The 144,179-nt window shown below is 37.4% G+C and overlaps 7 protein-coding genes across 8 annotated transcripts in view; 3 read left to right on the top strand and 4 right to left on the bottom strand.

The window, feature by feature from the left end:
- Nucleotides 1-1,185, top strand: part of LOC132632844 (cytochrome P450 78A5-like) — a 2,422-nt gene extending 1,237 nt beyond the window's left edge. Inside the window, exon 2 of the mRNA XM_060348946.1 lies at nucleotides 291-1,185. Within this exon, the coding sequence (XP_060204929.1) occupies nucleotides 291-893 (603 nt within the window). The 3' untranslated portion in view covers nucleotides 894-1,185. The remainder of the gene's footprint in view (nucleotides 1-290) is intronic.
- A 27,659-nt stretch (nucleotides 1,186-28,844) lies between these two features.
- On the bottom strand, nucleotides 28,845-41,126 carry LOC132632843 (psbP-like protein 1, chloroplastic). Of its 2 annotated transcripts, none has more exons than XM_060348944.1 (9): nucleotides 40,988-41,126; nucleotides 40,674-40,758; nucleotides 40,474-40,588; nucleotides 33,863-33,946; nucleotides 33,582-33,664; nucleotides 33,136-33,258; nucleotides 32,877-32,948; nucleotides 30,096-30,192; nucleotides 28,845-29,116 (listed from the first exon to the last, which is right to left on the bottom strand). In XM_060348944.1, exons 2-9 carry the CDS (start codon nucleotides 40,734-40,736, stop codon nucleotides 29,013-29,015), a joined length of 741 nt encoding a protein of 246 aa, XP_060204927.1. In that variant the 5' UTR covers nucleotides 40,737-40,758; nucleotides 40,988-41,126; the 3' UTR covers nucleotides 28,845-29,012. The 2 variants fall into 2 exon arrangements, with proteins under 2 accessions (XP_060204927.1, XP_060204928.1); XM_060348945.1 differs by lacking the exon at nucleotides 40,988-41,126 and adding an exon at nucleotides 40,831-40,967.
- A 14,788-nt stretch (nucleotides 41,127-55,914) lies between these two features.
- On the top strand, nucleotides 55,915-57,801 carry LOC132632842 (small ribosomal subunit protein mL104 (rPPR9)). Its single transcript, XM_060348943.1, has one exon. The coding sequence runs from the start codon at nucleotides 56,017-56,019 to the stop codon at nucleotides 57,565-57,567; it is 1,551 nt and encodes a 516-aa protein (XP_060204926.1). The 5' UTR covers nucleotides 55,915-56,016; the 3' UTR covers nucleotides 57,568-57,801.
- Nucleotides 57,802-63,882: 6,081 nt separating this feature from the next.
- Nucleotides 63,883-68,294, top strand: LOC132632840 (COBRA-like protein 1). The gene is made up of 6 exons (XM_060348940.1): nucleotides 63,883-64,134; nucleotides 65,692-65,771; nucleotides 66,428-66,884; nucleotides 67,085-67,244; nucleotides 67,343-67,620; nucleotides 67,715-68,294. Exons 1-6 carry the CDS (start codon nucleotides 64,026-64,028, stop codon nucleotides 68,008-68,010), a joined length of 1,380 nt encoding a protein of 459 aa, XP_060204923.1. The 5' UTR covers nucleotides 63,883-64,025; the 3' UTR covers nucleotides 68,011-68,294.
- A 50-nt stretch (nucleotides 68,295-68,344) lies between these two features.
- On the bottom strand, nucleotides 68,345-70,493 carry LOC132632841 (COBRA-like protein 4). Its single transcript, XM_060348941.1, has 6 exons — nucleotides 70,273-70,493; nucleotides 70,084-70,163; nucleotides 69,554-70,010; nucleotides 69,303-69,450; nucleotides 68,950-69,227; nucleotides 68,345-68,852 (listed from the first exon to the last, which is right to left on the bottom strand). The coding sequence occupies exons 1-6, from the start codon at nucleotides 70,391-70,393 to the stop codon at nucleotides 68,569-68,571; spliced, it is 1,368 nt and encodes a 455-aa protein (XP_060204924.1). The 5' UTR covers nucleotides 70,394-70,493; the 3' UTR covers nucleotides 68,345-68,568.
- Nucleotides 70,494-73,537: 3,044 nt separating this feature from the next.
- LOC132632839 (COBRA-like protein 4) lies at nucleotides 73,538-75,713 on the bottom strand. Its single transcript, XM_060348939.1, has 6 exons — nucleotides 75,466-75,713; nucleotides 75,304-75,383; nucleotides 74,755-75,211; nucleotides 74,508-74,670; nucleotides 74,136-74,386; nucleotides 73,538-74,045 (listed from the first exon to the last, which is right to left on the bottom strand). Exons 1-6 carry the CDS (start codon nucleotides 75,533-75,535, stop codon nucleotides 73,813-73,815), a joined length of 1,254 nt encoding a protein of 417 aa, XP_060204922.1. The 5' UTR covers nucleotides 75,536-75,713; the 3' UTR covers nucleotides 73,538-73,812.
- A 63,746-nt stretch (nucleotides 75,714-139,459) lies between these two features.
- LOC132631446 (uncharacterized) lies at nucleotides 139,460-140,446 on the bottom strand. Its single transcript, XM_060347023.1, has one exon. The coding sequence runs from the start codon at nucleotides 140,444-140,446 to the stop codon at nucleotides 139,460-139,462; it is 987 nt and encodes a 328-aa protein (XP_060203006.1).
- Nucleotides 140,447-144,179: the final 3,733 nt, after the last annotated feature.

Here is a 144,179-nt window from a genome sequence, read left to right as displayed (position 1 = left end):
ATGTTCGGTTTTCATTTGCTTCACTCTTTAGATGTTTTATGCGTGTGTGGTTTTTTCCGTAGTTTAATACTACCCTATTATTCTGCATAGATGCTTAAATACATCTGTTAAAATGTCTTTCTGGTATACTGGTGATGAAGAATCTGAATAATTTTAGCTTTTACTTTACATGATTGGGTGAGTGCTGATATTCCCCTTCAAGTCTATTTCTATCTGTTTCTTTAAGCATCATATCCTTGTTTATTTGATTTGGGTGCAACTTAGATTATTAATACATTTATTTTTTTCAGGAAATGATATTCAGGGGGACTGATACTGTGACCATCTTACTAGAATGGATTCTTGCCAGGATGGTTCTGCATCCAGATATTCAAGCCAAAGTTCAATGTGAAATAGACACTGTGGTTGGAACTGATAGAGCTGTATGTGATTCAGACTTGCCTAATCTGCCATATCTTCATGCCATAGTGAAAGAGACTCTCAGAATGCACCCACCTGGTCCCTTACTTTCATGGGCTAGGCTTGCAATTCATGATACTAACGTTGGTCAGCACTTAGTCCCAGCTGGAACAACGGCTATGGTGAACATGTGGGCTATTACTCATGATGAAAAAATTTGGTCTCAACCCGAAGAGTTTATGCCCGAAAGGTTCTTGGAACAAGATGTATCGATCATGGGTTCTGATCTTAGGCTCGCTCCGTTTGGTTCGGGTAGGAGGGTGTGCCCTGGCAAGGCAATGGGACTTGCTACTGTTCAGCTTTGGTTAGCTCAGTTGCTTCAACGATTCAAATGGTGTCCTTCTGATAATGGTGTGGACTTGTCAGAGTGCCTGAAATTGTCGATGGAAATGACACAACCTTTGGTTTGCAAGGCTGTTTCTAGGGTTGGTTGAAAGGTTTTTGTTTGGTTGGTTTTTGATGATTTGGGTCTTGCTTGATCTTATTAGCCTTAAATTTTTGGACCTTTTAAACGGAGAGATCAGACTTGTTTATAAGTTATGCTAATAGCAGTAGTACTATTAAGTTGTCTTAGCTAGGGAAGATAGGCTAACCAATGGTACCGTTCACTTGGTCCTTTATGCTAGGGATTTGTTTGTTGGCTTTGGTGTTTTTCAACATGCACTGTACACAGCTTCATTTCTACATAGCCAAAGCAATATAATTTCTATGTTTCTCTAAATTAAACGAGTCAATTTCCACTTTTTTCCCATAATTTCATGGTGCAACTTGTTCTAATGTCACATGGAACACAATTGGTTCTTAACGTCTTTGTGTGAACTTTGCTCAATTTGTGTAAACAGTAGCATGCAAGTGCAAATGGTCTTTTCCTAGTATGAGTTGTCTCCCTTGTTGGGCTGTTTTGCCCCTTTATTTGTCCCATTAACGCTTGTGCGACTGGGGATTGTCTTCCGGTCCATGCATTGTCTTGCTCTTCAGTTACAGACTAATTCATGGCGTGTCATCTTGTGACTCTTAATTAGTATTTAGTCCGTTTCAGGTAACTGAATAATAGTTCATAATTACCACGAATAATAAGGTGGTACTAGTCATCCTTTTTCCTTATAAGAAAACGTTTCAATTTCTCATTAGTCCCGTACTAGACGTAACTGTTATACGGTACATGTAATGCTGTTGTAGAAAAAGAAGATCGGAGAATCCAAGACATAAACCACATGACTAATCTAGATGAGTGAATGATAACATGAATTTTACTTTAATGTGATTAACTATATATATAAATCAATTTGCTCACGGAATAATAATACAGTAGATTGTTTTCCCTCTAATTAGTTTGCATGTAAGAATATATATAATACCAGAACAAGGGATATCTAGAACTGCAACAACTATAAATATAGAGGTATCAGAACAAGGGATATCTAGAACTGCAACAACTATAAATATAGAGGTATCAAGCTGTTGAGTTACACAATGGAAGTTTGGGAGAGTGGTGGAAGCGAGGATGAAGAAGATAGTGTCTATTTCGAAAAATCAGTTCGGATTTATGCATGGAGCAGTATAGGGATAACAAGAATGACTTGCACATGGTGTTTGTTGACCTAGAGAAGGCTTATGACAGAGTTCGAAAATGCTGTGGAGATGTCTGGAAGATAGAGGTGTTCCAGTAGCTTACATTAGAACAATTAAGGACATGTATAATGGAGCCAGGACCCGGGTGTGGACGGTTGGAGGTGACTCAAAACATTTTTCAATCACGATGGGCCTGTATCAGGGGTCCACTCTTAGCCTGTTTTTGTTTGCTTTGGCAATGGATGCATTGACAAGCAACATCCAAGGAGAGGTGACATGGTGCATGTTGTTTGCAGATGACATTGTGCTTATTGACGAGTCGTGGAGCGGTGTTAACGCGAGACTGGAGGTTTGGAGACAGACCTTGAAGTCGAAAGGTTTCAAGTTGAGCAGGACTAAGACAAAGTACTTAGAGTGCAAGTTCAGTGATGTGATTCTGGCAGAGGACGAGAACGTGCAGCTAGATACTCGGGTCGTCCCAAAGAAATAAAGATTTTGAAGTACCTGGGTCGATCATCCAAGGGAATGGCGAGATTGATGACGATGTCACACGTCGTATTGGAGCGGATTGGATGAAATGGAAGCTCACATCGAGGGTATCGTGCGATAAAAAAGTGCTGCCTATATTAAAGGGAATGTTCTATAAAGTGGTGATTAGACCGACTCTGTTGTATGAGATGGAATACTGGCCAGTTAAGAAAGCCTATGTCTAGAATGAAGGTAGCAGAGATGCGGATGCTGAGATGGATGTATGGGCATATCAGGAGAGACAGGATTCGGAATGAAGTGATTCGGGAAATGTGAGTGTGGCCCCATTGGTGGATAAGATGCGGGGAAGGGAGGTTGAGATGGTTTGGTCATGTGCAAAGGAGATGCGTGGATGTGCAAGTGAGGAGGTGTGAGAGACTGGCAGTGGTGGGCCTGAAGAGAGGGAGGGGTAGGCCAAAGAAGGCCTGGGGAGAGGTGATTCGGTAGGATATGACGCTACTTCATCTTACTGAGGACATGACCGGTGATAGGAGGGGGTGGAGGTCGAGTATCAGGGTAGAGGGCTAGTAGGGGGCCCCGAGGATCTCTTTTCAGTATTAGGAGTATTATTATCTTTGTTTACTCGCTTATTTTTTTTTAGATCTCTCAAATAGCTTGTTTGCTTCTTTCTTTAACGTGATTTATACTATTATATGCTGCTATTACTGCCTATTATTATTGTTGTCTTAGCACCTTATCTTGAGCTGAGAGTCTATCAGAAACAGCTTTCCTATCCTCCCCAGACCCTACCTTATGAGAATATACTGGGTATGTTGTTGTTATTAATTTTATTAATAGCAGATTTTTATTTCAGTAAAACATGACCCTTTACTACTTTAAGGTTAATTGTCATTTAAAATATTTTTATTAAAGTTTAATAATACATGTATTTCTATTTTATTTCACATTCTATTCACTATAAAATAATTTATAGTTTTATGTGTAAGTTGATGCATTTTTCTTTATGTGGGGGACGAAATGGTATTTAGGTGATTTAGTGTTTTATGCGAATAATCGACCCTTGTATATATTAGTATTTCAGACTTTTGTCCCAAGATATATTTTTCTTATGTTAGAAACTTAAATGACTCGTGAAGGTTTGTGCTTTATATCAGTGTACTGAACTCTGCAACTACTATACTATATGTAAATTTTCAATACAAAGTAATTAGAGGGATAAAAGTAGTGTCAAAATAAATTTATTTATTTAACATCGAGTGTATTATACCTTAATTGATGTTGATGAAACAAGATCCTCATAAAATCTTGCTTAAATAATAAACAAAAGCCTTATACTGTCCTAATTGATCATAAACTTACACATTGTGCTAAGTTATGTTGTCCCTTTTATCAGCTTTATTCTTGCTAGCTTTATTTTGTGCTCTATTAATTCTTAGCTAGAAAGCATAGCCTTTTGAATGGAGAAAAAAGTAGTAGTATGGCTGATGTTAAAATAAAGCAAACTACTAAGATTCTCTTGCTCTATTGCTAAGGGGAATTTTGGTTTATGATGAAGATGATAACAAAACAACAATGTGGTAGTCCGTAGAACCAAACAAATAATGATTGAAGAATACGAACCCCAAGCACAAAAAATGATATGGTTCACTTCTTTTGCTGGTATCTAAATCTTAACTAGCTAGCTTTAAATATACTAGTAGAATAATTTCCTTTACTTATAATTGTACCCATAATAAAGCTTTTCTCCTTTTTCCCACCCGCATAAAAAAGAAAGATGCATTCGGGATTTGAATATCCAATATTCACAGTTTTTCCATCAATATCAAACGCAACTTGCCTTAGCCACTTCTCTTTTGCTGATTCTCAGCCAAGCCATTAATTCTCATCTTTTATATATTCTTTTACTCCTCTCCTTCCTTGAACTAATAATGTACTCATTTGGTTCAAACGGGTTGGCACATGACTCGTTTGTTGACTTGAAGTGATTCATCAAACATTTGGTTAAAACAGATCAAAATACAAGCCAAATTAATCCACATAGGCCGGATTTAGAATTTGATCGTTTTTTATTTGAGCTTGGAATTCTACCACGATCCATTTGATTTATTGCGTTCAAAATTTACTAGTTATAGTTATTCGGTGAATAATTTTTTAGCACATGGGGTTCGATCTAAGCTAGTGGTTTCAAATGAATTCATGAGTTACCTTCTATGTCTACCCCTGCAAATCCAAACTTACAAAACTGAAATTGGGGTTGCAAATTATGTAAATTTTGGAGAACTTTAGATAATATTTTAGAAGAAATTACATCAGCTTTCATATTTCTTTTTCAAAAAGAAAAAGTAAAAAAGGATAGGAGATTGAGAGCCCGTTTGGATTGGCTTATAGCTTAAAGCTGTTTGCAGCTTATAAGCTGAAAAAAATAAGTTGGGGTAATCTAACTTATTTTTTTTGGCTTATAAGCTGTTTTCAGCTTATAAGCTGCTTTAGATAAACTAAGTTAAATGGGTCCAATTATTTTTTTGAGCTTATTTTAAGCATAAAATGACTTTAAGCTGACCAGCCAAACACTCAAAAAAACTGAAAACAGCTTATAAGCCAACTTATAAGCCAATCCAAACGGGCTCTGAGTCATGCTAGGTTAAGATCCATTAGTTATTTAACTCAATTCCCATTTAATTGAAGTAAACTTTGGCAAATTGGAACATGAACCATTTATTAATTTGATTAAATTTTACCGCTCTTAATCCCCAATTCGACAACCTGTTTACGTTCTTCTATTTCTAATTAGTACCAAGTACGACTGCTTATTCGTCTTTTGTTTCTCATGAGCACATGACAAAAGCAAACCGCATAGAGTCCGGAGCCAAAATGACTTATTTTTACAGCTATTAGACAAAAATAATATGCCCTTTTTTTAGACCAAAATGGGTATTTCGTTGCATAACCAACGAAATACCCACACAAGTACTGTTCCGGTGCCGATGAATTTCTTGCATTTCGCTACATGTGTAGCGAAATGCAAGATTTTTATTTTTTTTATTTTCCTTTGCATTTCGTGAATCAATTCACGAAATAGGCATTTTTAATTTTTTTGTCTAATAGCTGTAAAAATAAGCCATTTTGGCTCCGGACTCAAACCGCATATCCGTACAGAACTTTATCCAAGGCGTGTATGGTCGGGATGATATGCGCAAAAGCTTGAGAAAGAACCTAAGGGTTGTTCGGTTCATGTGAGATATTTCAGGATTAAATTTGAGGATATATTTATACTTTGTTCGGTTGAAGGTATAACTTGAGATGAATTCATACTTTCAACCAAACAAAGCATAAATTTAGTCCGAAACTTAATCCTGGATATCCCACTTATTTTGTTATTTTATCTCACCTCCCAGAAGCATAAATTAGCTCAAGAATTATAATCTCAAGATAACTTAGTTTGCAAAGAGTATTGTAAGGAAATAGGGCATCTCCTATTATTCTTTGAGTTGTGTCTGATATTTATTTTGAGACCCGATTAATTCAGGTTTACTTCTGTCGCTTATTATTCCATATTTTTTATATGATGATGTAGGAATTGCAAAGCGAAGGGAATATATCATAAGTGGACAGGGAAGATTAATTATTCCTTTGACCACCAATGATTTTTTTTTCTTCATAATTTTTTGCCTCTCTCCAACTTCTCCTCCAAGTTTTGCTCTTTAAATTTCGAATATTAGCTACTCATATGCATCCGCTTCCGATGGATTCTCTCTTGGGATTGTGCTGATTAATTATTTACTTTATTAGATTTGTTAAGGTTCCCTTTGCATTTCATATTATAAAGTTACAACATGACTAAAACTAGTTCCAATTAACTAATATTTCTTTAATGTCCAGTTTAGATAAGTCTTGCTGATATGCATCGAGTTGTAACAACTAACATGTACTATATATATAGAGTCTATTTTCTTAACTGTTTAGAGTACAAATGTTCTTAATCGAAAACTACATCAAAAAATTAATCAAGATCTTAAGAGTGGTTTGGTTAAAGCTATACGTGGAGGAATAGCTACCGTCAATAGTGGTGAATCCACATACTGCCATAGTACCATATGAGCGGCAACAATAAACATAAGTTTGATGCAAAAAAGGAAATGCCCAAAGGCGAACAAGAATTCCTTGCTTTTCCTACGATGCCTTCTCTGGATTTTGACAGCCAGAAATGCACACAACAAAATTTTAAAAGAAATTACTAAATAATCATACTTGAAATTTGAATCTCACTACTAAAAAATTAGTACTATTTTCTCTCTGGAAAATGTTCAGTGGTTGTTCCCACTGAATATCAGAAAGAAAAACTTAAATAATAGTGTTTTCACACGGAAAAATTAAGAAGTTGTCACGCCCCGAACCATGACCTGGACGAAACACGGCACTCGGTGCCTTACTGCATGTGACCGAGCGAACCACATGACTTGCTGAATCATCATGAGGCATAACATGAGTGGAATATAATATGAATGCATGATGAACCTTTACAAAATGCAATAAGTCATAATACTTAATCAAAATACTTGATTAAACATGAGTGCGGAAATAATATGAATGAGCCAAAATGGCTATACGACTCCGAATGTCTGACATAACATAATTGACTTGTCCAGTCTATGAAACCTCTATCATGAGTCTGACTCGAAAACATACTTACTGGGACAAGGCTCCCAGCATACCTTAGATGCATAACTAATCATAAAACAAAAGTTGACTAAACCTCGAATGAGATGGGGCTCACCAATAAGCTGATACGAATGTTGTCCTACTGAGCAGATGTGTCGTCCTGTATATCAGTACCTGCATTGTGAAATGCAGGCTGCCCGGGCAATAGAAAGGGGACGTCAGCACTTTGAATGTACTTGTATGTAAAGCAACTGAACGAAATAACATGGGACATGAAATAATAATGATAGGAACTGAAACCTGGTCATGAACATGAATACATATATATAACATGGTAAAAATATCATAAGTAGGGAGAGCAATAACTTATAACCGATCCATGGTCTGGTGCTTGCGTCCCGCCAGCAGAACACTCAGTCCTTGCCAAGGAACATGAGATTTAATAAAATATGAAAGGATCCAGTCATTATGAGAGATCGTCCGGGACATGGGTGGAGCGATCCTCATCCTACGGTGGCTACGTAGCTTCAGGCTATCTGAAGCCCTCCTCGGTAATTAAAGCAACTCCCAAAAACATGGACATGTAAAATAAGTGGCACTTGCTGCCCATGGTTTTCATGAATATAACTTGTAAAACATGTATAGTATTTTCTTGAAAATAGCATAATATATCATAAACTAGCATGCATCAACCCATGGAATGGGATATATGGGTTTTTCATAGATTACAGACAGATTCTTAATAATCATAAAGAAATATTAAGAACTCAATGATGGAATTATAACAATTCATACATAATATAATCATGGACATGGACCTAGGGTTATCATGAGTATGGTATAGAAACCCTAGTTTTCGTAAAGAATAATAATTTATGGATTATGAGGCGTGGGGAAGAACGATGATGTTCCCACACGTAGATAGTAACTCTACATACATGGTAATGCTCCAAACTTGAATTAAATACTTTAACTTTGAAGAAGATTTCCAAAATCTTGAGTTCTTGAACCTTGAAATGGGTTTTCTTGAAAACCCTAGTTTAGGAATGATGATTTCTTGTTTAGATTACAAGGATATGTATTAGAATTGACTTGGAATAATTAGAATAGGCTTACCTTGGTGTTCTTGATGATGGAAGAGGATAGGAGGTCGTTGTTGACACCCAATTTTGTCCCGCCTCTCTGCCAAAATACCTATTTTTAAGCTTCTAATATTTTTTTGGAAAAAATAAAAATATATATATATATTATGTGTTTACTATAATTATTAGCCTCTTATCAATACCGCTATTGCATTATTCTATTAATTATTCTTATTACTATTACCGCATTTTATTATTATTATTATTATTATTATTATTATTATTATTATTATTATTATTATTATTATTATCATTATTATATATTACTATTATTATAATTCATAATTTTTTATCATTTCGGCATTTTACCAGCTTACGCACACGCATCGCATTTATCTTTGCATAATTAAATAATAGTATTTATTTTACTGTGGATTTTTCGCAATATTATTGCACTGCTATTACAACGCCATTTTTATCTAAGCATTAATGACGACATATTCCATATTGAGCAATATTTTAACAGAAGTTATTTAAACAAGTCTTTTATTTAAATTTAGAAGCCAAACTATTTCTTGCACTCGGTCCGTATTTTGACTTACCGGGCTCCAAATCAAATCCCGATTGACTCCTAATATTTTTTTGGACTAGTCCATATCTCTTATCTCAATTTTTAGAATAATTCGTGTTTTAATTTATTAGCCTATTGTTTTAATACCCAGTCTAAAATTGACCCGGTCCACTCGTGGACCGGGTCCGATCCATTTTGTCATTTGAATAAGGGAACCCTTTTAGGGTTCCCCTTCATTTGCCCCACTTTCTTCCGCCGCTCCCTCCTCACCTCCTCTCCTCGTCTCCCTCCCCATTTTCATCGTCATCTCCACCATCGCACCTCTTCTCTCCTCCCATCTCCGCCATCTCCATCTATCTCTCCGTCGCCTCCATCACCTACACCCACCTTACCCTCTGACACCCCACTAACTCCACCACGCCCCACTTCACTGACACCTCACCACCTTCGTCACCGACATCCCATCGAAATCCCACTCACCCCGACACCATCTGACATCCCACTCCCCTCTGCTCCACTCAACTTCACCACGTTACACCCACGCCTCCACTGCTCCGACACCGTCACACCACTTCACTTTGTCCCCCACTTCGTCACACCACCCGCTCCTCTCTCTCTTCTTTGTAATAAGCCCTAGAATCGCTATAAATAGAGGTTGGATAAGTCATCGGAGGGGGGACGGATAGAAAAAAAACCCACCCTTTTCCCTCAAAAATACGGAGGCTGGAAAACCCCCCGGGGAAAATTGAGGCTTTCGAATCGCAAAATCCCCCCCTGAAATTAAATTCTGAAACAAGCTTTTTTTTTTTTCGCTGTTCTTGAAATCCTGAAAATCTCCAAAATATGAGTCTTTTAATCACCTAAATTCCGAGTTCTATTAGCACTTTGATCTTGTTTATTTATCAAATCAGAATACTACATCAATTCTATTCCATTTTCATTGGTTTTGGTATCATTGTGAACCCGAGCATCGCAAGCTCGGATTCGATAGTGTTCGAGTGGATATCGAGACCTTCGCCTCACTTCGCTGCACCCGAAGAAGGTAATTCTTCATTTTTTCTTAGCTGCTCTGTGTTATTTTAATTTGTTATTATGTGATTAAAACATGTTAATTTAGTCTGTCGAGTTAAGCATGGTAATAAGCTAGCTTAGTTGATGTTAGTTAAGCTTGTCTTATTTGTTAGTTTAGCTCAGTTTGTTTCTAGTTAAACATGTTCATATACGGATTTAGTAGAGTTTCATTGATTTAATCATTGTTTAGAATAATTCAGGTGTCATTAGTTTAAAGCCTACTGTAAGGTGCATATCAGTCCGATTCCTGCTCATCATTTTCCTAAGCATATGATATAATCCTATTCACTATCCTGTTAGTTCATTCATTAATGAAGTCTCATAGCCAGATTAAATGAGATGATGACATTGTAAAAGGACTAAGTATGTTAAGGTTAAGTATCCGAGCTTGTTCGAATCATGTTATTTGTCCTAAGCTAAACATGTCCAAAGTGTTTCAACACCACTTGTTTAGTTGGGATCTCATCTGATTAAGGCCTAATAAAGACCATTATCATGCCTATTTGGTTTACTTTTGCCTATTGTTAGAAGAATGATATTAATCCTCGTCTATTTTCTGGAACTTGGGTCTGTTGGCTCAATGTTATGACGTCAGATGAGTGTATGTCCATGTATGGCCTAGAAATCTGCTAATCAGGCTAATATGATTAAAATGTGCTATGCTTGGTAATCCTATTGACTGTTTGCGTCAAATCTGGATTGATGTGTGTTGGACTTGATCAATATGGTTAAATATACATTAGACAGTGTATAAGTTTTCCTGTTTTAACACTATAATTAGTGTACTCAACTCTTTGTCTGGTTTTAACTAGCATGGGAATTAATCTTGACTGCCTGAGACATACCTGTACCCCGTTTATTAAGTCCAGAGTCATTTGTGACCTATGTATTTGATTTACAAGAATGATTTTCCTGTGGTGTTCCCGGAATCAAATATTATTCTCAGAATGTGTTACTGGTGAAAAAAATGGAACTCTTATGTCTGCTGGACCTGAAATGGTATCCATTGAAGTTAGAAATGACATTTACTTGGCTTAATATAGGAACCAGACCACCTATATGCTCACTTAGTGAATTCTGTCTCTGATATGTGTTCTATGTCATTTGGTTTGTTGTGCATCACAAGTCTCATAATGTGCTTTAAAGGGATTAAAAGGATTCAGATTTAACTTCAGCATTCGTGAACCGGTACCAATACTATGTGATCATTCCTTGTTAAATGTAAACCTGATTAGGCTCACTTAAGAAGATTCTAGGATTAGATGGGTACATGCCTTTGTATGATGTTTTGCTGGGATTTATAAAGATGTTGAGATTACTATGTCCAGCTAATGTGTTAAAAAAGGAAGATGCCAAAGGCCTGTTCACATGACCAAATTCTATGCCTGCTGTCTGTTTGGTTTACATTTATGCTTCAAATGCACACGTCTGTTAGCAGGGTACTGCATATCGTGTCCCTCCCCGTATGGTTATCCATTGCAAATATGCATAATCCACTTGTCCACCTTGAATTTGCATTATACATGTTTAGTCGTATTTATGGGTTATGTCTTAATTCTTTTCTCTCTTTTCTTTCATTTTTTTTTTGCATGAACCTCACATATACGAGTCCGAGAGACTCGTTCTTCCTCCGCATTTGATGTTGGGGCTAAAAGCCCAACGAGATCTCTTCATCAACCCATCCCTGTCTGCAGCTCATTCTAAAGAAATAAACTTCTAGGCCGAAGCCCAATTGACAACAACAGCCGCAACAGGCTATATAAAGGAACTATTGGGCTAAAAGCCCAACAGCAGCAATCAACAGCCCATTTAATATTTCTTGCTTCCTTATCTCATTTTATACATTTGATTTGTATTTGTGCAACTAATACTCTTTTTATTTTTTCATTTTCCTGAACTTAGATGATTCTTAAATTAATTAGTAGGCTTAGTTTTTTTTAGTAATGGGTAGTTAGTTTAAAGAAGATTAAAATTAATTCCATAAGTTTTATTGTTTTCTTTTCATGTTAAAACATCTAATATTTATTTTATTTTATATAATTGATTTGCAAAATGGCATGATCATATATTTTAAGTAAAAGAAATCATATTTTACTATCATAGACATTTCAAAAGCATTGTTAATACTCAAATATAAATTCAAGTATTATTTTCATAAATAACTCTTCAAGTTTGAATCAATCATATATATTTTAACCAAGCATAATTAAATAAAGTTTAAAAAAAAAAGGGAAAATTTATCATCTTTTGCATCCTATTTTAAGTCTATGATTTTCTACGCCATTGCACTCGTATGATGTAATTTTACTCTAAGTTTAAATTGGTTAGGTATTTTCTTAAAGGGTTCTATTTATGTACAAATTATTATATTTTGCAAGCCTCATTTTATAATAAAATTATCATCTCAAGCTTAACAACATTTATAAGTTTTATTTTTTAAGTGGACTACTATGTATTTTTCAAGTTAGTTTAAATAGCATCATTATGCTTTCCTTTAGAACCTCAACAACATTTACAACCTATTTTTTTCTTAAGATTTAAGCATTATATTTAATCTGAATTAATTAACCTAAGTTTGGTCGGATAACCGTAAGTTAACGGATCCTAAAGGATGCCTAATCCCTTCCCTTTAGGATAATATAGAGCTCTTACCTAGAATCACACTGGTTAAGCAGACTATTAACAGAGGTTTAGTTTCAACTTTACCTTAGTTAACATTTAGATGTCCTAATTCATCGTTAAATTAATTAGGTGGCGACTCCTTAAAAAAATAAACAGGAATCACCAATACGTCATACTCCTAAATCGACCCGGTTAAAATGGGGTGTGACAGCTTGGCGACTCTGCTGGGGATTTTAGGCTCTTAACCATAACAACTTAGGTTAATAAATCATTTGTTGGATGCTTTGTTTATTTTGCTTTATTTTGTCTATATTGTTGCTTTATATGCTTTTAAGTATTTTTATTCCTTATATGTATTTTCTGTGTAATATGTTATTACTGCTTTTCTTAAACTGGCATTCCGTTCATATTTCCTCCACTTTTGGAAAATTCACACTATCACACGTACACGCGAGGTGTGCTTAGCGCACCCGCAAATTTCTTCATAGAATCCAAATTTTAAGGGAGTTGGCGCGTGCGCGGGGGTGCCCGAATAACGGGGACCGCGTAGCCTTCTCACTCGAGCAGTCCGCTTGGGAACTTTGCGTCTAGTAAACCCATTCTTAGTCTACTTAGGGTAGAGCGAAGCCAAAACCTTGTAAGGACATGCATCATTCTAAACCTAGGAGGCTTAATACCCTTGGTGTATTAAGTTCATTAGTCAACCTTACCAAATGTCCAAAAGAGTCTATGACTCTAAGTGACACTACTCACTATCTATGTGCATTATTTGAAGGACAAATATGTGGAATATGTAGACCTAGTACTCTATAGATAAGTATTTCAAGAAAAACTGACCTTTTGTTGCAGGTTGACGTGGAGCATCTAAATTAATGCTGGAGGTTGAAGACAACCAAAAGAAATTAGTGGAGTTGAAGTATTAGATATCTTAGTTTAACTTTGAGATGTATTTATTTATTGGCATGTAATAAATTTTATTTTATTGTAAATTAGTTGTAAGAAGAGTTATGGAATGATACATAAAAGACATGTTTGTCCTTCAATGTTCGTTAGGCCTACCTCTGGCATAAAGAGGTCCCTTGCATTATAAAACGCGATGTATTATGTGCAATAATGTGTTTATATGCAATAATATTATCCTTACCGTATACTGACTCATTTTCCTTTTCTTTTTCTTGTTTTTATCTTTTTCTTTTTAAACTTATTTTCAAAACAAAAAAGGTTGACTTGTGCTAAAAGGGAACTGGCGGAGCATCCATATTTCACACGGTCTAAAGCCAAGAAATCAGATTCTGACTCATCACTAATCACCTGGTTAACTAAAAAGACTCGTTCTAAAATGGAGCAAAGTTTGATCAATGCAACCACTTCATCTGAGCCATCTCTTAGTTTACCAATCACGAGTGATCCCACATCCTCTAATGAACCAGAAACACATTTGGAGACCATTGCTCGTCTGGAGCGACGAGTTGCCGAACTAAGTCATATGGTACTTCATAACCGGTCATTTTCTCAAACACCGCCACATATGACTCCGTCCCAGGGAGTTCGTCAAACTTTGCCTGTGCCACATCCATTCCCAAATTTGGACGAATTTAACCAAGCAAATTATTTCACCACTTCTCAGCCAGTTCGTTCCGAACACCTCACTCAAAATGCTCCCTTTTTATTTACAACCACCTCTTCAAAAGCTCAACTCATACCGCCAGCACATGACACACATCAAGTTCCGCCAGTGTATACTTATACCACAGCTCCACCCATGACACAGATTCAAGGACAATGTCGCACAGATGTTGATCATTATGTCGAAGTTGAAAATGAGGCACGGTCAGTTAATGATGAAATGATAAATAGAAAGCTCAAAAGTTTGGAAGATGCCATGAGAAGTTTGCGTGGACTTGGTAGTAACCAAAGCGTGAGATATGAAGAATTATGTGCATTTCCTGAGGTAGAATTGCCACCAGGTTACAAGATTCCAAAATTTGAAAAGTTTGATGGGTCGGGGAACCCTTTCTTCCATTTGAAGGTCTATTGTGAAAAGTTGATTGGTGTGGGGAAGAATGAAGGGATAAGAGTCAAACTATTCAATCAGAGTTTGAGTGGAAAAGCCTTGGAGTGGTATTCTAAGCAAGATACAACCAAATGGCGTACTTGGGATGATTTGGCAAATGCTTTTGTGGATCACTACAAGTTTCATGTTGAGATCGCTCCTGACAGAATCTCAATTACAAAGTTGAAGAAGAAGTTCACCGAATCATTTCGAGAATATGCTATACGGTGGAGGGAAGAAGCATCTAGGGTACACCCACCCATGGAGGAGACAGAAATGGTTACTTTCTTCATTCAAGCACTAGAACCGGAATACTATGAACGTTTGGTGACAATGAGTGGAAAAACTTTTGCAGAAGTGATCAAAGCTGGGGACATGATCGAAGATGGCATTAAGACAGGGAGAATAACAAGTCTAGCAGCTTTGCAGTCTACCAGTAGGGCTATACAAACTGGTACTCTCGGAAATGGAAAGAAAAAAGAGAAAGAAGCAGCATCGGTAATGGCTTTGGGAAACACCTCGTACCGCCATCAACAACCACCACGATACCAGCCTAACGCTCCTCACTCACAATATTTCCAATATTCTCCACATCCCTACGACCAAGCTTTGTCATCTTACCAACCTCAATCACCACAAATATCCTACCCTGTTTACAACACACAACCAGCATATCGAGCTCCACGACCACCAACATATCCAGCTCCACCATCACAAACTCATCATCCAAACAATGCATCCGCACCTCGCCCAAATAAACCGTTCCGCAATTTCACACCATTGGGAGAACCACTGAGCGTTGTTTTCGAAAGACTGCAAGCTTCAGGCTTAGTATATCCCGTGGAAGGTAGAATTCCAGATCCATTACCCAGAAGCTTTGATCCCACTAAAACATGTGCATATCATTCGGGGATAAAAGGCCATTCCACTGATCGTTGTTACGCATTGAAGCATAAGGTTGAGGATCTTATTGAAGCAAAACAGATCACGGTCAAACCACCAACACCAAATGTGGTTAACAATCCACTCCCGACCCATGATGGGGCCACGATAAATATGATTGGAATAGATGAAAATGTTGACGACCCAGCCGAATTTATAGTGCCTGTGGACCGTGTGGAGGATCATGATTTTGTAGCCGTTGCTTCTCCGGCTGTAGTGATAAGGGGTTGTGTGCCTGTCGAGATATTAGGAGCTTCATCAACGCCTGTGGAAGTAGTTCAAGCACCAAATCAGTTACCAGTGCTCGATACAAAAGCCGTACCATGGAATTATCAACAAACTGTGATGGAATGTCGAGGAAAGGACACGATCACTGACAAGGTTAAGACATCAGGAATGACAAGGTCTGGAAGATGCTATTCTCCAGAAGAGCTAGTTAGATTGGGGCAAGTTAAGGAAGCCAATATACCTCCCAAAAGGGTCGTGACTGAAACCGAAGCAGAAGAATTTTTGAGGAAGATCAAGGCTAGTGAGTACTCAATTGTGGATCAGTTGAAAAAGACCAATGCTCATATTCCTATTCTCTCTTTGCTTTTGAGTTCAGATATGCACAGGAATGCATTGTTGAAGATCTTGAATGAAGCGTATGTTCCAAGCGAAACAACTAGTGAGGCGTTAGCTGGGATGATTGAGCGCGTACTTGACAGCCATCGAATCAGCTTCGATAATGAAGAACTTCCGCCAGAAGGATGTATGCATAACAAAGCGCTCTATATAACTGTCAAGTGTCGTAACATGTTTGTGGCTAAAGTATTGATTGATGGGGGTTCTGGACTCAACATCTGTCCATTAGCAAGTCTGAAGAAGATCGGGTATAATGTTAGTGAGCTCAAGACCAGTGATATGAATATTCGAGCATTTGATGGGGCTCAAAGGCGCCCTATTGGGGAAATAGAGTTGAAAGTGTTGATTGGCCCTGTTGAATTCATTATGGATTTTCAAGTACTTGATATTTCCACGACATACAACATGTTGTTAGGTAGACCGTGGATCCATTTGGCTGGGGCCGTACCATCTACTTTGCACCAAACTGTCAAATTCGAGTGGGATCAGCAACAAATATGTATACACGGAGAAGGAGACACGTCTTTCTATCTAGAGCAATCCACCCCATTCGTCGAGGCAGAAGGAGGGTTCGACGGAGCAGCTTACCACGCTTGGGAGGTTGTGAATGTCACTAAAGAGAGTGAAGTGTGTCAAACTCAAGAGTTCAAAAGATCATGTGCCGCAATTATGGTTGCAAAAGAAATGGTGAGAAATGGGTACCAACCTGGATTTGGGCTAGGGAAAACACTAAATGGGCGGGTGGAGCCAGTCGTTCTCCCTACGCAACAATTTACATTCGGTTTGGGATATGAGCCAACTGAGGAAGAAGTGAAGAAAGCACGAAAGAATAAAAGGAAGGAGATTGCATTGCCAAAACCTATTCCTACCATTGATCAAACTTTCTCAAAACCTTCAGATCTGATTGTTGAAGTTGCCTATGATGATATCGTGGAGGGAGTCAAGAACCTGTTCGTCGAAGATGAAAATGGTCATGCTGCGATAATCAAAGACCTTGCTGAAATATTGACTTTATAGGCTGCTGAGCCAGGACCTGAGTTGCAAAATTGAACTTCTATCTTAGCCCCGGTTCGTCGGGAGTTTCAGTATTTTAAGTTTAAATTTCCTTTTTGTAGTAGGCCGGAGGCATCAACTAGAACATTTAGTTCCTTTTGTCATGTTGCCTCTATGTTTTGTTACGGCCTTTTTAAATTAAGATTCTGTCATTTTGTTTGTAACGAACTACGTTTGGCCTGACTTCCTGTTGGATACGTAGGCAGCCCACATCGGGTTCGGCCACTCTTTTCAAATTATTTCAACGTCTTTGTTTTGTGGTTGGAACTACGTTTGGCCTGACTTCCTGTTGGATACGTAGGCAGCCCACATCGGGTTCGGCCACTTTTTTTTAAAATATTTCAGTGTTTTGTTGTATGGGTGGAACTACGTGTGGCCTGATTTCCTTTTGGATACGTAGGCAACCCATATCGGGTTCGGCCCCCCTTTATTAAAAAAGAAAAACAAAAATTCAAAAATCTTTATTTTTATCACGAACTACGTCTGGCCTGATTCCTTTGGGATACGTAGGCAACCCGAGGCGGGTTCGGCCCTTCTATCTTAAAATTTTTATCTTCAGTTTTGTCCAAACATTTTGGTTCCTATAAAATACATAAGGATTTTTTATACAAGACTTGGTCTTCCCACCGCTTAAATTCATGTGTCTTAGTATCTTGAAACTGGGACAAATTTTTGAAATCGGTCAAATCACTTTCAAAAAATTTTCATTACAATTTTCTCACTTTTCGATCGTTTAGAACCAAGCGTTTCCAGGACTTGAAACTGGGACAAATTTCGAAGTCGGTCAAATCACTTTCGAAAACTTTCATTATAAGTTCTTATTTTTCTATTGTCTAGAATCAAGCATCTCTAGGACTGAAACTGGGACAAATTTTTAGAAGTAGCATAAAAGTGGTCTTAAATAAAAGTCCATTCATATTTCTAAAAATGTGAGTAAATTCAAAAATCGAGTCTTCTTAATCATGTTACATATTAGAGCCACTAAGTATTTCCTTTCAAAGTCATCTAAATCTCATTACTTTTATTTTCAAAATACATTTTTTTATAACTGAAACTCCCCGGCGAAGCAAGATATGTGGTGAGACATCGAAGAACGTGGACGCGACCGAGACAAAAGTCAATTCAAGGGCCAAGTTCCCCTACATGCACAAGTCAACCAATTTTCTTTTAAACTCACAATTTTTCTTTGTTGAGACAGGTCCAATTAACATGAACACGGTGCATGTATTAAATTATGGGCGTGATAAAAAAGTTAACTTTCTTCAAAATGCAAATACTCTTCAGCGTGGATGCAAAGGTAGCTTATGCCGAACGGTGGGCGTCGTTCCACTCATCACGAAATTTCAATTGCAACAGTGGACACAAGTTCATCTTCTCAACCAAGGGCTGTAAGTATAATTCTTTTAGACCCAGCTATTGATTCTTATCACTAACAGTTGTTTTAGCTCGTGACATTCATCGATGGATCGAATACATATAATCATGGACACTGACCCTGATCACCTGTTATTGGTTAGAATTCCTCAATTTCGTCATCACTTCATACATGTTCAAATCATTATCAAATTCTTTTAGAATGAAGTATGTTAATAAGATAACAAGATCGAAATATTGCATCGTATATCAAATTGTGGGGGTTAATTATATATTTAACTTCCGTCACAACGGGACATGGATTAAGATGTGGATATCTTTTTACGATATTATCTCTAAAGTGGACGTGGATTTACATTTACATTGTGGATGCGAGCATGGAAGTGGAAATAGAATTATATTACAAAAAAAAAATATACATATAATTGTAGAAAGTGGATACAGATTTATGTTTTCGAAAGTAAAAGTGAATTTATTTTTGCGCCGTATATTGCAGACGTGAAAGTAGATGTAAATTTACTGTTGTACCGTATAATACGGACGTCAAAGTCGACGTGGATTTATATTTTGTACCGTGAAATGCGGACGTAGATTTATATTTTGAACTGTGAAAGTGGACTTGGATTTATTTTTCTGCACCCTGAAAGTGGATATGGATTTACATTTTTGCACCATGGGAAGTGGACATGATATAGGCACCCACCTTAGAATGCGGGTATTTCAATGTTCAAATTAGGCACCCACCTTAGAATGCGGGTATTTCAATGTTCAAATTAGGCACCCACCTTAGAATGCGGGTATTTCAATGTTCAAATTAGGCGCCCACCTTAGAATGCGGGTATGTCAAAATTCAAATTAGGCACCCACCTTAGAATGCGGGTATTTCAATGTTCAAATTAGGCACCCACCTTAGAATGCGGGTATTTCAAAATTTAATTTAGGCACCCACCTTAGAATGCGGGTATGTCAATTTCAATCCAGGCACCCACCTTAGAATGCGGGTATTTCAATGTTCAAATTAGGCACCCACCTTAGAATGCGGGTATTTCAAAAGTTAATTTAGGCACCCACCTTAGAATGCGGGTATGTTCAATGTTCAATTCAGGCACCCACCTTAGAATGCGGGTATTTCAATGTTCAATTCAGGCACCAACCTTAGAATGCGGGTATTTCAATGTTCAAATTAGGCGCCCACCTTAGAATGCGGGTATGTCAATTTTCAATTTAGGCGCCCACCTTAGAATGCGGGTATTTCAATGTTCAGTTCAGGCACCCACCTCCGAATGCGGGTATCTTATATTTCAAGTTCAGGCACCCACCTCCGAATGCGGGTATCTTATATTTCAAGTTCAGGCACCCACCTCCGAATGCGGGTATCTTATATTTCAGTTCAGGCACCCACCTCCGAATGCGGGTATCTTATATTTCAGTTCAGGCACCCACCTCCGAATGCGGGTATCTTATATTTCAAGTTCAGGCACCCACCTCCGAATGCGGGTATCTTATATTTCAGTTCAGGCACCCACCTCCGAATGCGGGTATCTTATATTTCAGTTCAGGCGCCCACCTCCGAATGCGGGTATCTTATATTTCAAGTTCAGGCACCCACCTCCGAATGCGGGTATCTTATATTTCAGTTCAGGCGCCCACCTCCGAATGCGGGTATCTTATATTTCAAGTTCAGGCACCCACCTCCGAATGCGGGTATCTTATATTTCAGTTCAGGCGCCCACCTCCGAATGCGGGTATCTTATATTTCAAGTTCAGGCACCCACCTCCGAATGCGGGTATCTTATATTTCAGTTCAGGCACCCACCTCCGAATGCGGGTATCTTATATTTCAGTTCAGGCACCCACCTCCGAATGCGGGTATCTTATATTTCAGTTCAGGCACCCACCTCCGAATGCGGGTATCTTATATTTCAGTTCAGGCACCCACCTCCGAATGCGGGTATCTTATATTTCAAGTTCAGGCACCCACCTCCGAATGCGGGTATCTTATATTTCAGTTCAGGCACCCACCTCCGAATGCGGGTATCTTATATTTCAGTTCAGGCGCCCACCTCCGAATGCGGGTATCTTATATTTCAAGTTCAGGCACCCACCTCCGAATGCGGGAATCTTATATTTCAGTTCCGGCATCCACCTCCGAATGTGGATTCAACTTTCGAAGCAGGGATTGCAAGTGTAACTTCTCCAACCCTGCCTTATTTACATATATTTCTTTATTGCTAACATTTGTTTTTAGCTGATGGCTTTTGGCAATATCAAAGTTGGCATCACACATCAAATCGTGGAACTATTTCTTCGGCAGCGAACTGGGGCAAGTTGTCGGGAAGGATAATCAAACTTCCCGACACGGGTCAAAGATCTACCTCGAACACTCGTCTCTAATTGCAAGTATTCTCTTGCGTTCCAGCAATTCAATTTTCAGAATTCTAAAGTTTCTATCACAATACCCAGTGTTATCATAATTCAGCACTGGGACAATATTTTGCAAGTTTTGCGCCAATTGGGGTTCAAATGTCGTAATTGTCCCAGAACTACACTCGACCTGATTCTCGTATAGCCCGAGATATGTAGGCAACTCAGAGACCGGAGTTCGGTCATAATCCTCTCAGATTTCCTTTAGCCGGGACAAAATAGGCTATTGAGTCAACGTCTTTGCCCGACAACTCTTTTCATCATTACCGGGCAAAGAGGGACAAGTTGTTGACACCCAATTTTGTCCCGCCTCTCTGCCAAAATACCTATTTTTAAGCTTCTAATATTTTTTTGGAAAAAATAAAAATATATATATATATATTATGTGTTTACTATAATTATTAGCCTCTTATCAATACCGCTATTGCATTATTCTATTAATTATTCTTATTACTATTACCGCATTTTATTATTATTATTATTATTATTATTATTATTATTATTATTATTATTATTATCATTATTATATATTACTATTATTATAATTCATAATTTTTTATCATTTCGGCATTTTACCAGCTTACGCACACGCATCGCATTTATCTTTGCATAATTAAATAATAGTATTTATTTTACTGTGGATTTTTCGCAATATTATTGCACTGCTATTACAACGCCATTTTTATCTAAGCATTAATGACGACATATTCCATATTGAGCAATATTTTAACAGAAGTTATTTAAACAAGTCTTTTATTTAAATTTAGAAGCCAAACTATTTCTTGCACTCGGTCCGTATTTTGACTTACCGGGCTCCAAATCAAATCCCGATTGACTCCTAATATTTTTTTGGACTAGTCCATATCTCTTATCTCAATTTTTAGAATAATTCGTGTTTTAATTTATTAGCCTATTGTTTTAATACCCAGTCTAAAATTGACCCGGTCCACGAGTGGACCGGGTCCGATCCATTTTGTCATTTGAATAAGGGAACCCTTTTAGGGTTCCCCTTCATTTGCCCCACTTTCTTCCGCCGCTCCCTCCTCACCTCCTCTCCTCGTCTCCCTCCCCATTTTCATCGTCATCTCCACCATCGCACCTCTTCTCTCCTCCCATCTCCGCCATCTCCATCTATCTCTCCGTCGCCTCCATCACCTACACCCACCTTACCCTCTGACACCCCACTAACTCCACCACGCCCCACTTCACTGACACCTCACCACCTTCGTCACCGACATCCCATCGAAATCCCACTCACCCCGACACCATCTGACATCCCACTCCCCTCTGCTCCACTCAACTTCACCACGTTACACCCACGCCTCCACTGCTCCGACACCGTCACACCACTTCACTTTGTCCCCCACTTCGTCACACCACCCGCTCCTCTCTCTCTTCTTTGTAATAAGCCCTAGAATCGCTATAAATAGAGGTTGGATAAGTCATCGGAGGGGGGACGGATAGAAAAAAAACCCACCCTTTTCCCTCAAAAATACGGAGGCTGGAAAACCCCCCGGGGAAAATTGAGGCTTTCGAATCGCAAAATCCCCCCCTGAAATTAAATTCTGAAACAAGCTTTTTTTTTTTTCGCTGTTCTTGAAATCCTGAAAATCTCCAAAATATGAGTCTTTTAATCACCTAAATTCCGAGTTCTATTAGCACTTTGATCTTGTTTATTTATCAAATCAGAATACTACATCAATTCTATTCCATTTTCATTGGTTTTGGTATCATTGTGAACCCGAGCATCGCAAGCTCGGATTCGATAGTGTTCGAGTGGATATCGAGACCTTCGCCTCACTTCGCTGCACCCGAAGAAGGTAATTCTTCATTTTTTCTTAGCTGCTCTGTGTTATTTTAATTTGTTATTATGTGATTAAAACATGTTAATTTAGTCTGTCGAGTTAAGCATGGTAATAAGCTAGCTTAGTTGATGTTAGTTAAGCTTGTCTTATTTGTTAGTTTAGCTCAGTTTGTTTCTAGTTAAACATGTTCATATACGGATTTAGTAGAGTTTCATTGATTTAATCATTGTTTAGAATAATTCAGGTGTCATTAGTTTAAAGCCTACTGTAAGGTGCATATCAGTCCGATTCCTGCTCATCATTTTCCTAAGCATATGATATAATCCTATTCACTATCCTGTTAGTTCATTCATTAATGAAGTCTCATAGCCAGATTAAATGAGATGATGACATTGTAAAAGGACTAAGTATGTTAAGGTTAAGTATCCGAGCTTGTTCGAATCATGTTATTTGTCCTAAGCTAAACATGTCCAAAGTGTTTCAACACCACTTGTTTAGTTGGGATCTCATCTGATTAAGGCCTAATAAAGACCATTATCATGCCTATTTGGTTTACTTTTGCCTATTGTTAGAAGAATGATATTAATCCTCGTCTATTTTCTGGAACTTGGGTCTGTTGGCTCAATGTTATGACGTCAGATGAGTGTATGTCCATGTATGGCCTAGAAATCTGCTAATCAGGCTAATATGATTAAAATGTGCTATGCTTGGTAATCCTATTGACTGTTTGCGTCAAATCTGGATTGATGTGTGTTGGACTTGATCAATATGGTTAAATATACATTAGACAGTGTATAAGTTTTCCTGTTTTAACACTATAATTAGTGTACTCAACTCTTTGTCTGGTTTTAACTAGCATGGGAATTAATCTTGACTGCCTGAGACATACCTGTACCCCGTTTATTAAGTCCAGAGTCATTTGTGACCTATGTATTTGATTTACAAGAATGATTTTCCTGTGGTGTTCCCGGAATCAAATATTATTCTCAGAATGTGTTACTGGTGAAAAAAATGGAACTCTTATGTCTGCTGGACCTGAAATGGTATCCATTGAAGTTAGAAATGACATTTACTTGGCTTAATATAGGAACCAGACCACCTATATGCTCACTTAGTGAATTCTGTCTCTGATATGTGTTCTATGTCATTTGGTTTGTTGTGCATCACAAGTCTCATAATGTGCTTTAAAGGGATTAAAAGGATTCAGATTTAACTTCAGCATTCGTGAACCGGTACCAATACTATGTGATCATTCCTTGTTAAATGTAAACCTGATTAGGCTCACTTAAGAAGATTCTAGGATTAGATGGGTACATGCCTTTGTATGATGTTTTGCTGGGATTTATAAAGATGTTGAGATTACTATGTCCAGCTAATGTGTTAAAAAAGGAAGATGCCAAAGGCCTGTTCACATGACCAAATTCTATGCCTGCTGTCTGTTTGGTTTACATTTATGCTTCAAATGCACACGTCTGTTAGCAGGGTACTGCATATCGTGTCCCTCCCCGTATGGTTATCCATTGCAAATATGCATAATCCACTTGTCCACCTTGAATTTGCATTATACATGTTTAGTCGTATTTATGGGTTATGTCTTAATTCTTTTCTCTCTTTTCTTTCATTTTTTTTTTGCATGAACCTCACATATACGAGTCCGAGAGACTCGTTCTTCCTCCGCATTTGATGTTGGGGCTAAAAGCCCAACGAGATCTCTTCATCAACCCATCCCTGTCTGCAGCTCATTCTAAAGAAATAAACTTCTAGGCTGAAGCCCAATTGACAACAACAGCCGCAACAGGCTATATAAAGGAACTATTGGGCTAAAAGCCCAACAGCAGCAATCAACAGCCCATTTAATATTTCTTGCTTCCTTATCTCATTTTATACATTTGATTTGTATTTGTGCAACTAATACTCTTTTTATTTTTTCATTTTCCTGAACTTAGATGATTCTTAAATTAATTAGTAGGCTTAGTTTTTTTTAGTAATGGGTAGTTAGTTTAAAGAAGATTAAAATTAATTCCATAAGTTTTATTGTTTTCTTTTCATGTTAAAACATCTAATATTTATTTTATTTTATATAATTGATTTGCAAAATGGCATGATCATATATTTTAAGTAAAAGAAATCATATTTTACTATCATAGACATTTCAAAAGCATTGTTAATACTCAAATATAAATTCAAGTATTATTTTCATAAATAACTCTTCAAGTTTGAATCAATCATATATATTTTAACCAAGCATAATTAAATAAAGTTTAAAAAAAAAAGGGAAAATTTATCATCTTTTGCATCCTATTTTAAGTCTATGATTTTCTACGCCATTGCACTCGTATGATGTAATTTTACTCTAAGTTTAAATTGGTTAGGTATTTTCTTAAAGGGTTCTATTTATGTACAAATTATTATATTTTGCAAGCCTCATTTTATAATAAAATTATCATCTCAAGCTTAACAACATTTATAAGTTTTATTTTTTAAGTGGACTACTATGTATTTTTCAAGTTAGTTTAAATAGCATCATTATGCTTTCCTTTAGAACCTCAACAACATTTACAACCTATTTTTTTCTTAAGATTTAAGCATTATATTTAATCTGAATTAATTAACCTAAGTTTGGTCGGATAACCGTAAGTTAACGGATCCTAAAGGATGCCTAATCCCTTCCCTTTAGGATAATATAGAGCTCTTACCTAGAATCACACTGGTTAAGCAGACTATTAACAGAGGTTTAGTTTCAACTTTACCTTAGTTAACATTTAGATGTCCTAATTCATCGTTAAATTAATTAGGTGGCGACTCCTTAAAAAAATAAACAGGAATCACCAATACGTCATACTCCTAAATCGACCCGGTTAAAATGGGGTGTGACAGTCGTTCTAGGGCTTGAAGGAATGAAAAATAATTATTTGAACTGATATGGATGAATATATACTGCTCTGGAAAAATTTAATTTTACGCCCAGTAAAATACTGGCCGTATTTTGAAAGACGGCCATTCCTTGTGAACTGCACTGCGTCTCTTCAGTAAAATGACCATAACTCTTTGTACAGTTGTCCGTTTGACCCCCATAATATACCGTTGGAAAGGTATTTCAAAGCTCTACAACTTTCGTCAAGGAAGTTTTTCCAAATTCCAAATAGGGTTTGAAATACGGGCCGTATTTAACAATGTAATATCCAAATGCCAAATTCCAGAATGCTCAAAAATCCTTGGTACCAGTTTACGACTTGAAATACGGCCCGTATACTGAAATACGGTCACTGTTCATGGGCGTAAACCTCCATCTTACAACTGAACAGGGAAATTCCAATTCCCACATTCTTTATCTGATTTTCTAAGTCTAGGATCATGGTCTAGCTTAGGTTAAAGGTACGGGGTGTTACAGAAGTTTTCCAGCATTTTAATGGGAACTTGTTTCCCATCACGTGTTTTCCCAGTGAGCTGGTTCGGTAAGAATGAGGTAGGAAAATCATGTTCTATAACACAAATTTCCGATTGAATGTCAGTGGAAAAAACCTATGTTTCTAGTATAGTCTACAACTTAAATAGACTTTTGAAACCCATTTTTACTATAACATTAGAATTATTCCTCACGTCAAGGAGATCCAACCGCTTATATATCACAAAAATTTACTCTTGCCCTATTTAATTTCCAACAAAGGGGATTTAGGTGAACCCTTCCCGATCTACTTAGTTTCGTTGCTGCTCTGAATTATTTTCTTTTGAGTTTAAGTTCTGGGCAGTAATGGTCTAAATTATTTGTACACGATTAGATTATTTTAAAGGTAATCAAAGGTAACTATCCATCATATATGAAATTAGTAACTCGGAAAAATAAGTCGAACAACCTTCTATAACTGATTGAAATTGGACTGATACGTAGAAATTTATTATACGGTCAGTGGATATAAGTTAAATCATTTGTTATTTTGTTTGTACGGGTGGGGGTGTGTACAAGTATACTCTTTTTGGTGTTCTCCAGGCAATGGAATAGCATGAATATGGTGAAATCAAATAATGGAAAGTTATTTCCCTTTCGAATGTAATCTGGAGAATAAGTTCTCATTGTGAAGTTACTATAAATGATAAAAACACAACAATCGGAAGTGCTAGTGAATATACCAATGAAAAATAATGAAGTCCAACCAAAATCAAGTAGCATGGCAATTAAAAAGTGGTTAATACTTAGCTGTATACTGATTCTGCTGATGATCAATTCAAGAACATTTCTTATCATATATTTATGAAGATGACAGTCACTTAGTTGTGGGATGCCCTGTGATGATTCTTACTCTCATCTTGGACCCCCTGATAATTTGATGCATGTACTATATATCAATTTATTAATTAAACCCTTAATATCCCTTATCTCAACAAGTATGATACTATTGATTATTGTATTATCCCCACTCCCATATAAACTAATTAGCTAAAAGGTCATTTGAATATGTGTGCTGAATTTAGAATATTAAGGAAACTATAGAGCTACACGAAGAAATCATCTTTTATGCGCACTTACAGTTTGAACGAAAGAAACCGATCCTATAATTTTTTTATTATTATTATATCTTATTTGCACCTCTTTTATGTATCTCCTATGAAAAGGGATCATATAGTTAAAATAACATTTGTAAAGATTACAAAATCAAATATCACGAGATACTAAGGTCTCGTTGATTATGGATTATACATATAATTTAATTGGATAATTAGGCAGTGTTTTTATTAGTTTAATAATAATGTGCGGGGTGATTATTGCGTACACTAGTGCTTAGTGTTTGTAGGATATGTTAAAGAAAACATAAACAAGGGGTACCCTTGCTTCTTATCTTTCATACAGTGTATGTCTCTGCTTGTGAAAGAACCCTTAAAATACAAATTTTTGTGCCAACTGAAAAAGGAGGACAATTTAATACCATATATATTTAGCTATGGAAACAGCCTCTTGCAGAAATGCAAGTAAAGCTGCGTACAATAGACCCTTGTGGTCCGGCCCTTACCCGGACCCCGCGCATAGCGGAAGCTTAGTGCACCGGGCTGCTTTTTTTTTTTTATATATATATATATATATAGCCATCACTGTGTGCTGTTCCAATTTTGACACAAACATTGTAGGACATTTGTATATATGTATTCTTAATTAATTAGTTATCATATGATTAAACATAAAAAGTTTGTACTCCTGGCTGCTAGTGTGAATGGGGATCCACAAGAACTCCCATGAAATTGCCTAACCTGGCCTCTTTCCACTTGCTTTTTTCGCCTTTATCTAATGACAGCAATCATGGCAAATAATGATGTTTAAGGGCATAAATTAAAGATAACAAGCTTCATCTTAAAGAAACCTCGATAAAGTAACGTTTATTATACACAAAAAACTGCTGTGTGGTACAGGGAAACATAATCTTGTTCCCATGAAAATGACACAAAGGTCGCTTTTTTCTCATGCATTATTTAGAGGGTAACTTAATATATGTGTACTAATCCTTTTACTTTGAACTTAAAAGTTCCTCCTTGTTTAAGATCATCATTTCCTGATGCGCTCCGAACCAAGAATTGGCTCAATGAGAGGACAAAAATGTGGGTTCAAAAATCATGCAGTTCATGCTTGGGAAATTTGGATAATGGATAAGACCCAAGTACAATTGCATGCCATTCTCATTCTTTTGTTAATTTGGAGCACATTTGCTGTGAATGGTAAAACAAACTACTCAGCTTTTTACGCATGATTTCAGGGCTTATACGTGCCATGCACATTATGTGTATTCATCTGCATGGAACGAAAAAATTAACGTAATTTTTTTCTACTCTTGTGAATTTTTCCAACTTAGCACTTTTCAGAAAGAAAAAATTAGTTTGAATCTGCAAACCCCCCCCCCCCCCCCCCCCCAACCAAAACAAAGTTCAGCTGGCTGTTTCTTGTTTCTTTCGGTTTAAAATCTGAAGAGACTACATGCTAGATATGTGGTTCAGGGCACAAGACGATGAGTGCAGTAAAGAAAATAAAATACAGGTCAACATTGAAATAGAACAATGACTATTCAACAAAGGCTGCTGGTATAAAATCTGTAATGCCATTTTCCCAAGCAATGGTTGAGAATGAGCAAAATACTCATATCTACATTACTTATACAACCTCTAATCTTAACTATTTAAAGATGAAAACTGTGATATCAACAACAAAAAGAACACGTTATTAAAGTATACTACACATTGAAAATTTGGAAGGAATCCACCACAGTATGTAGTCTATCCTTCATCTTCTCCCATCTCCTCTCATTTGCCCCAGTTGTCAATGTATAGAACTTTCCTGCATTAGGATTCATCATTCAAATGGAAATATTAGGAAGTTTATGAATATTCAAATTCCATGCCAAATCAGAGAAGAAAAGAACTTGGCGTGATGCAGTGATTTTAGACGCACAAGTAGCAAATACAATAGGAGGAAGGGACCAGGATACGCATAAAATCGAACCAGGGACGTCTTGGGCTGACCAGCATTAAGCTTTCGTTTAAATTAAACAATGAAAATCTTCTCATCAATTCAAGAGATTCATGAGCTAAGGACTGCTAATCACAATAATATCTAACCTTCAAGTTGATTTCGTTACACGAAAGATTCAAATTAAATTCTAGATACAGAGCAATCAGTATTCCGAAGAGAACAGCTAAACAGAACAAATATAAATTATAGACCGCATCAGCATTTTGGTTTTTAGGGGTTTCAACCCTCTTCCTATAATCCACTTCTTTCTCTGTTATCCCTGATAAACCAAAAAGGCCTAAATCTATAACATGTTGATAACAAAGATGGTCACTAATGTCCCAATCACTTGCATGATTCATGAATTATGAGGTAGAAGCTAACTAATAAACCTTATTGTCAATGTAGATAAAACCAACTATATATATTATCATAATATTAATTGATGGAAACAAAACTATGGTGATAGATGGGAATATAGGAGACCGAATTAGTTCTTGCTAAATTGATAATCCCGCAGGTTAGCGAGAAAATCACCGTGCATCAGTTTTTCACGCTCAGAGGAATGTCCTCGAGAATTAAATTGCTGCACCTTGCAACTAATTAGTAGTACTTAATACTAAAAACTACAATAGTAGTGCAAGAACTTGGCAGGTAACCAAGTTCTACTCCACAAAGGCAGGAAAGTGAGACCCTTTCTTTTATCAGCCTCGCGGAAAGAATTTGAAACATCGAAGTCAGCAAAGAAGTAAAACTTTCTCCATAGCATGCAGATCTCAATTAAAAGCTAAGATACGTTTCATACCATTGCCAATACAGACTGCAGTGAGGGCATGCCGAGTGTAGTTTGGGGCTTGTGCAGTAAACTCAAATGTGTAATAGGCTCTGCCATCAATGTCACGCTACAAAATGATCAGAAAATGACCATCAAATAAATTTAGATGCATCAAATGGCTATGTATAAACTGATATCAGACAACCACGAACCTGCTAAAAAGTAGTAAGCATATGAGGAATATAATAGCTTGCAGAATTGGGCAAATACAAGATGAATCTTAATCCTATTCTCATTTTTCTAACAAAGCCATCATTTCCTTAGAGTCAATAGTGTGCACCAAGAAGGTGCTCACGATTTGACAAAACCAGACGCCAAACCTCACCAGTTCTTATGAAGAATCTATGCACTGTGAAGTAAAGCAGGTAGAAAAGTCAAGCTAAAAGCTGTTTACTGGAAATGTCAACATTCCATATGTATCAGATGTAAAAAAAATTAAGAATTTAGTTTCTCTTTATGATAGGCTAAACATTTATTCCTTTCATTAGTACAAATGGGAAGAAAACGAGCTAGATGACTAAATGACATTATGACGATCGCCGCATGACTGTGAGTTACCCCTTCTCACTCTTCTTCATTTCTTGGGAGTTGTGTAGGTTGAGTTTTTTTTTTTTTATGGTTTAGTAAAATCTCGTTACCTTCTGGAAGGACTGCGAAAGGCAGCAGAACTAGGAGGGATTACTAGTTCTAGTGAGTTTAAATATTTTCCTTGTTATTGTTTACCCGAATTTAGGTAATCAATTAAATTTATGAATGAGGTATATGATATGTGGTTGAACTTTGATCTATTTGGTTGAAAAAAGATATATAAGGATATGCTATGAAGGAGCGAATAATAATTGGTGATTTACTCTAAATATATGTATTTAATAATATATGAGTATTGTTTAATTGAACAAAGCTAAAGAATAACAACTGAATCCGGACCAAAGTTAGAGAATGAGAGAGAGATTTTATATATTTTGCTATTACAATGTTCTAAAACTCAAGAAGCCAACCCCTAACAGTAGGGTAATGGCCCCTATTTATAGTTTTGCCTTATGGGCCTCTTACAACCTAAAGCCCTTTTGAATAAAGTAAAACCCTAAAAAGGATAAGGTTAGTTTGTACGGTCTGACACCCGTACGATTGGCAGTACAATGTGGCAGAACGGTATTGACGCGTGACAATTATGTAACGGATCACCCGGACCAACGGCCACGATCAACCGAGCCAACGGCCACGATCAACTCAGCTATGGAGAAACCGGATCAAACGATGTCTTTCGCTTTCTTCGGATCAAGCACTCCTCCGGTCCCAAAGGAAAGTCTTCATGCTCGGTCTCCGGTCTCACCGATCTAGCGTATATCCGATTTTTACCGTATACAGTTATATATTTCAATTATGACAACAGGTGACGTGTACCAACATATGGAAATAAGTTATCTTGTAATAGCTCTATGCCATATCTACATATGATAGCAGTAGCAGAAGTAGCCCTAGCTTTACTCCAGTGAAACCAATCTAAGCAATTCATGACCTCAATCCAAGAAAAAGGGTAGCCTGGTGCACTAAGCTCCCGCTATGACGGGATCCGGGGAAGGGCCAGGACTACGAGGGTCTATTGTACGCAGACTTATCCTGCATTTCTGCAAGAGGCTGTTTCCGCGGCTTGAACCCGTGACCTCCTGGTCACATGGCAGCAACCTTACCGGTTACGCCAAGGCTCCCCTTCCTTCATGACCTCAATCCAAGAATAACTAGAAATTGAATCAGGGGAAGAGTGAATCATTTCTGTGTGTTGTTTAGGAAACTGATAGTTTGTCATCCTAACCGGTTAAATAAATATAACAAAAAAGGTCACGCCCTATTGAAGCACTAGAAAAATGTTGATCATGACTTCTAGTTTATCTTACATCATATAAATTGTCAACAGATGATCATTAGTAGATATCCTTCAGGATCTCATATAATAACTAGCTTTCTAATTCCAAAAAGAAAAAGGGGGTGGGGAGGGATCACTGCATGGTAGAAAATGAAGAAACCGGTTTCCCGAAAACCAAAATTTTCTCCAATACTTGTGCTCTTCAAATAGACCTGAGTGCGAATAGCAAGCTAAGAGAATATTGGAACACAGGACACCAGTCAAAATAGGTGCACCAACTCAACATGAACTGTAAAAATATGGAGATAGATATATGCCTTTCAAGAAAAGTTCAAGGACTTCTGAAAAGGTTCACTGAACTAGAATTAGATAATTTCATGACTAACTGCTGCACAGTAAGAAAAAAGGATCGAAAGGAAAAAGAGAAAGAACTGTAACTTGACTTCTGTGAATTGAGCATATTAACATCTTTGCCTCTTGTTTTGAGTTCATCGAATATCACAACAGAGGCGCTCACATTGTTACTGTAAACATTCATGTTTCTTCTAACATAAGTAGCACTGAGCTAAGAAATGATTTTGCTTCTTGTTTTAAGATCATGGATCCAGAGAAAACACATCTTAAACTAGCTTGAGACTAAGGTGTAGTTGTTGTTGCAATAACATAGCTTTACAAATACTTAAGCTTTCTTTCTTGTAAGGCCAAATGGACTTTTGAGGGCACAAGATATCAAAACTTATTAACCAATTGATTCAATCCAAAATGAAGATATGCTAAGGCTCTGAAAGGTTTACTAAACAGTAACACCAATGGTAGTTCAGCACGACAAGTACTCACTCAATCAACTACAAATTTTTCAGCGATGGAAGAAATATCAAACTACACACCTCTGCCGCATCAATCAGTTTTGTTTTCTGAGCAGGTGATGCTAAAAACTTTTTTATTAAAATTTCAGCAACCTGCAATAAGAATAGTTTCTGGTGAGATTACATTCATGAGTGCCCACAATCACAAATTAACAAGAAATCCAGTAAACATCTAACTACCTTTTGCAGCAAAATAATCCAAAACACCAAACAGTTATATCTTATATGTAGCACCTTTTACGTAAATATCCGGGATAAATGGTCTAGCATTTCAACAAACCTGTTGTGGCGAACCAAAATCTCGTATATCCTCTTTACTGCTTGGTACCAAATTTACACTAGCACTTTCTAGTGGTTCAATAACATCTTTGAAAACTTTATCTTCGCCTTCAACAACAACTTCCTGGGCAAGGGTAAAAAGTAAATCAAGAAAATGTTAAAGAAAAACTGAATCAATGGATAAGACAAGTGTAATTTAGATGGGGAAAGTGGTTTAGAAAATGAAAATTGCAACTATTATATTTTTAAAAAAATAGTTGAATTAGATAGAAGGTGACTAATTTTTTAAAGGAATTTATGGAGTAAAGAACTGAAATTGCTAAACCACAAATGCAGCTCCATAGTCCTGTTTCTCTAGCAAATTGTTTACATAACTATGACATTAGAACAAAGACAACCGTAAAAGAAACTAACAGACAAGATTATAGTAATCAAGTGCAGAACGACCTGCCACCCAAAAGGATAGAGGAAAGAGTATCCATCCTTCTTGTCTGTGACAGGCAGAAATCCCTTCTTATTTTCTGCAGCAACTGAGCCATATCAAAGGGTGTACTCTTAGGATTTCAGCCATTAAAATTTCAACAATCAACAAAATAGATGGAAAATAACTGGGTACGATACATCACAACTTAATTTCGTCAAACTTTGAAACAAAAGTATAGGGAATTTTTTTGATGAAGAAAAGTATAGGGAATTAAAAGGTTAAGTTACTGCATGAAGACTTTTACATGATATTGGTGTCTGAGAAGTCATCAGCAACAACGGGACAATTGTTGGTCCGATTGCAAGAAATTGACGTCTCCCAAGTCTATCTGTAAAAGGAAACGGATAGAGGAAAATAGTGACTAGTCCATCTTTGGTGCTAAAAGTCAATCAGCATAGGACAAGATGATGTACTGCCAGCACTATTCTCACATCATATACTGAGAACAAGAGCCTGTTATGACCATATCAAGCATCTCGGATAACACTTAATTCAAGCTTATAGAACTCAAATGTAAGGTCATCCAACAAACAACATTTCAGATATAATGTACAAATGTGTTAATAACAACCAAGTCATGCATTATCACTAAAGGTTTGTCCTTCAATTTAGATTTTAGTTTACTTCAAAATCCTTTATAAGGCAGCAATGTTGGATTCACTTCTCTTCATCATCAAGAAATTATATCCTCTACCTGGAAGTAGATTCGCTTTATACTCATCAAAACAGCAGGTTAAAGTGAACCAAATTAATATAATCATATAAAAAGCCAATGGAAGATTACACTATAGAACTACACAACCCTGATTTGGACAGCATAAGTATACACTCAGGCAGTGGCGGAGCCAGGATTTTCATCTAGGGGGTTCAAAAATTCTAAAAGATAAATACACGAAGAAGTCAGGGGGTTCAACATCTACTATATATACATACTAAAATAATTTTAATTTTAAAAATACACTGTAATTTTTCGCCGAGAGGGTTCAGATGAACCCCTGGAGCTAACGTGGCTCCGCCCCTGCACTCAGGTAAATTAAATCCTACACAGAAGTCTACACTATGAAACTGTGTAGAGCTCTTCCTTCACTTTGCATAGGACTTTTATCATTAAACTAAACGATTGAGAGTAGACAAAATAAGACGATGTCTGAGTAAATTCATTTCACTTTAAAGCTTAACGTTCAATCACATTTCATCTTATTAGTCAAGGCCTTACTTAGAGGGATCTAATTGACAGCTCAATCGGACTCCGTTAAGAAACTCGAAATACTCTCACTGTCACCCATGATAAAAAATAACTTCAACGTGCTTGTCCCATGAAAAAGATGTTAGGATTGGAAAAGTCTTCTATTCATAATCGGAACAGAATTACAATAGGAGGAGCAACTCTCACACTCAACTATTACAAAAAACCAATCCTAAACTATATACCTATATCTCACTCAAGTGTTTTTCTTACTGTTTTTCTCTCTTGCTCTTGGTGATGCTACAAATGATAGAAGGCTTCCCTATTTATAGGGATGAAATGAACCTATTGATGTCATTTGTGACTCAAGCAAGCACTTGACAATTTGCCAAATACAAGGAAGATGTTTTCTTCCTTAAAACAAAGAATATGTTTTCTTCCATAAAATGATGGAGATGTTTTCTTCCTCAAATTATGGGATGGACCCAACAAATCTCCCCCTCCAGTCCCATACACCTGAAGGAGAGTACACTGGCTTTTAGTTTGAGTGTATGCCGACAAGTTCTTTGCACAATTCGAACTTGTCTCTCGGTACCACCTTGGTCAGCATGTCTGCAGGGTTGTCGTTTGTGTTGATCTTGGAGAGCTTCAGTTCATGTTGCTCGACTGCTTCTCTGAGCCAGTGATATCGAACGTCAATATGTTTTGTGCGTGAGTGGTACCTCGAGTTTTTGCTGAGATCCATAGCGCTTTGACTATCACAATGAATTGTGTATTCTTCTTGTCGGAAACCCAGTTCTTGAAGGAAACGTTTCAGCCACATAAGCTCATTCCCAGCTTCAACTGCGGCAATGTATTCGGCTTCTGTGGTTGATAGTGCTACACACTTTTGTAACTTGGATTGCCATGACACAGCTCCCCCTGCAAATGTGAATATATAACTCGAAGTTGATTTCCTGCTATCATAATCTCCTGCCATGTCAGCATCAGTGTAACCTTCCAAAATCGGCTTAGCTCCCCCATAGCACAAACATAGTCTGGATGTACCCTTCAGGTACCGTAGTATCCACTTGACAGATTCCTAATGTTTTCTTCCTGGATTTGATAAATATCTGCTCACAACACCGATAGCATGAGCAATGTCTGGCCTTGTGCACACCATTGCATACATCAAACTTCCAACTGCTGAAAAGTAGGGCACTGCTTTCATCTTCTTCTTTTCTTCTTCAGAAGAAGGACAACTTTCCTTGCTCAACTTGAAGTGATTTGCTAGTGGAGTACCAACAGGCTTGGTATTTTTCATGTTGAACCTTTTGATCACGCGTTCAACGTATTCCTCTTATGATAAGAACAACTTCTTTGCCTTTCGATCACGAATGATTTTCATGCCCAAGATATGTTGTGCAGGGCCTAAGTCTTTCATATCAAAGAACTTAGACAAATCTTTCTTCAAGTTGTTGATCATAGTTGCATCCTGGCCTACTATCCGCATATCATCCACATAGAGCAGAAGGATGATAAATTTTCCATCGGGGAACTTCTTCAAGTACACACAATGATCTGCAGTTGTTCTTTTGTATTGATGTTTCAGCATGAATGAGTCAAACTTTTTGTACCATTGCCTTGGGGCTTGTTTGAGACCGTAGAGACTCTTCCTTAACTTGCAAACGAGATGCTCTTTCTTTGGGATTCGGAAACCATCGGGCTGCTCCATATATATTTCTTCCTCCAAATCACCATGCAGAAAAGCTGTTTTCACGTCCATCTGCTCAAGTTCAAGATCCATACTTGTCACCAATCCGAGAACCACTCGGATAGACATCATCTTCACAACCGGCGAAAAAATCTCATCAAAGTCGATTCCTTCCTTCTGTTGAAAACCTTTGACTACGAGCCTTGCCTTGTACTTCACGATATTTCCGCTAGCATCTTTCTTGAGCTTGAAGACCCATTTGTTCTTCAAGGCCTTCTTTCCCGGAGGAAGTTTCACCAACTCATATGTTTGATTCTTTTGTAAAGAATTCATTTCTTCCTCCATGGCCTGTCGCCAATTGGATTTTTCACGATGAGATTGAGCTTCTTGAAAGCTCTCTGGCTCCCCCTCGCTGGTAAGAAGGATCCATTCTGTTGGCGAGTATGACCTTTGAGGGATTAACCCTCGTGCAGAACGTCGAACTTGATTATTTCCAGCTGCGTCTTGGGGTGAAGGCTCCCCCTGCTCAAGAATTTCTTCGTTTTGATCATCATCAACATCTGCCGGATCAATGTTTTCTTGTTCATCATGGACATTATCATGAAGTTCCTCGTTGTTGAGAGGAATGTGTGGTGATTCAGGGACATCATCTGGAGCATGATAACTTCGTTGCTTGTTGACTGTTGGAGCACACTCATGAAACTGGTTTTCATGGAACACGACGTCTCTACTTCGAATCACTTTCTTCATTTCGGGATCCCACAGCCTGTATCCGAACTCTTGATCTCCATAGCCGATAAAGATACACGGAGTTGATTTGAGATCAAGCTTCTGCCTCAACTCCTTGGATACATGCACAAATGCCTTGCACCCGAACACTTTCAAGTGAGAATATGAAATATCTTTCCCAGACCATATCTTTTCTGGAACTTCAAAGTTCAATGGGACTGAAGGTGACCTGTTTATAAGATAACAAGTTGTCAGAACAGCTTCGCCCCAGAATGGCTTTGGCAGTTTAGCCATACTAAGCATGCATCGGACTTTCTCAACAATAGTGCGGTTCATTCTTTCAGCTACACCGTTATGTTGTGGTGTTCGTGGCACCGTTTTCTCATGTCTGATCCCATGTTCAGCACAATATGCCAAAAACTCCCGGGAAGTGTACTCGCCTCCATTGTCGGATCGGAGGCATTTCAGCTTCTTTCCAGTCTCCCTTTCTACCATAGCATGGAATGTCTTGAAACAATCGAATACTTGATCCTTCGATTTGAGACAATAAGCCCAAACCTTCCGTGATGCGTCGTCGATGAATGTCACGAAGCATTTGCTACCACCAAGAGATTCTTCTTCAATGGGTCCACATACGTCAGAGTGGACAAGGCTCAGCAACTCGGAACGATTCTTTCTGGTGGAACTGAAAAAAACTCTATGTTGTTTCCCGAATAAACAGTGATCACAGGGATCCAAAGTTACGTCTTTATCTATTGAGATGGCTTCTTTCTTTGCAAGAGTCGTTAATCCCTTCAGACTCATGTGGCCCAATCGTCTATGCCACAAGTTTGGCGATGTCTCTTCTTCAACTGCATTGAGACTCGGTCGATACAACTTTACATTGGTTTTGTAAAGAGTACCACAAATATGTCCTCTAGCAATAACCATAGAGCCTTTGGACAGCTTCCACGTACCATCCTTGAACAGATTTTCATACCCCTGTCGATCCAGAGCTACTCCTGAGATCAGATTCAATCTCAGATCCGGAACATGACGAACCTCTTTTAACACAAGTGAGCTTCCATTGCTGGTTTTTATGTGCACATCACCAATGCCAACAATGCTCGAGAAACTGGTGTTGCCCATCTTCACAAAGCCATGGTCTCCAGATTTATAAGTACTGAACAAATCCCGGTGTGGAGTGGCATGGAATGATGCAGCAGTATCAATCACCCACTCAATATCATTTGTGCCCACGTGTAGGCATGCTTCCTCTCCGCATGTAACAAGTGCAATGTCCGGTGACATGGTGACCATGGTCTCACCATCTTCCTTGCTCGAACTCTGGTTAGTTTGAGGCTGCTCCCGTTTAAGCTTTCGACACTCCACCTTCTTGTGGCCATAGTTGCCACAATAGTTACAATAGCCCTCGAACCAAGTGTTGGTATCGACGGACTTTCCCGCTCTCGTGATCTCCCTCGAACTTGAGATCTTCCTCTACTTTGACCTCGACCTCTACCTTTGCCTCGGCCTCTTCCTCTACCTCCGCTTCTACCTCCGTTGCGTCCACTATTTTCAGAAACAAGGGCATATGATTGATCTACCCCGGCTTCTTTTCTTCGCGATTCCTCATTTATTAAGGCGTCCGTGACCATCTGCATGGTCACCTATTAAGGCGTCCGTGACCATCTGCATGGTCACCTTACCATTGGGGGCGGAATTACTGAGAGTGATGACAAGAGTCTCCCAGCTATCAGGTAGAGAACTTAGGAGCAAGATTGCTTGCTCCTCATCTTTGAGAACCCATTCGGCTGCACTTAGCTGGTTCACGAGATCTTGGAACTGACTTGTGTGTTCTGTGACAAAGGTACCGCTACGTAGCTTGTGATTTACCAATCGCCTCATCAACAATGTTTTATTTCGAGCTGTTTTTGCTTGGTACATGCTCCCAAGCTTTTCCCAAAGTTTGTAAGCACTCGTTTCCTGCGCGACATGATGGAATACACTATGGTCAATCCACTGTCGAATTTGTGCGACCGTTTTCCTATTCATTCTTGCCCATTCTTCGTCTGTCTTCTTGTCGGGTTTGGCACCTTTATTTTCAAGCGGCTCGGCTAAATCCTTCAAATTTAACTAAATCCTTCAAATTTAACAAGTCCTCCATACGAGGTTTCCACATGTTATAATTTGAAGATGTTAGCGGAATCATGGTATCCGATGATGATTTCTCCATGATAAAGTGCACCTAATCTGCTTGTACTGGACTGTGAAAGCAGAATCAGGCAAAACGGGACTCACGGTTGAATCCGGAATGGTTGAAAGCCTAGGGAACCGGTCTGACCAATCTGAAAACCGGACAAAAACAGAGTGAACCGGGCTGCACTAATTCAAACCGAACCGGGCCGGTTTAACCACTGGCTGGTTGAAAGAGTCAACAAAAGGATGATGTGGCAATTGGACTTTGACCAGATCTGGTTCTGGTCAAACGGGTTGGTCGGATCGGGTTTCTCCGGTCGTCTTCTTCGGCGAGCTGGTGGCCGGAAGGTGGTGGAGCGGCGGCGGCGATGGTGGACAGAGAAACTTTGACTGGACTTTTGGAGGCCTTCCGGTGGTCGAAAAATTCCGAAAATTATATATTCGGAATCCTCGGAACGAGATCTTTCTAATGGTATACTCAGAGCACAATTTTGGGACAAAAAATTTTTGACTGAAAATTTTACGAAACTTTAAAAGATTGGCCTGGAAGATTAACCAAGCTCTTGATACCACTTGTTAGGATTGGAAAAGTCTTCTATTCATAACCGGAACAGAATTACAATAGGAGGAGCAACTCTCACACTCAACTATTACAAAAAACCAATCCTAAACTGTATACCTATATCTCACTCAAGTGTTTTCCTTATTGTTTTTCTCTCTTGCTTTTGGTGATGCTACAAATGATAGAAGGCTTCCCTATTTATAGGGATGAAATGAACCTATTGATGTCATTTGTGACTCAAGCAAGCACTTGACAATTTGCCAAATACAAGGAAGATGTTTTCTTCCTTAAAACAAAGAATATGTTTTCTTCCTCAAAACAAGGAAAATGTTTTTTTTCCTTAAAATGAGGGAGATGTTTCCTTCCTCAAATTATGGGATGGACCCAACAAAAGATCACGTGAGGTGGCATGTTAAGAAGATATAATTAAGTAAATAAAACTTTTTTTTTTCACAGCTTAAGCTTTTAAATAAGATGGTCACACAATTTAACAGAAAGTAATCTAACCTTGGCTAGAGGAAATGGAAGTTTCGGTCACATTCTCTGACCTGATAACACATCCAGGAGCCCGACGGTTGTGACCATTCTTCCTGAACCACCCCACTTGACGCATCACATCCATCTTTATAAGTGAAGAGATTAACTTTTTAAAAAAAGGGATATATTTTGAGTGCTAAGCATGATGGAAAAAGAACGTGAAACGGTACCTGAGATGCTGCATTTGGCAAGTATGCATGATACGGGGTAGTACACTTTTGCACTGACACCATTTCTCAAAATCCTAACCAAAACCTGCAAAATTGAGAAATCATAAACAAGAATACACATTATTTAGCCAATCAAATTTATATGAGTTTGTTTTACTCAAATGCTTTCCAATTGGTTTGTTTCTCAGTGAACATTGACACATAATCAATGCTGCTTCTAGTATGTTCCAGTTCTACGTGCTTTTTACGACGATAGATAAGGTAACATGAGTAATTGATACAATGTCGCTAACTAACGGTGGTCACGCGCCTACCCGAAGAAGTAAGACAGTTGGTTTCAGTTTGTGCAATCTTTCACGTCCCAACCCACATATCAATATCATCCAACACCTCAATTATCCACTCACCTCTTCTGCTCTCCATCCATTATTACATGAAGAATGACTTAAATACCCTCCCAATTTTAAAAAGAATGATCCTTATTTTCTCCTCCAATTTTAGATTACTATATTATTTTCCCTCCAGTTTCAATCAAACTTTTAAATATTTTATCTCCTTTACTGAAATTTTTATTTTTTAGCAGCATGATATTGTTATCCTTAAATAGCACTTCTAGATTGATAAAATTGAAATTAAGCATATAAAAATTAGCATAAAACAAATAAATTGCTCGTATCAATAACTTAAGGATAGCATTAGAGCTCAAAAATCTATTTCTGCAATTGAAAATGTATTAGACGAGAATTCTTAGAATATATTCAATGTACCTACGTACTATAATAAGTGTGTAAATTTAGCAAAAATATGCCATATTTCAATTATGTATAGTCGAGTTGAAAGTAGGGACGCGTTCGTAACTTTGATCCTATCCACGGATCTGCCCATGGTGTGGTGTGTGCGCTTCAAAATATCACTTAGAGATGAATTTATAGCGTGATTCATAAGTTGATGTGAATCCAGTAGCTAGCTCGGTCGAATACATCTTGTTCCATGCGGTATCACCGGATACCGCTTCGTCAATCTCTTTCCTATATATGTGTATACAAATAATAAGAAAAATAAAAAATATTTGGGTTAAATATAAAGAATTACACCGATTGTTATTAATTATTATAATTATTTATTTATTTATTTGTTCAGTTCTTCAAATATTAGCACCTTGCTAGCTATGAGCCGAGGGTTTTTCGGGAATAGTCTCTCTACTTCTCAAGATAGAGGTAAGGTATGCATACACATTACCCTCCACAGACCCCACTTGTGAAATTATACTGGATATGTTGGTATTGTTCTTCTTCTTAAATTTAGCACCGCTTGTGAAATTGCTTCGGTATTGGACGACTTTTGTAGCGCAAAAAAAAAAAATGAACTAAACTAGCACAAAAAAAAAACATTAGTAGGTTTCACGCACTAAATTAGTGCGTGAAAGGACCAAACTGCAAAAATACAAGTTCGGCCTTTCACGCACGAATTTCATGCGTGAAGGAGGCAACAAAAAGTCCCCCCCTCCTTCCGCACCACAGACCCGACCATTTCACCCATCCACCAACCCGCCATTAACGCCGTTTTCAGTGGTCCCCAACCCCCCAAAACGCTATTTTCGTGTTGTTTTTCAATCCAAAACTCAATATTCTTGGTATATGAAGTGTAGGAACAAGTTTCTAAGGTTAGATTTTGGAATAGAGCGGCGCGGAGCTCATTTTGAAAACTCAAAAACACCTTCATTCTAGGTATTTTACTACGAATTTTTTATTACATTGCTAAATATATTATTACCTTAGGTATGGTGGGAGGGATCTGTGGTGGATTGCGCATTTTTTTTGTGTGTTTTGGGCCGTCCGCACCCACCACTGCGACTGCCCCCTTTAATTTTTTTTTAAAATTTGTTTATCTATTGTTAATTAGTTAATTATTTATTGCTTGTTTATTTAGTATTTGTTAATTGTTCGATTAGCGACTTAAGTATTTATTAATTGTTAGACTAGCTATTTCAATTGTTAGACTGACTAATTATTTATTTAGTTTTTGTTAAGCCAATTGTTTATTTGTTAATAATTTCTTAATTGTTTCATTAGTTAATTAATTGTTTATTTGTTAAATATACGATAATAATTTATTAATTTTTTGATTAGTTACTTAATTGTTTATTTATTAAATATATGATAATAACTTGTTAATTATTTGATTAGTTAGTTAATTGTTTATTTATTAATTATTTATACTAATTGTATGCTAACTAATTGTTAATTATTTGACTTATTAATTTTTAATCTTTATATTTTAGGATTGAAAACCCTTAGTTTAGGATTTATAACCCGTAGCTTAGGATTGAAAACCCTTAATATAATTTTAGATAAAAGATTACATAACTAATATTACTTGTTAATGATTTATTTAAAATACATAAAACAGATGGGTCACCACAATCCTTAATAAAATTTTCGTTAAAAGATTACATAACTAATATTACTTGTTAATGATTGATTTAAAATACGTAAAACAGATAGGTCACCACAATACTTAATAAAATTCTTGATAAAAGATTACATAACTAATACTACTTGTTAATGATTGATTTAAAATGCGTAAAACAGATGGATCACCGCCCTCTTAATCCGGGGCCCTTCGACCGAGAGTTACTGTATCTTCAGCCCGAGCATAGGTCGCAACATATATGGACATCCGACCTGCAGCCTGAGTCTCAGGTCCGTACCCGGTTAGGGGACTCAGCATGGGAGATCTTAGCTGCTCGCCCCCCACATCCTCATGTTCTGAATATACTACGTCGGGGCGGTATCTACCGGTGCGACAAAGTTGGTCGGGTACAGCACGATAGGTCGCTAGTGACGGCATTGATTGAGAGGTGGCGACCGGAGACGCACACATTTCATCTCTGCACCGGTGAGGCTACCATTACCCTTCAGGATGTGGAGGTCATTTATGGGCTATAGGTTGATGGACGCCCATTGTATATTGAGGAGCCTCCTATGCTGCCGCCTTACCGGGATGAGTTGACTAGGCTCACCGGTTTCGCGGCTCTGGATGGTCATATTTCCGGCCAGAGTCGGCTTTTGTTGTCGGCCCTATACGCTCACTTGCGCCTCACAGACATACAACATCCGATTGGAGAGGACACGCCTCAGGCTGATGCTAACCGACGTGCGCGTCTATAGCTACTCATCATATTCGGGGCCATCCTGTTCCCGAACACTTCGGGTTCGCATATGAGCTTGGGGTATCTTCGGTATATCGACGATCTCGCCGAGATAGGATGTTATAGTTGCGGCGCTGCTGTGCTGGGCTATATGTATCGAGGATTCTGCCGATGTTTTATGGGCACGAGGGTAAAGGTCCCTGCATTTTGCTCGCTCCTTCAGGTAATATATTTAAGTGTGTGTAATTAAACACAATTTTTTTTTTAAAAATGACGATTGATAAAATATTTTTTAAATGACTATATCAGATATGGGTGTGGACTAGGTTGAGACCTTTTCAGCCCATACCAGCTCACCGTCCCGCTGAGTATCTTACTGTGCCGATGCCATAGCGCGGAGATGGTCGCGAGGCGTACGCCGACGTGTGGAGACGCACCGCAGCCTTCTCCCTTTTAGGGATCAGCTAGACTACATGACGGCGCAGACGGTATGTTCATATTTTGGATACACACGCTAGACCACATAGCTACTATTTTAGTCTTTTATTGTTAACTAGTTCAATTCTTTTTACAGGCTTTTATATGGACGCCGTATGATCATATTTTGGATGAGCTGCCGGCGTTTTGTAGGGCTGGTCAGCACATGTGGATGTCGCGGTGTCCATTGATACATATGGATATCGTTGAGTATCACGCGCCCGACCGCGTGTTACGGCAGTTTGGGTATGTACAGAATATACCCGCGGCTACGGTTTGGGAGCATGACCACTATGCGAGGGACGAGCGTGCGGGCGTCGATGATGCATGGCGACTCCATATGCAGCAGCAGGTCCAGAGTTGGGATGTGAGGATGACGAGCCTAGCGGTGGTCGGACATGACACTCCGATCCATGTGTACATGGAGTGGTACATGCAGATCACTCACATCATTATTGGCAACCCCTCTAAGCGTCGTCCAGATGGCCTGGGATATGTAGCTCTCGCAGGAGCGTACTAGGCGCTGGTAAGTTTTATTAGTCTTAAACTTAAACCATCATCTTATGTACTACTTTACAAATTTATTCAATTGTCAATATTTGCAAACATATGCAGGTACGGACCGTTCAGACGATGCGCTATGAGGGCACTGCCCGTATGGAGGCCCCCGAGACGGCGGAGTATGCAGCACGGATGATTGAGCTTGCTGAGACTGGTATGAGACAGGCACATGACTTTGAGCGTCTCCATGAGCGTGTTCCCGGTGCCCCACCTGGGGCAGTAGGTGGTCGTGGTCGCCGAGGAGCTAGCGGTCGTCGTAGAGGTGGTAGGGCTGGCAGAGGTGATATGGCTCCATCGACTTCAGAGATCCTGCCGAGTTCTTACCGGCCGGCGACAACAGATATCCCATCGACTTCTCATTCCCGGCCGTCGACTTCACAGACACCTCTGTATACGCCGGACCCTTTTTTAGATATGTGCCCTGGCCTTCATTTCCATATCCACCAGTTCGTGATCCACAAGGTGAGCGGCCGGTTCTTGATGTACAGGGTGGCCTACATCTGCACTTCGACGACTCCATGTTCGAGGACTTCGTGTTTGATACGGCACCATCTGCATCTCCAGCCTATTCATGATAATACTTATGGGGACTTTAGTTCTTATGGAGACATTTTGAGTGGTCAAGTGCCGCTGGAAAATCTAAGCCAGCAATTTAATCAAGCTTACAATGAAAATTGGTAAATATGAATTTTTCATATTATTATTATTATGTGTAGTAGCACGTGTTTGTTGTATGAATTAGTAAAATAACTAGTTTTCAAATCTTTATAGGAACTATTCTCAAAACTCGTCAGTGGTACCAAATATGGATGTTGGTCAATCCTCTCAGTTCGGTGAAGTTGATCATTCTCCACACCATGACAGTGCTTATGAACAACAGTAAGTTCATCACCTTGATATTAAATTATATATATGATGTTGGTATTTAAAATATGTTATTTTTCGTGTAGGAGGATGAATGCACTTGATAATGAAGATTTTCCTAATTATTATGAGTCATCATCAAGTGATGACGATGAAATAGCTAATAATGCAGAGGTAACCAATGATGAAGATGATGATAATGTTCAAGTTGGTATGACCAACAATATTCCTCAAAGCCAAAACCAACAAGAACCAATGCATCACCACGTACCACTACCGATGGCTGAAAACCTAACTTCTAAAAGCCCAATTCAGTGGCATTCTAACAATATCCCTTATCTTGACAGCCTGCAGGGTCGTGATGATGCATTTGTCTTCACAAGAGAAGATGATGATAGTCGCCTAAAAATTTGGATTGAACCAAAAGATCTCAACAAAGATCGATGCTACCTTGCAAAGGGAATGTTGTTCGCATCCAAAAAGGTGTTGCAACGGGCTGTCAAAATTTATTGTTTTAAGGACATGAGGGAGTTTAAGGTTGATCAGTCAAACACAAAGATATGGAGGCTAGTTTATAAACGACGGTATCAAGGCTGTGAGTGGTTGTTTCGGGGAATTGTTAAGCCTGATGGTATGTGGGCTATCACAAAATTCCGCGAAAGAAACACTTGTGATATGGAAGAAAATCGAGCAGATCATTATAATTTAGATACAAACATGATTGCTCAAGTGTTACTTAAAGACATTGCCGAAACGCCAAGGTAACTTATCCTACCTAGTACATTATATGTTTTATATCAATTGAAAGATCATTACTAAATGTTGTTTGTTTAAACTTGTGCAGGTTCCCCATCAAAGATTGTATTCGAAACTTTCAAACCGTATATAGTAAAACTATAAGCAACGGAAAGGGATTTCTCGGGCGTAGACGCGCTTTTGAGATGGTCTTTGGAAATTGGCATACATCTTTTCAATCGCTGCCAAGGTATATGGCAGCTCTACAACATTTTAATCATAATACTGTTGTAGAGTGGCGGCTTATAGAGGGTAAAATCTTCAACTTCGTATTTTGGACATTCAAACCATGCATTGATGGTTTTGCTTACTCCCGACCAGTGATATCCATAGATGGTACACATGTATATGGTGTCTATGACATTAAGCTCCTAATTGCAATAGGAATGGATGCCAATGGGTCAATATTTCCTCTTGCTTTCCAATGACCGCTAACGAGAGCAACGACACATGGGGGATCTTTTTGACCCATTTGAAAACTCATGTTATTAAGGATCGTACAGGCATATGCGTGTTGTTTGATCGTCATAAGGGCATATTGCACAATATGGATAATTTACCGAGGTGGCAGCCTCCCTTTGTTTACCATCGCTATTGTTTAAGGCACTTGAAGTCAAATTTGCAATCAAAGTTTCACAATGGAACTCTAAACAAATTGATGTGGGGGGCTGCGATGGAGCATCAACAACGAAAATGGGCTGCAAAAATGGATTTGATCAGGGCAGTGAGTGAACCCGCATACGTTTGGTTGATGAAGCTCGAAGTTGAAAAATGGACGCTTCATGCTGATGGAGGCAAAAGATGGGGCGTGCTCACAACTAAACCTGGCAACCGGTTCCAACCGGAACCGGACCGGTAACCAGGAACCGATTAGGGAACTGGCCGATTTCCGGTTTGGAGTGGTTAAAACCTTTTTTGTTTTTTGTTTTTTGTATTATATATATATATATATATATATATTATAGTATTTATTAGTATATTGTAGGTATATTTACATATGTTATACAACTTTATAATTAAAGTTTAAATATTTACTGACTAACAGGCTAATAGCAAGTCAGCAATACAGAATAGTGCTTTTCGTATACATATATATGTATAACTTAATACTATATATACTTATATACTATATACTATATATACTTAATATATATACTATATATACTATATACTATATATACTTAATATATATACTATATATACTATATATACTTACTATATATATTTATATACTATATATACTATATATACTTTATATATATGTACTATATACTATATATACTTACTTAGTTACTTATATACTTATATATATTTAAGTATACTATATATATATATATATATATATATATATATATATATATATATATATATTATAAGTATATTTTAGATATATTCCTAACTTAATAAAAGTAAAAATATGAACACAAGTAAATAGAAGAAAGCTCAATGAGCCATATATTTTATTTATTCTTGGATAACATTTATTTGCAAGTTGTATTTTTTTTAACTTGCAAATAATACATGAGTTGTACAAAAATAGTAGAATAATAAAATCACCAATTTTGAACCATTTTGTTAATTTCCCCCACATCATATTCGGTCATGGAAATATCTTCAAAGTCTTCCATTTGGTCCGGTCCACTAGCTATCAAATCTTCAATTTCTTCCTCTTCGCCTTCCTCCGCTTGTAAGTTTTGGTTGCGTCGCTCCGATCTAATCCAATCGCGAATGTACACTAGTACTTGCAAGCTAAAGCTGAATAATGAATGTCTATGGTCTCCAATTTGCTGTCTTCCTTGGCTAAATGCGATCTCCGAAGCCACGGTTGATACTTGAACCGTAAGGATATCTCGAGCCATTCTTGAAAGTACCGGATAGCTTGCCTTGTACTTCTTCCACCATGCTAAGACGTCCAAATCATCTAGTTGGTTGATATCCACATTTGGCTACATCAAATAAAAGTTATATTCATCAAAGTTTGCAGTAGAAGAAGAAGTTGGCTGTGAATGTAAAACTTTTAAACCCGACAAGCCCTTTTTGCTACTCTGAGAAGTAGTAGGGCGTGGAGCAACGGGTGTAGCACGTTCTTCCAAACTAGAATAATGAGTAAAAACTTTTCTAAACTCATCATCAATAGCGAGATCGGCTTCAGCTAAAGATGGTTGAACTCCCTCTTCAATTTCTAAAAATGTATAAATTTGACTAACCAAATTTTTAGTATAAGATAGTTTTAAACAAGGATTTAAAAGGGAACCCAATATAAATAAAGTTGGGATGGAAAAAAAATACTTCTTAAATTTGATTATCATTTCAAAAATAACCACTTGATAATCGGGTTTATATTTATACTCTTGTAAAACTCTAGCTATTTCCGCTAAGTAGGCTAAAATTCCGGTTACCGTGGGATAGAATTGTCTAGAAAAAGCAAGAGTTGCATTATAAAAATTTTCTAAGAGGTCCACACATTCTTTAACATCTTCCCAATGCGCATAATTTAACCAATCATCACTATCAGTATTATATTTATTGTGAACTTATTGTATGGGAATTCTATACTCATATGCTTGTTGTAGCATAATGTAAGTGTAGTTCCACCTAGTCTCAATTTCTACTTGAATTTTCTTAGGTCTAAGGTTATTTTCCACACAAGCATTCTTAAAATCTCTAATTCTTCCTCTATTAGCATTACAAAAAAGAAACGCAACCGTATCTCTAACTTTTTGAACAGAATCATCAAAATGCGCAAGACCATCTTTAACGATTAAATTTAAAATGTGACAACTACATCTTATATGAAAAATATTTCTTAGCGGAGGGTTTAGTTCTCTTTTTATAAGACCTATCGCCTTTGTATTATTAGAAGCATTATCTAAAGCAATACAAAGTATTTTTCTATAAATGTTAAAAAATCTCATAATAGTAGACATTGAATCGGCTAAAAATTTTCCATCGTGACGACCTTTTCCTTCGTCATATAAAAAATCTATAATTCTTTTTTGCATAACCCAGTTGTCATCAACCCAATGACATGTAATAGCAAAAAAATCTAAATGGTTAATACTAAGACCCAAATTAGCGGTAAGACAAACATTACAATTTAAAGAATTAAATACATGGCGCAAATAAAATCTATATTTTTTAAACAAATCTATAACATCGGCTCTACAAGTACTTCTAGGAATACCCTCAAATAACGGATTATAACAACGTTGAATGTAAGTAACAAACCCCAAACCCGAGGAAAAGGAAAATGGTAAACAATCATAAGCTACCATTTTAGCTATTTCTACGCGTTCTTTTTTCTTGTCATACTTAAAATTTCTACCGGTTCGTGGGTCTATCGTCATTTGAATCCCCCCACATTTGAACCTGTTTGCTCTCCCCAAATATCCATATGTTTGGTTCTCATATGAGCATTTAGTGTACCCGTTCCACTATCCTTACCAGTTCCTTGCTTAAAAGTAAATACTTGTCTACATATGTTACATGTAGCTGATTGATTTTCCCTATTCTTAGTCATAAATTTCCAAACTTTAGCTGTTGGCTTACGAGTTCTAGGCGGTTTGTCTTGTGTATGTGATTGTGCAGGACATGTATCTCCTATGGAATTTTCGGGGGGTTGTGTTTCATCATCATCATCATCTAAGTCTTCATCAAAAGTGTCGGTAAAATGTTGTTGCATTGCCTCATGACCTAAAAGTGGATTATTTCCACCAACATCAATACCTAAATTAGGTGTTTCTTCCACAAAGGTTTCCTCATTAAGCGCACCCCTAACAATACGACTACTACTACCGGCACCACGTCTTAATCTCTTAGACATTATTAAATAGAATTAATTTAAATCACAATCAAATAAATCACAAGAAAATAAATTACAACAAATTAAATTGCTAGAATTAAATTGCGAAAAATAAATTGCTAGAATTAAATTGCGAAAAATAAAGATAGAGTTGGAACGAAGGTACCAAATTGCCGGATTAATTTCCAACAAAGTGAAGGCGGCTAGAATTGCAAATCCACCAAAGCTACTTCGGATTGTTGCAAAATCACCAACTCCACCAACAATATTATAATTGCAAAATTAATAATTGAAAGTTGAAACTATAATAAGACTTTGTGGCTAATTATTGCAAAGTAACTATAATTGAGAGATTGAGATTTGAGAGAAAGATGAAGAAGAGTGAATTAAAATGAAAATGAATAAGGATTTATATAGGGGTGGGGATGGGTTAAAGTGTTAAAAAAAAAAATTGAGGGCCAAAAATTAACAAAATGACCGTTTGGCAACGGTCATTTTTGCAAATGGACCGTTGCCAACGGTCCATTAACGGACACTGTGCGGCCCAACATTTTTTTTTTTTTTAAATTTTCACCGGTTAAACCGGTCCGGTTCCGGTTTCCAAAATATCAGAATCGGACCGGTAAAATTTTACACGGTTAACCGGTTCCCGGTTCTACCGGTTAACAGGTTTACTCACAACAAACAACTCAGAGTCTTTCAATGGCTTGCTGAAATCTGCTCGAGGACTACCTGTCACCGCAATGGTGAGAATGACTTTCAAGCAGGTTGTGGAGCGATTTGTGGTTAGGATAAAGCAGGCCAGAGCGATATTAGCCGACGGCAGGACATGGATGCCAAAACCCTTTAAAAATATGGAGCATTATAGAAAAAAATGTGAGCATCACCAAATGACCGAGTATGACCCAATTGAACATGTGTATGAAGTTAGGACGGGTTATTACAACGGTAAGGGTGGAAACGTGCATACCGTTTATGAGGCAACAAAAACATGCACTTGTGGTAAGTGGCAAACGTACCACATGCTGTGTTCTTATGCTGTCAAGTGCTTCAAGAGAATGAGAAAAATGGTAACAAGTTATGTGGCGGGGGAATAGAAGGTCCACAGTTACCTTAGAGCATATTCCGGCCAATTCCACCCACTTGGTAATGAAGCTTATTGGCCAAACGAGCCGTTTTCGATGGTTGCTAACAAGGATTACATCAGGAAATTGGGCATTAACTTACGGAGTCGTAGACCCAATCAAATGGATGTTAGTGAAAGAACTTACTCTCTCAAGTGCTCTATATGTAAGCAATATGGCCATGACAAGAGTTCGTGCGGGCAACAAGGCCGTGGTAGTATAAGCACGTCTCGAAGTAATAGAGTCTCTACAACTTGAAGATTGTATTGTTATTGTAATTTATTATTGTATTGCTTTGAATTAGTACTGTAATTAAATGGAATGAATTATTTTTTAATAGTATAAACCTCTCGTATTGGATGAATTATTATTAAATCAAATATTTATATTTGTACATTCAAATATAATAAAACACTTAAATCAAAACCCTATAAATATGATAAGTTTCAAAAATTACTTTGGGGCACTTTAGAACCCCTAAAACGACGATCCAAACGTTTAGGTGGACTTGACGTAATGAGCCGACATTATTGTACGCAAAAAAAGATATTAAGTTTTATATAAAATATTGATATTTTGGGATTTTGAAACATGACTAATCTTTGCCCAAAGTATGAAAAAAAACGTGATTTGAAAGGTAACACAAAAAAAAAAAAAAAAAAAAAACTAAAGGCCTCCTTCACGCACGAAATTCGTGTGTGAAAGGCCCAACTTGCATTTTTGCAGTTTGGTCCTTTTAGTGCGTGAAACCTACTAATGTTTTTTTTTTTGTGCTAGTTTGATTCAACTTTTTTTTTGTGCTACAAAAGTCACGGATTCGGATGGCAGCATGTTAAATTTTGTAAAAATAATGTCCATTGGCATTTTTGGTCCTGTTTATGCAAAATAGTTAGTTATATGGCAAAGGCTTAATTCAACCAAATATTTTATTTAACATAATATTTTGAAGTTTTACTTGTGAAATTAAATTTTTAGGAAAAGTGGTTAATTTTCAAATGTTACTAACTCTATAGACTGAAAATGGGCAATTCGCTTCTTTTGGGGTGGTCTTTAAATTTTGCCCCTTATATTTGTGGTCTTTAAATTTTGCCCTTCATATTTGTGGTCTTTAAGTTTTGCCCTTTGCTTGGATACTTGAGGTTCTGGGTTCGAACCCCTACTTAGGCATAAAATAAAAAAATAATTTGGCAAGGCAGGGCTGGGGGGAGTGTGTTATATCCCGTATTTTCGTACGATGAATTATTCATAAGCTGAGGTGGGGTCCACATGTCGAGATTTTTTTTTAGAACATATGACAAGTTATATGAATAATATATGCGAAGTTAAACACAACCCAAGAAGGACCTTTGAGCCAAATCAAAGTGAAAGCCCTCCAAAATAATATTTTTAAGATACGTTTTCGGGTGATTTGATTTCGGGAGGTCATAACCTTATCGTCCTTTGGGAATTTGGGAAAACTCCCAGAATGAAAGTTGTAGATAATTGAAATAGCTTTCCAACCATAGGTCGTGGGTCTTCATGTGACATCGGGATAAGGAGATATGAACATTTTAAGGCAGAAAGGTCAAGTTGGGCAATGAATTCGGCCCAACCCGATTCCAAGTCGGGTCAGCCCATTTTCTTTGTCATTTAATGAAAAAATTCGGCCTTCTCTTTCATTTTCAGACCTCAAAAAACCCAGAAATTTCAGAGGTAGAGAGAGAGAGGAGAGATAGAGAAAGAAACCAAATTTTGACCACAATCTAAGCCCCGAATCGCGAAGCTCCTGAAGAGAAAAGTGTTGTACGTCGCGTTGCCTTCAATTTGAGCTAAAAATCAGCCAAGAAAGAGAGGGTGGAAGTGGTTGCTGCATAATTAAGGTAAGATTAAGGTCCATTTTTCATTGTTAACAAGTTTATTTAGAGTTTTAACGGATTAGAACGGAGAAAATAGCATTATAAACTCGTTTGTTGTTGGATTTATGGATTAAGGGGCTGTTTTAGGTGGATTAAATGGATGGAATTAGCTGAGTTATGATGTATAATAATTGTTGACATTGTTGTTGAAGTTGTTGATAAGTTCTTGTTCTTGAATTTGGGAGAATAAAGCGTATAAAGATATTGTATACAAAGCGTATACCGGGCTGTTTTGTGCCGATATTTGGGGCTGTTTTATGTAATTTTCGTGACTGTTTATTGACAATATTTGGGGCTGTTTTATATAATTTTCGTGGCTGTTTTATGACAAAATTTTGGGGCTGTTTTATGTAATTTTTGTGGTTGTTTTGTGACTATATTTTGGAGCTGTTTGGTATAATATTTGTGGCTGTTTTGCGATGATATTTTGGGGACTGTTTTATGGTCGTTATGGACTGTTTTGTAGGCTGGAATATCGGGGGATTGGCTGTAGTTGTTGTTGTTATATTATGGATATACGGAAATAAAGAAGTGTATACAAACATTGGCATCCGAATGTATATTGGGCTGTTTTGGGAGTAATTTAAGAATGGATTTAAGTCTAGTTTGATATGAAATTGTTGGTATTGTTGTTGTTGGTATTTTGATTGATGTTTGGCTAAGTTGGAATTTCGAGGATTGTTAAGTTTACAGGGGAAATGCTGCCCAATTTTCTCTAGCATTTACGACGCGTCCTTATAATCTATTAACTAATGTTAATATGAATTCTCCCGTGAAGGTAACGGCGTGACATTGGAGGAGAGCAAGTGAGCGATAACATAGCTAAACGACAAAGGTATGTGAGGCTAGTCCTTTCTTTCAAATGGCATGAATCCTATAGCATAAGTTTTTTTCCTCTTCATGAGTTCCTATTTTCCGGAAAGCTAGAAGCCTAAGTCCATAAATGTCTATATAAGATAAGAGATATGATATGATGATGCTATATTGATAATGATGCTATTTATTGCTTACACTCACCTTATGTACTAATTCCTTCAAGGTGAGGCAGAATGTCAATAATTGCTCCATAATAAAATCGGGGGATCACGACCTTACGTCACCCCGATAGAGTATAGTTGATCTTGAGTCTTATTCATGTACTATGATAAACATATTATTACAAGTATTTTTTATGAGCATGTCATGATCATATTACACCGCGCCTAGTTGGCCGGGCAGTCACCGCCAAGGCAGGCAGCTATACGGATACACCATGACCTTTTGGCATGGGCAGACACCACTAGTGGGCGGCATGAGATGGTACCCCGGACGCGGGAGGCCTGGACGCGGGCAAATGTTATTGATTATTACACCGTTCCGATATGGACGGGCAGCTTGCATATTATGCATATATGAGATTATGATGAGTATGAGTAAGACAACATGCATTACTTCTTTTATGATTGTCATTCAGATTCAGATGTTTCATATTGATGTTCACATTATATTATCACTGTCTTTCTTCATTGTTTATGCCTCTCATACTCAGTACAATGTTCTTACTGACGTCCGTTTTCTTTGGACGCTGTGTTCATGCCCACAGGTAGACAGGAAGGTGAGCTTGGTCCAGACCCTTAGTAGCTGTCAACTGATCGAGAGCACTCCATTGTCCGGAGGTGCTTATGGTTCTTCTTTTGGTATATATGCATATTTTGGGCATGACGGAGTCTTGTTCCGTCTATATGTTTAGTATGTCAGTAGAGGCTCGTAGATACGCAGTGTGGGTCAGATGGTCTCACAAGATGTTATTATTATGTATATGTTATTTTGATGGCCGAGAGACAAATGTATATAAGTATTTATGTTTTTATATAAAATATGATTTTCCTACAATTCGTGTATAAAATTGGTAAAAAGGCATTAAATGAGTAAGATGAGTATTAGATCGAGTGGTGCTCGATGGCTAGTCCCGGGTACCCGTCACGGCCCCTAGCTGGGTCGTGACAGAGTGTATGCCGGATCCGGCATACAGTCCTTAAGGAAAAACTAAAGTTATGCCGGAGGGGGCATAACTTTTCCTCAAAGCATAGTTTAGTTATACCTTACTTTTCCTTAAGGAACTATGCTTTATGGGGTAAACTTTTAATTAAGGCATAATCAAAAGTATGCCTCATAAGACAGAATTTTTCCTTAAGGCATAGATTTTGCCTTATAAGGCAAACTTTTAGTTATGCCTTATGGGCATACTTTTAGTTATGTCTTATGGGGCACACTTTTAGTTAAGGCATAAGTAAAAGTATGCCTATAAGACAGAACTTTTCCTTGAGGCATAACTAAAAATTTGCCTTGAAAAATAAATGCCTCAAAGCAAAATCTGTCTCCTCAGGCATAACTTTTGTTTTTCCTTAAGGACTGTATGTCGGATTTAACATACACTCCCTCCATCCGTATCTTGCGAATTTTTTTATGCCTGAGCAATGGTTCGAATCCAGAACCTCAGGTATCCTCAAAACTTAAAACCACAAATATGAGGGGCAAAATTAAAAAAAAACCACTGAAAATCAGCTATTTGCGAGTAAATTTTCGGGTTACAGACGGAAAACCCAAAAGACAAAGCCCAGTGACTTGGCTAAGAGGGGGTTTAACACAATCTACCATAGCCGTCACCCTCTCCTCTCTTACTGACACAGTAAACATGCGTCGAATCACGTCTCCGTTCCACCTCCGTACACTCGTCCATCGTTGCATTTCTTCATCATCAGCAACCAATCAAACTCACCACCTTCACCTTCACCTTCACCTTCCCCAACAACAACCCCTTTCCAAACCCCACTTTTTTACTTCACCATTTTCCACCACTTTCAGATCCTTCTCTTCTTCCCAAAATGATGATATTGAGGAAACTAATGCTCACTCACTTTCATCTGAGCTTGTTAAGGAACTTGATGCTGAATCTTTATCCATTCCACAAAGACTCGATCTTTCCTTTTCACATGTAACTTTGACCCCTTCCTTAATCCTTACCACACTCAATCTTTCACCTGAAGCAGGCAGAACGGTTCTTGGGTTTTTTAATTGGGTTAAGTCTAAGGAAAGTTTCAATCTTGATGATGAGGTTGTGTCTTTCTTTGTTGATTATTTTGGGAGGAGAAAGGATTTTAAAGCTGTTCATGATGTGCTTAGTGACGGGGTTGGGATAAATGGAAGGAAGACGTTGGAATGTATGGTTGATAGACTTGTAAGGGCTGGGAGAACTACTCAAGCTGTGGCTTTTTTTGAAAATATGGAGAAAGATTATGGGTTTGTTAGGGATTTGGATTCTTTGAAGTTGGTTGTTTCTAGGTTGTGTGAACATGGTTTTGCTAGCTATGCTGAGAAAATGGTGAAGAGTTTGGCGAGTGAGTTCTTTCCGGATGAATATATATGTGATATGTTGATTAGGGGTTGGTGTATTGATGGGAAACTTGACGAGGCACAGCGGTTAGCTGGGGAGATGTATAGAGGTGGGTTTGAGATTGGGACGTCTGCGTATAATGCTATTCTTGATTGTGTTTGCAAGTTGTGTAGGAAGAAGGATCCTTTCCGGCTTCAAAACGAGGCGGAGAATGTGTTGCTAGAAATGGAGGAGAAGGGTGTTCCGAGGGACGTGGAAACCTTTAATGTTTTGATCACTAACTTATGTAAGATCAGGAAAACGGAGGATGCTTTGAATCTGTTTTATAGGATGGCGGAGTGGGGTTGTAATCCCGATGAGACTACGTTTCTCACTCTTATTAGGAGCTTGTACCAGGCTGCTAGGGTTGGAGAGGGTGATGAAATGATTGATAGGATGAAATCAGCCGGATTTGGGGATGCGCTTGATAAGAAGGCGTATTATGAGTTTTTGAAAATATTATGTGGGATTGAAAGAATCGATCATGCTTTGAGTGTCTTTGCTAAGATGAAAGAAGATGGTTGCCAGCCGGGGTTAAAGACATACGACTTGTTGATGGGAAGGCTGGTTGCTCATAATCGTGTTGACAAAGCAAATGCACTTTATAAGGAAGCCGAGAGCAATGGGTTGGCAGTTGAGCCAAAGGCCTATATGGTCCATCCTAGATTTGCAAAGAAGAAACCTACTGCTGTGAAGAAGGAGAAGAAGCGGTTGACATTGCCTGAGAAAATGGCTAGAAAGAGGACAAAGCTAAAGAAAATCCGCCTAAGTTTTGTGAAGAAGCCTAAGAAAATGGCCCGCCGAGCATTTTAATCGCTTCTGTGTTGGTTGATTTTGAGAGAGATTTTCCAGTGGTATGCTGAAAGTTTTTCCTCCTTGTTTTGATATGTCTTGACAACAGTAGAAATAAAAAAATTTGGCTAACAGCAATGCCCGCTCCTTTATGTTTTATTGCTTTTTAAATTTGTAACTCATGAATGAATTTATATTTTTGTATCTCATGAATTGGCTTAGAACTATAAATTCTGAATGTGTCTATTCTTACTACTGTGTAATGATGCCCACGGAGCATATCTTGTGCACTAACTTTCTCCTCTATGGCGTCAATTAGAATTGTTAATTTACTACTCTGATGCAATATTTCCTCTCCCTTATGCCCCTTATGGTGCTTCATCTTTGGGTAAGATTTGTAAATGGGCAAGGTCAAATTATTCTTATTACGAAAGCAGAGTTCCACCAAAGAATTCTTTGTTCGTTTGGAGGTACATAAAAGATGTTGTATCTGCAAAATCAGTACTTTGGAAGAGGGAGCTGATGATTTACATAGTATTATCTGTATTTGGTAACTCTTTAGAAAACATAGGTCATGTTTCTTGCTATGTAAGATTACTCGATGTCCCTTCTAATCAACAAGGCTGATGGGTCTCCTAGTATTATAGACATTTAGTAATGGAAGGAAAATAAAGTTTTGGGAAGATGCATGGTTGGGCCACACTCCTCCGAAAGATTAATTCTCGGATATTTATAGAATATCAACTCAGCACAATGTAGCAGTTGCAGAATTTTATTCAACTCAAGGCTGGAATCTCTTTTCAACACCAGGCTGGAATCTCTTTCTTAGAAGGAATGTAAATGATTGGGAAGTAGAACGAGTATGTCTTTTGCTTCAGCTGCTAAGCAACATAGCTTTGGATTGCATCAAAGCAGATTCTATTAGTTGGAAGGGGCATTCCAAAGGTCTATTTACAGTCAGACGCACAAAAATTCCTCCAATTGGCCCAGGTATGCGACTTTTCCTATCACAACCAATTCCTTTTACTTCTGTCGCGTCCACTATTTCCGTGTAAATTTCCTCAGACTTCTTTCGATTACATTCAAGAGACTGGATTCTCAAGGTTATCGCTTTTGAATTCTGGTTTTTCCCTGTAGATCAAATTCTGGTGAACAGCGTCTTCCCGGAAAAAAAGAGACGCAAACATACGGTTTACTTTATTGCAGAAGTTCAACAGTTTAAGAACTCTCTGTAAATATGTTCGACCTTTCTAATTATCAAATCCCCAAAAGCCATATTATTCAGGAAGCAGAAAGAATCTGCAATATTTTATTGAAAACCATTGATGTTTCAACGAGGGGTATTGCTGATGATTTGAGTTCTGCTTTTCGCATTATCTCTATTATATATCGCTTCTCTGGACATCTATATCTCTTCTGGCAGGGTTCACAAATTGTGCATATGGGCGGAAGAAGAGAATATGACTCGACATTCTCCTCTCAATTTCCCACAGCGAGCTCTGGAAACTATTTTTTTGATTGGTTATATATAGTGTTTACCAGCAGCTGTGTTCTTCTATCATGAAATCCAAGTGTTTTCAACTGGATGTCCAACTACCAAAAAGAGATCTCAACCGGCTATGCCAAAAGATAATTTAAGTAACTTATATATTCTCATTCTTTTGGTTTGGTATTATTTTGCAGTTAGATTGTTTGGGAAAATGAAGGGATAACCAAATGGTGCTGTTTACTCAAAAGATACAGGTCTGTAATTCTTTCAGAGTAATCTTTACCGCCTTTCCGTCTTTGGATATATTTGCAACATGTAAAATAGACCTTTTCAGATCAACAACTAAATGTTTCTTTTTTTAAAACTTTTCATGAGTATATTATATTATATTATTCTCCCCCCCCCCCCCCCCCCCCCCCACACACACACACGTTATTAGCAGTTTGTCCTGGCATAATCTTGGTTTCGACCATCTTAAAGCAAGTCATTAAATACATAGTTTCAAATCATGATTCTTTGGATGATTATTGGAACAGTCTTATTTACACTAAAGGAACTATATATATTCTTCTTCTTTTGGTGTGGTATTATTTTGCAGTTGGACTGTTTAGAAAAACGAAGGAAAAGCTAAATAATCATACTAATTACATCTAATACAAGCATGTCCTAAGAAGGGCCTATAGCAATCACTCTTGAAACGCCTATTGGTTTATTTATATTTGAACCTATTAAACTGAAAGATGCGCTTAAGAGTAATATGTTTGTATGAAATCTTACTTCGTCCTGTCTTGGCCCCCCATGTCGTCTATTTACTTCTTTTGTTCATTTCATCCCTACACGTTCCTGGTATCAAGTTACATTCTTTTCAGTATTTTAATTTAGTTTGCATTAACGATCTCTCATTTTTTTTTTAAATCCCTGTTTTTTTTAAAGTTACAGTTGTAGTTTTTTTTTCTTTTTTCATGTTTATTCGGTTGGGTGATTTATATATAGTTTATGCAGTAGAGCAGAAATGAACAACTTCTTCAAAGTTGAATTTCTCTTTAGATCAGTATGTTTTCCTCAACTTACAATATAATATATCTTTGCTTCCACATTATTACCTCCTCTGTGTAGTTATAAAAAATAAATTGTCCTCTGTAAGTTCTCAAATAAATTGTAGTTAAAATATGTCTCTCCTGAGATATGGAAGACACCAAAGATAATAAATTGGCAGGTTCAATGTAAGGTTCGATAATAGAGTTCAGAGTATACCTGCTATGGCTTGGTCAAATATGTTTGATTTGGTTAAGGACAGAGGCAGTTAGTCAAGTGTGTTTTGTACTTATCTATCAAACAATTATTCAGGCATATTGCAGTTGTTTTATTTATTATGATAAACAAGTTGACTATACTGAGTAGCATGAAATTTCATTAGTGATCACACTCTTTAGAGAATGGCGAATTCCATTCGTCTGTTTTTTTGGGAAGCCACATACAAGTTCTGGTTCTAACTCTGATAGGAAAATTTGATGTCTTACTTTGTGTTCTTGGCGTGCACAAAGAATTTTGCATCTAGTGAACTAGAATTAGCAATCAACAACTTCCATCAAACTAAAAAAAATATGGCGAGGCGGTTTTGGCACTGTATACAAGGCACAACTCTCCTCTAAGAACACGTCTCCTGCTCTTTCATGCCTGTGTTTTATGCATGGAAACTTTTTTTTTTTTTTTTGAATGCTGTTTACTGTGTTACATTCTTGGATGTTAAGTTTTAATTTAAGTTACAGGAGCAGACAGAATTCTGAAATTTTCAGGAGTTCTGCATTATTAACTTCTTATTCTGTTATCTGATTTTCGTGATTATCTCCCCTCTTTAAAAGAGTTGTGTAATACAGTAACCAGCTTTGCTTCTGAGGTTAAGACCTTAATAAATAACAAATTTATTTGCGAGTGATTATCTCACGAGCTTTCTTTTCTACCCATTATTTTAACGGATTACTCTGATTATAATAGTTGCTACTTATCAGTTTTTATCTCACTTATTTACATGTAGTGATTAAACTTTTTTTTTTTTTTGGGAAATCTCTTCTCAACCTCAGTGTTCTTTTCAGGACAAGGATTTGCAATGTATCTTAGGCGAAGGGTAAAAATTAAAGACCACTAATGTGCTGGCCAAAAATTAAAGAACACCCCCAGCGAAGGCCAATCATGCAAATTGCCCCTCTTAATTTCATTGTTGTGTCAAACATTCAAATAAACGGAACAACAATGTTTGGGATGTGTTTGGTCTTAAGTCAAGATTGAAATAGGCCTAAACTACTTTCGTGGTCTAAAACTGAAGCTGAAAATTACCACTTATTTTCTTAAAAATGTTATACTTTATTGGGTCTTTGTCTAACAAAAGAAACTATAATTTTGATGAGAAAATTATATTGTATGTTAATTGGGGCAATAATGCTACTAAAATTGACTTTTTTTTTTAATTCTTATAGAAAATGACCTAAATTTTTCTCTCTCTCTCTCTGCCTTCGTATATATTTGTATATGTTGGTATAAGTATCTGTATATGGTTGTATATTTTGAGTTATTATTTGTAATGTAAGTTTTTAGCTATTTTTTGCAATGTAAGTGATCAATTTGTATATTTCTGAAATTTTTCCAATTTTGATACTTTAAAACTTAAGCATTTTTTTTTGTAGGGAACGATAGTCTGTAAGTTTAACGTCAATAAACTGAAATAAAAAAGCAGACTTTAAACTTGTTTAAAAAGAGAAAGGTAACAGATTTTAAAATAGCAACTCCATACTCACTGTCTTTTGGGGTTAGTCATCCAAGCTTATAAAGTGTTAGCACACCAATGCAAAATATAAATAAAAGAAAAAAAGTTAAAAGAATGGATTGGACCTCAAGCCCAACCACTGCTATGCATACTCTCGCTTAGCCCAAGAGATGTCCTAAATCATTTTTTTGCGCGGATTGCCCTTCTTTTGGGGTGGTTTTTAAATTTTGCCCCTCATATTTATGGTCTTTAAATTATGCCCCTCATATTGTTGGTGTTTAATTTTTGCCTTTCGCATTGCAACCCTGAGCGTTCACGCAGAAATCATGAGGTTCTGGATTCGGACTCCCGTTCAAGCATAAATTAAAAAAAAATTGTAAGGCAAGGTTTGGGTCGCGCGTATGCCAAACTCGGCATACACTTATTAAGGAATTACCAAAGTTATACCGGACCCGACATGCTCATGCCTTATGGGCAGACTTGGCATAAGTATGCCGGGTCCGGCATAACTTTGATAATTCCTTAACAAGTGTATGCCGGTGGGGGCATAGCGAAATTTAAACTATGCCTTGTGAATTTTTTTTAAAATTTTGACTGAGTGGGAGTTCGAACCTGGAACCCATGATTTTAATCGAAAGGCAAAATTTAAAGATTTCAAATATGAGGGGCAAAATTTAAAGATCACCCCCAAAAGAAGGAATTGCCCTGAAGATTCCAACACATCAGCTTCATTATCCACTTTTAGGCTGCCTAAAAACTAATTGAAATCACTTTGCACGCTGATTAATCCTAATTATATGAACATAGAATGGCCGATCACATTCCACGAAGTATTATTTATTCAAAATGTAAATTTCATTCATGTTATTATAGGCTAGTTACAAATTTACTATCTGCCTAAAATATCTTGCATTTTGCTAGAGGAATATTGTTCTGAGCATACCTATTTTTACAGTAAATCATACTATAATTTAATTATAGCAGTGACAATTTAATATAAGAATACATATTTTATTAAAAGATGATTAAAAACTAAACTTTAAATGCAAGATACATGCCTTGCGTTTATGTGATATGTAAATATTCTGCATTGTTCATATATTAGATGACCTCCACGTATTGTGTTTATGATTGTTCATGTACAAAATAGACAACATAAATGGGGGAGTCCATGTTTCATCTTGAACTAATTACTTATGTAATGTAGGAATTTGACATAAGAGTATTTTGTTAAAACTTTTTCTTTTGGTTTTTGAATTTAGGTTATATTTTTGAATTTTAATTTATTTGTTTTAATAATATTGATTTGTTATTTCACATTGCATGTTGTCTATTTTTTGCACTTACAATTGCTAGATTTTTTTTGGTTAAACACTTGAATAATGTTATGGCATTATATTTATAAAAAAAAAATTCTCAAACATCCAATCCATGATGTTCTCACCAAAAAGTATGCTTTTAAGTTTATAATTAATTAAAATAAAAATATTATTAATATAAAAAATATATATCAATTATTTTTGCAATATTAGTTACAAATATATGATTATTAATTAATATATTTTTAAGAAACAACATGTTATTAAAAACTAATTTAATATCATTTATAAAGGCACATATCTTTTAAATATTAATTTTACACTTTTTATAGTTAAATTTTATTTTAAATCAAACTAATGGTGTCATTACAAGGATGTGTGATTACTACCCTAGTAATTACACCAATTCCAATTACCATGTGGTTTTCCAAACATACCCTAAGTGTTAAGTGATCAAATTCTAATGCCTATTTAATTAGGGATAGTTTAGTCAAATTATCTATTTTTGTTTAAAAGTTACAGTACTATTTTTTTAAGGAGTATGTAAATGGCTAAGCGGATACTCTTCTTTAATCGGAGGAACTAGGAAGTAATTAGCTTAACTTATGACAGTTGGCTCTATAAAGTCTATTTTGCCCCTTTCCATAGTTTTTTTTTTTTTGGCACCCTCTCCATTTGAACATCACAAAAGGCTAACTCCATGCCACTACACTTTCTAATTCCCCCCCCCCCCCCCCCCCCCCCCCGCGGCAAACCCCCAACCCCAACGCTTAAATGCTCTTCTTTCTCATTGCTATTGTGCCAACCAGCATTCCCCAAACACAAAATAGCATTTGTCACTCTTCTCAAGTTAAAAATCCACAAACTATCCACTGACCACTAAGTCTTTTTTTTTTTTTTTGCCTCAAGAATGGAGGTCTGCCTTTGTCTCAGTTCCAGCTCAAGATCAATCACTAAATTTAGCAGTTTAGCTATTCTGATGACCTCCTTGTTTTCTCTTATATGCTTTACGTCTACAGGTGAGTGTCCAATGTGTTTTTTCCCTCTGTCATCATATACCATTTAAGTATTCCATTAAAAAAAAAAATGTTTGTTCTTATCATTCACTTCTGACAGCATGTTTATATCTTGGGTTATCTTCAACATGTAACATTGCTAATGTAAATTCCTGGACCTGTTTCACTGTAACGGAAAAGAAGAGAGTCAAGATTACACATAAAGGGATTATGATAATCTTGAAAAAATGTTTTTTTTCCCCTTTTATTCTTGTGGGTCGACATAAAAGTAATTTCTTTTATTTGGCATTCGTGGAGTTGGTTTGATTAACTTTTGGTCAAAGATAGTTTGGATATTCGATTTTTTTTTTTTTTAAGTCAGACAATCGATATATTCGAGTTTGTTTATTGATGGAATAAGAATGTCCTGCACGTTGATGTGCATGCTCGGCTTTGATTACTCTGCGGTACAGTGGAAGACTCTAGAGCATTTCGTTGACCATCTTATAAAACGCTTTATTTTTATTTTCTTTTATTTTTTTAATACTAATTATTTATCGACATTCACCCATTGTTTTAGTTGAGGTTCTCTCTCTTTTGAATTATTCCTTGTTTTAATTTCTTTTAAGGTTGTCGTGTTTTGCTTTTTATCCCTGGGTTGTTTCTTCAGTCAGAAAAAAAAAATCTATTTCATGACCTTTTTTGTGACAGAAATGCAGAATACTAATAATCTAGGATACCCTTCTCTTAATTTAGGGCTTTAAAAAATGAATGGTATTCCCTCCGTCCTATTTTAGTTTGACTGGGCATGGAGTTTAAGAAATAAATAAAGATTTTTTGATCTAGTGGACTTAAATTAAAGATATGTGTAGTACTTTAAATCTTATGGTCTTAACCTTGCCACGTGGAATGTTGGAATTGAAAAACTTACTAAATATAGAAAGAGACGCTTTTTTTGGGACAAACAAAAATGAAAAGTAAGACGCTTAAATTGGGACAGAGGGAGTAATAATTTGTGCGCTCTCAGGCAAATGTACTACTATGTAAGATGGTTTCTGAATAACTGATCTTAGTCTAAATTTGATGGTCAAACTTCAAGTAGGTGATTTAGGAGCAAAAGATATTTTGTTACGAGTAATTTTAGATCAACCATTGGCATTTATAATGATTCAAACATTGATATTCTTGCAATCTTATGCACATTCGTTAAACTGTGGCTTTACTGAATTTTTGTTGATTATTGATGAGTTAGTTCGCATTGGTGATATTAGATTCACCTACATAATCTTAGATTTGTAATATTAAATTTACCTCAGCTGACTTTTACATTTATGATGTTCGGGACATAAAAATGTACAATCTTATACAGTGGCTTTATACAGTTTTTGTGGGCCAGGTTGATGAGTTAGTTCAGATTACTTACTGTTGAGGATGAGTTCTAATAATTTAACTTGTCTATGTGAAGACCAAACTTTGGGATACGGAATAAACTCTTAGAAATAATAGAAATTTAACCGCTAATTATACCATTTGTCTTGAGCTCGAATAAAGAAGTTTACTATTTGCTGGATATTGTTGCAGACGCTTATGATGCACTAGATCCCAATGGAAATATTACCATCAAGTGGGATGTTATATCGTGGACTCCAGATGGATATACTGTGAGTGTATTTGCTCTTATTTTACTAATGACATGTTCGTCAATATCTCTCAGCAAAGGCAAATATGATTCTATGTAGAAGGAACATGATTTCAGATGTATCATTGTCTGATTTCCAAGCTAATTGGATTTGCAAACCAACACTCAAGGACTTTCACTTTGATCCCTCACTGAAGGGAAAAAAAAAAAAACATAAATAGGTGTACTTTGCCCCCTGAAACATGATAGGACACACTTATTTTGAAGGTCCCCTTCTTACCGTACTTTCTACAAAATAAAACAAGCTAACCTCATGGTGGTTCAAGTATTTAATTCTGTTCTTGCGGTAGCTCTTTTTACAGAGTACAAAGGCCCCTTATAGAATCTCTCCAATCTAAGCATTTTGAAATTTATCGAAGGTTCCGGGAACCATAAGAATAAGCTAGAAATTATTGTTTATAAGTTTTCTTTGAGTTTGCTGGAAATTATTGTTTTTTTATAAGTTCTCTTTGAGTTTACATTATTTTCTTATCTATTTGAATTAGTGCAAACATGGAAGTTCAGTTTTTTTTTTCTTAGGAACATCACTTGTCACTTAAAATACCAATCATAGCTTATAATGAAGTTTAACACAATTGTATTTGACCCAAAAAATGTTTTTTCCTTTGCATTAAGCAGGCTGTTGTTGCAATGTATAACTTCCAAAAGTATCGTCATATTCAAGCACCGGGGTGGAAATTGGGTTGGACATGGGCCAAAAAAGAAGTAATCTGGGGTGCAGTTGGAGGTCAAGCCACAGAGCAAGGAGACTGTTCAAGATTCAAAGTGAACATCCCTCATTGCTGCAAAAGGGATCCAACCATTGTCGACTTGTTGCCAGGAACTCCGTATAACCAGCAAATTGCAAATTGTTGCAAAGGTGGAGTAATTAGCTCGTGGGTTCAAGATCCGGAGAAAGCTGTTAGCGCATTCCAGCTGACTGTCGGTCAAGCAGGAACAAGTAACAAAACCGTGAGGTTGCCAAAAAACTTCACCCTCAAGGCACCGGGGCCTGGATATACTTGTGGGCCTGCAACGAAGGGGAAACCAACCAAGTTTCCAACACCAGATGGAAGGAGGTTCACTCAAGCTTTGAGTAAGTTACAGTGGGTTATAAAGCAATGAGTAAGCAAGAATAGTTTCTCTCGGTTGTTGAATGTTTTTCTTTTTCAATTAAGTAATGTTATTTCTACTATCTTCCTTTACTTTCTCAAGATATTCTCTTTAAGCATGAAAATTGACAAGCCTGTTCTAGTAAAAGATATAATCATGTTAATTCTATCTTTTTCCTTGCAGTGACATGGAATGTTACTTGCACCTATTCACAGTTCCTAGCTCAGAAGACACCCACTTGTTGTGTCTCACTATCCTCTTTCTACAACGACACAATTATAAACTGCCCGACTTGCGCATGTGGTTGCCAAAATAACATAACTCAACCGGGAACATGCGTAGAGTAAGAAATCATTATCTTTAATCTCAAATTCTCCCTTTTTATTTTAATTTCCAGAAGCTCTTAATATTCATTTGATATTTTTTTATGCTCTCTGACAGACCGGACTCCCCTTATTTAGCTTCAGCACGTCTAAGTTCCGGAAAGAATGATTTCAGACCTCTGGTCCAATGTACTCCTCATATGTGTCCCATTAGAGTTCATTGGCATGTTAAGACCAACTATAAAGCTTACTGGAGGGTAAAAATCACAATAACAAATTTTAACTACAGAATGAATTATTCCCAGTGGAATCTTGTTGTTCAGCACCCCAACTTTGACAATCTCACCCAGATATTCAGCTTTAATTATAAGCCACTGGTCCCGTATGGTTCCATTAGTGAGTAGTCTTTGCCCTTGACATTGAAATACAACTTTTCGTTTACATTTGAGCTTTCTAGCTGATCTCATCTTTTAAAATTGATCTTTTACAGATGATACTGCTATGTTTTGGGGAATCAAATATTACAATGATCTGCTAATGCAGAGCGGACCTTCTGGAAATGTGCAATCAGAGGTCATACTTCAGAAGGATAAATCGACCTTCACCTTTGACGAAGGATGGGCTTTCCCTCGAAAGGTTTACTTTAATGGGGACAATTGTGTTATGCCACCTGCGGATGTCTATCCCTACCTACCAAATGCTAGTGTCCACAGTGTGCTTACTCTACCTCACTCTTTGGCCGCAATTTTGATATCTCTTATTCTACTATGTTCACATAACTTGTAAAATTATAAGAAAGAAATATAATTGAGGATTTTCATTGCTTCCAATGAAGAGGTTTTCCTATCCTTGTCTATATCAACATTATGTCTTCAGTAAATTTAAAAGCATCACTTCTGCAACTTCACCCCTAGGTTCCCATTTGTGAAGGTTTACTTGGTGATTTTGTAGATGTAACCACTGACTTAGTGTGTTTCGGTTTGATTGCTTGAGGTTACACATAAGCATTGTATATCTTTAAACACATTGTAACCCCTTTTGATAATGCTTTGTGCCCTACATTTTGAGAATTTTGATGTATACTATTGAATGATGTTTAGAAAGCTTCATAATTTGGAAGTGGCAGAAAGCAAGAATCTTGTACATAAGTCAATTGTTATCTCTGGATATACATACAATAAAATGAACAAGGTTCAATTTCACTATCCTATCCACATGCACGCGATTTACAACAACCGGAACAAGCTCTTGATGATGGAACACAATCTAAATGTTATGAGAAGCGCCAGTAAAATCTAAATGATGGAACACAATCTAAATGTTGTTGCTGAGTGATTTTTTCCGTTACCAGGTGAGGAAAATCATCAAAATCGTGCAAATTGCAGTGCTTGGAAATGAAAATGGTATTTTTTCAGCAGAGTTGGGCAAAATTGGGTATGAATCCGGAGGGGGAAGTTTGCATTCATCTCCATTAAAGTAGACTCTCCGAGGAAATCCCCATCCTGACTTCAGTGTAAATGTGTTCTTATCCTTTTGCATAAGTACCTCAGATTGAACATTCCCAGAAGGTCCGGCTTCCATCAAGAGATCATTGTAAAACTTCATACCATAGAACATGCCAGTGTCATCTGTGTATCGAGAAATGATAGTTAAGTTCAGTTCAATTTCTTTTCAGCATGAAGTTTGAGAAAAAAAAACTGAAAGTTGATATTCATATGCACTCACTAATGGATTGGTAAGGGACGAGAGGCTTGTAGTTGAAGCTGAAAACTTGAGTGACATTGTTGAGATTAGGATGTTGTGCCACCAGTGTCCACTGTGTATGGTTCAATCTGTAATTGAAGTTAGTGATAGCAATCTTGACTCTCCAATAATCCTTGTAATTGATCTTAACATGCCAATGCACTCTTATTGGGCACATGTGGTGCGTGCATTGTAGCAGTGGTTCATTATCCTTTTTTGGAGTGTTTATTCCCTTCCTTTTCAATTTTTCCGAGTCTCCCCTGCATCATCAAAATTCCAGTAGACTAATTACCAAATGTTAATGGGAAAGCTCGACGTATGCAAAGGATACCTACATGATGCAATTGTGTTTATGACTGCAACCACAAGCACAGGATGGGCAAGGAGTGATTGTGTCATTGTAGAAAGTTGAGAAAGAAACACAACAACTCGGGTACTTGGATGAAAGAAACTGAGAATAGGTGCATGTCACGTTCCAGGTCACTGCAAGTAATTTTTACATCAACCTGATTGCATATTGAAACGCCAAAAACACAGGAAAAAATAGAAGCAAAAAAAAAAAAAAAAAAAAAAAAGGGAAACTTACTCAATGCTTGAGTTTTTCGCCTATGATCATCAGTGAGGAAAACCGTGGACGGCACTATCTTTGCAGGGCCACAACTGTAGCCTGGTCCTGGACCAAGCAGACTGAAATTCTTGGGTAGTTTTACTGTCTTGTTTGATGTTCCAGCAAGTCCAACACTAATCTGAAAGGCAGATACCGACTCTGAAGGATCTTCACCCCAAGACGCGAGGACCCCACCTTTGCAGCAGTTGCTGAACTGTTGTTTATAGGGAACTCCAGGAAGCAAGTCAACAAGTACGGGGTCCTTCTTGCAGCAGTGTGGTACATTTCCTTGAAACTTGGAACAATCACCTTGCTCTGTTGTTTGTGCTCCCACTATGGACCACATCACTTCTTTCTTTGGCCAGTTCCAGCCTAAAGTCCATCCAGGGCTCATAATATGCCGATACATTTGGAAATTATTCATCGTTACAACAGCCTAGACAAATGTTGCATATTTTCATTACTCGTATAATCCTTCGTTCCATTCAATGTTTTATGAAGATACTTACCACATAGCCATCTGGTGTCCAAGACATGACGTCCCATTTTATTGTGATGTTCCCAAATGGATCCAATGGATCAAATGCATCTGAAAGTCCAAAAGGAAGACAAAAATATGTAATTGATTGCCAGGTAACAAAAGGAAAGGGGCTACAACCTACAATATGCAATTTCATATTTATAAAATTGTACAGTACCTGCATGAGGCAAGATAGAAGGCAAGACGACTGCGAAAAATATTAACTTTGCTAGAGGAAATAAGATTTGGCATTGATCGGAGTAATCTTTTCGATCAAGAGATATTCTTTTCTGAGACATCCTTAGTATAGTATATCTTGATGTTTATGGATCTTATGTTTTTTTTTTCTTCTAAAAGAATGAACTTGGAGTATTAAAAGGGAGGGAATTTTAGCTCATGTTGATGCCACACCTAATGGTTGTTGGGTGCTATGCCATAATCTCATTTTCTCACTCCCACTCTATAATTCTTTCTCACCTATTTTGGTATCTTTCAAGGGTCATCAAGCTGAGAGAGGCGGAGAAAAATGGGACATTTGAACGCAATAGCTAAGCAGTCATTTCCTAGGTGGGATACATTATCAGTTCTGATTAGTGAGTTAAAACTGTAGGCAAAACTGGCTCTTTGTAGTAAGATGTTAAGTCATAATTGTTCTTGATTATATATAACAAAAATTTTAACCTCCCACAAACCATTAAAAATGCAAAACCTACTACCCCTAATAGTGAAAGAATCCTAATTTGATGGAAATATTAGGCTATCATTATATATTACAGTCCCCAGAACCGAACACTTGCATTTGTAAAACGAATTCAAAGAGCGGAGATCTTTTTCTTTTTCTTGTATGTCTTGTTGGAAACTATTGGAGATGGTGACGCTAAAGAAGAACATTCATATCATCGTATTATACTAAAAGTGGAAAGACCCTAAGTGTAAAGTTAAATTACCAAAATGTCCCTCAAAGATTGAACGACTCTTTCACCCCTCATTTAAACACCACTTTTATAATATTTTTGTACTACATTAAATAGTAAATTCACTTCAAAGAAATGATAAATGAATTAATTAAATGGAAAGTCATTGGCATGAAATCCATGTATATACCAATTACTCTGCAGTTTCGCTTTCTTGTAATTACTTTCATTTCCGAGTAATCATTGACGTATGCAAAAGGTAGAATTATATCTATCCACTGTCATTTAATTTTCAGTTTTTCATTCTTTGCAAGAGTTTGTTAAGATGTAAACATACATTGAATAAAGATAACCAAAAAAAAAAAAAAAAAAAAAAGTAAAAGAAAAATTAAAATCAGAAGAAAGAAAACTGTGAAAGACGTTATGATGAGTTCTGACCATAAACGCGAACTATTTTGAACTCGTTGTTTGCTCTGTTAAATATATTCAATGACTGAATTATTGTTAAAAAACATAACAATACTGTTTTGAACTCTTTGTTTGCTCTATTAAATATACAATAACTGAATTATTGTAAAAAAAACTTAACAGTCTCAATATGTTTAGTGTTCCAACCTTTCCTATTCATTTCATGCTTACTTTTTGAACTCTTTTTAAAGACATGGTGGCAAACTCGAGTCGTAACATACAATGGTTTGTGCTTTAGTGCAAAAAACGATACTTTCTCTACAGATAAGTTAAGCTCGTACTTTTTCTTTCTTCAATTAGCTTAGATGGTTGAATAGTAATTTTTGATATTATTATTTTAAGTTATCGCCGTATAAGTTTTATACTCTGATGAATATGAAATTTCCATGATGACAGTGGAAAATTTTTGTGATCTTTTCATTTATTTTGTTTTCTTCCTTTTAGATTATGTTTTCTCTTATTTTTTTGGTCCTACTACGACAACTCTTACTTTCTGTTGTAAGGTTTTTTTCCCTCCTAATTATTTTTTCTTGAGATTCTTTATTTTCTAGCATTCAACTAATTGTTTGAAGGCGAAGATTTAAGTTGAAGACAAGATTTTTGTAATTCTATTCCAATGTCTTAGATTTTCTGTTAGTCTTTACTTGGTATATCATGCTTCTATTATTCTTTCTCATTTTTGGCTTGTAATATTTCCCGTCAAATTTATTGTTTCTTTGGACTTCAACCTATAGCAATTTATGATAAGATTGTGCATTGCAATAGCAATAAATATCGATTGAATAGAATCACCTTTCATGAGTTTGGCTTGCATTTTTACCTTCAAATTTCATGTAACTTACTGCTTATTCTAAATTTATTTACATCATTATAGAAGATTTGTACTTATTAGCATGGGATACACATGCAACACACGTGTCCAACGACTAGTTTAATTAACAAATTACAAGATACAATAGTTAACAATCAAAGAAAAGATAGTTTTTGTATAAAAAAAATTGGCTCGAGGCAAGATACAATGAACTACTAATGCATCTTCTAATATGCACTCAAATAAAAGTTTTAGAGAACTCTTAAATTTTTCAATTGCTTTTGTAAGAATTTAGGGTGAAATAACACAAGAGTTTGGAAGGAAATGAAATGATAAAGCCAAAGGATAAATAAATCAAGTTATCAATTTTGGCATATAGGATATGTATTTATAGAGATTCAACAAGTATCCAACATACCTGTTGAACAATAGATGAGCCCTTTAAAGATTGAATGACACCTTTTCAAAATATTATGTCTCGTCTAAATGGGCAATTTGATTTTCGAATCATCTTCAAAATATATACCAACATGTCTTCCCTTTCAACCTAATTTAATCTTCTTGAGAGCATTTTATATTGTTAAGAGCAGGGTTGTTGTATCAAGGATGTGCTTCGAGTCGAAGAATCCTACCGAAGTTGCAAATGAACTCGAATGCCTCAGATTAAAAACTGAATCCTGAATTAAAATCTCGAAGCTTCTTGAACATTGTTACATAAGTGAACAATGATGTGTTAGGAGCGGGGCCAGGTCCGCCAGGACCCAGGAGGGGTGCCAGCCATGAGCAATGGTAGGGCGCTAGGAGCGGTGGCCAGGATAGTGGATCTAAGAGGGGTGCCAGCCATGACCAACTGCACTCTTAAAAAAAAAAAGAGATACCAGCCATTTGATCAACTGGGCCAGATGGGTGTCAGGAGTGGTGACCTGGATCAAAGAAGTGGTGCCAGTCGTGACCAACAAGATCGTTGATCCTCAAGCGGGGGCGATTGTTTTGTATCAATTGTTCCATAGTTAATTAAAAAGAAAAATACTAATGGGTTTATTGTCTTAAGTGGATTCTCTCACCTAATAGACTAGTCTTTTGGGTTGGTCTGTCCTGTTTGGTCTATAACATTCAATTAGCAGATTACAAAGTGAAACAACATAATTTTGTGATTAAGCTGTATATCCAGCAGGTTTGTTGACAATAAAACTACAGTTGGATCAGATTTAGTCCTTATAAGAGGACTCATTGTTTCATGCCCAAACAAATATCCTTCAAACCTACTGTATGAATCATCGACATTTTATAGCACTCATTCAATATCTATAAGAAAATTGGATGATACGAGTGTGCTCTGATTAAGCACTTTATTCTTCATTAACAAGTTCTGGAAATTATGAAGTGCATTGTAATACTCATTATTTTACATTATAAGTTTTCACAAGTTCTGGAAATTGTAAAGTGGCCACAGGAAGAGCATCTCTCTCTGTCTATTCAAAGATCCGATACTGCTAGTTTAGTTGGTGACATTGGTTCCGCATCCCTACCGATCTCTACCATGAACCGGGTCCGGAACAAATGGGTAAGATTCAGGAGATGGCATCACACATGGATTGCCATTGAAGTAGACCCTCTGAGGGAAAGCCCAACCTTTCTTTTGATCAAGTTTTTTTCCATCCTTGTTAGGTGTTAAATCTGAGTGGACATTTCCATTTGGTCCAGCTTGCATCAGGACATCAGTGTATGGTTTTCTCCCATAAAACAAGGCAGTATCATCTGCATAGTTAGAATATCATCAGCCGGATGAACGCCTTGATGGTCTAATGACCAAGAAATATGAATCAAATAAAGAGATAGGGAGCTTACTGTTTGATAGGTTGGGCATATGCGGTTTGTATGAAAAGGCAGGAACTTGAGTAGCATTGTTGAGGTACGGATGTTGAACGATGAGCGTCCATTGTCTATAATTGAATACATAGTTCAAGTTTGTGATGGTGATCTTCACTCCCCACCACCTTTTGAAGTTTGAATTCACATGCCAATGCACATTGATAGGGCACATGTACTTTGTGCATTTCAACGCCCCCTTATTTACTACCTGTTCACTTGGTGTCTTCCTGCAATTACACTTATTCGTTATCATCTGTTAAGGAGAATCGTCGAAGAATTATTTGAAGTATTACATTACTGCTGGTAATTGTGAAGATATGAAGTATGGGAAATGCATATAAATCTTACATGACACAGTTGCTAATGTTTTCGCAGCCACAAGAACACAAAGGGCAAGGTGTATAACTTCTGTCCTGAGAATTAGAAGAGTTGAAAGAAGACAAGGAGACACAACATGTTGGTTTCGGAGAGGCTAAGAACTGAGAGTAAGTGCAGATCACTCTCCATGTCACTGCATAAAACAATTCAGGCTGTTTTAGAGACACTTAATTAGCACACACTATTTACTCCCATTCATTCAGAAAATCAAACTTACTCATAGCCCTTGTTATTCGTCGTTGATCAGGCGTGATGAAAATAGAGGGACTGACAACTTTAGCAGGACCACAGATATAGCCATCACCTGGTGCATCCAAAGTGAAATTTTTGGGAAGTTTGACAGTTCTGTTTGTAGTCCCAGCAGAGCCAACAGCTATCTGAAATGCTGAGACAGAAGCAGAAGGGTCTTGTCCCCTGGATGCTAAAACGCCACCCGTGCAGCAATTAGCAACTTGCTGGTTATAAGGGGTATTTGGAAGCAAGTCAACAATTTCAGGACTTTTCTCACAGCTGTGAGGCATATTGGATCTAAACTTTGAACAATCCCCTTGATCAGTAGCTTGTGCTCCCAACATGGACCAAATTACCTCATTCTTTGCCCATGTCCAACCTAAAGTCCATCCAGGGTTCGTTATAGGACGATACATTTGGAAATTGTTCATTGTCACCACTGCCTGAAGAATGTGAAACATTCATGAACCAAATTAAGATGTCAAACTGTTTATTAGCAGTGAATGACATAATAGTGTACTTCAAATATCATTACCACATAACCATCAGGAGTCCAAGAAACCACATCCCATTTGATTGTTATGTTTCCCTTTGGATCCAATGCATCATAGGCAGCTGCAGTTATAAGTAAGAAGCTCAAATTAGAATATAGAACCTATGAGTAAAGGAGAGCTACTATTCGAGTTTAATATAATACCTGCACCAGAACATAACGCAAAAAGGAGAAATGTTATAGTAGCTGAGTTCCATGAAATCTTGGACTCCATGGTGGAAAGTTATGCCAAATTTCTCGACAACTTAGGTGATTTATTTAAAGTAGTTTGAAATGCAAATTCATATATCTATGTTAATGTATCTATTTAATAATGAGAGAGATTTGTGTTGAAATGGTCGCATAGAAGGATGCTTTCCTAGAAAGAGACTAAATTTTTTCAACACTGCACCTCCTCTTTCTTGATTTTTATATGCAATTGTCAAACTACGACTTTGAAGGAAGACGTATTACTAAATCAATATTGCAAGAACAACTCACGAGAAACTTAATAAGTAAATACTTCTCCTACTACTAGATTAAAAGAACTTAAAGGAGGAGGGACCCCATCCTTAAAATACTATCCTCCTAATGATTTATTAATGACTATCTAATTTTCTATGTTGATCTAACCACATACGTGCTTCTTTAGTTTGTACAATATACTGCTGTTTTTAATTTTCTGTTTGAATGTTAGGTTTGAATCTTTGGAGAAACAATATTGCAATATTTATATGCAATTTCCTTATCACGATACTTAATCTTTGACTCTTTCAAATTAACGAGAAAATGGAGCAATTAGTACGAGGAATTAATTATGAGCACATGGCAAGGGAGGAGATCTACTCCAGTACTAAATTAGTACTACTAATTGTTCCGTTGATCTCCAATAGAAGACTTGATGAATGCCACGTGGCTGTTCCGATTTAGATGGCTTGCATGTATTTATCTTTTCACAGATAATTACAAAAACATACTTATGAGTAACATAGCACCAGAGAGTTGAAAGTTTGGCATTTTTTTCAATTGCAAAAAGCAAGCTAATAAATACAATTGTATAAGATTGCAATAATCTAATTTTGAAATTATTTCAAAAAAATAAAGGCAAAAGATTTTCTTTCCCAGATGAAATTCATGTAACCGAATTCTTCTCTTTTAAAAATATTTAAACTAGAAAGTAAAAAACCTTCAACATTTTATTTGAATAGTGTTTACTTGTATCGTACAAAATTGCTTTTTATTTATAGTCTTCAAAACTGTCATATTAATAAATATTCTTTTTGGTCCAAAAACAATTGTAATCATGTTTTTTGGTAACAAATGTAATTATGTTAATTAATATGTTTGTTAACTATTCTGTGAAAATATAAAGAAAAAGATAAATGCAATCCAAATCATTAAAATTTTGAATAGCCATGTGGCATTCATCAAGCTAACTATTGAGAATTAATGGAGCAAATCCGCCCCCTTAATTACTGTATTATAATCTTCATGTTATGATCCTAGTATAAGGTGTTTGCAAGATAACGGTTAATAATCTCGAGATAGAATGTGAGATTATTTAATATCATATTTGGACGAATTTATATTTTTAGTATAAGCAATATAAATCATTAAGAAGCCTATTTTAAAAAAATATTTTATACCATATTAAAGGTCGGATAACAATCAGCTGATCTCGGGATGAAACCGAATGACAAAATCGTCCTTCTCTAAAAGTTTTCTTCCAAAAACTTTTAAGAAGCCTAAAGTTAAAAATAAAAATAATAATTTATCTATTACGAAGTCAAACACACATTTATATTATACCTTGTATATGTTAATTTTAATATAATAAACTAAAATATTATTGTTATTATTATTATTATTAGTTAATCAGCGTATTTTAATAACCTCTAGTTTGACTGCACCAGCCTTTCAAATTGTACAAACGCATTTGCTGGTAGGTAACCTCGGGTGTAGCTATGAAAGATTCGAAAATTAAGGAGCAAATATTTGGACAAAAGATTAAAAAAAGTGAAATCGGACAAATAGAAACGAACTGTGATCGATATGATCCTTAATGTAATAAAAGTTGTTTATTTTAATCTTTTGCCCTAAACCTAACATATTTATCAGAAAAAGTTACTAAACCTAACATATCAAAATATGTTAGGTTTAGGGAAAAAACCCCTTACAATTGAAATCCAAAATTTAAGTTTGTGTGAAAAATAACACACATCCACTATTAGTTTGAACCACCGTGCTCAAATTTAGGATAAACGTATAAACTTTCTAAGAACATATTCACTGTATACGGATCAAGTCAAATAGTCAAATATACCCTTCGTTATACTTTGGGTCCAAATATACTCCTACCGTCATACTATTGGTTCAAATATACCCCTCATCCGTTAAGTTTGTCCAAGGTGGACATTCAATCATACACCGCCATTGCCACCATTTTCGCTACCAATAATGAATTGGGTCCTCCTGTCTGCATATATCAAAAATGTAAAATTAAAGTTAGTCAGTATTATCCTTTCAATAATGAATTGGTTTTCAATTTCAAGATTGATTAGTTACTCCGACTGTGTTTGATTGAAATATTGCGAGCTTATTGAAGCCAGCCATGGCGGATAATTTTTGAAGAAACTCGGTTGTTGAATCCAGCATTGATAAATTTAATTTCTTTTTAAAGAAATTTATAGACGAAATCTTCAGTATCTTCTCCAATATCTGCTTCTTCCATTTCTTGTTCACTATCAATTTCTTGAAGGCCGTTGAAAATATCACCCCAATCTTCTTCCATCTTTAGCTTCTTCTTTTTTTCTTCTTTGATTCGTCTGGTCAGTTATTTCTATATGTTGCCGCCAATTTTTTGGGCGAGTTCTTGTCTTTTTATCTCGAGGGGAAACGGTAAAACACAGAAAGTTAAAGACAGAAAAATGGGTATGGACGCATATTACTCGCACGAACAATATTTTTTTTATTTTTTTATCATAGCAGGGTAATTAACACGTTAAAAAACAAATTTAGAATGAATTTAGGTGTTTGTACATGAATTGAACGGTAACGGTGGCAATGGTGGTGGAGTGGAAGGAAATTTTAGTGGTTGAAAAATAAATAGAGGGGGAGGAGTAAAATGGGTTGGGGGCGCTGAGGTGGCATGACACGTGGCATCCACCTCATATCATATGGTAGTGTCACGTATGATTGAATGTTCACCTTGGACAAACTTAACGGGGGAGGGGTATATTTGAACCAATAGTAGAACGGTTGGGGTATATTTGGACCCAAAGTATAACGAAGGGTATATTTGGCTCTTTTCCGCATTTGATTATAAGGATAAAGGAAATCCGAGATAAATTTGAGCTTATTTTTTTCTGGTCGGGTAGAATTTTTAATCTCGGATCTGGTGAATCTCGAAATTGTTTATACTTTAATTGTGGTATTACTTTTAGGGAAAATTACATAGGATACCTACTTAAGATTCTTTATTACAAAATATATAGATAGTTTTCCTTATTTACAAAACATAACGGTATATTACGAAACATGACGGATTTTCATACATTTTTGGTTTTTTTATTTTTTTCCAAGAAAATATATATTTAAAAAAAATTGGCTCAAAGGCTTAAAAAAATACCCCAAATTTTTGTGTATAAAAAATGTATGAAATGTGTATGTGTGAGCCGAATTTTTAATATAATTTTCATACACAAAATTGTGAGCGAAAACTTTAAGCCTTGAATATTGTATGAAATTTGTTACAATGTTGTTGTAGTTGTATTAATTTTTTAGAAACCTAAAATGAACTTTATATACGAAAAATGTAAATGAAATTCTAAGTCTTGAGCGAGATATAAATATTTCATACCATTCTCATGCATAAAATTTTAAGCGTAATGTTTAAGCCTTGATCGAGATATACACATTTCATACGTTCTTCATACATAAAATTTGAGCGAACTTTTTAAGCCTTGAGTAAGATATAAACATTTCATATACAAAAATTTAAGCGATTATTTTAAGTCTTGAATGTTGTATCAAAGTTGTATACAATGTTGTTGTAGTTGTATTAATTTTACAGAAATCTAACATGAACTTTATACACGAAAATGTGAGCGAAATTTTAAGACTTGAGCGATATACAAATTTCATACTGTTTTTATACACACAATTTAGAGCGAATTTTTTAAGCGATATACACATTTCATACACTAAATTTTGAGCGAACTTTTTAAGTCTTGAGCGAGATATACACATTTCATACAACTACATAAATTTTTTATCAAAAAACATATTTTAAAAAAATATTTTTTTTTTAAATAAAATAATTTTTTTTAAAAAATAAAATTTAAAAAAGCATGTTTTGTATAGGGTTTGTAATGTTATGTTTTGTAAATATAAAACTAACGTCACGTTTCGTAAATATTTCTCCTTAAGATGTATATATACGTAGTTGTCCCTTACTTTTATGCACTCCCTATGTTTCAAAATAATTGAGGTTTTAAATTTGAACACATGGATTAAAGAATTCAATTACTCCTAAAAATTAAGATGTGTATTGACTAAAATAGTCTTCATTAAGAGGGACTTTGAAATCATAACATGCATTAAATTTGTTTATTGAATAAAAAATGTGTAAATTTGAAAAAAGAATCAAATACATTCTTGATAAACTAAAAACTTCAATTATTTTGGATCAACTTTTAGAGGTTAAATCCTTAATTATTTTGGACCGCAGAAAGTAGTACTCTATATGGGATAACAATTCGTGTATTACTAATCCCCAGATAAAATAAACGACATCACATATTTATCCTTTTTCAAAACTTTCCAAATTCTATTAAGAGAGTTGGTTGAACTAGGAAATAATAATATTAGAATTTATCTCATACACATATTTTATATTATATTTCAGGTATAAGCAATCCCGAGATTAGTTATACCATAATTTTAATTTTATTTTATGTTACATTCAATGTGAGATAACAGTCCTAAAATAGCTAGTCGTGGATAAAACAATCAAATGTCAAAAAACCCTTTCTTTAAAACTTCTCTCCCAAGAATTTTAAGAAGCCCGAGGTTAAATTTGAAAATGAAAATAAAATCAAGATTTTATCTTTCATCAAATCACACACATATTCTACGTTGTACCTCGAATATTTAATTTTTAATTCAGTGAACTAAATATTTATCAAAAAAAATATCCATTAAATAATAATATTAATGTTTAATCTTGGTATTGTAATTCTTACATTTTGATCCCGATATAGAGCCTGTTAAAACGGATTGGCTTATAAGTTACTTATAACTTGTTTTTAGTTTTTTTGAGTGTTTGACTGGTCAGTTTAAAGTCATTTTGTGCATAAAATAAGCCCAAAAAAATAATTTAACTCGTTTGACTTAGCTTATCTAAAGCAGCTTATAAGCTGTTTTCAGCTTATAAGCCAAAAAAAATAAGCTAGCCTACCCCAACTTATTTTTTTTTGACTTATAAACTGAAAACAACTTATAAGTTCCTTATTTTAAGCCCATCCAAACCGGCTTACCGTAACTTGTTTCAAATAGTACACCAGCCTTTGCTTGTAGTCTGGGGTGGCTCAAGGGTGAGGTCATTGCTTTAGGTCCCCAAATTTTTGAGGCCCCAAAATTTAGGGATGTATTTTATAATTATTTTTTATAATCTTAGATGATGTTGGAAATTGTGAAAAGTACAAAATTTATATAATAAAAGGAAGAAAGAAAGAAAAACTATCTACTCCATCTGTTTCAATTTATGTGAATTTACTTCTTTATTAGTCCTTACCAAAAAAAATAATCACTTTCTGTATTTGGAAACACTTTATCTTTATGTAATGAGTTATAGCCACACAAAATATATGACTCATTTAGGACCAAAAACTTAAAAATCTTCTCTTTTTTCTTAAACTCCGTATTCAATCAAATGGATTTACATAAATTGAAATTGAAACGGATAGAGTACTTTTTAAGAGAAATATTTTTACAACTTTGAACTAAACAAATAAAGTTTTTATTATAACATCTATAGTAATATATTTAAAACACATGGCTAACATCTAATTAACTTAAATCAATTCTTATTATTATAAATATCAATATAACTATGTGAAATCAAAGGCAACAAGTATAAAAAAAAAAAAAGGCATTAGTTGCTTTCAAGAATTTGAGACGGAGGGGTTATCTTCCTACTGGGTTTCCTTAATCACTGTCTCGGTATTAGTTGCTTTAAACTTGACATGTTTTGTAAGATAGGCATATAAACTTATAAGGTGACCAGATAGACACTTAAACTTACTCAAAGTGTATTTTTCAAGTTTTTCAGTTGTTTTGAAAACAAAAATTATATTTTTCAAGCACTCACAATTTTCATGGCCAAACAAGCCCTAAATATATCACAAAATATTTTTTTTAAAATGCAAAAATAAATTAAACGCATATACATGAGACTATAAATGTGCACTTAAACCAATAAATACTCGCTAATCGCAATTTTGCAGCTTTCAATTAACTCAGATTTTTTTTTTACACTTGAATAATTAAAAAACAATAACTTTAACCAATAAAAATCCTTAAAAAAAGAAATTTCAAATTAAGAAATTTCTAAGTTCAGTATTTCAAGTGTAAAAGAAATTTCAAATTAAGAAAACTGTAAAGCCGGGAAGAAATTTCTTAATTTGAAATTTTTTTTTAAGGATTTTTATTAGTTAAAGTTATTGTTTTTTAATTATTCAAGTGTAAAAAAAAACCGAGTTAATTGAAAGCTGCAAAATTGCGATTAGCGAGTATTTATTGGTTTAAGTGCACATTTATAGTCTCATGTATATGCGTTTGCCTTATTTTTGCATTTTAAAAAAATATTTTGTGATATATTTAGGGCTTGTTTGGCCATGAAAATTGTGAGTGTTTGAAAAATATAGTTTTTGTTTTCAAAACAACTGAAAAACTTGAAAAATACACTTTGAGTAAGTTTAAGTGTCTATCTGGTCACCTTATAAGTTTATATGCCTATCTTACAAAACATGCCAAGTTTAAAGGTCCATCTAGGTATTAAGCCAATTTTCTATTACCTCTCAAACTTTCCGGTTCTTTAATTCAGACACAAGGATGATTATTTAGTGAATACTTGAACTTAGAGCTAAATTGTGTCTAGTAAATATTGACACATACTGTTAGATTAGCACAACAATAACAATAGCATGTCTAGTGTAATTCTATCGCTAATATTAGCACACATTTTCATAACAATAAGGTCTTTTGATCACACTATTTTGATCATAATGGTCCAAATGAGATAAATTCATATGACTATTTAGATCAAATTTAATAATTTATACTTATTTAATATCATTTCTTCTCAAAAAATTTCTTAATTTAAAATTATACAATAGAGATTATGATAATTTTTACATAAGTGTGACCAAATTTGAAGTAAATTGGTGTGATAATTTAGCAACCCTCTTTCCATAAATGGTACACGGACTCTGGTAACTAAAGAACAGAAGGAGAGAGAAACATAACTCAAATTCGTCGGTAACAATCGAACACTGGTAAGTGGTAACTAAACAATTTCTTCGTTAACTTCGTGCTTAATAAAAACCCGTCATTTAAAATCAATTTTTATTTGTCAAAATGTGCAATACACTCAATTTGGTCTTAATGAAACCCAAATTTACCTTTTGCCACCCTAAGCCCAGAAGCCCTAAAATCACCGGGATTAAACACATTCCAAAATCAAACTACCAGAAAATTTAATGGTGAATCGCATATTTTTTTAATTTTAGTAATTACAATTCCAACCAAAATAGAGAAAAGTCAATTATTATACCAACAATGGGATAGATTCAAGAAGTGTGAAAGCTCAATTTTTTTCTCACCCAGTACGCTATTCACCGCGTATTACACCAAATCAAACAGATGAAAAAATTGAAAATATGTGTTTTTTATATATACATTTATCACTAGACCATAGTTAAATGATATTTTCCTTTGATTTTTAACAGTAATATTACTTTTTCTAAATCGTTCCTAGTCAATTTAGATGTGTCCGATTGATAGGTCAAGGGCGAGAAAATGACAGTTATTCAGCTGCATAAGGTAAAAGTAAACATTACAATTTTTAGTTAATTTTCGACATATCATCTTTGGGAAAACCTTGGATGGCAAGGATCCATATTCACATGTTTCAATAATCTCAATCGTGTTAGTTACAGAAGCAGAACAATACCAAGGAGATTAGAATTTATTTACAAGAGAATCAGGTTTACCTTTTCATCTCCAAAGCAGTAATAAACAAAAATGAAAGCATGAGAAAAGGGAGAGAATACCGAAAAACCATAGGAATGGGTGGAATTGGAAAGCTTATTCCAAACAAACTAGAGTATAATATAGCAGAAGAAAAGAAAAGAAAAGCTTTCCAACCCACCAATCCCCATAATTTTTCGGATAAAGTCATCTCCCATTTCAGATCTGCTAAACTCACATTCAACTTAAATAATTTGTGTATGTGATGTAATGATGAAAAGGCTTTTATAAAGGAAGAAGGGCAAAGTGTGGTGTGGCGGAAAGTGGTTGGAAGCTGACTTGTGAATAGTGTTAACTCTTGACATTTCAGATAAGCATTGAGTGCATTCTCGTACGCCTCCTATTCCATCACTTATTTAATCTTCTGGTCCCCACTATTTTATTTGCCCTTTACCTACCGTGGAAAATTATCCTCTAACTACATTTATTAAATTCTTCGTTTTAACGACGTTTTGGAATACCATTAGCAAGATGAGATTTTATTAAGCAATAATGCATAGAAGAAATAAAGGTTGCTCCATTCGTTTCAAAATAAATGAATTTTTGAGGTGCGAAAGCTTAATTAAAGAGTAATATATTGATATTACCCTATTGGTTCTTTACCAAAAAAAAAATAAACTAGAAATAGTCATTAAAAATGTAGGTAATTTTGAAAAAAACTAATTAATACATATCTAGATTTTGAACACTTATTCCAATGGACCATAAAAAGGTAATTCATTTTTATTGGATTGAGGGAGTACTATTTTCTAATAATATTCCTTCACAAGAAATAACATGGGACTTACGCTTTGTCGGCATGAGATATTATTGTTTACTGATTCAAGTGTCAAAAGTATATAGAAAATGCAAATGCTGATGTGGTGGCACCGTGGCAACTGATGTTTGTTTATTCCGGATTCGGATAATCAATTAAATTTGTAAATGGATATAGAATATATGCTTCGTTCTTGATGTGTGTTGGATAAGGAAAGTAAATATTTGAGAGCACCTTAATAAAACGGCTAAAGAAGATAGTTGGCTAGTAACGCAAATGTCCATGTATAATGTATGATACTTGATGGATTGAATGCAATAACAACAATAACGAGTGGCCTTGGCCGAATCAAATAATGAGAGAGATTGTATATATGAACTCTTCTATTACAAGTGTTCTTAGAAAGTAAAAGGAACCACCCCCCTTAAGGGAGGAGAACATGCTCTATTTATAGTGCCATGCTCCTAGATCTCACACAGATGAGGACTAATAAAATAATCATGACAAGGACAGCCCTGCACGGATTTGGTGGGATTGGACTGACGGCGCCGTCTGACACACGCATGGTAGGTAGTTGACTATGGCAGCACGCCACTGGCGCGAGGTCCGTATGCAACGGCCACACGGAACAACGGCTACTCGGACCAACCGCCACGAATGCTCGAGTCGTCGTTCTCGGATACTCGACTCCCCGGGCTTGGGCGTTCCGACAATGCCAAAGGCGGATCAGTCGATGCCCCACTCCGGCCCAAACACTACCCCGGTCAAGGGCTAATGGGCCCACCTGTCGCGTGGCCGATGGGTCTCCTAGAACCACGGTATCCCTCTACCTCCATTCAGCTGTATCTTCCTTTATTCGTTTCGTCCTTCGACCTTCTCTAACATCTTATTTTTTCAGGTTTTCCCAAGGGCTCGGTAGCCCCCAGACCGGGTCGGGGACCGTTCCCTCAGTACCGGCATCCGAGTTTGACACAGCGGGTTCTTCCCGTGTTCTTGACGATGCTGCAAAAAGAAAACGGCCCTCCGAGAAGGGGCAGACGCCGAAAAGGAAGAAAGCAAGAAGCGTCGCTCGGTCCTCAAGGGAAGAGACGGAGCCCGACATCATTATCCGGAGTGTCGGCTCTGTTCCCTCCGTGGCTCCAATACCGGAGGAGGCGTTCTCCGTTCCACCCCTTCCTTCTATCGGCGAAGGTCTGCTGGTTCCTGCTCCACATTCAGGTGCGGAAGAAATACTTTCACCGGCTCCTCTTCGGTCGATTGACTTTGTCGACATTTCAGGTGAAAGTTCTTCGGAAGACATTCCCCTACAAAGGAAAAGGTCCGGGGAAGCGACTGCTGCTGAAGCCGACAAAAGGCCCGCCCTAGTACCGGAGAGCGAGGCCCCCATAGGTGCTCACGCGTTTCCCGAGCATGAGCCTGCTAAAATTGTGGAGCCCCAGGCCTTTGCCGAAAATATTGAGGCTGCTCCAAGTTCATCTTCCCCGGCTCTGCGGGTGGATGATTTCGATGATATGTTCTCCAGAACTCCCCCCGCCACCGGTGAAGCTGCGGGCTTTGGTCATCTCCTTATTCTTCGGGCCACGAGGTCGGCCAACCGGACCAACGACTCTGGTGCCAGGGACAACTTGGTGAATATTTTCCCGGCCCCGAGCGTGGAACCAAGGAGAACCCGATCGGCAGTAATCACCGTCCCCGAGGACTGCAGCTTCTTGTCGCGTCCGGTGGGTGTAGCGAGCTATTTGTGACCCCTCGTCTCTGATTCGGACAAGCGCAAAATGACCGGGGTCACCTGGCAGTGCCTCATTAACGAGGGTATGCACGCGGGCAACCGGGTAAGGTTCTTAGCCATCTTTGTATAATTTATCTGGGGATTTTACCCTTACTTCGCCTAAGTCTTCTAACTTGTTCTACCTGCAGAGTGTGGTGCTGGTTAATGAAGCTTTCATCCGTGCCCAACATGATATAGACGATCTTCGAGGCCAACTGGATGCCCAGGGCCGAGAAACGGAGAAGTACCAGCATCTTCTTCAGGAGAAGGAGGAAGAGTTGAATCGGGCGGCCGTGCTGGCCAACCTCCGTCCCGAGCTTGATACGGCTAAGGACGAGAACCGTCGTTTGAAGAGTGAACTGGTCGCTATGGCCGACTATAACCGGAGCCTTGAGTCTGAAAAAATCGGCCTTAACCGGGATAAAGCCCAATTTTCCTCGAGGCTAGATGAGCTCGAGACCACGGTTTCTCGACTCCGGGGAGAGCTGGACTCGGTGAAGGCTGATGCAACGGGCTTGGCCGAGAGGAACCGGCAGCTGGAGTTCGAGGCCGCCTTGTCCAACGAGCGTAGGAGGGTGTTCGAGGAAAAGCCGAGGAGCGGTCTCAGATATGCGAAGGCCTAAGGGCCGAGCTCGAAGAGGCGGGTATCGCCAACAACGGCCTTAAGGCCGAGCTGGAGGCAGCCACTGGTAGGATAAGTGTCCTTGAGGAAGACCGGGCTGATCTGGAAGCGAAATTGGCCAAGGCTGAGGCCGACTTGGAAGAGACCTGGGGAAGTGTTGAGGCGGCCGAGGCTCATACTGCTATTGTTGCCGAGTATGAGAAGTGGAAGTCTCGGCGGATCACCCTCGAGCAAGCTGAGCACGGTTTCTCGGATCTTCCGGCCCTGATACTCGAGGCCAAGAGGATGGAGGAAGAAGCCAATCGTGCCCTCAGGTCCGAGTCAGACGACTCCGAGCGAACTGTGTCCGAGCACTCATCCTCCTCCAGTTATGCCGGATAGTATGGGGCTCATGCCTTGCTTTTTGTTTTGTTTTTTTGCCTTTGTAGGACTTTGTTTTTCTTTTGATGTAAGAGACATCCGTTGTATAAATGAAAAATGCATCTTTCTTGCTTCTTCGTTTGAATGTTTACTCGCTGCTTTTGCTATAGTTGTTGATCCGTTCTAGGACAAGTCGACTCGTAGTCGTTAATTCTTCGTGCCCGTAGGTCTTATCCGATATTTTGGGGCCGGTGGCTTATCAAATTTTGGCTTGGATCATTGTGGTCTCGTTGCCTTTGTCGAATTTCGACCATGGTACCCGGCGTAGGGTATGCGAACGAGGCAGTACCGAAATACGGTTTTTATCAACTGGGCAAAGTATATTTGACAGGAAGCTGTTATCCCAACTTTTGATAACTTTGTGCTTGCAAGATGTTTGTACATATGAGAATTTTAACTCTTTCTTCCTTAGCCGTAGCAAATGTAAAATGGGACACGATTCGTTATGATCGTTTGGTCCTTACATTGGAGGCTATGGCCGGTAGCCGGGCCTTAACTTTGCCGTAGCAAAATGCTAAATGGGACACGATTCATTATGATCGTTTGGTCCTTACATTGGAGGCTATGGCCGGTGGCCGGGCTTTAACTTTGCCGTAGCAAAATGCTAAATGGGACACGATTCATTATGATCGTTGTCACACCCCATTTTAACCGGGTTGATTTAGGAGTATGACGTATTGGTGATTCCTATTTATTTTGTTTAAAGGAGTCGCCACCTAATTAATTTAACGGTGAATTAGGACACCTAAACATTAACTAAGGTAAAGTTAAAACTAAACCTCTGTTAATGGTCTGCTTAACCAGTATGATTCTAGGCAAGGGCTCTATATTATCCTAAAGGGAAGGGGTTATGCATCCTTTAGAATCCGTTAACTTACGGTTATCCGACCAAACTTAGGTTAATTAATTAGATTGAATAAGATGCTTGAAATTTTAAAAAGTACAAGAAATGTTGCTGAAGTTTATAAAATATAAGAAATATTGCTGAGGTTTTATAAAAATATAAGAATGACGCTTAAGATAAGATTTAAGTAAAATATAATGATTTACATGAAAGGGGATTTTAAATGCTATTTTAAAACTTATAGAAGTTGATACGGCTTTTAAATAAGAATGCTATTTAGAATGAGATTTGTAGAAAATATAGTAATTTACATAAGGAAAACTTCAGATGCCATTTAAGATGAACTTATAAAATGTTGCTAAGGCCTTAAATAATAATGCTCTTTGAAATAAAATTTATACATAATATATAAAAATGCGAATTTGTAACATGTTTTGATAACTATTTGAAACAACTTTAACGATTATGTATTAATTGGCTTCGCGCTTTGGAAATACGAGATTATGCTTTGTTAACTACATTTGACTAAAGTATGCATAATTTGGATGAAAGTTTAAGACGTCTACAAAATATTCTTTAATTCCTATTTGCGTGTTAGTGACGTTTTGAAATTCCTAAGATAATAAAACATGATTCCTTTGACTCAAAAAATGTGAATTTCATGCTATTGAAAATTAATCATCCTAAATGTTATAAATACTTCGAATAACTTCAATATAAAAGAAGAAAATGAAACTTACGGGACTAATTATTAGTTTTTCCTTAGATTGACTAACCCTTACTAAAATCAAAACTACTAATTCATTAAGGTTCGTCTAAATTAGGAGAATAAAACAAAGTAAAGGGTTAGTTGCATAATACAAATTAGATGCACAAAATAAAATAAAATAAAATAAAGGAGTAGATATAATTTAATGGGGGGTCAGCCCATTTTTAGAACTGCTGCTGCTGTTTTTCGTTTGGGCTTTGGCCCAGCATTTTATTTTGCTGCGGACAGAGCTGATGCGAGGGGGGTTTCGTTGGGCTTTTGGCCCAACGCCCAATGTGGAAGGAGATGAGTCCTTTGGACTCGTATGCGAGGTTCATGCGAAAAGAAAATGAAAGAAAGATTAGTATTCGATCAATAAGGTTAAACATGTAAAAGTATAAATTCAAACAACTCCGTAAGTTATATATATACATTACGTATACTTAAGTATAATCCACGCATACACAAATTAGCCACCACACACATATCAACAGGCGATACTCAAACATGGGCAGAATCAAATAGTGTAGCATTCGTTGTTCTTAGACGTGTATAGAATTTGGACATATACAAAGGTTGGTATACACATAATATTCAGAGTACACTTGATATACTTGAAAGGTATACACTAATGTGCGACCCTTGTATACACTCGGCGTATACTAAGGCTCATATACTATATATACTTAGAGGTATATCATACCACAAACAAAACTAGATGTGGAATAGAAGAAAACAAGCCAACATGGGCACATTTCAAAAAATGCAAACAAAAGGAAAGGAAAGTCATGCACTGTCATGTCAACTTATGTGCTTCAAACCAAAACCAACATACCAATCTACACATGCTTGACAACTTGCAGACTGAGCATAAATCTAAGAGGACAAAAAAAAAAAACACATTCCTAAACGGACAGTTTCAGACTTATGTATGCAGATTACCAAAGGGCCAAAGTATTTCTTATTCCTAAATGAAAACATGTTCAAGTCATTACCAAATTTCGTTCATTTAAGAACTTCCAACAAAATATTCAACCGCCACAGTTATATTCTTATCAGAGGGAAAGACAAAGGAACTAACAATAGGTATGTGCATCGCAGTCATACAGAGGCATGAGTATTTAGTAGATTAACATGAACTACATATGAACACAAACATGTTAATAAGATTAAAAATCATCTGAAACTGAATTAAGGCATGAATAGGCAGATTCTGCTGACTACAAGCCTGGAAATTAAACCATATTAACATGAATGTCTAAGTATTTTAAAACGAAACTTAAGCTAACTAAAAATAGGAATATGCATAAGGTTACTGGGCCAAGATAAACTGAATACCAACTGAGCATTTGGATTATAAATATAAACCAAACAGGGGACAGCAGGATCAAATAGCAAACAAAGCAAAGAGAGCACCAATACACCTAAACGCACTAATACCAGCTCAACCCATATTCGGACTTAAGAAAATGTTCAATAATGCACTATCTATGATGATAAAGAATACTCAAACAGCAGCAGATTTCGAACTTGTTGGCATATTTAAGACATCACTTTAAGATACTGCGACAAACACTCAAAAAACAACACACCACAGACAAACAAACAGATTTGCATACTGGACTCCTATTTAATAGGGAGCATGAACCAGCTACTTAAAAACAGAGGAAAATATCAGAGAAAGAAGGGGAAAGTATAACATGATAAGAATGAAACAGCCGCAGTTTGAAATATCAGGAAGAAGGTCTTAATCAAATATACCACAAAGTTGCAAGTGATTCATCATACGAATTTGGATATCAGAGACCAATTTAGAATGATATATGCAAACTAGACTGGACTAGGCAAAGCCCTCTACATTATTGAAGTTTAAACTAACCCTGTTTCATAAATTATGAGTCGATATGGGATCCTGATTCAGTGAACAGAACCAACATAACATTCTCAGGCTACTTCAATATCAAATAAGATCTACAGATTACCAATAGCAGGTTTAACTTCATTTGACCCGACGACAGGTAAAATCTCCCTAACTGATCAGTTCCAACCAGGCAAACGTATAACTCATGATTAACTCAAGGACATATAAACAAACAGAGATGAATTTAAGGCACCCGGTTAATCCACACTTGAATATTAAAACTGCAACAGTCCTGAACTGAACTCAACAGAACTAAACATGCTTAATACAACTAAAATGACTACGAACGAAAGCTGAAATACAACTAAGCAAAACAGCTCACAACGAATATTAAAATAATTTAAGGGGAAGGAAGTTTACCTTCTCCGGGTGCAGCGAAATGGGGTGCGGTTTCGCATCTACCTCGAAGACTATTGAACCAAAGCTGTTTGAATTCACAACAACAAACAAAAGCAGACGGAAACAGGAAAAACAAATATCCTAATATTTGGATTCGATGTTTTTGAATTATTTAAACCACTACAAAACTCGATATTTTGGAAAATGTAGGGTGACTCAGAACTTTTTACTTCAGGGGGGTTTCAGATGGTCCCGGAACTGTTTTAGAGCTTTAATTTTTCAGGGGTTTCTCGCGATTCAAAAGCTCTCTTTTGTAAGGGGTTTATGGGGTTCCAGACTTCGTATTTTGAGGGGAAAAGGGTGGGGGTTTCCGCCTTGTCTAAACGATTTCAAGCCGCGACCATTTTATAGGGTTCTGGCTCGTTTTGAGTCGAAGAAAAAGGAGAGAGGAGCGGGGGGACAGCGAAGAGTGGAGGTGACAGAGGCGTGGGGGACAGACAGAGGTGGGGATGGCAGATGAGTGGGGGTAACGTGGGAGGGGAGCGGAGAAGAGAGAGGAGGGAGAGGGGAAAAGAGGCGCGGTGGAAGAATGGAAAATGAAGGAAACCCTAGGGTTTCCTTCGTTAAATGAAAGGGGCGGGTCGGGTCCGAAATTTGTGGGCTGGGTCAATTTCTTTTTTTGACTGGGTATTAAATGAATGGGCTGAATTAAGATGGATTGGTATAAAAATTGGGATCAAAATATGGGCTGGTCCAAAATATTTGTGAGTTGATTGGAATTTGATTTGGGATCCGATAAATCAACAATACGGACTGAGTGCATGAAATAGTTTGGCTTCCAAAATAAAATACCTGTTTAACTAACTCGTGTTAAAATATTTGTTCAATATGAAATATGCAATCATTAATGCTCAGATAAAAAAAAATGGCGTTGTAATAGCCGTTCAATAATATTTCGAAAATCCACAGTAAAAATAAATACTATTATTTAATTATGCAAAGATAAATGCGATGCGTGTGCGTAAGCTGGTAAAATGTCGAAATTATAAAAATTGTGAATTATAATAATAGTAATAAATAATAATAATAATAATAATAATAATAATAGTAACTGTAATAGAATAATGAAGTGCTGGTATTGATAAGAGGCTAATCATTTAGTAAAAAATAAATATATATATATTTTAATTTTCTAAAAATATTAGAAGCGCAAATAGGTATTTCGGAGGAGAGGCGGGACAAAATTGGGTGTCAACAATCGTTTGGTCCTTACATTGGAGGCTATGGCCGGTGGCCGGGCCTTAACTTTGCCGTAACAAATGTTGAGCTTCTCCGTCTGCTTTAATCGGGATCATCTTCGGTGTGGCATAGTACTCCCCTAGCACTTATCCGATGTCCGAGGTCGGGTGAGTGCTATTATGTCCCCAATCGGAGGATGTGACACCGGGTATCCGGGTACTTGCCCTTCATATCCGTTAAGTAACACGTTGTACTCGTTGCCTCATTAAAAACCTTATCGGAAAACCCATTTTGGGATAAAACCGGACTAAGGAAAAGAGTGCAACACGTGTTTTCAGGCCTAAGACTCTAACTTTTATCCCGCTCTTGACTTCCTGCAAGATAGAAAAGTTAATAAGAGAATGTGGGGAGACCATACCTTAGCAGTAGTATCTCTTCAGATGGGCCACGTTCCAGTTATTACGCAGACGCTGCCCGTCCATGGACTCCAATTGGTACGATCCTTTGCCTGTTATACCGGTTATCTTGTACGGGCCTTCCCAGTTCGGCCCCAACTTTCCCTCGTTGGGGTTCTTGGTGTGCAAGGTAACTTTTCGAAGCACTAAATCCCCAACTTGGAAATACCGAAAGTTGGCTCTTCGGTTGTAGTATCTTTCCATCCTCTGCTTTTGGGCCGCCATGCGGACCGAAGCGCTTTCACGTAGTTCATCTGCGAGGTCGAGCTTCACGGCTATGGCCTCCCCATTTGACCCCTCGGTGGTATACCTGAAACGGAGGGTCGGTTCGCCGACTTCTACGGGGACAAGGGCTTCGGCTCCGTAAACCAATGAGAATGGGGTTTCTCCCGTGCTCGATTTGGATGTGGTTCTGTAGTCCCACAGCACCTCCGGCAATATCTCCCTCCAGTGATGCTTCGATGCTTCAAGTTTTTTCCTCAGATTTTGGATTATCGTTTTGTTCGTGGATTCTGCCTGTCCGTTTGCACACGGGTGATATGGGGTTGACACGATTTTCTTGATCTTCAACCCCTCGAGGAAATTGTTGACCTTGCCACCCACGAACTGAGGACTGTTGTCACAAGTAATCTCCGAGGGGACGCCGAAGCGGCAGATGATGTGATCCCATATGAAGTCGATGACTTCCTTCTCTCTTATCTTCTCGAAGGCCTGTGCTTCAACCCATTTATAAAAATAGTCAGTCATAAACAGAATGAAACGGGCCTTACCTGGTGCCTGAGGTAACGGACCCACAATGTCCATTCCCCACTTCATGAAAGGCCAGGGTGAGATTACCGAATGCAGTAACTCCCCGGGCTGGTGGATCATCGGAGCGTGCTTCTGACATCCGTAGCATTTTCGGACAAAGATTTTAGCGTCATCGTCCATCTGATTCCAGTAATAACCGGCCCTGATGATTTTTCAAACCAGAGCTTCCGCACCGGAGTGGTTGCCGCAGGTTCCCTCATGTACCTCTCTTATCACGTATTCCGTTTCACCGGGACCCAAACACTTAGCCAGAGGACCGAGGAAAGAGCGTCGATACAGTTGACCGTCCACTAAGCAAAAGCGGGCAGCTTTGGTCCGTAGCGATCGTGACTCCTTCGGGTCATTTGGGAGCTTACCATCACGTAAGTAGTCGATGTACTTGTTGCGCAAATCCCAGGTCAAGACCATTGTGTATATTTCAGCGTGCTCGGTTTCTATGGCCGTGTTCGATAAGTGCACCGTTGCCCCGAGGTCGATTTCCTCCCCCTCGACCGAGGATCCCAAGTTTGCTAATGCATCGGCTTCGCTGTTCTGCTCCCTTGGTACATGCTGCATGATCCATTCCTTGAATTGGTGAAGTACCACTTGGGTTTTTTCGAGGTATCGCTGCATCCGTTCGTCCTTTACCTCGAATACTCCGTTCACCTGGTTCACGACCAAAAGCGAGTCGCACTTTGCTTCGATTATTTCGACTCCCAAGCTCCGAGCTAATTCCAAACCTGCAATTATAGCCTCATACTCGGCTTCATTGTTAGTCAGTCTAGCAATTCTAACGGATTGTCGGATGACCTCCCCGGCCGGGGTCCTAAGGACAATCCCGAGTCCGGAACCTCTAAGATTCGAGGCCCCGTCCGTATGTAGATACCAAACGCCCGTGATCTTTCCCGAGGTCAGTAAAAGTTCCTTTTCGACCTCGGGGACCATGGCCGGGGTAAAGTCTGCCACAAAATCGGCCAAGATTTGGGATTTGATGGCTGTTCGAGGTTTGTACTCGATATCGTAACCGCTAATTTCTACAGCCCATTTTGTTAATCTACCCGATAACTCGGGTTTATGCATTATTCTTTTTTAAAGGGTAAGTGGTTATTACATATATGGGGTGACATTGAAAATAAGGTTTGAGCTTTCTGGAAGCGCTTACCAATGCTAATGCTAGCGTTTCCAAATGGGGGTAACGGGTCTCTGCATCCCCCAAAGTTCTACTTACATAATAGATAGGGAATTGCGTACATGATTCTTCTCGGACCAAAACGCCGCCTACCGCCATTTCGGAGACTGCTAGGTAGAGAAAAAACAGCTCATCGGCCTTCGGTGTGTGCAGTAACGGGGGGCTGGACAGATACTTCTTCAACTCCCTTAGGGCTTCTTGGCACTCCGGTGTCCAATCGAAGTCGTTCTTCTTCCTGAGCAAAGAGAAGAAACGGTGACTCTTGTCCGAGGACCTCGAAATGAAGCGACTCAGCGCCGCTATCCGCCCGGTGAGCTACTGTACCCCCTTTATGTTGTTCACGACCTCGATGTCCTCGATGGCCTTGATCTTGTCCGGGTTGATTTCAATTCCCCGGTTTGACACCATGAACCCCAGAAATTTACCGGACCTTACGCCGAAGGCACACTTCTCCGGGTTTAGTTTCATGTTGTATCTGCGGAGTACATCGAAGGTTTCCTGCAAATGCTTTAAATGGTCCTCTGTTTCCAGGGACTTTTTTGGGCACCACCACCACGTTAGCAAGCCAGTCCGGGTATTTCACCTCCCGGATGGAGCCTATATTCAAAAGCTTTGTTACCTCGTCTTTCTCGAAGGCGTGTTTCTGCTCTGACATGGGCCTTCTTTTTTGCTTCACCGGTTGAAATTTTCCGTCCAAGCTGAGTTTGTGGGATGCTATTTCCGGTGATATACCTGTCATGTCTACATGCGACCATGCAAAGCAATCGGCGTTAGCTTGAAGAAATTTAATTAATTTACGCCTGAGCTCCGGGGTAAGCCCCGTGCCCAGGTATACCTTCCTGTCCGGTAAGAACTCGAACAAAATGATCTGCTCCAGCTCCTCCACGGTTGACTTGGTCGCGTCCGAGTCATCCGGCATGACGAAGGATCTGGGCGTCCCGAAGTCATCCTCTTCATGTACTGGATCTGGTCCAGTGCACTTTAATTGCTATTGGGGGACCCGCCCTCCGGTTGTACCCTTCTCTTCCTGAGCCGGTTTCTCGTCTACTGCGATCATTTCCTTTGTTGCGGGCTGCTCGCCCCGGACGGTTTTCACCCCCTCCGGAGTGGGGAATTTCAGCAACTGATGCAGTGTTGAGGGAACAACCTTCATGCTATGTATCCAAGGTCTGCCCAATAACGCATTATATTTCATGTCTCCTTCGATCACATAGAACATTGTTTGTTGTATGGTGCCATCCACATTTACAGGCAATGATATCTCTCCCTTCTCGCTAGCCATATTGAACCCGCTGAGTACCCGAACACCGGCACAATCCTATCGAGCAACCCTAGCTGTTCGATCACTCCCCATCGGATGATGTTGGCCGAGCTACCTGGGTCAACCAAAATTCGTTTAACCTTAGTTTTAAAGACAAGTACAGAAATTACCAGTGCATCGTTGTGCGGCTGAACGATGCCTTCCGCGTCATCGTCATCGAATAAAATAGAGCCCCTGGTCGAATGGTCTCGGATGCGTTTTTCATGAACAATTGAGACCTTGGTCCGTTTCATTACCGGTTCCCGAGGGACGTCAATACCCCCAATTATCATGTTGATCGTATACTGGTGTTCGACCGGTTCGACCCTTCGATGAGCTTCCCGCTCTTTGTAGTGACTTTTGGCTCGCTCGCTCAATAGATCTCGAAGGTGGCCGTTTTTTAATAACCGGGCTACCTCTTCTCTTAACTGGCGGCAATCCTCAGTTTTGTGACCATGGGCTCCGTGATACTCACACACCACGCTAGGATCCCGCTGTCCCGGGTCTGACCTCAGTGGTTTCGGCCATCGCACATCCGGTACTCGGCCGATAGCCGATACAAGGCCCGAGGTATTGACGTTGAAGTTGTACTCCGAAATCTTCGGCGGACCCCTATGGTTGACAGAACTTCCGGCGTCGCTCCTGAACGAGAGTCCCCGGCTGTTCGACGGGCGCTCGACCCGCTTGCTACCTCGACCGGAGAGGTGGTTTGGGCTCTCCTTTGACCCGTCTGACCTGGATTTTGGTCTCTCCGGGTGGGAGTATGGTCGAAAACTTTCTTTTGATGATTCAGACTTCATCTCATAACACTTCCTCGAAACCTCTATCCACTTTTAACTTTACCGGGGAGAGCTCGAACTAATCATCCTCTACCTGAATCTTCGATTCATACCGATTGTGTACATCGGCCCATGTCACAGCCTCGTATTCCAGCAAATTTTCCTTCAACTTGGCCGAGGCAACTGAACTTAGCATGTTGAGCCCTTTTGTGAAGGCTTGTGCGGCCCATTCTTCTGGCACCGGGGGTAATGCCGTCGTTTGGCGCGTCCGGTTCTCTCCGGCCCCTATCCCGGGATATCGTAACGGAATGGTGAGTGTTGAGAGGATCGGTGGCCGGTAGGGCGGCGTTCTCTTGATCTACGGTATTTTGCCGGTTGAGTCCTTCCCTTGAATCAACGGGGTTCAGATCAGCGGGGTTCGACAATGCCCGCAGTCCGCTCCCTTCGTTTTCCACCACGATCTCGGTATTATTGACATGACCGGATTGTTCGACGTCAGCCGTTCGGACCGTTTTCACAGAGATGGGTAGGGACGCTTTTGGTTTCGATGAATATGGTAGAAATCAAGGCCAAAGACCACTATTATCTTAGCCTCACGGTGGGCGCCAAACTGTTTACCCCGGATTCGGATAATCAATTAAATTTGTAAATGGGTATAGGATATGTGCTTCGTTCTTGATGTGTGTTGGATAAGGAAAGTAAATATTTGAGAGCACCTTAATAAAACGGCTAAAGATGATAGTTGGCTAGTAACGCAAATGTCCGTGTATAATGTATGATAGTTGATGGATTGAATGCAATAACAACAATAACGAGTGACCTTGGCCGAATCAAATAATGAGAGAGATTGTATATATGAACTCTTCTATTACAAGTGTTCTTAGAAAGTAAAAGGAGCCAACCCCCTTAAGGGAGGAGAACATGCTCTATTTATAGTGCCATGCTCCTAGATCTCACACAAATGAGGACTAATAAAATAATCATGACAAGGACAGCCCTGCACGGATTTGGTGGGATTGGACTGACGGCGCCGTCTAACACACGCATGGTAGGTAGTTGACTATGGCAGCACGCCACTGGCGCGGGGTCCGTATGCAACGGCCACACGGAACAACGGCTACTCGGACCAACCGCCACGAATGCTCGAGTCGTCGTTCTCGGATACTCGACTCCCCGGGCTTGGGCGTTCCGACAATGCCAAAGGCGGATCAGTCGATGCCCCACTCCGGCTCAAACACTACCCCGGTCAAGGGCTAATAGTACCCGGTGCATTCTTATTCTTGCCTCGGGTTTCGGTCCCACCAGTTTGGCTTACATCCGGTTTTTACCGTGTACAATGTTCATGGTACATTTCTTCAAACCTTTGGCTCCCAAATTCAATCATTTGGTAAGTCGATCATTGATATCACATGGATGTTGTATAATACTCCTTTATTATTATGAGTAATATTAATTGGTGTAGTCACAATCTAGGGAATTTTCTTATGAACTTCGTCAATGAGATTTCTTCGGAACATAATTTTCCCAACTGCCTTTTTATTAAAACTTGAAAGTTCTTTGACTTCTGCTGGTTTTATGAATAAAAATGTAGGTTTCCATGAATAATAATAATATCCCTTTAAGTTTTAGATTTAAACTTTATTTATCAATATCACCCCGAGACACACTTTAATCACGTTCAAACATTCAGGTGATAAAAAGAATTTAGGTCACGACAAATCTGCTGTAAGCCTGTAACCAAACATATATACCGGGAAAGTCATGAATATTTTCTAATAAAAATTGTTCGATTAATGTTGGTTAATGTTGGCACAATAAAAGTCAATTACTTAGCCAGGTATATAGTTGTGACAGCTGAATCCAACGTACAATAATTCCATTTGTTTAGTGATTGTGTAAAGGAGGAATTTGTGCTCCTCGGATTATAGATTTCTAAGATCTCTTCGTGGAATGCACGTAAGCAAATTTGAGGTTTTTGACAAAATGGACAAAGTTAAAGGGGGGAAAATATCAGGAAATGTAATGACAAAAGATGTTCATGAATCGATATTACATGATTATTATATTAATTTTTGACAAACGGATCTAATTGACCCCTTGTCTCTCTTTAACTCGGATCCTACTTCTAAGTAGTATGAAAATTCACTTAACTAGCAAAAGACGGTAATTCTTCTTTTATCGTTGTGATTTTAGTTCTACGCATTTTGAAGGAGGACTCAGCTTGACCCGCTTCATTTGCAATATTGAACTTATGGTGACTCTTAGGGGTCGTTTGGTTTAAGGTATAATTTATACCTTATACCAAACATGGTATAAAAATTAGTGCTGGGATAACCCAGCTTATACCTTAAACCAAACGACCCCTTAAGTTTTAACCCATAAAGTGGCCTACTCAAGGTTATGCCAACAGGCAACAGTTAAGATGTAAATCTTGTGAGTTAGCTTAAATGCTAAGTTTGTTGGTAGATATTTATTTATATATAGTGTTTACACTAGATCAATGAAAATACTGTTTAGAGTTAAAAATAAAAGAAAAAAATATCACTTAATCTGTATTTAAAAAAAAAAAACTCAATTTTTTCATTCGTTGATTTATGTAAATATCCGGAGCAGATAGGATTTTCGCAAATTGGGATGTGGTACGTAATACTTATTTGTAATATGTGCTAGTAGTTTCTGTTTGCAATTATAAATCAAGAACTGACACAGAATTAACCTACGCCGTTACCAAATAACTGGACATATATATTGTGTAATAGTAGATACAGTGGCGAACGCAAAATATTTTATAAATAGTGTCTCCATGTAAAAGAGTGAGCAACTGAATAAATAACTATAATGATATCATATTAAAAAAAAAATTCAAATCATATTAATAAAACTCATTTCAAGTACATTTATTACAATTCTCCTCTACGAGATTTTATCTTTTAAGAGGTATCCATAATAGCTTCGTTAGAAACATTACTAAATATTTATTTTTCTATACAAGGGACCAAACAACATAATGTCAAATCTGGATGCCGATGAACAGAAATGAGAAGAAACCAACAAATATCTTTGAAAAGTGGGCAGCTAACAATGTTATTTTATAATTAGTTATATTCTAATTGAAAAAAGAAGTTAATGTTTTAACTACTAAGAGCCCGTTTGGATTGGCTTATAAGTTGGCTTATAAGCTGTTTTCAGCTTTTTTGAGTGTTTGGCTGGCCAGCTTAAAGTCATTTTATGCTTAAAATAAGCTCAAAAAAATAACTGGACCCATTTGACTTAGTTTATCTAAAGCAGCTTATAAGCTGAAAACAGCTTATAAGCCAAAAAAAATAAGTTGGACTACCCCAACTTATTTTTTTCAGCTTATAAGCTGCAAACAGCTTTAAGCTGTAAGCCAATCCAAACGGGCTCTAAATAATGTTAGGAATTTAGAACAGTGGCGGAGCCAAGATTTCCGCCGAGGGGTTTAAAATATAAAAAAGTAAACATACGAAGAGGCCTAAGAGGGTTCAACAACTACTATATATACATAAAAAAAACTTTTAACCTTATAAAAACAATGTCTTTTTCCGCCGAGGGGGTTCGGATGAATACCCTCAGCATAGTGTGGCTCCGCCACTGATTTAGAACTGGCAGGAACAACTGGTAGTTCTATTAGAATTTTAAATGAAAATGATAAGAATGATTAAAAAGCTTTGAGGGTTCAAACACGCGACCTCACACATACAGATGCAACGCCTTACCGCTAGGCGAACGATTAAAAAGCTTTGACCGAAGATTAGTCACGTTTCAAAACACCGGAATATAAATATTTTATATAGAACTTAATATTTTTTTTAGTGTAAAATAATATCGGCTCATTACATCAAGCATACATATACATTTGGATTGTCGTTTTAGGGGTTGTAAAGTGCTCTGAAGTGTGTTTGTAAACTTGTTATATTTAGGTTTAAGTGTCATATTTTATAGGGTGCGGATTCTTTTATGTCTTTTTTATTTTGTTATTGTATTGTGTAATCCGCACTTTTTGAATGTGCAAAAATAAATATAATATTTAAAAATAATTCATCCAATACGAGAGGTTCATAATAATTGAAAAATATTTCATTCCATTAGCAACGAAATACATCATTAAATTACTATAGACTAAAAAAAAAAATCAAGTTCTAGACACTCTTCTACTTCCAGATGTGCTGCCACCACGAGAGTTTTGCCCACATGAACGCTTATCATGCCCAAATTGCTTACATGTCGAGTACTTGCGAGAGTAAGTCTTTTCGCTAATATTCATTTGATTGTGATAACGGGTTAGCTTGTTTTTTTCCAATTTACGGATATGGTTCTTGTTCGCAATCATAGAAAACGGCGCGACTGGCCAATAAGCTTAATCACCAAGCGGACGGAATTGGACGGAGTATGCGTTAAGGTATTTTACGACCTTATATTCCCCCGCCACATAATCAGTTACATTTCTGGCCATTCTCTCAAAGCACTTGACTGCATGAGAACATGGCATGTGGTACATTTGCCACTTACCACAAGTGCATGATTGTGTACGCTTAGTAACGATATGTTTGTTTCCTCCTTTGCCGTCGCAATAACCCGTTCTAACTTCATACACTCGTTGAACGACGTCATACTCGGTCATTTGGTGACACTCTTCCTTTCTTCTATAGTGCTCCATTTTTTTTGTAGAGCTTTGGCATCCATGTTCCCTCGTCGGCTAATGTAGCTATGGCCTGCCTTGTCCTATCCGCAAATCGCTCCACGACCTGCCTGAAAGTTAGTCTTACCATTGCGGTGACAGGTAGTCCTCAAGCTGATTTGAGGAGTCCATTGAAAGACTTCGAGCTATTCGTTGTGAGCATGCCCCATCTCCTTCCTCCATCAGCATAGAGAGTCCATTTTTCAACTTCTAATTTCATCAACCAAACATATGCCTCTTCACTCACTTCCCTTAGCAGCTCCATTTTTGCAGCCCATTTTCTTTGTTGATGCTGCATCGCAGCCCCCCACATCAATTTATTTACAGTGCCATTTCCAAACTTTGTTTGCAAATTAGCCTTTAAGTGCCTTAAGCAATATCGATGGTAAACATGTGGAGGCTGCCACCCTTTCAGAGTACGTATATTGTGCAATATGCCTTTATGACGATCCGATAGGACATATATGCCCTAACGAACCTTAATAACATGAGTTTGTAGATGAGTCAAGAACATCCCCCATGTCTCGTTGCTCTCGTTGGCGGCAATTGCGAAAGCAAGAGGGAATATTGACCCATTGGCATCCATACCTACTGCAATTAGGAGCTTAATGTCATATTGGCCATACACATGGGTCCCATCTATCGATATCACATTCTTAATGTGAGCAAAACCATCAATACTTGGTTTCAATGCCCAAAAGACGAAGTCCAAAATTCTGCCCTCTAAAAGCCGCCACTGTATAACAGTGCCAGGATTAGCATGTTGTAGAGCCGCCATATATCCTGACAACGCCTAAAAAGAGGATTCCCAAGTTCCAAAGATAGTTTCAAAAGCACGTCGACACCCGAGAAATTCCTTTCTCTTGCTTATAGTTTTACCATATTTTGAGTGGACCATGCCAATACAAGTTTTGATAGGCATCCTGCATAAGCTTAAACAAACAACATTTAACAATGATATTTTAATTGCTATAAGATATATAATGTAAACGGTCAGATAAGTTACTTTGGAGTTTCCTCAATGTGTTTAAGTAACACATGAGCAATCATGTTTATATATAGATTACAATGATCTGCTCGAATTTGTCCTATATCACAAGTGTACTTCGGGTGGAATTTTGTGATTTCCCACAGACCATTCGGCTTAGCAATTCCCCGAAGCAACCACCGACATCCTTGAGTATGTCGCCTACTGTCACGGGCCGACTCCTCCTAAGCGGCAGCGGCACACAAATAGCCTGTGCGGCGCCCGTAGTCCCACCTGACTACAAGCCAGCCTTTCTCTATCCCATGCCTATGGTGAAGCTTGCCTCAGAGGCTTAGCTTTCCTTGTGCCGCCCGTTTAATGTCAAGGCTTCAGCCTTGTGGCACATTTCTTATGCTGGGTCTCGTCTATGCGCACCCCTTGGGTTGGCTACGGACATGCACGTGCCTCGCCTGGCACTGAGCGTCGCTCCTGCGCGCACAGTCCTATCCTCAAGCTTGACACTTGCCTTGTGCCGTGCCCGAGTAGGGCAACTTCCAATCCTTGGCCTTTGTCAGGTGCGGTCCTCTTTCATGTGCCTATGGTTGTCCCATGGCATTGGCAAATATAGCCCTCGCAACTTACTTCCATCCCTCGTGGTGCAGCATCACCCCACGACTGCACGTCTAGGCCAACGGACCCTTGCTTGCAAGGCTGAACCCAAGTCAAGCTCACAAGTCAATACACGAGGCTCTTGAGTGGTGCCTCGAGTACTCAATCGGCACGGAGGTCTGTAACATCCATAAAGATATCCCGCGGGGCATAATCAGTTCCTTCGTCAAGCCTCCGGCACATGTTGTGCGCCCAACGCGGCCCGCAGGCACGACGCCGTCCATAGAGTCCCCTAACTCGTATGGATACCTAGGACACTCCTATGAGATGCCTAGGCAGGCCCTTGAGGTCCTCCCTCAAGGTTGCTCACTTGGTGCGACTGGCCGACAGCACGCACGGGGGAGGCTGGCAGAGTTGTGACACCTCTGCCCCCCTTATATATGCTTTAAAAAGAAAAACCCAAGTTCTAGCACTGGATATCATTTTGCCAGAGAATCACAATGGGCCTTTCTCACTCTTCCGAACTCCAAATGAGGCGCCGTCTGTTCCTAACTATTTCTCTTGACTTCCTTCACTCCTCCATGAAGTTTCATCTCATCCCCATACTCGTGGAACGAGATATAGCCTTCGGGAGCCATATCACTGACACTGCTCCTTGGCTAAGTCAAGCCCTTAGGTGAACGATCTTCAAATGACGCCAAACTTGGTAAGCACATTCCATAACATCCTAGGAAGGGTCCCAGCACCCTAAATCCCAAGATTCCATCCATATCTCGGAAACGCAAGGGACTGACACTCAGGCTCGCGCGTAGCCTCGTCCGCCGACGGCCCATGGGCTCATCCCAGATCCTTGCTAAACTTCCTTGGCACTCTTATAATATGCCATAGAGCATCTCTAGATGCTTATTGACTCTCGCCCGTCGGAGCCCCTCTTCAATGCACGTCGCCCGTGCATGGCTGACACTGCCTGCGCGGCCGACCCTGCCTGCGCACACGGCTGACACTGCCTGCGCGACCGACCCTACTTGCGCGCACGACCGACACTGCCTGCGCGCGGCTGACACTCATTTGCGCACATCTCCTGCACGACTAACACTCGCTTGGCCCTCCTGGGCGCGCAGGGGTATGGGCGCCAAGGCACAACGAAGGCAGCCCATAACATTCTCCCCCACTCAAGCTCGTCATCGTCCTCGATGACATAGACACGTCCACGCCAACCCGGAGTTTTCCCCCTCGGGGTCTCACATCTCCTTCCCTAGTCCTTTGGGTCTAAAACCCATCTCATCTCCTCTTAAAAATGGAGTCGTGCCCCATGCACTTCTCCTCCCTAGTTTCTCCCAAGCGTGCCTCCGCACCCCGCTTGGAAAGTGCCTCCGCACTTGCACCCTCTGGTGGCTAACTTTGTGGTGACCGTCTGTCATCCACACCATGTTCCTCACGGCCTTCATCAGATCAGGAACCTTTGTCTCCCATCTTGGTAATTTCACCATAGCACCCATTGGTGCGACTTCCATAGTCTCACTGCGACCTTTGCAGTTCCTTCTTACCGTTTACTTCAGAAGACAATCGTCCTTCAATTTTGACATGGCCCAACGCCTCTTTATAGGCGAATACTCCCCCACTAAAAGTGGAAGACACTTTTCCTTATTTTTCAAGGTAGGCATCCCTCGATGTGGCAACCTTTGCCAACCATTTCCTCATGGTCCTTTGTCCGTTTTCCTCCGCAAGATCCCGCTATACCAGCTGTATAAACAAATCAAGGCTCGACCCCATAAATCGAAGTTAACTTGCCCACACACTGACACTAGCGGCTTTTCAAATCCAATCTTGTCCCCTTTGACGTCTCACACGGCCCATGCATGACCCACGCTCCACAGTGGTGTCTTTGGCACTTACATATTTTGCACCCTCTTGGCCCTCGTCAAGTTCTTGGGACGTACTCGTGGTGAGTACTACATTTCCTCAAAGTGGTAGCTTCGCCCATTCTAAACAACATCTTTGTTCTTAAACTGTCACTCCGTCGACAGATTCCTTACGATCCCGGTGTGCCTCAGCACTTGGTTCCATCTCTGTGGTTCCCCGAACGTTTGGTGTACCCCAGTACTCTCTGCTCTGGAAAGACTACATTCTCAAACTTGGAAACCCATCCAATTCGAAGCTTAGCTAACCCCACTTTACCTTGGCCTCCTCACATTCGTGATTTAGCCCATTGCCTCCTCGGCTAACTCTTGTATCTCCCCACTCTGGTGGTTCGACACATTTCCACACATCTGCCCCCCCACGCTACGTGGTTTGGCTCGCCTTCAGCATCGCCGCCCTGCCCTGGCAGTTTGGCCCCATTTCCATCTTTGCCTCCCTACAAAGTGGTCTATCATCCTTCAAGGGTCTCCTCGCTTCACGCGGTTCGAATCCGTCCTCTTCCTGCTCCACGCAATTCCACATTCTAACCAACAATGCCTCTCCGTCTAGCGGGTCATCTTGGTTTTTGTCTATGCATCCCTACCTCTGTAGTGGCTCCCTTCTGATTTTGCCTCCCCATTAAAATGGTTTGGCCTTCCATTTCACAAACATGGTGGTTGCCTCCACCTCATTGTGACATTCAATCATCCCGCAAGGAATCCTGCTCTCAGGCCATTCCTTACGTTGTCGCGGCTCACTGGCACGCCTTGCTCTAACTCTGTAGAGCTCCAACTTTGTGGTGCTAGCTCGTCTCCCGTCGAATGTAGCACCCAATCCTGCAAGCGAAGCTTGCTCCATGTTGTAGGCACCAAGCCCACTTGTCCGATATGGTTTTTTAGGGTCTCACCTTCCATTCATTGCAACCCTTAAGATGGCTAGGCGTCCGTCAACTTTCCCATAACGTCCAACCCTCGAAGGACGCTTTCCAATGCCCTCAGGCAATACTCAAGTCTATCCATCCTGGAAAGACACTCAACTGATGCGTCCGTCGCATCCACTGTAGGATCTCCACGATCAATCCCAAAGTTTATAGTCCATGGCTCGTAGCTCTCCACAACATGGTTGCTCGACCTGGCAAACATGGCCTTTTTCCTGACCACCCGACTCATCGGCATGTCCCTCTCCTCAACGGGAGCCCAGACTGTTTGAAAGAAAAATTATATTTCCTATTTCCTTTTTTTTCGAATGGCCAACAACTCTAACTTGTTGCATCACACGACCAGACATTTTGAACCGACAAGTTTCTGATGCAAGTGAACCCTCTGGAACGCTCGCTACCTTCGCTTGACATTCTAGCCAAGTCCATGCCTTGCTCAGCAAAGCTGCTAGCCCACTGCTAACAAAGTTTCTAACTAACTGATGGCTCATCACAATCAAGAACATTTGAGCTTCAGCTATCCGTTTGTCCCATCTTGCAACACTATCCCAACAGTATAGCACGCTGGTGCACTAAGATGACCATCCTCTGATGGCGCAAAAGCCAACCAAACATGCCTCAATGGAATCCCTCTGAAAACAGCATCCACTGCACGGAAGACATCCCCTGAAGATACTTCAATCAAACTAGGATGCCCCAAAATCAACTCCCAAAACACAGACGATGGCGGAAACAACGACTGTGAAATGGCCTGATCTTGAAAGTCGTAGTTCATGGCTGACAAAGAAAATTCTAGCCATAATACGCGCAACCAATCCCTTGTAACCAGTAGTATCGGGTTCACCCACTCGACTGGCATGAAGAATATCATTCCTGCTTTGATGTGATCTCTGCACCGACACTCAACCAATGCTCTTAAAATTTTTTTTAGCTCTTGAGGGCTGTGAACATAACCGTGGCTTCACTCGTCTTTCTGAACCTGGCCAGATCAACCTTCGCCAATGGCTTCATTTCAAACCGCACTGCAATCCACTATTGCTAATATCAATCACACGTGATATCAACTCAGCATCACAATGCTCACCCTTCGCTCTGATACCAACTGTCACGGGCCGACTCCTCCTAAGCGGCAGCGGCACACAAATAGCCCGTGCGGCACCCGTAGTCCCACCTGACTACAAGCCAGCCTTTCTCTATCCCATGCCTATGGTGAAGCTTGCCTCAAAGGCTTAGCTTTCCTTGTGCCGCCCGTTTGATATCAAGGCTTCAGCCTTGTGGCACATTTCATATGCTGGGTCTCATCTATGCGCACCCCTTGGGTTGGCTACGTACATGCACGTCCCTCGCCTGGCACTGAGCGTCGCTCCTGCGCGCACAGTCCTATCCTCAAGCTTGACACTTGCCTTGTGCCGTGCCCGAGTAGGGCAACTTCCAATCCTTGGCCTTTGTCAGGTGCGGTCCTCTTTCATGTGCCTATGGTTGTCCCATGGCATTGGAAAAATATAGCCCTCGCAACTTACTTCCATCCCTCGTGGTGCAGCGTCACCCCACGACTGCACGTCTAGGCCAACGGACCCTTGCTTGCAAGGCTGAACCCAAGCCAAGCTCACAAGTCAATACACGAGGCTCTTGAGTGGTGCCTCGAGTACTCAATCGGCACGGAAGTCTTTAACATCCATAAAGATAGCCCGCGGGGCATAATCAGTTCCTACGTCAAGCCTCCGACACATGTTGTGCGCCCAACGCGGCCCGCAGGCACTACGCCGTCCATAGAGTCCCCTAACTCGTATGGATACCTAGGACACTCCTATGAGATGCCTAGGCAGGCCCTTGAGGTCCTCCCTCAAGGTTGCTCACTTGGTGCGACTGGCCGACAACACGCACGGGGGAGGCTGGCTGAGCTGTGACACCTCTGCCCCTCTTATATATGCTTTAAAAAGAAAAACCCAAGTTCTAGCACTGGACATCATTTTGCCAGAGAATCACAATGGGCCTTTCTCACTCTTCCGAACTCCAAATGAGGCGCCGTCTGTTCCTAACTCTTTCTCTTGACTTCCTTCACTCCTCCATGAAGTTTCGTCTCATCCCCATACTCGTGGAACGAGATATAGCCTTCGGGAGCCATATCACTGACACTGCTCCTTGGCTAAGTCAAGCCCTTAGGTGAACGATCTTCAAATGACGCCAAACTTGGTAAGCACATTCCATAACATCCTAGGAAGGTTCCCCTCACCCTAAATCCCAAGATTCCATCCATAGCTCGGAAACGCACGGGACTGACACTCAGGCTCGCGCGTGGCCTCGTCCGCCGACGGCCCATGGGCTCATCCCAGATCCTTGCTAAACTTCCTTGGAACTCTTATAATATGCCATAGAGCATCTCTAGATGCTTATTGACTCTCTCCCGTCGGAGCCCCTCTTCAATGCACGTCGCCCGCGCATGGCTGACACTGCCTACGCGGCCGACCCTGCCAGCGCACACGGTTGACACTGCCTGCGCGACCGACCCTGCCTGCGCGGACGGCCGACACTGCCTGCGCGCGGCTGACACTCATCTGCGCACATCTCCTGCACGACTGACACTCGCTTGGCCCTCCTGGGCGCGCAGGGGTTATAGGCGCCAAGGCACAACGAAGGCAGCCCGTAACAACAATCATGTTTATATATAGATTACAATGATCTGCTCGACTTTGTCCTATATCACAAGTGTGCTTCAGGTGGAATTTTGTGATTTCCCACAGACCATTCGGCTTAGCAATTCCCCGAAGCAATCACCGACAGCCTTGAGTATGTCGCCTACAAATCAGCCTCCATACCGATCTGTTTGAGTCATCAACCTTAAACTCTCTTATACCCTTTACACAATACATTCTGACAGCCCGTTGCAACATCTTTTTTTTATGTGAACTGCATTCCCTTTGCAATGGCGCATTCATCAATGATGGAATTTTTTGGTTCAATCCACGTTTTTTGGTGACTTTGATAATCATCTCTTGTGAAGACAAATGCATCCTCACGACCTTGGAGACTGTCAAGATATGGAATATAGTCAGAATGCCATTGCATTGAGCTGTCAGGAATTGGGTTTTTGGCCATCGGAGGTGGTACGTGTTGTTGAGTTGGTTCTGGTTGGTTTTGGGGACTAGAATGCGTATCTTCATCCCCTTCACTATCTTCATCATTGGTTACCTCTGCATATTAGCTGGTTCATCGCCATCACTCTCTGATGTATCCATATAACTTGGACAATCAGCGCCATCTAAGAAAGGCCTCCTCCTACACAATAAAAAGCATATGTTAAATTCCAAATATATATATATATATATATATATATATATATTAATTATTTAGCATCTAGGTGATGAACCTACATATATTGATTATGAGCATGGTGTGGAGAATGATCAACTCTACTAAACTGAGAGGATTGCCTTTCATCCACAGTTGGTACCACTGGCGAGTTTTGATAATAATCAGTTGCACCGAACTGAGAATTATTATAATAATCAGCTCCACTGACCTGAGAATTATTGTAATAATCCGCTCCACTGGACTGAGAGTTCTGATAATAATGACTTGCTCCACTAAATTGAGAGGACTGCACAATATTACTCGTATCAAGTCTATAACCCCTACAAAGATTTAAAAATGGTTATTTATCAATACATACAATAAACACGTGCTACTGCAAAAAATAATAATATAAAAATGCATATTTAACAAGTTTGATTAAATTGTTGGGTAAGATTTTCCAGCGGCACCTGGCCACTCAAAATACCCCTGTAAGAACTAAAATCTCCATACGTGTTAGCTTGACTGGGCTGTTGTTGCGGGACCTCTCTGGGTATCTTTTCAACATACATCACAGAACATTAAGGGTGACTAAATGTTTTAATACTTCTGGCGCATTCAAATAATCCCTTAAAGAATCATCATCATTGACATAATACCTACAATAAAGCACTATACCATTGGAAACTGATTGTGGATATCTGCCTGTTATAGAGATTTCATACTCATCTGGACTAACCTTCATTTTTTTCACATATGTAAGTGACTAGTGATTCATAAGACATTTCAAGTGGACATTTAACATGAATGCTTGGTCTTCTATTGTAACGAACTGTACTATTGTCATCAAGGACAATACCATCCCAATGTATTGAAACCTTAACTGGTGGAATATCTTGAGCCATTTTTTGTAAGACTTAGGATAGGTTTTTTTGAATGACTTAAGAAATGGATGAGTTTTTACTTCGTCCAACATTCTTCTTAAATAGATTCATATTCACCCCTATTGCGCACAAGAACATTGCGTAATATGAATTTAATTCAAATAAACAGTCAAAAATTCAGCATTGTGTTGTCCAATCGGTCCTTTAGGTGTCATAAAAAAGTTGAAATTGGCATGCATGATGTGTTGTCAAATCATGTCCTATTGCGTACAAGAACATTGCGTAATATGAATTTAATTCAAATAAACGGTCAAAAATTTAGCATTGTGTTGTCCAATCGCTCCTTTAGGTATCATAAAAAAATTGAAATTGGCATGCATGATGTGTTGTCAAATCATGTTCTATTGCGCACAAGAACATTGTGTAATATGAATTTAATTCAAATAAACGGTCAAAAATTCAGCATTGTGTTGTCCAATCGGTCCTTTAGGTGTCATAAAAAAGCCGAAATTGGCATGCATGATGTGTTGTCAAATCATGTCCTATTGCACACAAGAACATTGCGTAATATGAATTTAATTCAAATAAACGACAAAAAATTCAGCATTGTGTTGTCCAATCGGTCCTTTAGGTGTCATAAAAAAGCTGAAATTGGCATGCATGATGTGTTGTCAAATCATGTCCTATTGCGCACAAGAACATTACGTAATATGAATTTAATTCAAATAAACGGCCAAAAATTCAGCATTGTGTTGTCCAATCGGTCCTTTAGGTGTCATAAAAAAGCTGAATTGGCATGCATGATGTGTTGTCAAATCATGTCCTATTGCGCACACGAACATTGCATAATATGAATTTAATTCAAATAAACGGCTAAAAAAATGTAGTACTATATATAACATGATTGACAAACAACTAGTATTCGCTTTAAAACGAGTTATCATGACATTCTACAACCAATTTGAAAATCTTGATTCTATTACATGTTTTACCCCAGCAAAAATATTTGAAGCAATGGGTAGGACATGGGAACTAGATGATGATGATTTTAATTACTCAAATAACCCTAACAAAAGATTCAATCAAGAATACAATAAAACAATGAGAGAGGAGAAGAGTTGGTGTGTTAGGGAGGCTGAAGCACTGGAGCAAAAGTTAGCTTCAATAGGGCTTAAACGCCCAAAAAACGTGCTATGTCAATGCCTCGCGGAACTCCACAAGAGTTTAATTTTGCTCTTAATCGTTTTCGGGAAGAGACCAATCTGATGCAAATACGTTACCATAGGGTAGAATATGGTATACATGGTAACACAAGATTTAGATCCAAGTGGGATTCGGACTGTGAAATGTCCGATGAAGATTAATATTTTTCTTATAATAAGGTAAGTAGGTAGGGTCATAAAGACCCTTCCCTCCACCCCCCGAGGGTACTTGGGGGTTTGCAACTATATAAGTAGTCTTTTCTTTTGTTATTAGACTACACCATATTCAATGTCGAGTAGTAGAAACTCAGCTTGGTCTTTACTCCTTCCAAAAGAACCAAATAGCAGTGATGATGAGAGTTCAAATCATAGCAGTTTTTCGAGTGATACCAGTGATTTTAAACTAAACGAGCTAAATCTGCACCTTCTTGTAGAGCGCAATGATGATTTCTGCAGTGTGAAATATTCAGATCCGCGAGAATATTATTGCGGTTTACGCCGAGAATGGTCACATCGGATTGCCGAATCAGAACGTCTTGTTCGTGACTTGGAAAATCTCAACGCTTCAATCCCAATAAGGTAATCACTAACCGTGCCTCGATTAGGTCCAGCAACTTGCGAGATGACCGTACAAAGGATTAGAAAAGAAAACAACAGAATGCTGGCAAGACGTTGTAGATTTTACATGCTAAAGTTGGCTGAAGAACAAATATCATCAACCGATAGAGAACTAACATCTCCTAGAAAAAGATGTGTGTTAAGAGACCGCCAATAGCGTTCTGAGGATGATATTGAGAACTTCTATTCTGATGACGATTAGGGTCTATTTAGGCTCATTGTCTTAGATTATGGGTCATTTAAGTTTCGGACTAAGGCTGTTAATTTGTATTTTTATTTTATGATGAAGTCGTGAATTTGAATTAGTTTGGCATGTTTTTAATTTGCTTTTATTGTTAAAGTCTATTATTAATTGACAATTTAAAAAAGAAACACAACTAAATTAGTACACAAAGGGTGCAGATTACATTATAGGGGAAAATGTACAACTAGTAAAAAACATAATCCATAGAAATATTAAACTTAATAAACAAAATACTTATAAATAATGAACAACAACAACATAGCACAAATAATTTTCCACAATTTAAGTTTTTCTTTCAAATCTATTTTCTCATGTTGAGCCTCTCTAAGTTTAGCCTTCAGCAAATTTCATTTTTTTTTCGGAATCGGTGAGCAACACCTCCAAACCTTCAATATTTTCTTCAGCTTCCATAAGCTTAAATTGCGAGTCCAACTTAGCGGTATCTCTAAAGATACGTGAAGTCGCAGTATCTCTATCCAAAACTGGACTTTTAAACTTCGCCGCCACCATTTTATCCACATGAATGCTATCTTTCCACCGAAAGTATTTGCAACCGCTCATATCTTATAAACATTACAAGAAAATCAGTTTTTTAAAGTAAAATATATGGATAACGTGAAGAAAAAAAAACACTAAAAAATGTAAAAACACTTACTTCGGGCACTTTACAACGCTAAAAACGGTGACCCGAATTATCTTGGGTCTTTGATGTTTTTAGTTTATAGTAATAACTGCATTCACAAATATCGGGTTGTATAGCAAACATTGAAGTTTCAAAACTTTGAGACATGTTTTTGGAAGTGCAAAAGTGTGTTGAAAGGGTGAAGATGGAGAAAATGAAAGAGAAGAGAAAGAATAAAGGTTGGGTCGGGGGTTTTAGGTAAGGGTTTCACGCACAGAATCTGTGCGTGAAAGGGATAAAATGTAAATGTACACTTTGGCCCTTTCGCGCACAGAATCTGTGTGTGAAACCTAGTTTTGTTCTTTTTTTTTTTTTTTTTTTTTTTAATGAGTTAGTTTGACTTCAATTTTTTTTTTTTTGGGCTTACAAAAGTGCCGAACTCCAAAGAAGAACCCGCAATCCATAGAACGACTCCTGCATAGTCTTGCAATACCCTATCAAAATTCACACACAAGCAAATTGCAATTAGCAAACAAGAAGTACTTACGGTAAAATCTTTGACAATACCTTAAATTTAATTTTATATAATGATGTTTGACTTGAGAATTGATTGAAAAAAAAAAAGATTTTTGACGCATATAATTAAAGTATTCCTCAAAACTTGTGATGTTAAATATTACATAGTTAAAAATCATATAAGAAATATATAGTCTCTCTATTTCAATTTATGTGATACACTTTACTTTTTAGTCTATTCCCAAAAATTTTTTTACTTAAAAGTTCTCTTTTACTTTATGCCTAGTCAAACTATATCACATAAATTGGGATGGAAGGAGTATTATATTAGGGATAAAATTGAAAGTTTTAAGTTATACTCCCTCCGTTTTAATTTGTGTGAACCCATTTGATTGGGCATGACGTTTAAGAAAGAGTGAAGACTTTTGAAACTTTGTTAGAAAAATATTATTTTCTATTTAATATCTCAAAAATAAAAGGACTATTTCTATAACGTTTTTTATTGGCTTTAATACAAAGACTTGATTCTATTTTATTAGCCTTAATTGCAGAATTCATTTGACATTTTCAAACGGTATTATTATATTCAATTTCTTAATTAATGGTCTTAATGGCCAAATATTGTCTTTATGGTTATTTACTACTCTTAATATTTTTGGACGTTGGCATATGATTAATACATTGGACGTTGGCATAGATCCTTCTTGTGCTCATGTTGTTGGATATGGAAATATCAAGAGACAACTTCTACTATATATTCCTAGGTCTTTTCTTTTGTGGAGGAGACAGAGAGAGAATACGATATAGCCAAACATACTTCCTCTCATATATTTTAGTATAACACTTTATGATATATTTTATTGCTGGGTTGTATAAGATAAATCTTTGTTAGATTCTGGTTCCTAGTTTTGTACTAGAAGAGCTTGTTGAATCCTGGGGGATACGCCCATATCGGGTGAAATATCCTTAAGGACAGTGTCATTGGCATGCCTCAAGCTACGAAGAATTCTCTACAAGAGTTCGTGATCAAGTATTTTCCTCAAGCTTAGAAGAAGTTCCTACAGGTGTTCGTGATGAAGATAAGTCCCTATAAGTATTCATGATGAAGAGAAGTCCTTACACTTTTCGTGATGAAGTATTTTCCGTAAGATTTCCAACAATCTTAAGGATATTTGACTTTATTCTAACGGAAGATCTATTACAACAAGATATAGAGGACTGCTAAATCCAACCAATGTCAACATGTAAGACAAAATAAATTTTCTTTTACAAAAGATAAAGGTATGTGTTCCGAGCTTTAATTTTTGCAGTTTAATTGCGTTTAACTTTTGAAAAAGCATGGTTATTTAGTTTCTCTTTGGATCAGAGATAAAATCATTTAAATGTTAATCGAACAAATTGGCACTCTTTTGAAGAAGTTTTATTACTGTTAAATAATTTGTTTTGCATATACGATCTACTTATCAGTTGAAAAGAAAATTGGTGTGCTGTGGATGTTGTTGCATGATATTTGAGTAAGTTTGAGATTTTCACATTGGTAAATAAATTTAGCCTTTACTTTAAACAAAATTCTTGTATATGGAGTAGATCCTAAGGCCATCGGCTTATGTGCCTTGACAAAGCTTGGTTATTATTTGTCCTAGATAATAGTCGAGATAAGATATTGTTTATAATATTTTTGCTCCTTTTGACTTGAAGTACTTAATGGTACTATGAATACTGTTATGTTTTTAAAGAGTTATTCATTCAAGTTCTAACTGACGATCGACACTTTGGGAAGAATGCTATATATAGCTAAATTTTACTGGAGAAATAACTGTTTTGTGTGTGGCAAATTAAGCCATCATATTCTTCAATGTAGAAGACGATTCGGAGAAATGTAAATCCCGCTAAGTAAAATAAATTTGACTAAGCGGACGGTATAATTATTGTGATCATTTCTCGATCTATCTTGTGACTAATGTGAGAATTTGGGTGTTAGACTTTGGTGCTACTAAGCATATTCTACACCCAAGTTGAAGAAGAAAAATGGTTTATTTATGTTAGTGATTCTAGAACTATTCATGTTCTTAAAATGGAAAAATTCTTCTTAAAATCACTTTTGAAATAATTATTGGCATTAGCTGGGGTAATTTATGTTTCTAATGTTTGAGCAGATTTGGTTATTGTGGAATTATTAGATAGATTTGGATGGAAGTTTTTATTTGAGTATGATAAGGTTGCATCAAGCAAAATAATATTTTTGTGAGCAATTGATATTGTAATCATGGTTTATTTATACCTAGTATTTTTAAATAAATGATGAAAATATTAGTATTTATATATATTTTTCTTTTACATATGTGTGTCATATCAAGTGTACATTATCTATTTTTTGAGAGATCACTTAGTAATATTGATTCATTTCATTTTTTATAAAAATGGTACTTTCTTAAATATTAATGTAGTTGATGATGACATAATGTGGTTATTAGTTGAATATCTATATTATTAGCTTGTTATTTATAAGATGAGTCTTATGAGAAGTTGGTAGTAATACTACTTATGAGGTTATGAAAGTATTGTTCCCCTATTTTAAATACTTTGAAAATGTGGGGGTTACGGTGTTATGAGGCATGAAAGTCCTTACTTTGAAATTTTTGAAACTATGGGGGTCATGATATCTTACTAGAGTTATTTTGAGAGAATGTTTTAAAAGTGATAATATTTCAGTTGGTCTTGTTGTTCAAAATGTTTTTGAAAAAACAAAATAATAATAAAATTATGGTGTTATTTCTTTTCTCGGTACATGATTTTGAAAAGAACCAACTGATGGATAAGTGTTATAGTGAATTAATATTTGATGTACTAGAGAGGATGCAATGATGCTAACTGGATCTCAAAATCCACTAGTGAGTATGTATTTACCCTTTGTGGGGGTGTAATAATTAATATGAAAATAAGCCAAGTAGACCATAATGAAATATGAGTTTATGGTTTGAAGTTGGCTAGTGATGAGGCTAAAATACTTCTTAGTGAGTATTGAGGTTGGAATAAAACCAACATGTATATATTGTGGTTGCCAAACAACATTAGTCGTGTGAGAAAATAATTTCTTAATAGCGCTATTGTGAGATGTGATAGTTTTTATAATTGTGTGAAGTCTGAGGTGAATTTGGCCGATTCACAAGACTAAAAGAAACATCGAGGGGAATGAGATTTTTGTCATTTGAGAAGATTAACAATGATGGTAACTCAACCTATTTGATTGGAGATCCCATGAATTAGGTTCATATGGGTAATAACAAGTCATTAGTTGATCAAAAGTGCACTATTAAACTATATCCCTTCCTATGGTGTGTGAAATAGTGCAAATCTGCAAGGCAAAGTGAGGTTGAACTATAAACTCTTAATCTATTACCATATCATTTATAGGTGGTGTATTGCTCTGCAGAATACATTTGATGGGTGGACCTATATGAGTGTGGAGTGGTGCCGCTCCTATGAAATTGTGACAGATTTCTAGAGCACTCATGAATACCAGGACACGCTCATGGCCTCTTAGCGCAAAACCGTGATAACGACAAAGATTGCGCGAGTATAATGTGATAGAATAAGACCCTAAGCTTACAAAAGAATTCTTGGTTCATAGAAGTTCTAAACTTCACCAATCGTTCTGTAAGCTTAATCTTGTTTTATCTAGGTCTGGTTCATAGTCTACGAGACACCAGATTCGATACATTGTACTCATATATATAAACCCAGCAAAACTTCTTATTTTTGTTTATTTTATTATTTTTGAGATATATGGGGGATTGTAAGAAAAATATTATTTTCTATTTAATATCTCAAAAATAAAAGGACTATTTCTATAACGTTTTTTATTGGCTTTAATACAAAGACTTGATTCTATTTTATTAGCCTTAATTGCAGAATTCATTTGACATTTTCAAACGGTATTATTATATTCAATTTGTTAATTAATGGTCTTAATGGCCAAATATTGTCTTTATGGTTATTTACTACTCTTAACATTTTTGGACGTTGGCATATGATTAATACATTGGACGTTGGCATAGATCCTTCTTGTGCTCATGTTGTTGGATATGGAAATATCAAGAGACAACTCTTACTATATATTCCTAGGTCTTTTCTTTTGTGGAGGAGACAGAGAGAGAATACGATAGAGCCAAACATATTTCCTCTCATATATTTTAGTATAACATTTTATGATATATTTTATTACTGGGTTGTATAAGATAAATCTTTGTTAGATTCTGGCTCCTAGTTTTGTACTAGAAGAGCTTGTTGAATCCTGGGGGATACACCCATATCGGGTGAAATATCCTTAAGGACAGTGTCATTGGCATGCCTCAAGCTACGAAGAATTCTCTACAAGAGTTCGTGATCAAGTATTTTCCTCAAGCTTAGAAGAAGTTCCTACAGGTGTTCGTGATGAAGATAAGTCCCCACAAGTATTCATGATGAAGAGAAGTCCTTACACTTTTCGCAGAGGCGGAGCCAGGATTCGAAGCTTGTGGGTTCGGAGTTCTAATTTTTTTAAAGTTACTGGGTTCTTAATTAATAATTTGTACATATTTGACAAAATTTTTAATACAAATATATGGTTCAGACAAAAGCTACTGGGTTCGACCGAACCCCCACCCGAAGGGCTGGCTCCGCCCTGACTTTTCGTGATGAAGTATTTTCCGTAAGATTTCCAACAAACTTATGGTTCAAAATAAGTCTTGAATATCTGTGTGGCTGTAAATAATTTCATAAAGTGAATTTGTTTCCAAATTAAGAAAGAGATTATTCATTTTGACACGGATTAAAAAGGAAATAGATTCACATAAATTAAAACGGAGAGAGTAGTAATTTCAAAGATAAAACAAATGTCATCAAACCGGACTAAAAGAAAGAAAGTGTCATAGTGAAAGTCTCAAAGAGATGAGTATCTTTTTAATTAGTGACGAGGGGACGAGCTGTTGAGACAGAATAATAGATGGGTGCACCCAGAGAAAAGAGAGGGAAGCTGGAAAACCCGTAGGAATGGGTGATATTGGTAAGCTAGCTATTAATAATAATAAGCAATATATGCGTGTTTATATTTATCTTCTAAGGGGAATCGAAGAGAGCAGTCAGTATATATAGAAGCTTGCCAACCCACCCATTCCCAAAGATTTTGGAGGGCTGAACTCCCATTTCAGTTTAGCTGAACTCCTACTCCATGTTCTATATATGCCATCAGCCTAGTGCTTGGGGACTTGACTAGCTAGTGTCACTATATATTTATAGGGGACTAGTCTCAGTCCCCGGCTGATAAGGTTCAACTATTTATTTAGATAGATAAGGTTGACTTGTTTGTTTTTAGGTTGTCTTGAGTTTGAGTTTCCCTACTAAATTAGACTCTACCACCAAGACAAATACGAGTTACTAATTTTATTACATAGCTTAATACTCCCTCCGTTTCATATTAGTTGTCAATATTACTAAAAGTATTCATCTCAAAGTACTTGTCAATTTACAAATTCAAAATATAATTAGTTAATATTTTTCCATTTTAACCTTAACATTAATTATTTTTTAAAGTAAGCAATATGCGTAAGATAAATAAATAGAGCGTATATTGTTCAAAAGAGTTAAGGGTAAATTAGTAAAAAAAAACCTTCTAATTTACGATTTCTTAATGAGCGTGTAAAGGGGAAATGTGACAATTAATATGAGGAAATAATATTAAGTGATAATTTCATAAACCACCATCCATGTTTCTCTTTGTAACAGAGGCCTTCTTTGTGATTTACGATAGGAAAAATTACATAGGTTACCTACTTAAGACTCTTTATTACAAAATATATAAATAGTTTTTCTTATTTACAAAACATAACGATATATTAAGAAACATGACGAATTTTCATATATTTTTTGTTTTTTCCCAGAAAATATAATTTTAAAAATAATTGTAGTTTTTTTTTTTGTTGCTCAAAAACTTAAAAAGTTACCTCAAATTTTTGTGTATGAAAAATGTATGAAATGTGTATGTGTGAGAGAAATTTTTAATATAATTTTCATACACAAAATTGTGAGCGAAAACTTTAAGGCTTGAATATTGTATGAAAGTTGTTACAATGTTGTTGTAGTTGTATTAGTTTTCCAGAAACCTAATATGAACTTTATATACAAAAAATGTGAATGAAATTCTAAGTCTTGAGCCAGATATACATATTTCATACCATTCTAATACATAAAATTTTGAGCTTAATGTTTAAGCCTTGATCGAGATATACACATTTCATACGTTCTTCATACATAAAATTTGAGCGAACTTTTTAAGCCTTGAGCAAGATATACACAAAAATTTGAGTGATTACTTTAAGTCTTGAATGTTGTATCAAAGTTGTATACAATGTTGTACTAGTGGTATTAATTTTACAAAAATCTAACATGAACTTTATACATGAAAATGTGAGCGAAATTTTAAGACTTGAGCGAGATACAAATTTCATATTATTTTCATACACACAATTTTGAGCAAATTTTTTAAGCCTTGAACGAGATATACTCATTTCATACATTTTTATACCGTTTTCATACACTAAATTTTGAGCGAACTTTTTAAGCCTTGAGCGAGATATACACATTTCATACATAAATTTTTGAGCGAAAAAAATATTTAAAAAAATATGTAAAAAGAAAAAATTAATATTTTTTATTTTTTTTTTATTTTTTAAAAGCATATTTTGTATAAGGTTTGTAATGTTATGTTTTGTAAATATAAAACTATCGTCACGTTATGTAAATATTTCTTCTTAAGATGTATATACACGTAGTTGTCCCATATTATGTTTACAACATCATAAGCCACAAGAAAAGTCAGTGTTTCGAGGCGAACTTGGAGAGAGGTCTCTGAAATTGTTCCTATCATTAATTAAGAGAACTATTTGATTAAAAATAAATTGCTCATTTATTTTTACAGGGTAAATTGGAGGAAAAAATAAATTTCTTCTTGATTTTTAATAAAATCATTCTATTTGGACCAAAATTGAAATATTAGAAAATCACTTATTATCGGACGAGAAGAGCAATGTATCCTAGTATAATTATTTCCATTATTACTCTATTATACTGGCTTCCTATAGCTTTTTCGCCGTGCTAAAATAGATTCATGTATGTAAAGAACCAATCATTTTGCACACCAGTGACCATATAACTATTGGACTCGACACAAATATCCGACTTGCTTGTTCACAAAAATAAAAGTAGCTACTTGTACAAGTAAATTAACCCCAGGAACATATGAACTTTGAAAATTGAGGAAGGATCAGATGAAACTATTAAGCCGTAACTGAGAAACGAACATCGTATCAAAATAATAGAATCCTAATCTTGTCAACCACATGTAGTATCTTATTTTCCATTACCTCTTATTAGCAGTTTCTTTTGTATATAATCATTAATTTGATTACTTCTATTAGCTTCGGCTCATAAACTGTCTGACAGTAATATTAGAAACAATTTCCTGTAAAAAAAAAAAAAACCAAACTTAGATTGGGCAGATAATTAGGGGCAAGACAGCAAGTGGGTTGTTTAGCGGGCCATAGCACCGAATCCCAATTCTCGATTATCACAGAGAATGCAGACGCCTTAAGAATGACAAGCAAAACAAGGTAAAATTTAAACATAATAAAGACAAGTTCGTAGTTATAAAGCCATATATTTGCCCACCGCTTGCCTTGTCGGTTGAGTGGCTTCCAGTGCATACCTGTCTGGTGCACAAACTTATTAAGCCAATCGAATAAGCCTTAATAATTGGAACAATCGATACGATGAAAGAATACATAAACAGACAACTAAGATCTTATTGGAACAAAACAATCGATAACGATGAAAGAATACATACACAGCCAAATAAGATCTTTATTGAAGTAAATGTCTGTTGGATAGGGATGAGGATTTCATGTATCAAGGACATATATTAACATGACTTAGGCGTTTCATTAATTCCTAAGTTTGCAATCTGGAAGGTCCCCTAAATTCTATTGAACCAGCTGTTCAGGTGTTTCAATTTGTTAATATTACAACAGTAAGGTGGTGTATTTTCAACATTAAACATTAAAGGAGAAGAAGATGGATTAAATACTTGTTAAAACTAGTTAATGATTGAAGCTAGCTAAGGTGGTGTGAATGAGAAATGGAGGAAAAAAGACAATGGAAGGAAAATGAAGTTTAAAACAAAGTTCTTTTGAAAAGGAGCTTTGTACCACATTGGTGGTAGAAAGGGAAAGTTATGTGCTTATATTATAAAACACTTTTTCTAACTTTTAAAGGATTGAGAAGAACTCACGCCGTCGTCATCGCTTGACTTTGGCTAAATGATTTGATTGATAATCTTTTCAGACCAAATTTATTTAAATTCAATGGTCATTTTCTGATATTTTTTTATTATTTCAGCCAAATTATTATTAATTTCGCGGAATAAAAAAATAAATCCCAACGTTCTTATTTTTTTTTCCGGAAAAGGCAAGGCCTCTCCAAACAGTCACCAAACCTGTTCTGAACAGGTATTTTTCGCGGCTATATAAACTAAGGTAATACCTCATTTTTCAACCACTGAATTTTTTTCTGCATTGCACATTCTGCATTTTTTTTTCTGAAATAAAATTATCGAGTCTGTGTGGTTCGTTGCCTGATTTGAGTTCGTCGAAGTCGTAGGCGTTTAAGGTACCGCTACTCCTGCGACAGGTATATCCATTTTATCTTGGAAGGAAGTAATCCATAACCTCGGGTACAGTGAGGGGATTAAATTCCTTAAGGACACACAGTGAATTCTGTGGTCTCGGATATTTCTTTGTTTCTGAATTTTTTTCCAAATTTACACTATTTCTGTTTTCTTTTAGTTTTCTGGTTTTTTCTCAGTTTCTGATTTTAGTTTCCTACGCTTTTGAACACAGTTTACCAACAAGCTTAAGGAATTTAATAATTATTTATGTGTTCATCTGTTGTCGATTAACCATTACCGAACGTTATCAGAAAGAAAGGAAAAAATAAAATGTTTTTCTTTAACAAATAACAGTGCTTTCCAGAAATAAAAAAGAAACTTGTATGTTTGTTGTTTGAATATAACGAACTTGTATGTTGTATGGAGACTAAAATCTTCGAATTTTCTACTCCGGTTGAGAATAAAGTTTTCATAACTTTCTACTCATTTGGGTACTTGATTTGAAAATATAAAAACTTCATCAAGTATACAACATACAATTTTCTGCATTCGGTTTGAAGTGGTTTTAATTTTGTTTGTGTAAACTTGATTCGGTTTGAAGAAATAAAATCTTCACCGTTGTGTATTATATTTGTTGCTGTCAAAATTGATTCGGTTCGAAGATTTAAAAACTTCACCGTTTATTAAAGCTTTCTGTTGTTTCGTTTGCGACAGAAATGGGAGACCTAACTCCAAATTTGAATGCTACTGCTACTGCCACACTAACCCCCGCGGTTGGTTCTACAAGCAATGCTGCGTACTCTAGTCGTGCTGTACCAGCACCGGCTCCGGCAGAGAAGCCTGAAAAATTCACCGGGATTGATTTCAAACGATGGCAACAAAAGATGTTCTTCTATTTAACTACTTTAAGCCTTCAAAAGTTTATTAAGGAGGTCGTTCCGGTTCTGCCGGAATCAACACCTGAGAATGAACGTTTTGTTGTAACTGAGGCTTGGAAGCACTCAGATTTTCTGTGCAAGAATTATATTCTTAGCGGACTAGAGGATGATCTTTATAACGTCTATAGTAATATGGAAACTTCAAAAGAACTATGAGATGAGTTGGAAAATAAATATAAAACTGAGGATGCCGGACTGAAGAAGTTTATCGCTACCAAGTTTCTGGACTACAAAATGGTAGATGACAAGTCTGTTGTTACTCAAGTCCAAGAGTTGCAGGTTATCATCCATGATCTGCTCGCTGAAGGTATAAGTCTAATTAATACTTTTGTCGAAAGTATTCAGTGTGCCATTACTTACATATTGTTTGATGTAGGTTTGGTGATAAGTGAGGCGTTTCAAGTTGCGGCAGTGATACAGAAGTTGCCTCCTTCATGGAAGGACTTCAAAAAGTTCTTGAAACACAAGCGAAAGGAGATGACACTGGAAGATCTCATCGTCCGGTTGAGAATCGAGGAAGATAACAAGGCAGCGAAGAAGAAGGCTAATGGGAGATCAACCATAATGGGAGCACATATTGTTGAAACTGCCCCTAACGAATCTGAAAAAGAGGAAAAAGGCATCAGGACCAAGGAACTATCCTAACAAGAAGAAATTCAAGGGAAATTGCCACAATTATGGGAAAGTCGGACACAAAACTGCAGACTGCCGTGCTTCGAAAAAGGAAAAGAAGAAGGGTCAGGCTAATATGGTTGAAACAAACGAGGAAGCTAATGACTTATGCGCTATGTTGTCTGAGTGCAACCTAGTGGGAAATCCGAAAGAGTGGTGGATTGACTCTGGCGCCACTCGCCACATTTGTGCTGTTAGAGAAGCCTTTGCTTCATATGCTCCCCGTCGGGCCCGACGAGACCATATATATGGGAAATTCTGCAACGGCCAAGATTGAAGGTTATGGAAAAATACTGCTGAAGATGACCTTTGGCAAGGTGGTGACTCTCAACAACGTCTGTCATGTTCCGGAAATTAGGAAAAATTTAGGATCTACCGGACTTCTAGTGAAGAACGGTTTTAAGTGTATTTATGTTTCTGACAAAGTTGTAATAAGTAAGAACGAGATGTACATAGGAAAAGGTTACCTCACAGAGGGCCTTTTCAAACTGAATGTACTGGTCGTTGATAATAATAAAATTTCTGCTTCGTCTTACTTGCTTGAGTAAAATGATTTATAGCATTCACGTTTAGGACATGTCAATTATAGGACCTTGTGTAAAATGATTAGTTTGGAAGTATTGCCTAAGTTTGAATGCAATCAATCAAAATGTCAAATCTGTGTTGAATCTAAGTATGTTAAATGTCCTTATAAGTCAGTTGAAAGGAATGCAAGTCCTTTAGACTTAATCCATACAGATATTTGTGACATGAAGTCAATCCCATCTCGCGGTGGAAAGAAGTATTTCATAACTTTTATTGACAACAGTACACGATATTGCTACTTTTATTTACTTAATAGAAAAGATGAACAATTGAAGCATTCAGGCAGTACAAAACTGAAGTTGAGACTCAACTTAACAAAAAGATTACAATGATAAGGAATGATAAGGGCGGTGAACATGAATCTCCTTTTAAACAAATATGTTTGGAATATGGCATTATTCATCAAACAACTACCCCTTACTCGCTACAATCCAACGGAATTGCGGAAAGGAAAAATAGAACACTAAAAGAGATGATGAATGCCCTGTTAATAAGTTCTGGTTTACCCCAGAACTTGTGGGGGGAAGCTATCCTAACAGCTAGTCGAATGCTCAATCGAGTGCCCTATAGCAAAACAAAATTTATTCCATACGAAAGTGAAAAGGAAGGAAGCCCAATTTGGAATACTTCAAAGTGTGAGGGTGTTTGGCCAAGGTGCAAGTTCCTAAACCCAAAAAGGTAAAAATAGGACCTAAAACCGTTGATTGTGTTTCATAGGATATGCCACAAATAGTAAGTCATATCGATTTCTGGTTCACAAATTAAAAAATCCCGACATTCAGGTGAATACGGTAATTGAATTAGTAATGTTGACTTCTTTGAAAACACATATCCGCATAAAAAGGAATGTGAGTCGTCTAGCAAAGAATCTAAACGACCTTGGGAAGAAACAAAGGAAAATGTTCCTGATGGGAAAAATCCAAGACGCAGCAAACGTCAAAGGACGTCCACTTCTTTTGGACCAGAATTTCTAACATTTTTGTTGGAAAATGAGCCTCGAATTTTCAACGAAGCTATGTCTTCATCGGAAGCTCGATTTTGGAAAGAGGCAATCAATAGTGAGATAGAATCCATATTGAACAACCATACTTGAGAATTGGTTGATCTTCCTCTAGGGAACAAACCTTTAGTTTCCAAATAGATTTTCAAACGAAAAATGAGAGCTGATGGCACTATTGATAAATATAAGGTAAGACTAATTGTGAAATGGTTTAGACAACGAGAAGGTCTTGATTACTTTGATACATACTCGCCGGTAATGAGGATTACATCTATTCGGGTGTTAGTAGCATTAGCCGCCATGTACGGTTGTAAAATCCATCAAATGGATGTGAAAACAACCTTCTTAAATGGAGAGTTGGAGGAAGAAATTTACATGGAACAACCCGAAGGGTTTGTAGTTCCCGGCAAAGAGAAGAAGATGTGTCGACTTGTTAAGTCTCTTTGTGGACTAAAACAAGCACCCAAACAGTGGCATGCAAAATTTGACCATACGATGCTGTCAAATAGATTCAAGATAAATTAGTGTGATAAATGTGTTTACATTAAGAACACTTCGAACCACGTCGTCATTGTTTGTTTGTACGTGGATGACATGTTGATAATGAGTAATGACATTGCTAACATAAATGCCACTAAACGCATGCTTGCTAGTAAGTTTGATATGAAAGACTTAGGAGTTGCCGATTTAATTTTGGGAATTAAAATCCATAAGACTCCTCAAGGTCTAGCATTGTATCAATCTCATTATATTGAAAAATTACTTGAAAAGTTCAAGTATTTGGACTTTAAAGTTGCAAAGACACCAATTGATATGAACCTTGCTCTTGCTAAGAATAAAGGTGAAAGTCATTCTCAATTGGATTATGCCAGAGTGTTGGGAAGTTTGATGTATATTATGAACTGTACGCGATCTGATATTGCATGTGCTATAAGTAAACTAAGTCGCTACACTTGTAATCCCGACCAAAATCATTGGCTAGCAATGAAACGAGTTTTGGGGTATTTGAAACATACTCAAAACTTTATTTTGCATTATAACAGGTATCCTGCAGTTATTGAAGGATACAGTGATGCAAATTGGATCACCGGTTCAACTGAAACTAAATCCACAAGTGGATACATTTTTACCATAAGTGGAGGAGCAGTGTCTTGGAAGTCATCCAAACAGACATGTATCGCCCGCTCTACAATGGAGTCTGAGTTCATAGCTTTAGACAAAGCCGGTGAATAAGCTGAATGCTTCGGAATTTCTTAAAAGACATTCCATTTTGGCCCAAACCGTTGGCTCATATATGCATACATTGCGATAGCCAAGCGGCAATAGGAAGGGCCGGGAGCGTTATATACAACGGAAAGTCTCGTCACATACGACGAAGACATAACACTATTAGACAACTACTCTCTAGTGGAATTATCACAATTGACTATGTTAATTCAAGAAATAATGTGTCGGATCCACTAACTAAAGGCCTAACTAGAGAGGTGGTTGAAAGATTATCGAGGGGAATGGGACTATAGCCGAGGACAAGTTATCGTGGCGGTAACTCTACCTAGAAGACTGGAGATCCCAAGATCTAGGTTCAAAGAGATCAAACAAAGTCATTGATGACGGTTCAACATTGTCACAATAACCTTTTGGTCCATTCTCGTGATGAGACAATGTTCAATACCAGGATAAAGCATTAAGGCTTTTTAATGGTTTCTAAGTTTGATACGGGGTATATCAAATAGTGTATCTACGGGATGACACATTTAGGAATCACCTATGTAAGTGTGAAGTGTAAGCTGCTTCAAGGAGAATTATGTAAGGCCAATTCTCTACGCATTTATGAACCAGGTAGTGTTCATGGCTGAAATGAATAAAACAATGAGAACCAAAGACGGTTAAAGGGTTAATTGTGCGACATGTGGTTGTCTAGGTATACACCAAAGCTCGGCGGTTCAAAAATATCAAATCTACCGATTGACCGAGTATATCCGACATATGTTCACTACGGAAAGTTCAAAGAGAAATATACTTATGCAGATGTGATTAATCCTTGCTTACAAATCACACAGTTTTTGTCATGCATGTTTTTCATCATATAGCCATTCCCCATTCATGTGGGGGATTGTTAAACCTAGTTAATGATTAAAGCTAGCTAAGGTGGTGTGAATGAGAAATGGAGGGAAAAAGACAATGGAAGGAAAGTAAAGTTTAAAGCAAAGTTCCTTTGAAAAGGAGTTTTGTATCACATTGGTGGTAGAAAGGGAAAGTTATGCGCTTATATTAGAAAGCACTTCTTCTAGCTCTTAAAGGGTTGAGAAGAGGGACTCCCCTCGCGCCATCGTCGTCGCTCGGCTCGGATTTGGATTTGGTCAAATGATTTGATTGATAATATTTTTAGACCAAATTTATTTAAATTTAATTGTCATTTTCTGATTTTTTTTATTATTTCCGCCAAAATTATTATTAATTTCGCGGAATAAAGAATAAATCTCAACGTTCTTATTTTTTTTTTTTCTGAAAAGGCAAGGCCTCTCCGAACAGTCACCAAACCTGTTCTGAAATAAACTGAGGCAATGCCTCATTTTTCAACCATTGAAAAAAAATATCTGCATTGCACATTCTGCATTTTTTTTTCTGAAATAAAACTATCGAGTCTGTGTGTGGTTCGTTGCCTGATTTGAGTTCATCGAAGTCGTATGCATTTGAGGTACCGCTACTCCTGCGACAAGTATATCCGTTTTATCATGGGAGGAAGTAATCCATAACCTCGGGTACTGTGAGGGGATTAAATTCCTTAAGGACACACAGTGAATTCTGTGGTCTCAGATCTTTTAGTTTTCTGGTTTTTTCCCAGTTTCTGGTTTCTGTTTCCTACGCTTCTGAACACAGTTTACCAACAATTCTTAACGCCCAAAAAGCTGTTGCAAAGTTGCTGGATGAATGCATGTAAAATTTAGTGGTAATTAGTAAGTATAAACTGTGACATACTAAATGGTACAAGTAAGCAATATGAGATTTTAAATTCAAAGTAGATTTATCACTCAAATAGAAGAGAACAAACAGCCAGAATAAGACTCCCGGAGGTTATTCATTTAACTCGAACTGAATATTTTTAGTCAATGCTTCAAAAGAAAAATCCCAGGGCACTCAAATAAACTGAATATTTAACTCAAGTTTTGCAACAGTAGATTCTTGTCGACAAATTTTGATTCATATGCCTATTCTCTACATGAGTTCTATAAAAAATTTAAGTGCTAAATCATCCAAACTAATTCATAGATGGCTAATAATTACTACATTGCCTCATGTGAGATCGGCCTCGAACAAAACAAGCTAAAGTTATAGTCACTGGCAAATGAAAGAAGGAACTAGATTCCGGGCACAATTTGATCAATTAAGGACATGATTTCTATATATAATCCGAAAGAAAGACTCTTAATATAACACTCAAATGCAGTTTACCAGATGTAGGAACATGAGTTCTTATTTTGTCAAACTAGAATGCGCATATTTCTTGTTAAAATATCACTACCGAGTGTGTAGTTATGGCGTCATATAGGAACAAAATGCACCAAAACACAGATGCACAATCAACTTTTGGAAACCCAAATAGAACTTAAAACTGAATATTCAAGCAGTAAACTTAATTTCGCAGCAAATATACTTGTAATAATCTATCTATATATATAATAAAGTTAGGCATAGAAGAGGTGATGTGGCACCTCTCTATGACCAGCATTAGTGTTGATTTTTTTGTCAATTTTTTGACCTTTTACCTCATTTTTTCTGATTAAAAATTAAAATGAACTTATAAGAATGATCTTTATGACAAACCTTTGCAATAAATCCCAATTAACAGTTTCAGCTAAAATCAACCTTAATGATTGCCTTAATGAAAATTCAAAAGTCACACATTTCTGGTTTTCTGGTTTAACTTTTTGCTTTTTACCTCTTCTTTCATTCATTATACGTATTTAAAAGGCCACAAATTAAAGTCCCACAAAAAATATAATTAAAGTTGTCCGCTTGCTTTCCCATTGTTGCCGTTTGCAGTGGAGTGTGTGTATTTGTCATGTTAAATTGCTGTCATTTGCTTTCTCTAAGAATTTCCAATGGCAGCCAATCATTATTAGTAAGCACCACAATAATATTGCATTAATTACTGTATTAATGTTGCCAAACTCTTTCATTACTATAAATATTAAATATTAGGATGAAAATTGATCCAACAAGCAGCATGCATGTGAAACAAAAAGGTTCTATAAAATTTTAAAAATAAGACAAGATTAGGATGTGATTCAAAAGAAGGTTCAGAAGAATATCCATACAGAGAATTACAAGCTATAGTCGTCCAACAAATAGGTATTTACGAATCTTTTCATTTTGAGAAAATTATCTGTTCTTGCTTTTCAATTTTTAGTTGATTGTTGAAAAAGTTGCTGAAAAAATTTGAAATAAAATGCGAATTTATTTCAGCTTGTGAATTAATCTTATCCTTTGTAATATACAATTATTGTGCTTGATTTCTAAGGAAAAAACTTATCTGCTTTGGAGTTTACACTACTCATTTATTTGGCAAAGGAAGTTGTGCAAAGAGTGGATATAATATTGAATTCAAAACATTAAAAGAGGTTGTTCTGCACAAAGAAATGACATACTACAGTGTAACTATGCATAAAAAAAATATAATTCGTATAATTCGTAGATGACTAAAAAGGAAGGAAATGTGGACAAAGGATTAACAAATATCCTCACAAAAGTGCTATAGGTTTCAATATTAAATAGGTTGTTCGGCATGAATTTCGGTGAGAATTGATGACGATGATGTTCTCCGAATCAGGAATTAAGAATACCCTCACAAAAGTGCTATAGGTTTCAACATTTAATTTTGGGATATCAATATGAGGTAAAGTGATAAAAAAATTACAGGTAATTTATGCTTATTAATGAATCAACAACCACTAGCCGTTGCCTTCAACAGTCTTTAATTTAGAGCCACGACTTTTGGGATATTTTTAACCTAGAAACATAAATTTTTAAAATGAGAGAAAAAAAAAAGGGAAAAAAATAAATGGGTTTCTAGGCCTAAGAGAGATACCACGTCACTTTTTTTATTCCTATATATATATATATATATATATATATATATATATATATATTAACTGAAGTCTTCAAATAACAAGGAAGCATCATTTAGCAGTTACAGATCTCACGTTTTAATCAAAAGGGAAAGATCTTAGACGTGGGGGAGAGGGAATGTTTTTTGCTTTTACTAATAAATTTATTACAAATTAATCACATTAATTATAAGGGAATGATAACAGAGGAGTCAGTGATCACCTGATCTTGGACGTGGTTGAGAAAAAGTTATTTGCTTTACTAATAGAATGAGGATGGTTCATTACTTTTACTAATAAAGTATTCACAATGTAATTACAATAATTATAAGGGAAGTAATGAAAAATAATGCTATTAAATGGTGAGTGAGTCTTTATTATATGTGGGGAGGAACTTTTAATATTTTATTTTATTTAGTAAAATAGAGAATAAAGAGAAAAAAGTCAAAAAATTGAGAAAAAAGATAAATACTAATTGAGATTATAGAGAGATGTCACATCACCTTATCTATGTCTAGCTTTATACTCTCCGTCCCAAAAAGATTGTCCTCTTTTGACTTGACACAAAGTTTGAGAAATAAAGGAAGACTTTTAAAATGTGTGGTCCAAAACAAGCCTTAGATATTTTTGTGGTTGTAAATCATCTCATAAAGTTAAATTGTTTCTAAATATAGAAAGGAGGCAATCTTTATGCAACAGACTAAAAAGAAAAGGAAGATAATATTTTTTTGGATATAGATTACTACAGACATGTCTTCCAGAACATGAACTTAGATCCTAATGACATGATTACCAAGCACATACCAAGGAAAGGAGCAAAAAAAATCGCTGTAGTTAAAGCCACAACTTTTAAACAACAAATGAGCAAGAAGCCAATTTATTGACATATTAACACAATGAATTTGGTTCATATTCCATACATAAAACTTAAGAACAATAAAAAAGGTATGAAAACTGATATTTTATTTTAAACTTCACATTTAATCATGCTTAACACATATAAAGATTTCATACATAAAACTTAAGAACAATAAAAAAGGTATGAAAACTGATATTTTATTTTAAACTTCACATTTAATCATGCTTAACACATATAAAGATTTCGAACATGAACACTAATTATCTAAGTCAATTAAAACTAAACTATTATCTACGAAATTTAAAATAACAGAACTAAAGAATGATAAAATACCATAGAAGAGAAGAAAAATTACCTCTTCGGGGCTGGTTTAGTTGATTACAAACAAATGAGGGAGACGAGAATTGGTCGACTAAAAAGATTAATGGGCCGGGGCGGGTCGGTTAGCTTAGGTGGGCTGGACCATTGGTTCCGGGCTCGGAGTTTTGGGCTTAAAATGGTTCGAAATGGGGGCTGAACTAGGTGTAAAAGTGGGCAATTCGCACGATTGGCCCTATCTCGGGGTGGTCTTTAAATTTTTCCCCTCAAATCGCTGATCTTTAATTTTTGTCCTTTGACACTTTAAGTAATAAAAAAGTGGCTAAAAATACCTCCGACATTCTGGGTTCGAACCCCAGCAGAGCAAAAAAATAATAATTTCTCAAGGCAAGATTTTAATAGAAACTATAAACTATGCCTTAAGGTATAACTTTACCCGAATAGGCATAGTTTCTATGAAAACCATGCCTTGCGATATTTTTTTTTTTTTTACTCTGCTGGGGTTCGAACCCAGAAACTCTAGTTTCATAGACCAGCGAATGAGGGTACTTTGACCCGTAAATTTTCATTTGATGAGAAGTAGAGACAAAAATTAAAGACCAGCGATTTGAGGGACAAAAATTAAAGACCAGTCCATATGAAGGACAACCAGCGCAATTATTAGTTAAAAGTGGCAACATTTATGTTCAAAACATAGTCCTTTTTCATAGTCCTTTTTCATTGCAATCATAACCAAGTGTTTGATAATATAATCAGACTAAAATCTATTGCTTTTGAAATTAATCCACTCTTTTAAAACTAAACCAATTTGAGATAGGATTGAGACCAATTAATTATTCAATTAATGAACTAAGCTTCTTAACTTTAACAAAGTCAAATATTCATTTACAAAAAAAGACTGATTATAGTAATTAAGTCGTGAATGACTTTAAACCGAAAAGTTGAAATACGTACATGATTAAATATGATTAAATTTTTTAATAATTGACAATTTGACACAAGATGCACGTGTGACGCACAAAATGCACGTGTGACGCACGAGATGCACGCATTTTATTGAATATAATTTGAGATATTTTATTAAAGTTTGGCTTTAGGCCACCAATTTCGTTGAGCCGCGCTTGCACATAAAACTTCCTCGTAGGCGGATTCACGATTTGAAATTTATGCGTTTAGGATTTTAATGTTTTTAAGTTACCGAATTTTAAATTAACTATATACATATTAAATATATTTCTCAAGATAAATATAAAGTTTAAGCTAAAATTACTCGGTTCTACCAAATTCGCACCGCAAATTGTACAACCTGCATTCACCAAACACAAAAAGTATTTGTGACCCTTCTCGAGTTTAAGAATCCAGAAATTTCCAACAAGTTTTCTCTTTACTCAGAAATGGAGGTCTGCCTCAGCCTCAGTTCCAGCTCAAGATCAATCACTAAATTTGGCAGTTTTGCTTCTGATAGCCTTCTTGCTTTTTCTCACGTGCCTAATCATTCTTCAGAACTTAGAAGTATTGAAGCTAAATAAGAGGAGTCCGATCTGTCAGAGATTATTTAGCCTCAGCACTAATAAGTTCTGAAAAGAATGATTACAGACCTCTTGTCCAGTGTACTAATCATATGTGTCCTGTTAAAGTCCATTGACATGTTAAGGTCAACTACAAAGATTACTGGAGGGTAAAAATCAAAATAACAAATCTTAACTACGGAATGAATTACTCCCAGTGGAATCTCGTTGTTCAGAACCCCAACTTTGACAATCTTGCTCAGATATTTAGATTTAATTATGAGTCACTGGTCCCGTATGGTTCCATTAGTGGGTATTCCTTGCCCTTTGACAAGCAAATACAGCTTTTCGAATTTATCTGAGCTTTCTAACTGATTTTTCTTTTGAAATTTATCTCTTACAGATATCACTGCTATGTTTTGGGGAATCAAGTATTACAATGATCTGCTAATGCAGGGTGGACCTTCTGGATATGTGCAATTAGAGGTCATACTGCTGAAGGATAAATCGAAGTTCACCCTTGAAAATAGATGGGCTTTCCCTCGAAGGGTTTACTTCAATGGTGACTATTGTTATATACCACTTTCGGATATGTGCGCTTACTCTACTCAGCTCTTTGGCCGCAATGTAATGTCTTATTCTATTAGTTCACATAACTTGTAAATATATAAGAATGTAATCGGACTATTCTTGATTGTGATATGAGCTTTGAAATTATTTTATTCCGTAGAAATATCTTGCCAGTACCACCATGTCCATTTATAAAAAATAATTTGCCTTCTTTCTTCTCAACTGATATTATTATTGCATCATAAACTGACTTTTGGCAATCATTTAACAGAGCAAAGGATTTATCATGCACTATCTTTAGCTCCTCTTCGTCATAGTCTAGCTCCTCATTGATCAGAGGATTTCCTACATTATGCAGTATGGCCGAATCTGGAAGCACTACAGTAAATTCAGGGACTAGAATTACACGATGTTAGTCATCATCTAAACTAATTGGAGTTCCATCAGTATGCCTAATGAACAATTCCAGAGAAAAGATTGTGACATATTTAGCAATGGTACACTCATAATAACTACTAAAAATTAGGAAAGCAAGTAAAGTTGATAAAGGAATATATAGCAGGTATGCCTTGTCCACAACTCTATTATTTAAGGGAAAGGGATTATTATTGACCCCTATACTACGACCTTTTGTTATCCTCACCTGTTGCAATCACTGACGCTTTGTTGCCTTCCTCTATTACAATAGTAAATATAAGGTTATAGAGAAGAGAAAAGAACCAAACAACTGAGTGTTGTCAGGGCCCTTTTTTCCCCCCGATATGAAAGGTAAGTTATTTATTAAAGAGTTTTTTCAATTGAAATGACTATTTTGAAGAGGGATTATTTATTTATTCAGAGTCGCCACTTGAAATTAAGTTTTAGTATTCCAAGTCACCTTATGAAACCATAATAAAAAGTAAATGACTCTATTTATTATTGGTCCGCAAAAATAAAAGATCGTGTAAGGAATTCTGTTGATCGGGAATTAGGTTTTAGGCATTCCCCAAGCCCCGTGGTTCTAACACAGTCCCTTTTATTGACTAATATTTGCCTAAAAATAATCTTGGATAAATTATGCTTATGGATCTTAAAATGCTTATAGCCAGTCTTTTATTTGCTTTAAAACATGCTTTAGTTTTATTAATGTGTGGTGTATTGGCAGTAGCGCTTTCCAGTCTCACCACGAATTTTGATTTGTATCTCACGCCTTTTGAGGCCTTTATGGATCGTTCCCACTTTTTCTGAATAAATAAGCATCTAACGTACTTAAAGTCTATCCACCCCAATTAATCCAGCTTCAAAATGGTAAGTAAATTTATTTAAAACGATTCATCGGTAGCAGCGCTTTCTGAGTTTATAGTTAAAAATTACTTAATTAATTAAGTCAATAACTTATAAATTTTTGGGTAAAACCCAAACTCATTCTTGATCGAGTAAAATCTTTATCTCTTTGACAACGGGTTTTGAAGTGAGTTCGCAACCCATCTCGCTACTGTACAATTGGTTTTTGCACTCTTTTATTCTGTTGGCAACGGGATTTGAAATAAATTCGCTTCCCATCGCGCTCAAGCTTACTATTAATTGATAAAATAGGCCTTGATCATGGCCTAAGATACACAGCCAATACCACGCGGTCAAACATAGCATTGTAATGATAAAATAACATCTTGAATTGAACATATAACTAAAGAAAGAAAATTAACTAAAGAGATGTAAATATACCAAAATAAACACTTGCTGGTACAATTTCCAAATACACGTAGAAAACTCTAAACTAATATTCTAACAAGTAATTTAACCCTTAAAGAGACAACACATAAAGAAATCTAAAAGAATAATAACTCCGGAATGCATGAATGAGTAACAAACAAAACTAATGCAACTGAAGCATGGTATTAGTTACCCTTTGGAAACCCACTTGGTTAGTTTTATCATCTCTTTTAGCCTTTTCCTTTTTAGGAAGACCAATTAATCTAAATCCATGATTATGTAAATTTTGATAAAGGTGAAATAACCCATATATACATCCCACATCTAGTTTGCACTCGATGTAATCCACTGTATCATTGGTGTATAGATAATATATATGTAATGTATATATATATATAAGTTGCTAAACTTCTTTTGTAACTTTATGTTTACATCCTTATACACTATTATACATCACATATACAACATTACATATACATTCTTTTTTTTGGTAATAAAAGTCATTTTATTAACCAAAGAGATGTTTCTTTACACTGCTCAGGGAAAAAAAAAACTGGCTCATGGACACAGTCCCATGGTCTAGCATCATAAACAGCTAGTAACTAAGCTACTCTTTTCAACAAAACAAGTCCACCATTAGTCTAGTTTCTCAAGGGTAGAAATTCAGGTCCAGCAGTCTGCTAGCTAGTCAAGGCTTCATGCTTGCTCTTTGCACTGCTTCTTGTACGATCAGTCGTTTAAGCAATTCAGGAGTCTTCTTTTTTCCCTTGGAAGATGCATGCATTTCTTTCCTGCCATATGAAGTAAACACATCCAGCTACCACAATTCTAAACATTTCAACAGTAGTATTCCTGCCATTCACATGGTGTATCATTCATTGCAGTTCCTCAGCCCAGCTCATGGTATTTCTCTGAAAGTTCTGCCAGATCAGTAGTTTCCCCCATATGGCAGCTGAGAAGGGGCATTGAAAGAACAAATGATCCACAGATTCAGCAGTAGCTTCACAGAGAGGACAAATATTTTCATCTATAAGACCCCATTTCAGTAGTCTGTCCCTAGTGTATAGCCTCCCTTGTATAGCCAAATAGAGGATAAAAACCCATTTAGGTGCACCAGCATTGTCACATGTAAATCTCTTCCAAGGTACCTTCTGAAAGGAGTCTCTCAAGGCTTTATATACCTGCTTAATTGAGAAAGTAGAGGAAGCCTGCACTTGTTGATAGTCCATTCCAGCATCAGTCAAAGTTTTAGTAGCCTTAAAAATCTTTTTCAACACCCAAGAAGCTTGTTTGGGCATGCAGTCCCATAGATACTGCCTTTTTATGTAGTATCATGCACCCATTTTACCCACAATTTATCTTCCTTTTTACACAGGTTCCATAGCATTTTACCTATGGCTGCTTTGTTCCACGTTTGAGCATGTAAAATGTTCAGTCCCCCCGCTACTTTTGGTAGATAAAGCTGCTCCCAAGCCATCAAAGCTTTCGTAGAACTCACATCGCTCCCGGTCCACAAAAAGGTCCTACATATTGATTCAACTTTCTTCATGATCTTCTTTGGTAGAGTGAAAACTTGAGCCCAGAAAGTTTGTACCGCAAATAACACTGATCTGATAAGCTGTAACCGCCAAACATAAGAGCGCAATTTTGATGTCCAATGTGTCGCTCTACCAGCCATTTTATCAAGCAAAGGAATACATGGGGCTGCTGATAATCTTTTGGTGCTAAGTGGCACTCCAAGGTACCTGACAGTCAAGCACCCCTCAGAGAATTGCAACAGGCTCAAAATACTATCCTTTGTGGCCTGTTCCATGCCCCCAAAGTACACAGAGCTTTTGCTAGTGTTGGCAATGAGTCTAGAAGCGGTAGAGAACTTTTGGAAACAAGCAAACAACCTTATCACAGAACTTTCATCTTCTCTACAGAACAACAAAAGATCATCCGCAAACCCAAGTTGAATGATGTTCAATTTCTCACATTTTAGGTGAAAGTTAAAATCAGGGTCTTTTTTTAGAGTTTTCAACAGTCTTGTAAGGTATTCCATGCATAGGACAAACAAAAAAGATGATAGGGGGTCACCCTGTCTCAATCCTTTTTCAGCAGGAAAGGCCTTTGCGAGTTTTCCATTTACCATATTAGCATATGAGACAGTAGTAACACATGTCATAACCCATCTAACAAACCCATCAGGGAAGTTTAACCCAATCAATACTTTCTCTAGGAAAGCCCATTCAATGGAGTCATAGGCTTTTTGCATATCCATCTTAAGCATGCACCTTGGAGAGATACCTTTCCTTCCATAGCCTTTTACCAATTCATGACTTAAAATGATGTTGTCATTAATAAGTCTACCAGGAACAAAAGCAACTTGGGAATTATCTACCAACTTGTCTATCACTGACTGCATCCTCTTGGTTAAAATTTTGGAGATAATTTTATATAACACGGTACAACAAGAGATAGGCCTGTACTCTCTGATTGAGGTGGGATGTGGTACTTTTGGAATTAGAGTCACACTGGTACAATTAACAACTTTATGAAGGTTCATAGTATCAAAGAAATTCAGCACAGCTAAAGTTATGTCATTACCAATCACCTGCCATGATTTCTTAAAAAAAAAGAGTTAAAGCCATCATGGCCGGGAGCTTTTAGATCACCAATGTCATGAACTGCTTTAAGAACTTCCTCAAATGTGACAGGGGCTATTAGCATTAGTTGGTGAGTTCTATCTAGAATATTCCCATCTTCCATTATTCCAGCCTGTATAGCAAGAAGAGAACTATCATTAGTACCAAGAAACTTTTGATAGAAGTGACATACCTTTTGTTCAATATCATTCTCAGCATGGATTTGGACCCCATCCACAGAAGTCAAGCAGGAAATTCTATTTTGGGCTATCCTACTCTTCATGTTTGCAAAGAAGTATCTTGAATTGGAGTCTCCCAGTTTGAGCCACTGAATTCTGGATTTTTGCTTTACCACACTTTCCTCAATTGTTGACCATTTGTCAAACTGTTTACTGAGCTCTTTTTCAGTCTCCATTAAATCTTTATGTTGCCCATCAGCCATCTATTTTTGTACCTGTAATAGATCCCTTTTGACAGTGCTGAGTTTTTCTGCAATCCCTGAAAACTTACTTTTCCTAAGCTGCTTCAGCCCTTCCTTTACTCCCATTAATTGTTTACATACAGTCGCTAGAGATCCTCTATGAGTAGGCTTGTTCCAGTGAGTTGTCACAGTGCTTAGGAACTCCTGGTGCTCAGCCGTATAGTTAAAAAATTTAAAGGTCTTAGGAGTTCTCCCTCTTGGCTCCACAATAGCTAAACACATAGGTGAGTGGTCTGAAAGTAGTGATTCTTTGGCAGTAACACTGGTAATGTCTAGCTTGACCATCCACTCAGAATTTACCAAAGCCTTATCTATTCTACTCAAGATGTGCCCATTACTCCAAGTATACTTGCATCCAGTAGTTTGCAGTTCAGTCAGGCCAGTATCCTGCAGGAAATCTCTGAAATCCTTAACTTCAGGCTCTTGTATTTCAGTCCCATGAGCTCTATCTTCCAGGCTATTGACAACATTATAGTCACCCATGGCTATCCAAGGTTTTTTAGCAATTGTGTTGTGTTCCATCTCCTTAGCTCATCCCACAGAGGTTTCCTATCAGCTATGGTATGTAAACCATACACTGCAGAAAATAGGAATTTCAGCCCCATTACTTCGAATGAGCAGTGTATAATCTGACCATGAGTTTTCAAAACAGTAACGGTTAGTTTAGCAGGATTCCACAACAGCCGTATTCTCGCTTGTCCATCAGCATTATAATTTTCAGCCCACTTCCACCCGTGAGCAACTTTATTTACAATACTAGCCCCAAACTTTTCATTTACTCTATGTTCTATTATAGCTATCATTCCTACATTATTTTCTTTTAAAAACTTGGACATCTCTCTATGCTTGTACAGCTTATTGAAACCACGCACATTCCATGTGACAATCAACATATAGGGGGTGCTTTAGGGTTTGGATGTTCCTCTCCACCTGTACTACATTGGCCCATCTCCTGTTGAGCCCCTACATTACCTAAGGACACTGTATATTTTCCGAAAACAATGTTGGTGGCTATATCCATATTGCCCTCCATTGAAGCATGTTTGTTGCCTCTGGGTGATGCTGGATTAACAACTTTTTCCATCTGATCATGGGTTTGCACCCCTATATGATTAGAATCCTCACTCGTTGCCTTTCATGCTTGTCGCATCTTATGATTTGGACCCTTTGCAGCTGGTTCTTGGCCTTGAGCCTTCAAGTTTTCTGGTGGCCTAGGCTTAGCAGTTGCCTTGGTTTGCCTTTTGTCCTGTCCCCCATCATGTACTGCCCTTGGTTGCCTTTCTTGGACCCTGCAAGTTGTGTCGCCAACCTGGTTCTGCGCCTTGGAGCAGTCATGCCCCAACTGGCAGCAAGTGCCACAATATATTGATTTCCAGTCATATGCAACTGCCTGGTCAAATTCCTTTCCATGGGGATCAGCAACTTTAACACTATTTGGCCGTGGTCTAATAATGTCCAATTCAATAAGGACCCTGGCATAAGAGATTCTCTCCATTTGAGTGGTGCACTCATCTACATATAGTGGGTTACCCAACCCACTGCTGATTCTACTTAAGGAATCCATGCTCCAATAGTTGAGAGGTAAGTTCGGGAATTTCACCCATAATGGGATAATTTTGAGCACTTCCTTTGCAAAATCAAATTTAACCGACCATGGTTTAATAACAAGGGGTCTATTGTTCAACAGTTGAGGCCCAGAATATATTACCTCATTTCTGTCCTCCATGCTGTTAAATCGAACTATGAAATAGCCATCATTATGATAATAGATCCTTGGTTTCGAAGCAAAATTCCAATTGCTAGCAATGAACCCAGCCACTGTAGCAATCGTAGGAGATGCGCCAATGACATACAGAATGATCGTTTGTTTCCAGTATGCACACTCCTTCTCAATTTCAATTTTCGACAATTCAACGACCTTCTCGCCATTTTGCACTTTCGGAAGGATGAACACTAGACTCATACCCTTCTTTGCGAGTTTGGTTCCTGTGAATAGGGTGTTCCATGCTTGTCCACCTGTGGTTTCCTTCGTAGCCGCTGGCACTGTCATCATAACTGAGCTGGTGTGTGGCGGTAATTTAGGATTAGGGTTAGGATTTGCCATCGGCTCCTTAATCATCATTGTCCCAGTTACCTTCTCACTTAAATTTTCCACAACCTGCACCGGCGCCACACTTGGTTCCGATACAGTCTTTTGTTATGCCTTAGTTCCCTGAGACCCCATTAAAGTTTTGCTCCCACTCGTTGGAAGGGCTGGCCATTGTTCATTTGGGTCATTCGGAGAAACTTGTCGCGGTGGTTTTTTCATTTCAGTGGTGATGGGTTGTGTCCCTATCTTGAGCTTTGGATCCTAAACCACCGTCTGCTGCTTTTTTCCCCCTTCCCCTGGCCATTCTGGCGACGGCGCACACTAGCAGTGACTATCGTGCACCAGAGAGGAGGGAGAATGGTACTGATTCTTACGATTCCTTATTCTAACTTCTTTGAAATAGAGATCAATCAAATATTAGAAATGAAAATTTACATATACATTCTTATACACTATATATAATGTATATACTTTTTATAACTATGTATTTTCTTGGGGTTTCAAAAATTTATCTCAAACACCACTGTATCTCCATCTGTACACCACCACAAAAACCAAAAGAAGAGTGAAGCCAGTGAATCAAAGGAAGCTCATGTAAGCTGAATCATTATAAAAAAAGTTGAGTTTTCAAATTTAGATTTTATTTCACCAATGAGTCTTGTAAAATAAAATAAAATGTATGGGAACACCTGAGTTGAGAAAACTTGATGAAAAAATATGAAGAATTGAGATAACAAAACATGGGAGAGAAAGGGAAAAATCAAAGAGAAACAAAAAGAAAGAGCAAATAGAGAAAATGGAAAAGTAAAGATAAAAGAAAAGAAATAGAGAGAGCGAGAAAATGAGTTTTTTTTTTGGGAAAGTCTTCACTATTGAATGTGGTAAGGGTGACAAACACGCTATTTGGGCTGAAGTTGGGCCGGTCAAGATTGGTTGAACAAATAAATGGATCTAATGCGCAACTCCGCCCAAAGTTCATTTGGGTTAAGATGAACTAGACAATGGGTTTTAACTCAACCCGCCCAACTTGACTTAATCTTTACAATATTCTCAATTTTTAAGCAAATTAAAATTTTAACAAAAAAAAAAATCAGTTTTCGATTTTCAGGAAAAAAATTGAAAGGAACATCAATTTCTTTTAACTTTTTTCCTTTTCCAAATTAAAATCTTTTAATTTGTTTAATGAACGGTACTTAATAAATTGTTTGAGAATTGTAAAACTTTATACAGAAGCACGAAAATTGTGCCAACTTACAGGCAAATCATTTTTTCCTTTTTGAGAAGGCTTACATTGTAAAATAAAATCAGGTGCATATAGAGGTTAATCAAAAAATAGATTCACCTATGATATAATAGTACACATAGAAAAACATCACCATCCAGTGACAAGAATTAGTTAAAAATCAATTGAAATTGGAGAGATCTTAAAAGTTGTCCAACTTAATGCAATACAAATGAGGCCAATTCCTGGAACTAACACAAAGAAATAATGTTGACAACCGAAAACAATCAAGAGACCGATTTTTAGAAAGACCTAAACAAAACAAAGAAAATTACATAAACTGAACAACATTACTTTTATAGGAAGACAATTAACTATGCTCAGCTTCATCAGTCTCACTAAAACAACAGAACCAACAAATGTTCCTTAGCTAACTTTACAAAACAATTTGGCTCTTGGATGGTGATACGCTCAAATTACACCTATTAATGGCGTAAAGCGGACGTTGTCAAATATAGTAACCCAAACAAGGTTGGGGTCGAATCCCACAGGGAATATGGAGAGAAAAAGGTACTAATTATTTATGTAACTAATCTCTAGAAACTTTGATTTTATTCCGAATAGTATAGAGGAGAGATTTGGTTTGTATTAGTTATTTTGAAGTATTTAGAATTTGTTTGGATTGGGAGAACCAAAGTTGTGTCCCCGCGGTGATTAGATGTTATGCTATGGGTATCAATATGATATATTTCTAATGAGTCGGAGTTTTGTATGCACTTAATCTCTAATGCACTTTCTAATATTTTCCAATAGTTAGAAAGTATTTCTTTTCATGATTTTCCCAAATGTAGAAAAGTTGTAAGTAAGATCGATTAAATATGCCAAGTAGAACTCATCTTATCCCTAAGTGAGTTCATTAAACGAGGGTTAGCGCCTCGAGTCCTTGTTATATTATTTCGAATCACACCCTAGTTCATCTTTCCAAATAAACTAGGGTTTGTGCATAAGCAAGTGTTTGCAACCACTAACGAACAATGAATGTGAGAAATAATAAAACACATCACAACCCATTATGTATATATACAATGTTAGACACCCATTACATAACACTCATCATTTGTGTCCACAACTTTGATTAAAGAAACTACTCACACATGATGGTCTCAAAAGTAGTAAGCAATAAATGAGACATAAAGCTTACAAAGTGTGATAAAGATGATGAAAAATGGAATCTTGTTGTCTTTACTAAGCTCCAAAAGTGGAGTAATCAATGCTCACTCACCAATGGAATTTTATTTACGGGCATAAAATGAAAATTGGCTGCTAAAAATAACCTAAAATGTTCTGTAAATAGGCTCGAAAAAACGCACAGCAACGACTGACAAAATTTCCCCTGATGGCAAGATCGACGGACCGTCGATCGTTCGACGATCCGTCGATTCTTCCGTCCTTTGTATCTTCAGTGATATGATCCATTCGACGGTGCCGTCGACCAGTTCGACTCTCCGTCGAGTATTTCGTCTTTCTCTTTTCTTGTTGACAGATCTTGATTGACGACACAAACGACGAAGCGTCGATCAGTTCGACGCTTCGTCGATGTCTCCGTCCTTTGTCGTCTTCAACTAAGGTCATCACTAGAAAATCGAGCTTATCGACGCTTCGAAGGACGGTCCGTCAGCTGATCGACGGGACGTCGATTCTTCATTTCAGGCCAATTTTTCCTTTGTTCTTTGTTTTTGCTTTTGGACCATTGTTTTCCTAAAACACAACAAAAACATATTAACAAGAACCAGACTTACTTGAAAACAACCAAAATTCATAGTAAAAAGGCGTCGAATGTGCCACAAATCCGCGGCACATCAGACGGGTCAGTTTGGGCCAAAGTAATGAGCTGATTTTGGCTGCTTAGGATAAATGGGTTAAGATGGGTTGTGCCCAAACTGCCATCTTCTTTAATGTAGATCATGCCCAACCTATTAAAACATTATGTGGATCTGTCAGATTCCCTTGTTTTAGAAGATTTGGCCTTCAAAATAAATTGAATTCCTTTACTTCTTTCAAAATAAGTAGTTGAGCTAAAATTGAAAAACTAGATGGGCGAAGGATATTGAGCTGTAATTATCTCTTTTGATTACCCATGACGTGATTAGCCCATTTATTTAAAAAAAAAAATCATGTTGGAACCTCATCTCTTAATTTCATTGTTGTGTCAAACATTCAAGTAAACGGAACAACAATGTTTGGGATGTGTTTGGGCCTTAAGTCATCAAAAATTTAATCCTGAGACTTATTATTCTTTATCCCTCCAACCAAACAAGCCCTAAGTGATTAATTTCAAATTACCATTCATGTTTCGTCTTGTAATACTGGTTTTTCTTGTGGTTTACTATATATATATATATATATATATATATATATATTAACAATATCATAAATCACAAAGAAAGTCAGTTACTAAGCGAACCTTGAGGAAGGTTTATGGAATTATCCCTTACATTTACATTAATTAAGAGAATTATTTGATTAAAAAAATTCAGATCATTT

This window comes from Lycium barbarum, chromosome 3 (genome assembly GCF_019175385.1).
Source record: "Lycium barbarum isolate Lr01 chromosome 3, ASM1917538v2, whole genome shotgun sequence".
Classification (NCBI taxonomy): domain Eukaryota; kingdom Viridiplantae; phylum Streptophyta; class Magnoliopsida; order Solanales; family Solanaceae; genus Lycium; species Lycium barbarum.
Note: the sequence above shows the minus strand (reverse complement) of the source record. Positions and strands in the feature narration are given on the sequence as shown.

Excerpts from the sequence above, each read along its gene's own strand:
- LOC132632843 (XM_060348944.1), bottom strand. The coding sequence starts at position 40,736 with ATGGTGTCAGTGCAAAAGTGTACTACCCCGTATCATGCATACTTGCCA. Across the intron at positions 33,947-40,473 it reads TTCCATTTCCTCTAGCCAAG|ATAGACTTGGGAGACGTCAA; the intron begins GTTAGATTACTT and ends TTCCTTTTACAG. Across the intron at positions 30,193-32,876 it reads AACTGATTGATGCGGCAGAG|CGTGACATTGATGGCAGAGC; the intron begins GTGTGTAGTTTG and ends ATCATTTTGTAG.
- LOC132632842 (XM_060348943.1), top strand. The coding sequence starts at position 56,017 with ATGCGTCGAATCACGTCTCCGTTCCACCTCCGTACACTCGTCCATCGT.
- LOC132632840 (XM_060348940.1), top strand. The coding sequence starts at position 64,026 with ATGGAGGTCTGCCTTTGTCTCAGTTCCAGCTCAAGATCAATCACTAAA. Across the intron at positions 64,135-65,691 it reads TATATGCTTTACGTCTACAG|ACGCTTATGATGCACTAGAT; the intron begins GTGAGTGTCCAA and ends ATATTGTTGCAG. Across the intron at positions 67,621-67,714 it reads GGTCCCGTATGGTTCCATTA|ATGATACTGCTATGTTTTGG; the intron begins GTGAGTAGTCTT and ends GATCTTTTACAG.
- LOC132632841 (XM_060348941.1), bottom strand. The coding sequence starts at position 70,393 with ATGTCTCAGAAAAGAATATCTCTTGATCGAAAAGATTACTCCGATCAA. Across the intron at positions 69,228-69,302 it reads CATAAACACAATTGCATCAT|GGGAGACTCGGAAAAATTGA; the intron begins GTAGGTATCCTT and ends TTGATGATGCAG. Across the intron at positions 68,853-68,949 it reads CGTCCCTTACCAATCCATTA|ATGACACTGGCATGTTCTAT; the intron begins GTGAGTGCATAT and ends CTCGATACACAG.
- LOC132632839 (XM_060348939.1), bottom strand. The coding sequence starts at position 75,535 with ATGGAGTCCAAGATTTCATGGAACTCAGCTACTATAACATTTCTCCTT. Across the intron at positions 74,387-74,507 it reads AACATTAGCAACTGTGTCAT|GAAGACACCAAGTGAACAGG; the intron begins GTAAGATTTATA and ends GTGTAATTGCAG. Across the intron at positions 74,046-74,135 it reads TATGCCCAACCTATCAAACA|ATGATACTGCCTTGTTTTAT; the intron begins GTAAGCTCCCTA and ends CTAACTATGCAG.
- LOC132631446 (XM_060347023.1), bottom strand. The coding sequence starts at position 140,446 with ATGATGATTAAGGAGCCGATGGCAAATCCTAACCCTAATCCTAAATTA.